This window comes from Tachyglossus aculeatus, chromosome 2, assembly GCF_015852505.1.
Source record: "Tachyglossus aculeatus isolate mTacAcu1 chromosome 2, mTacAcu1.pri, whole genome shotgun sequence".
In the NCBI taxonomy this organism is placed as follows: Eukaryota; Metazoa; Chordata; class Mammalia; order Monotremata; family Tachyglossidae; genus Tachyglossus; species Tachyglossus aculeatus.
The window spans coordinates 34,257,367-34,389,130 of record NC_052067.1 but is presented as its reverse complement, the minus strand read 5'-3'; the positions used below and the strand labels follow the sequence as shown (position 1 = coordinate 34,389,130).

General features: G+C 42.5%; 1 protein-coding gene across 1 annotated transcript; it reads right to left on the bottom strand.

The window, feature by feature from the left end:
• Positions 1–10,162: 10,162 nt before the first annotated feature.
• LOC119941030 (collagen alpha-6(VI) chain-like) lies at positions 10,163–92,865 on the bottom strand. Its single transcript, XM_038761477.1, has 39 exons — positions 92,799–92,865; positions 89,397–89,993; positions 88,292–88,912; positions 87,053–87,613; positions 84,530–85,087; positions 81,911–82,486; positions 80,115–80,684; positions 77,470–77,813; positions 77,290–77,377; positions 74,269–74,414; positions 73,375–73,467; positions 71,488–71,541; positions 70,385–70,456; positions 69,921–69,947; positions 69,734–69,778; positions 69,605–69,658; positions 66,296–66,358; positions 62,438–62,503; positions 61,517–61,570; positions 58,211–58,246; positions 56,523–56,585; positions 52,634–52,696; positions 52,178–52,240; positions 49,422–49,484; positions 49,132–49,182; positions 47,298–47,333; positions 46,047–46,109; positions 43,111–43,173; positions 41,360–41,395; positions 41,214–41,250; positions 40,287–40,298; positions 38,851–39,344; positions 33,901–33,994; positions 30,214–30,867; positions 27,663–27,756; positions 26,108–26,307; positions 12,473–13,192; positions 11,847–11,958; positions 10,163–10,427 (listed from the first exon to the last, which is right to left on the bottom strand). The coding sequence occupies exons 1-39, from the start codon at positions 92,863–92,865 to the stop codon at positions 10,163–10,165; spliced, it is 7,875 nt and encodes a 2,624-aa protein (XP_038617405.1).
• Positions 92,866–131,764: the final 38,899 nt, after the last annotated feature.

Genomic DNA, 131,764 nt, shown 5'->3' with positions numbered 1-131,764 from the left:
CTTTGAAGGTCGGGGGAGTGATGGTCTGAAATATCTGAAGGGAGAGGGAGTTCCAGGCCAGAGGGAGGATGTGGGTGAGGGGTCAGTGGTGAGAAGGATGAGGTTAAAGTACAGTGAGTACATTGGTGCTGGAGGAACAAACTGTGCAGACTGGGCTGTAGTAATAATAATAATAATAATGATGGCATTTATTAAGCACTTACACCGTTCTAAGTGCTGGGAAGGTCACAAGGTGACCAGGTTGTCCCACGTGGGGCTCCCAGTCTTCATCCCCATTTGACAGATGAGGTAACTGAGGCACAGAGAAGTGACGTGACTTGCCACACAGCTGACAAGTGGCGGAGCTGGCATTTGAACCCGTGACCTCTGACTCCACAGCCCGGGCTCCTTCCACTGAGCCACGCTGTAGTAGGAAATCAGCCAAGTAAGGTTGGAGAGGAGAGCTGATTGAGTACTTTAAAGCGGTTTGACCTTGGGGTGGATGGGCAACCACTGGAGGTTCTTGAGGAGTGGGGAGATTCGGGCTAAACTTGTTTTAGAAATCTGATCTGGAAGGAAAAGTGAAGCGAGGGCGAGAGTGGGGAAGAAACCGGAGGCAGGGAGGGCAGTGAGGAGGCTGATGCAGTAGTGCTCCCCCTTCTAGACTGTGAGCCCCTTGTTGGGTCGGGACCGTCTCTATATGTCGCCAACTTGTACTTCCCAAGCGCTTAGTACAGTGCTCTGCACACAGTAAGTGCTCAATAGGATTGAATCAACGAATGATTGATGCCACGTTTCCTGTGCCGCCACCCCCCACTTTCCATGGCTTTGCCATATTGTTCAAATTTTTGCTTCATTATATCCTTAAAATGTTACTGCTCTCATCCCCTGCTGACAAGCTCTCCATCCAGCAGCCGCATGGATGCTCAGCGGGAGTCTGTTCTCTTCCCATTGCGTTCTGGGCATGTCACCCCTCTCCTCAAAAATTCATTCAGTCATATTTATTGAGCGCTTATTGTGTGCAGAGCACTGTACTAAGCGCTTGCGAAGTACAAGTTGGCAACATATAGAGATGGTCCTTACCCAACAGCGGGCTCACAGTCTAGAATCTCCAGCGGTTGCCGGTCAACTTCCATACCAAACAAAAACTCCTCACTATTGGCTTCAAAGCTCTCCATCACCCTGTCCCTTCTTACCTCACCTCCCTTCTCTCCTTCTGCATCCCAGTCCGCACCCTCCGCTCCTCTGGTGCTGACCTCCTCACTGTGCCTCATTCTCGCCTGTCCCGCCGTCGACCCCCAGCTCACATCCTCCCCCTGCCCTGAAACACCCTCCCTCCTCAAATCCGCTAATCACTCTTCCCCCCTTCAAAGCGCTACTGAAGGCTCACCTCCTCCAAGCAGCCTTCCTAGACTAAATCCGCCTTTTCCTCAGCTTCCCCTTCCCCTCCGTGTCTCCTCGACTCGCTCCCTTTGCTGTACCAACCTCTCCCCGCCCCACAACACTTACATATACATGTATATATCTGTAATTATATCGATGCCTGTTTACTTGTTTTGATGTGTATATATCTGTAGTTATATTTATTTATATTGATACCTGTTTACTTGTTTTGATGTCTGTCTCCCCCATTCTAGACTGCAAACCTGGTGTGGGCAGGGATTGTCTCTATTGCCGAACTGTACTTTCCAAGCGCCTAGTACAGCATACTGCGCACAGTAAGCGCTCAATAAATACAATTAAATGAATGAATGAATCAGCATAGCATCAGTTTGGATGGAGAGGAAAGGGCGGATTTTAGCATTGTTGTGAAGGTAGAACTGCCAGGTATGGAGACAGATTGAGTATGTGGGATGAGTGAGAGATAGATATGAGTCAAGGAAAATATCATGGGTAAGGGCTGGTGAGATAGGATAGTGGTGTTGTCTACACTGATTAGAAAGACAAGGGGAGGACGGGGTTTGGGTGGAAAGATGAGTTCTGTTTTAGACATGTTTACTTTGGGATGTTGCTGGACATCCAGATAGAGATATCCTGAGGCAGGAAGAAATATGACTGCAGAGAAGGAGAGGTAAGAGTTGGACAGGAAGATTTGGGACTCATCTACATAGAGATGGTAGTTGAAGCCATAGGAATGGATGAGAGCTTTAAGGGAGTGGGTGTAGGTGGAGAATAAAAGAGGAAGAAATATGACTGCAGAGAAGGAGAGGTTAGAGTTGGACAGGAAGATTTGGGACTTATCTACATAGAGATGGTAATTGAAGCCATAGGAATGGATGAGAGCTTTAAGGGAGTGGGTGTAGGTGGAGAATAAAAGAGGACCCAGAAATGAGCCTTAAAGGGTGACAACTGGGGGAGGAAGGCAGAGAAGGAGCCTGTGAAAGAGAGTGAGAAGGAGCAGTCAGAGAGATAGGAGGAGAACCTTCTATTGGATTGTACTCTGCCCACAATAAATGCTCAGTAAATATGACTGACTGACTGAGAACCAGGAGAGGACAGTTTCAGTGAAGGCAAGGTTGGGTGATGTTTCCAGGAGAAGGGGATGGTCGACAGTGTCCAAGGCAGCTGAGAGATCAAGGAGGATTAGGTTGGAGTAGAGGCCATTGGATTTGGCAAGAAGGTCACTGGCAACCATGGAGCAGTTTCCATGGAGCGAAGAGGATTGGAAGCCAGACCGGAGGGCATCAAGGAGAGAACCGGAGGAGAGGAAATGGAGGCAGTGGGAGTCGAAAACTTGCTCAAGGAGCTTAGAGAGGAATGGTAGGAGGGAGATGGCGTGATAACTGGAAAATTGCTGGGAAAGATGGGAGAGTCAAAGAAGGAACTGGGAGGAGGGAGGGGCTGGAAAGGAGCAGGGGAGAGCAAAGTACATGTCTAGGTCATTAGAGGAAAGAGATGAGGGGGGACGCGGAGGACGGGAGTTTGAGGAGGGAGTAAAAAGTCTGAAACAGCTGGCGTGAGTGATGGGTTTGGCGGTCAGTAAGGATGTAGAAGTGCTGTTGTTGGACAGACGAGAGGGCACACTTCAAACAGGTGAGGGTGAATTTGTGATGGGTAAGGTCAACCTGGTGTCTGGATTTCCACCACCCATGTTGTGTAGCTCAAATGGAGGAAGGGTACCGTGGAAGTAACCCAGCATTGCAGGTTAATGGTATGAGATTCGCCGGAGGGACAGGGCACAGACGGAGTTGAGTTCGGTGGAGAGGGCAGTGTTGAGGGTCACGCTCGTAATGCTGATAAATAATTGCGGTATTCGTTAAGTGCTTACTATGTGCGATGCACTGGGGTGGATAGGAGATAATCTGGTCAATCGTACTTACATGAACTAATAGAAACCTTACAGTAAGTGAGCCCACTGTTGGGTAGGGACTATCTCTATATGTTGCCAACTTGTACTTCCCAAGCACTTAGTACAGTGCTCTGCACACAGTAAGTGCTCAATAAATATGATTGATTGATCGATTGATTAATGCCATTTTCAAAGTCCTGACGGATAGCACATCTAACCTCTTTCTCTCTCTGTTTCTCGCACTCCTCCCTATCCCATCTTTCTTTCTAATGTATAGTCAGCTATAATTAGACTTACCTTATGCCTTTTGGGGGCCAATGAAGTTCTAGTTCCAGGATACTGGATTCTGAACTACTAAATTTAAAAATTTGGAGCCAAATTTTCTTGTCTTTCCCAGCTTGATTGGAAGCATAAACTAGAGAAAATACTAAAACTCATTAAAGCATGTGTTTCGTGATTCAGTCATAACAGAGCAAAACTAATGTTACATTTGAAAACTGAGTGTCACCTTTCCCCCGATTTATCACTCAGTACTACTTGTTGAATGCCTATTGGGTGTGGAGCACTGCAGTCAGTACTTGGGGAAGTACAAAAGAGGTAGAAGACTATTCTTCTCTTCAAGGAATTTTCAGTCTAACAAGAGAGAAAACAAATTGCAGAGAGGAGAAAGGAGAGACTGGATATCATCATCATCATCAATAGTATTTATTGAGCGCTTACCGTGTGCAGAGCACTGTACTAAGCGCTTGGGAAGTACAAGTTGGTAACATGTAGAGACAGTCCCTACCCAGCAGTGGGCTCACAGTCTAAAAGGGGGAGACAGAGAACAAAACCAAACATACTAACAAAATAAAATAAATAGAATAGATATGTACAAGTAAAATAAATAAATAAATAAATAAATAGAGTAATAAATATATACAAACATATATACATATATACAGGTGCTGTGGGGAAGGGAAGGAGGTAAGATGGGGGGGATGAAGAGGGGGACGAGGGGGAGAGGAAGGAAGGGGCTCAGTCTGGGAAGGCCTCCTGGAGGAGGTGAGCTCTCAGTAGGGCCTTGGATAGGTGGAAAAGTATATGTATAGGTGGAAAAGTGCTTTTTTTTTAAAAAAAAGTATTTGTTAAGTCCTTACTATGTGCCAGGCACTGTAGTAAGTGCTGGGGTACATATGAGATAATCAGGCTAGACACCATCCATGTCCCACATGGGGCTCACAGCCTTAATCCTGATTTTACAGATGAAGCAACTGAGAAGTTAAGTGACTTGCCCAAGGTCACATAGCAGACACGATCCGGGATTAGACCCCAGGTCCTTCTGACTCCCAAGGCTCTTGCTCTATCCACTAGGCAACACTGCTTCGCTAGTAGAATGTTTAAGTCTCTATGACGGAAAGGACTTTAGGTGGTTGTGAGTGCTAAGCGTTGTGGTGGCAGTTTGGCAGATGTGACCTGTGAGAAAAAAAATTAGTTTGGAAAGCCTTCTGGAGGAGGTGGATTTTAGAGAGCCTTGAAGGTTCCAGTCCATATCCTGATTGGTACTGAGATGGTAGATTTTTGAATAATCATAAGGTCAAAGATATCTTGTCTTCCCTTATTATTGTTGTATCATTTTATCAGTACTTAGTGGTGCTCTCCCTTTAATATATCTTAATCTTGTTTCTCATTTGTTTAGCTTTTCTCTTAAAGCTCTCTTCCGTACCGTCAGAGGAACCTCTGTCCATCCTCCTTTGAAGGGACAATCCAAACCAGATTGACTTGGTTCCACTCTGTTCAAGTGTTCTTTACTTGGTATATGTAAACAAGTTTTTTTTAATGGCATTTATTAAGCACTTATTATGTGCAAAGCACTGTTCTAAGCGCTGGGGAGGTTACAGGGTGATCAGGTTGTCCCTCGGGGGGCCCACAGTCTTCAAGTTGTATTTCACTCATGAAGCAACGTGCAGTCAAAAAGGATCATAAGAAGCAGCATGACCTAGTGGAAAGACCATGGGCCAGGGAATCAGAGGACCTGGGTTCTAATCCCAGCTCTGCTGTGTGACCTTGGGCGAGTCAGTCAACTTCTCTGTGCCTCGGTTATAGCGTGTGTAAAATGGGGATTCGTCCCTACTCCCTCCTGCTTGAACTGTGAGGCCCATGAGGGATGGGGATTGTGTCTAACCTGATTATCTTGTAAATTACCCCAGAGTTCAGTACCATGCCTAGACCTGGGTTCTAATCCCCACTCCATCACTTACCTGCTGTGTGACCTTGGGCAAGTCACGGCTTCTCTGTGCCTCAGTTTCCTCATCTGCCAAATGGGGATTCAAACCGGTTCCCCAAATTAGACTGCAAGCCCCACGTGGGACCTGATTATCTTATATCTACTGCATTGGCACATAGTAAGTACGTAAATACCATTATTACTATTATTATCCTTAGGAATCTTTGAATTTAGAAGCACTGGCTGATAGTGTTGTTGGTGAACATTCTGAGAACAGTAAGATAATTAATCAACAAATACTGCATGAGAACTGTTTCCAGTGAGTCACAAATGATTTGTTGCCATCTTTCTCCATCAGACACAAAGTCAACATTTTTTTTTTTCTTGAGGGACTTTAAGTTTAGGCCAAAAACCAAATCAGTACATTTTGAGAAGTTCAAGAAAAACCTAACATTATTCATTTTGGAGCAAATCAAACCCGGCGCAGGAGTAGGAAACTTCATGAATTTGATCTTGGACTTGCACTTTCATTGTTTGAAAGTGTGTGGGAGGGGCTGGTGGGAGAGTTACTCAATTAATCCACTCTTCAGCCCATCAGGCCTCCCTGAACTCCAAGATTCATTTTTTCGCCAACAGCTTGAGAGGGTTCAAGACTCCCATAACAAATGAGAAGCTTCTGGGCCGCTATTTACGCAGCCCCAAAGATGAGAAGTCCCGGCGGTGAGTGGCTTCCAAGTCACCTTGAGCCAGCAGAAGACATTTTATCCTGGCTCTGCCACTTGTCTGCTGTGTGACCTTGGGCAAGTCGCTTCACTTCTCTGGGCCTCAGGTCCCTCATCTGGAAAATGGGGATTAAGACTGTGAGCCCCATGTGGGACAGGGACTGGGTCCAACCTGATTACCTTCTATCTGCCCCAGTGCTTAGGACAGTGCTTGGCACATAGTAAGCGCTTAACAAATGCCAGGATTATTATTCTTTCCACATCTTCCCACTGATGAACTCTGAATCTGCATGTCCGGGGGGAGTTCCTTCATAGAACTCCTCTGGCCCTTATGATGAACCCCAAAAGTCTTGTTCCTGGAAGCTCCGTCCCTTCACAGTAAAATCAATCAAGTGCTTGGGACGGACGGTTCAGTCGAAGCAAGGTACATATTCTGTCTGATTTCCTACAACCCAGATCACACACTTCACTCCTCAAATGCCTCCCTACTCACTGTACATCGGTATCATCTATCTCAACCGCCGACCCCTAGCCCTTGTCCCGCCTCTTGCCTGGAATGTCCTCCCTCATCATATCTGACAGAGGATCACTCTCCCCACCTTCAAAGCCTTATTAAAAGCTGATCTCCAAGAGGCCTTCCCCATTCCCCTCTGTGTAACCTTTGCATTTGGACCCTTTATTCACCCCTCCCTCAGTCCTGTAGCACTTAAGTACATATTTATTCATTTCTTTACATGAATGTCCGTCTCCCCCTCTAGACTCCCTCTCTAAACTCGTTGTGGGCAGGGAAGATGTCTACCAAGTCTGTTTTAGCGTACTCTCCCAAGCACTTAGTAGTAATAATAATAATAATGGTATTATAATAGTAGTATAATAGTACTATATATATAGTATAATAGTATAATTATAGTATAGTATAATTATATATAGTATAATTATATATATATATAATATATAATAGTATAATATAATAGTGAAGCAGCGTGGCTCAGTGGAAAGAGCCCGGGCTTTGGAGTCAGAGGTCATGGGTTCAAATCCCGGCTCCGCCACTTGTCAGCTGTGTGACTTTGGGCAAGTCACTTAACTTCTCTGGGCCTCAGTTACCCCATCTGTAAAATGGGGATGAAGACTGTGAGCCCCCCGTGGGACAACCTGATCCCCTTGTAACCTTCCCAGCGCTTAGAACAGTGCTTTGCACATAGTAAGCGATTAATAAATGCCACCATTATTATTATTATTTGTTAAGTGCTTACTATGTGTAAAGTACAGTGCTCTGCACACAGTAGGCACTCATTAAATAGGATCGATTGATCGGTTCGCTCCCCTCTTGTAGGGAAAGCAGAACACATAAAATGCCTGTCAGCAATTCCACTCTAATTCCTAGCCTTGTGATTTCCTACCTTTAACTGCTTCAAAATCACACTAAATCTTACATTTTCTGATATCATTTTGTTAGTTTGAATAGGTCCGTTTCTAACTTCTTGATTAAGAAGTAATCTTAACGTACAGGCTAAATGTACTTTGATGGAAATGGCCTAGGTATAGACACACTTTCCTGTGTAGACGCGCCTATACAGCCAAGCCTGATGTTTGCACCAAAGTGTACTGGAGTCCCTTCACCTTTCTTTGTGCCTTTACCCTCTTAATCACTGGTGACGGAGTTGTGTTTACCCAAATAGCAAGTGGCCAAAAAGGTACAGTACCATACTTATATGGCAAAGTGATAGTTTGTTAAGTTCTTACTATGTGTCAAGCATTTTACGAAGCACTGGGGTATATACAAGATAATCAGGGCAGACAGAGTTTCTGTCCCACAAGGGGCTTATAGTCTAAGTGCGGGGGGAGAACGAGTACTGAATCTCCATTTTAACAAGTGCACAAGTAATACCCTCTCATGGAAAGTACTCTTAACGTCGGCAGTATCTCTTGATAAAGAACTTCTACATGGCTGCATAAACGATAACTACGACTACATTCGTGTAAAGGGTTATTTGCAATTCTAGTTTAGTTTAGGGTTTGAAAGGAAGATAATTTCCAGAGTGCCTAGCTGACTTCTACAGGTTGGCTTACTCAAATACCGATAATGCTGTGACTCTTTCCTACCTGTATTTGAAAGCCAAGCTAAATTATTTGCCAAACCCAACTATAGATGCAGCAGATTATTAACCTACTGAAAATTCAAAATCCAACTGGAAAAAGTGGGCAGATGGATAGCGATTGAAAATTAACGTTCCAATTTTGCTTAAAGTTTTCTTTGCCAAAAAAATTTAAACCACTCAACAAATATTTACTCATTTTTAGTACCTATTCATTTCTCAGTTATATGGTCTTATTATTAAAGATACTTTTTTTCCTGAGGCACAAACCATAAGGCAAACAATTTAACATGTTTAAATTTTTTTTATAAAGTTAGGTAAATAAAATGCACAGGTAAAGGACACATAATGGTTCCAGGAAATGGCACCAATATGCGGACAGCTCAGACTACCTCGTGTGGCAGCCTACTCCAGTTATCAAGGGGATTACAATGTCTGATAGCACCACGGAACCTTCTTGTTGCAACTTTTAGCTCCGAACATTCATATCCAGCCTATTGTGACCAGTTTCTTCTGTATCATATTTGGAAATGTGTATTGCTGGCAAAGTGAGAACTATATGTGTTTGCTTAAATCACCAGGGAATACCAAATCAGACTTCATTCGTATTGAATTATGCCCCATCATCTGAAAAAACAAACAGAAATTCATTTTTACTAATAAGCCTCCATTAATGATGATTCCTAACACAAACTACACTTCCTTCTATCACATGTGTCTCATCTTCTCTCTAACGCAACCAGCATACGGTAACATTATCCACAGTTTTAGGAAATGAGCAGTTCATTTTGCATTCTTTCGTGGGTCAAACCTCTTCATCGCTATGCCAGTAAATTACCATGAGCTCACTGAATTCAGAAGAAATAGAAAATGGACTTGAGCACATTCAAAATGCCCCCACAGGTGCAAAGTGAAAGCGTACAGTCGTGGAGCAGGGATAAATCAACTAGGATTTCCCAGAATCTCGAATCCAGCTCATTTTATTTTTTGCTCCCAGACAAATTTTTTTTCCCTCAGACTGTGTTGAGAAACGGATATGAGAAAGCAGCTTGTTCTCTAATTAAACCAGATATAGTAGTTTAAAGAATAAAACCCAAAAAGGATCTGTTTATAAGGGAAACTTGCCTAATTCTTCTTTTGCTTTTAATCTTTTAAGTCCTGCATCTGGTTTATCAGTAAACAGAACAGCCCACAAATAGTTTTAAGGCTGTGTGCAAGATTAAGTAAACATTTTAAAAATAGGCACAGCATTTAAAAAATGTTAATTTCTTCTAGGAACACAAATATATATATACATAGAAATAAAACTACATCGGTAGAAAATACTAGGTGTTTTCTGTTTTTCATAGTGATGCTGTATTAGGAAGATAAATTCAGTACTAGAAAAACTGTTTGTTACATGATTGGGGAAATAAAGGTGGGGGGGGTGTCCTTTTGATTTATAATTTGCAACCCCAGTGCTACATTTAAACTGAAAAATTCAGGAAATCATCTAAACAAAGAAGTGTTTAGCTTGCAATCAGATCTCTGGATCTGAGCTCGTCTTGTCTTACGCTGTTGGAGTCATGGACACATCTCTCCAGAGTGCCCCACCTCCATCTGCAATTGTTCTGGTAGTGTATGCGTAGATTTTCTTGGTAAAAATATGGAAGTGCTTTACCACTGCCTTCTTCTGCACAATAAAATTGAGTCTCCACGCTCAACTCTTTCCCATGCTGCTGACTTGTAGCAGATTGCCTTCCACTCACTAGCCACTGCCCAAGCAAGGAATGGAATGGATATGCCTCTCCTTGACTCTCCCTCCCGTAGCCGAGACTGGTCAACTACCAGTACCTCTCCAGGTGCCATGGATCTGAGCTACTTCAATCCTTTATACAAAGCAGTATAGGAGATTACCATCACTGTTTTCCTCTTGTTGATTCTCATCAAGGTTTTCTTCCGAACACGGTGGTTCTTCTTCGTCCGTTAATTCACTGGTTGAAAGAAGGTTGTTCAGATTTCTGATCCAATCAATGGTGTCCACAGAATCGTTGTTTGAAATACCTTCTACCAGAAGGAAAGGATAGTCCTGGTGACCACCTGCGGCAAGCACATCGCTATTTTCTGAGTCAATTTCATATAGGTCTGGAAGGAGGCTGAACATGGAGAACAGATAAGAAAGTCAGTGAAGCCGATCAGCTTGATACGAAAGTGTAGCTTGAATCAGTGAAATTTGTGGAATTAAGTTTTGGATGTGGAGTTTTAATCATGTGCAACATGATATTTCACTGGAAAATGAACCATTTCCCATAATAGGTTAAGATATTAAATGAGAGATTTTTCAATGGATCAGTCGCTTCCCCCTGTAGACTGTAAGCTCGTTGTGGGCAGGGAATGTGTCTACCAACTCTGTGGTATTGTACTCTCCCAAGCATTTAGTACAGTGCTCTACACACAGTAAGTGCTCAATTAATACCATTGATTGATTGATTTTGAGTACTACTAATTGTAAAATAAAGCATCAAAGTTCTTATGTTCTTACTGCCAGGCTGATTTTAAATGGGATTTCAAACGTTGGCTCAATTCTGCTTTCCTCACTGACATCTCTTTTTGCAGTCCCGTGAATTCTTTCCATCCTTCCCTCCTCTCCCCCAAACTCTCCCTCTTTCAGTTCTTTCCTTCGTTCCCACATCACCCCGTGGATATGTCTCTTCAGGGAAAATGGGTTTTTTGAAAGGAATTTTTTGGTAGAAAAAATTTGGTTGTAGCCAAATTTGCGTGGGCAGATCTCTATTGCTAACCTGACATTAGCGGAAATGGAACCATGCAGATAAGGCTAACGTTTTGGAGTCGCATATTACTTGTCCCACTTCTGAACTCACCTCACCTTCGTGGCAGTATCATGCTTTCCTCTCACCTTACTACCACCTAAGGGTCTCAGGGCAGTCTTGGGGATCACTGGGGACCACAAAGTAACGGATATCAACCGCCAGTTAGCATGCACAAAGTCCTCCTGATCCAGCACTGCATTCTGCCTGTATTTCATTAAACCATTGTCTCTAAGTTATGTCATGTTGAATATTAACAAAACACACTAAACCAAAATCTTACCATTGTCAGCTGGCTAACAATCCAGTTGCCAATACAGCCATGAAGGCAGATGGAGTTTGTGTACTTTTTTCACGTGGTTGTTAGCTTTGCCTCTCAGATGTGTGTTGCCTGAATTCTATTCAGAAAATCATCATCATCATCAACCGTATTTATTGAGCTCTTAATGTGTGCAGAGCACTGTACTAAGCGCTTGGGAAGTACAAATTGGCAACATATAGAGACAGTCCCTACCCAACAGTGGGCTCACAGTCTAAAATGACATCTGTTTGTAGTTTAAATGCTACTTGTTTATTAACCCTTAATATCAGGTTAGACCTGAGCCCTCATTATAAACTAGCAACATTAATACCAAAACCTTTCTGCACCATGAAAGAAAAAAAAATCTCATCAATCTTAGAGTATAATGATTTTCTCTATGCTATTGGTAGCACTATGAAAACTAACAGTAGAGCTTCTCAACTCACAGAATCGTATGTTCACTCAGAAAATCCTCTACTGCTGGAGGTGCTGTTATCTGAGAGCTGATATTGATACATTTTTCCATGATATTTTTGGAAGGATATTGGTTTACTGCTCCTGGTGAGAAAGCAGAATTTGGTTAGCCTGACATTTAGTCCCCTGTAGTTTTGAATTCTTTTGAAAAAGTGCATTTAGTTTAATTGTACAGAGATTTCATCCATTAGGAAGACAGCTAAGTCTAGCAGATAGCCCCGATTAGGAATTTAAGAACCCCATCTAATCAGCCCCCTGATTTGTAACCTGAGCTGAAGCAAGTTGCAACCCCTCTGCCCCTCAATTTCCCCATGTGAAAATGAAATAAGAATGGTCTCTCTGCTTCACAAGGATAATGTGAAGGTAAAATAGGAAGGTGGTACAGGTGAAAACCCTGTGAACTCCGTGAAAGATTTGTTTTAAAAAAAAAACAAGGCAGTAATATTGAGGCTTCTAGCCCAGGTTTCTCACTGCTTCCTCTTTGTCTAACATCGAGCATTCCTAGAGTGCTCCAATTACTAATGCTATCAAATTGGCTCCACTTGCAAACATTAAACCCACTTCAAATGCAAAGAGAAGGAGCAAGCGAATGACTTACGTCTGACCGAGACTATGAATGGCTTAATAAACCTCACAATGTAATCGAAGTCAGGTTTATGGATTCTGCCAAGCTGAACCAAGTGATGATCCAGGGGGTGGCTGGCTAAGTCTTCCAGTTCCTCATCATCCTGCGCAGGGCCCATAGAAAATACAAATATGGCATAGCCGTGGCACTTGGCCCTCAGCGATTCTTTCTTTAGTACTTCCTTGTCCAAAGAGCTGGTTTTTCCAGTAGTTACCACGAAGATGACTTTATTTTTTCTCAGATTGGGTGTCCCTAAGAAGATGTTATCGACTGTCCACCGAAGAGCATGGCCAACGAAAGCATCTCCCTTCAGTTGTTGAAAGGATTCTTGGAGATGACTCTTCATTTGACGTAGATTGCTATACGTCACTAAATCAAATTCCACCTTGACTGGGCATTCTTCGGTATTGGGCAGATAGCCAGGAGGAGCATGGCTTAGGACTGCCACTCTGTCACCCACAGCGGAGGTCACTGGGTCGGAGGCAATATAAAAATTATCAAGTGCTGATCTTACAAAGTCTTTCATTTCCTTGAACTCAGTACTTCCCACATTTTGAGAGCCATCCAACAGGAAAGCGACATCTATGTACGGCTTGTTTAGAGAGGGAGTGGCAGATTCGGAAGAAGTATCCCATTCCCCATTTTCTCCCAGATTGTCTTCTGCGGCAAGATTATTCATGTGACTTATTTCTTCTAGAATTATAAAAGAAGACAAATTCTGATATTAAAGTTCTTGGCCAAACATTAAAGAAGTACTCAAAAGTCACCGATATATTAGGGCCTAGATATTTTTTATCAGTTGGATTTCGAGTGCTAAGCACTGTACTGAGAGTTCAAAGAAGGAAAACACATGCACCCTGCCCTCAAGCAGTTTACAATCTACACGCAAAAATGTAGGATTTTGAATGCATCCACGAATGTGCTTGAGTTATGTCCATGGAGCATCAAGAAAACAGCACACACATTTCACGGTCAGATGTGGGGCATCCTGAACCACAAAACCTTTAAAGTCACATACTTTATTTTCTTGATTCAAACAGACCCCGTAGACACACCCTGAAAACCTCCGAATCAATGGTGAATTCGATTTTTTGTTTCCAAGAGCATGCTGATCCTGAGCCCTTTCTTCAGGTGCTAGCTAGCTTCAGTGGTACTAAAAATCAAGGATGGATATGTATATCTTTATATTAATATAGATTCACCAAGTTACTTTTCTGATGTAACTTTAGGGGCAAGCAAAACTTGAACTTTTTACCCCCATTTTGACAATGACAAGTTTAAAACAATTCCTTAAAAACTGGGGAATATTTCTATATATGCTCTCCAAAATTGTTATTGATAAAATTAAAGTAGGAATTATTACCAACAGTTCATTTGAGCTGTAAATGCTATGTGATCATAATATAATTCACAATAGAAGCTATTTAATGTGACCAGGAAAAAGATTGGAATGTTAAACGGACACGTTTGCAAACATTATTCATTTTAGTTAAATTATTTTCACCTTCAGGGAAAACAGAGAACCAATATGTTCTCTGACTGTCTTGTGCTCCTGAATATGAAGATGGGGCAGAGGCTAAGTGATGTATCATGTAGATAGAGTTGTCTCTCCGGGTTGCCATTCAACATTTTTTAACCAGACAGTTGGGTTTTCAACTACATGTTTTGTAAAAATGGGCACCTCTGCATCCAGCATTTTTATTTTTAAATACCCAGCCTCTAAGAACCCCTACTGAACACTGTGTTGTCATCATTGGTTAATATATGTATCATTTACCTAATCTTGGAGAGGTTCTGCAAATTTCTGCAGAGACTATTTGTGTGCCTCTTCTTATGGCGCCCTTGCTTACAAAAAAAGAAATTATTTCTTTTCCCTTCACTGTGATTAGCATGAAAACGGTTATCTTCCAGACTGTGAGCTCGCTGTGGGCAGGGATTGACTCTATTCATTGCTGAATACAGTGCTCTACATATAGTAAGCTTTCAGTGAATATGATTGAATGAATCTTCAGAGCAGTTTCAGTATAAAAACCTTTTGAATGTCTCACAATTAGACAAAATTACAAGCACTAGTCTTTCCCACAAGATAAATAATAATAATAATAATAATAATAATGATGGCATTTATTAAGCACTTACTATGTGCAAAGCACTGTTCTAAGCACTGGGGAGGTTACAGGGTGATCCTCTCCATCCCCCCGTCTTACTTCCTTCCCTTCCCCACAGCACCTGTATATATGTATATATGTTTGTGCATATTTATTACTCTATTTATTTTACTTGTACATATCTATTCTATTTATTTTATTTTGTTAATACGTTTGGTTTTGTCCTCTGTCTCCCCCTTCTAGACTGTGAGCCCACGGTTGGGTAGGGACCGTCTCTATATGTTGCCAACTTGTACTTCCCAAGCGCTTAGTACAGTGTTCTGCACACAGTAAGCGCTCAATAAATACGACTGATTGATCGATCAGGTTGTCCCACGGGGAGGACTCACAGTCTTAATCCCCATTTTCCAGGTGAAGTAACTGAAGCCCAGAGAAGTGAAGTGACTTGCCCAAAGTCACACAGCTGACAATCGGCAGAGCCAGGAGTTGAACCCATGACCTCTAACTCCAAAGCCCGGGCTCTTTCCACCGAGCCACGCTGCTGTTCATTTTGGATATTTTTAATAGCTAGTCTTATTGCTTTGATGCTACTGTCATTTGCTGATCAATAGTTTGGGTGCTACGAGTACTTTGGAATAAGAGATTTTTGAAAGGGAAAACTTTTAAATGAAAGCGAGTGCGTGGAGGGGGCAGTTTGGCCAAGTAGTTTCAGTCCAAGCTCAGCCCCTCCCCTGGCCAAAGGGCTGAAGGAAGTGGACCAGTGCTAGCCCCATGCGGGCCTCTTCTGACTCTCTTCCAATACACAGCACAGAAACATGGACACATACTACCAATATTGTATTAGCACAGATTCCTAGAAGCACCCTGAAATAGGCTGACCAGAAATCAGAACAGGTTCTGGATAGTTAAAGGAATGAGAAAATCTGCAAGATGGAGTTATAATGCTGGGAAGATAGGGGCTGAAATGGAAATAGGAGTGCTGAGGAGTGTGTCCTTGTCAATTGGCCAAAATAATAATAATAATGATGATGGTAGCAGCGTCGCTCAATGGAAAGAGCACGGGCTTTGGAGTCAGAGGTCAGGGGTTCAAATCCCGTCTCTGCCAACTGTCAGCTGTGTGACTTTGGGCAAGTCACTTCACTTCTCTGTGCTCAGTTACCTCATCTGGAAAATGGGGATTAAAACTGTGAGCCCCCAGTGGGACAACCTGATCACCTTGTAACCTCCCCAGCGCTTAGAACAGTGCTTTGTACATAGTAAGCACTTAACTATTACCGTCATTATTATTATTATTACTATGTGCAAAGCACTGTTTATGCCATGTACTTTTTTATACTGAAGATATTCTTGAACCCAAATAAGATTTTTCACCCCTGTTAATCCCCACAATTGGAAGGGCTGATGATACACATCACAGGGATCATCAGTGCAATCCCTAAAGGTATGAATTTTCGGTCTAAACAGATATACTTTAGGGGAATTGGAACTTTTAAAAATATTTTCCCTTAGGAAACTGGCAGTGGAAGGCCTAATGATAAAACACCTGAAAGTCATAGTAACCTAATGTGTTTTCTGGAAAGAACTTTGAGCCGAATTAAGATCTGCAGTTCTGGGGAACGTTCCTTCAAGTTGCTAACTGAACTTGCAGGCTAGAGCAAGGCCATATGTATTAGGCCCGGGTAGCTCACAGCTCCCGGGAAATCTTGCCCAAGCTTTTTCTTAGCACGGTAAGACACAAAAGTCCCTTTGCCACACTTCCCCAACAATGCGGGAGAAGCGGGGGTGGAGGAAGCAATCAATCAATCAATCAATCGTATTTATTGAGCGCTTACTGTGTGCAGAGCACTGTACTAAGCGCTTGGGAAGTACAAGTCGGCAACATATAGAGACAGTCCCTACCCAACAGTAAAGCAGGCTGCTTTACACGCCTGAAGAGTTTCATTCAAACCAAATGTCTGAGTTTAGTGTCTAGGATTCATGTGTGAAAATCACCAGACTCCACCAGCTGATACTCACTAAATGAAAGGTCTCCACAGAGATTTTCTTTAGGGCCCCCATTACATGTGAAATATTTAAAAAGATCCCCAAGTACAGTTGTATACCATCTCCACTGTACATAAAATATGCCCACCTAACCCTTTCAGGTTATTCTCAATCGATTTTCAAATTCAAATTACATTTTTTTCTCCTTGAAGTTGTTGTTTTTTTGATGTTTCTTCTCGCCTACTTTCACAGACCCAGTTTCCCCACCCTGACTGAACAGCTGAGAGGGGGAATTGTGAGTAAAGTTCCCTAGGGTGTAAGCTGGTAGAGAACTGTCAGCTGTGTGACTTTGGGCAAGTCACTTAACTTCTCTGTGCCTCAGTTACCTCATCTGTAAAAATGGGGATTAAGACTGTGAGCCCCACGTGGGACAACCTGATCACCTTGTAAACTCCCCAGCGCTTAGAACAGTGCTTTGCGCATAGTAAGCGCTTAATAAATTCCATAAAAAACGGATTTTCTTCAGGTTTACTGCTTGTCCATAGCACGGTTCCAATTGTGTGCAGCACTTCATAGTAGTTTGCAAGTTTATTTGCCTTAAGAAGTTAGGAATCAGCATAGAGCAGTTTCTGGAAGACTGTCACACGGAGTTATGATGATGTTCGTTACCTATTATAGGGAAAGTTTCCTAGTAGTTTGGAAGGGTATTTTGACACCAACTTCTAGTTTCCTCATTGCAACTTCTAGCACATAGGCCTTAGAGGATGGGACCTAATACCCAGTCTTGTTTTACTACCATGGTAATTAGAAACGTTTCAGGTGGGACACCTTCGACTCCAACTCAGTCAGTCATTCCACTGTGGATGAGTAAGGATTTCGGTGAACCTTTCAAGGGCAAATTTATTTAGTGTCAAATTTTTTATAACTTCTATAAAAACAGAACAGTGTGGAGTTTTTAGAGTTCTTGGTGCTTCCGTACTTCTGTAGTTATGTGAAGCCAAGATATAATTTGGGGAGGATGTAGCCTGTCCAATAGGATTCAAATTAGAATCCTATCTGCAATGGAAAGCAGTGCGGTAACTTTGAGAGTTTTCCTAGTCAGTGTCCTCACCTTTTTTTGTGAATACAGTTAATTAGGTCCTGGGGAATTTCTTCAGTGTTGCATATAATCATAACATGATTGCACACACAAAAGGACAATATTTGTGTGATTGGTATGGCTGGGACTGTACTTCACAGTACCAAAAACTATAAAATCAGAAAGTGCTCCTTTCAAATGTCTAAGCATTAGATCCCTTCATTACTTGAAGCACCTTATATATCCAGCGGGTGATTTAATGGTAGGAGTGATTTCCCCCAGAAGTTGGACCTAAAATCATCCTTGAAAATGTTGTACAGCTTGTAAGGGCCTCTTCCTCAGTGGTGGAAGACATATTCAGGGGATCATTCTAGTATTCTTGCCATTTCCAGAAGATTCCCTATTGCCTTTTGATGAAAGTAGATGCATGTGAACTCTAGCATGCCTACAGCTTTTTTGGTAATAAGTCCTTAGTTTGGTGCCAGTTATTATATCCCTGGATCTCCTCATCCTTGGTATTGCCCACCTTTCTTCATCAGCAAGTCATGTTGCCCATTTTAGTAGAGCTCTGTTTTTTGGTCAGGAATGTTGGAGGACACTGTTGATGAGTTCTTTCTCCTCTGCAGGTAGTTTCGGATCTAACTCGTTTTCATTAATCCAGTCCTCAAGATCTCTCTGCAAGGCCCATAATCTTAATGACTGCCTGGTATGGTTATCCAGCAAAGTGCCTTTTCAGTCTTCACATGAGCAGAAGAGGAAAGTCTCACAGAAAGGGAATAAGTAGTACAAGCACAGAGAAAGGTGGAAACAATGAAGTTGCAGACAAAAGGGAGAATGAAGGGAAATGAGTCAGATGGGAGCAGATATCATGGATGGAAATAGAGAGTAAAGAAAATAGAAACAGATAACAGAAAGTTTGGGAGTCATAGGAGGAAAAGAACAGACTGGCAGGGAGAGAGAGGAAGGTGAAGGAGAATTACAAGCAGAGAGGAAAGGGACAGTGATAAGAGATGGGTTTGACAGACACAGGCTAAGTGAAGAATAGGTATTTTCACTACTTCAGTGATAAAACTGATCTCAGGAAACAAAACCCTACCCAATGCCCTCAAAATATCGCTTTACCGATAAACTACTTAATGCATAATACACTACTAGGATGTTCTATATGCATCTCAATACTACAGACAGCCCACAAACACTTTAAACTATCGGCCGACAGACTTAGTCGTGGTAAACCTCTTAGTACCAAGAACTATATAATCAGAAAGTGCTCATTTCAAATGTCTGAACATTAGACCCCTTCTTTACTTAGAGATTTCTGCAAAAATACCATATCCAGGTGCTTTACCAGCTTCTGAGAAGCAACATGGCCTAGTGGATAGAGGATGGGCCTGAGAGTCAGAAGGGCCTGGGTTCTAATTCCAGTTCTGCCATTTGTCTGCCACGCGACCTTGGGCAAGTCACTTAACTTCTCTGGACTTCAATTACCTCATCTATGAAATGGGGATTAAGACTGTGAGCCCCAGGTGGGGCATGGACTGTGTCCAACCTGATTAGTTCGTATCTTCCCCAGTGCTTAGTACAGTGCCTGGCACGTACTAAGCACTTAACAAGTACCGTAAGAAATAAAGAAGTTCATGATGAATAAACAAGCACCAAGAGTGCTGAACCGCTAAAAAAAAGAGTTTCTCATAACAAAGAGAAGGAGAGGAAACATAGCTGAGTGGTCCAGAAATTTTGTTAAAAATCCCATTTTCAATTACACATTAGTATGAAATGGGAAAACAATTCCATCTGTTGGTCCATGAAAATGATTTTTATCCATTTTTTTAGGAAAATAACTAATTTTAAATAGATCAACTCTAACCAACAGATACTTTCTAGATCGGGACCGGATCAATTTTAGGAAAGCATAAGATGCTTTCTCGGTCAATCAGTCAAGGGTATTTAAGTGCTTACTATGTGCAGAGCACAGTACTGAGCGCTTGGGAGAGAACAATATAACAGAATTAGTAGGCACATTCCCTGCCTATAAAGAACTTACAGTCTAGGGGGGAAACAGGCATTAATATGAATAAATAATTTATAAAATATAATTTAAAGATATGCACACAAGCGCAGTGGGGTTAGGGTGAATATCACTTGTCCAAAGGTCACAGATCCAAGTGCATAGATGTGCCAGTACAAGGTCAATGTAAACCAGTAGGTGAGTAATTTGGTAAAGAAAAAAATGGGATTTCTACATCCCAGTGTGGTTTAGTGTTAAGAAAAGGAATCTGTGTTCAAGTCCAGGAGCTATTTGTTAAACTGTGGCTAGGGACTAGACAGCAGATCTGTCGGCATCTGGCACGATACCAGGCTTCCCCTATTTATAATGTCTTTAAACTACATTTGTCTGGAAGTTTGCACAAAGGCAGGGATCACTAATTAAGGATGTCTGTACTGACATATAGCCCGATAAAATACTCTCCAGTGAAATGAATATCTTTGTTTCAACTGATTATAATGAAATCCATTCAAGTGAATTCCCCAGGTGGGCAAAGAGGACCAAACTGGATTCCCCAGATCAATCAATCAATCAGTCGTGTTTATTGAGCGCTTACTGTGTGCAGAGCACTGTACTAAGCGCTTGGGAAGTACAAGTTGGCAACAAATAGAGACAGTCCCTACCCAACAGTGGGCTCACAGTCTAAAAAGGGGGAGACAGAGAACAAAACCAAACATACTAACAAAATAAAATAAATAGAATAGATATGTACAAGTAAAATAAATAAATAAATAGAGTAATAAATATGTACAAACATATATACATATATACAGGTGCTGTGGGGAAGGGAAGGAGGTAAGATGGGGGGATGGAGAGGGGGACGAGGGGGAGAGGATGTTACAGATGTTACAGACGAAGAGTGTGATGAGGCCAGATAGGTCCCGGCACTATCCAATTTTGAATTGAGCCCCTGAGCAAAGAAAGCTACGTAAAATTCTCTACTCAGCATGTCAGTTCTAACTTCACAACACTGTTAAAATCCACCCTTTTCTGTCCATCCAAACTGCTCCCCTGCTGACCCCGCCTAGCCTAGCCACTAAGCCTATCCCACCTTTACTGCATTTGCTTCCTTGCTGCCTCCTATCACTCCTCACTCCGACCCATACTTCTTTCTACTGCATGAGTCATTTATCAGCAAAAATGCTCAGTTCAGGTCTCCCCACTGCTCAAGAACCTCGAACGGCTGACCATCCACCTCCACATCAAACAGAAACTCCTTTCCGTTGGCTTTGAAGCAGTCAATCAGCTCACCCCTTCCTATCTCACCTATCTCCTCCTACAGCCCCCCGCACACACTCTGCTCTTCTAGTGCCCACTTACTCATTGTGTCCTAATCTCACCTATCTTGCCGCCCACCCCTTTTATTCATTCATTCCCACATTCTCCTCCTGGCCTGGAACCCCGTCCCCCTCCATATACACAAGACCACCACTCTCTCCACCTTCAAAGCTTTACTAAGGATCTCCTTTCCTCCAAAAGGCCTTCCCCGATTTAGCTCACGCTCCCTTGAGTGTCGTCTGCGCATTTCAATCTGTGACCTTTGGACACATCATATTCACCCCATCCCAAATCCCACAGCACTATGCACAGATCTTTAAATTATATAAGTGTCGTCTGCGCACTTCAATCTGTGACCTTTGGACACATCATATTCACCCCATCCCAAATCCCACAGCACTATGCACAGATCTTTAAATTATATATTATAAGTGTCGTCTGCGCACTTCAATCTGTGACCTTTGGACACATCATATTCACCCCATCCCAAATCCCACAGCACTATGCACATATCTTTAAATTATATATTATAAGTGTCGTCTGCGCACTTCAATCTGTGACCTTTGGACACATCATATTCACCCCATCCCAAATCCCACAGCACTATGCACATATCTTTAAATTATATATTATAAGTGTCATCTGCGCACTTCAATCTGTGACCTTTGGACACATCATATTCACCCCATCCCAAATCCCACAGCACTTTTGCATGTATCTTTAAATTATATATCAGAAATTACTTATTTATTCATTTATTCATATTGAGAAGCAGCGTGGCTCAGTGGAAAGAGCCCGGGCTTTGGAGTCAGAGGTCATGGGTTCAAATCCCGGCTCTGCCACTTGTCGGCTGGGTGACTTTGGGCAAGTCACTTAACTTGGCTCAGTGGAAAGAGCCTGGGCTTTGGAGTCAGAGGTCATGGGCTCAAATCCCGGCTCCACCACTCGTCAGCTGTGTGACTTTGGGCAAGTAACTTAACTTCTCTGGGCCTCAGTTACCTCATCTGTAAAATGGGGATTAAGACTGTGAGCCCCACATGGGGCAACCTGATCACCTTGTAAATTCCCCAGCGCTTAGAACAGTGTTCTGCACATAGTAAGCGCTTAATAAATGCTATTATTATTATTATTATTATTATTATTATTATTATTATTATTATTCTCTGGGCCTCAGATACCTCATCTGTAAAATGGGGATTAAGACTGTGAGCCCCATGTGGGACAACCTGATCACCTTGTATCCTCCCCAGCACTTAGAACAGTGCTTTGCACATAGTAAGCACTTAATAAATGCCATCATATATATATGTCTGTCTCCCCCTCTATATTGTAAGCTCATTATGGGCAGGGAACATGTCTACTAATTCTGTTGTATTGTACTCTCCCAAGTACTTAGTACAGTGCTCTGCACATAGTAAATTCTCAAGAAATGCAATTGATTGATACTCCTTCCAGTCACTCCAAGCCTATACTCCCTTCAGGGTGGACCTTTTCTTTCCCCATTGTAGACAGCAAGGATGCAGGCAGAAAGGTGGGCATTGGGACTTTCAGGTGGCAGGAGGAAAGCAGAAAGTGTACATGAGGCAAGAGGAAAGAAAAAGGAGATGTGACCAGGCAGTAAGAAACAGGTTAGGAAAGTGGTCAGGAGGGAAGTGAGATGGTCGTGTGTTTGGAAGAGGAGTCAGTCCGGTTAATTTTACTGGCAAACCTTTATAGATTGTTTGGCCTCCCCGAGGACTTGGTCAAAGAGCCCTATGGTCAGCGTTCACTCCGACCGCATTTTGAACTCTAACGCATACAGAGCATATGGAAAGTTTGGGCATGTTATCATAAATGTTTATTCAAGCAATACATCTGGTACGTATCAAAACCATGGTCAAAACTTATCTCTCAGAGATCAAATTTAAACACTGAGCCAGAGTAAACTATCCATAAAGAAAAGATTTTCATCAGAACATTTGCACAGAATATTTTAGCAACTATTCCTAATTACCAAAAAAAGAGGATAGAAGTAGCATACAGTTCCTCGAGACCACTCGTGGGCTTAGGGTCAGTGTTTGAAATGGTGAAAAATCTCTATTCCTCCAGGTACGAGATACCCTCACTGTATCCAGTCTATCACAACCTGCCATGTTTCTCCATCAAATTCTTCCCTTCTATCAACCCACTGAAGGAGAAAGTGGGGATTACTGATAATGTGTATTTTCCTGCCAGAGCCATGTACAGTTGATTATGTCTTCAGCCAAATTTGATCTTATTCTTGCTAAGATTATCATCTTGACTCCCAGTCACCTGAAAAACCAAACAAAAAGCCTGTTTCAACTGAAGTATGACAAAAATAAAAGATGGCTTCAAAGACAAATTTTCAATCCTGTTATAGCTACCTAAATCTTCCCTGACACGGGGCACCTTTCTGTAGAAGGAGAGCAAGAAATGGTCACTCAGATTTTGATTTTACTAAAACATTTTCCAGTATTTTCACAGGTCACATTAAATCCCCATACTTATTATGGGCTATGGCTATACAAATGTGGGCAAAGACATGTGAAAACAGATGGCCATTGTTTAAAATATAAGACACTTGGTTGGTCCCATTTACTCAGGCAAATGCTTTATATCTAATTGTTGGTTGGCACATAATTAGATTCCTTTTGGCAGCAAAACGGTTTACTTCCAGAAATGGTTAGTTTTTGATCATTTTTATTTTTTAGTGCTGGAAGACAAGTGAAATGCTGCTTTTCCGAAGATAAAAGTGCTCTGGTGAAAAGGTTGAGAAAATATTTTGGTTCTCCCATATATGAATATTTTCATTGCAAAACCACATCTTTATGTAGGATTGATTGGAATAAGGTTTTCCAGAATAATTAAAACATTTCACTAGCAGTGACAGATCTTGGATCACCTAATACTACTTCTGAATCAGATGCAATTAAGAGCTCCAAAGATAAAACTAAAGCATGTTGCAAATTAAGAAGTTATCTCTGACTTATGAACATGAATGCTTAAGAATAAGCCAATGTAAACAGGTTTTAACAGGAGAAATACCTAAGCCAGATTTGCAGATGATGCAGGTCAAAGGAAAAAATAATGTTAGAAGTAAATGTCATTTCCTTATGCTTCCAAATAACCATATGTAACTGAAGACATAGTTCTCAAATGCAGGTATTCTGACCAAACACATTTTTGTGAAAATGAGCGTGGATACAGTCATAGAGAATCCAGAGAGGTATATCTTTGAGAATTTTTCTGACTTGGAAATGAAACCAAAATTCCAGGCCCCAGGTTTGCCGTATAGAAAAGTGAGAAATTATTCTAGAACTGCCATCTTTTACAGTGGTATGTATAGGCTTCACATGTTGTGGGGAGCGAGAGAGGTAATAGAAAGGAAGACCTCTTTACAGTCCACTCAACAGATCCCAATTTCACTTTTTTATGGTATTTGTTAGGTGCTTAATATGTGTCATGCACTTGTTCTAAATGCTGGGGTAGATACAAATTATTCAGGTGAGACATAGCCTCTGTCCCACATGGGCCTCACAGTCAAGTAGGAGGGAGAACAGGTATTGAATTCCCATTTTGCAGTTGAGGAAACTGAAGCACAGAGACTAATAATAATAATAATAGCATTTATTAAGTGCTTACTATGTGCAAAGCACCGTTCTAAGCACTGGAGAGGTTACAGGGTGATCAGATTGTCCCTTGGGGGGCTCACAGTCTTAATCCCCATTTTATAAATGAGGTAACTGAGGCCCAGAGAAGTTAAGTGACTTGCCCAAAGTCACACAGCTGACAGTTGGCAGAGCCGGGATTTGAACCCATGACCTCTGACTCCAAAGCCTTTTCACTGCGCCACGCGGATCTGTGCCCCTTCCATGATTCCTGGTGGTCTGTTCTCTATAGCTAGAGACAACATTTATTTTCCATGGCTTAAACGGGCCTAGGGCGTGAAATGGATTATTTCATGGCACAGCAGAGTCAGCTGAAGATGTAGACTCCCCCATGGTGGTTATTTTCTTCCCATCACGGCTGGCATTTATTAAGCACTTACTATATGCAAAGCACTGTTCTAAGCACTGGGGAGGTTACAGGGTGATCATATTGTCCCATGGGGGGCTCACAGTCTTAATCCCCATTTTACAAATGAGGTAACTGGGGCCCAGAGAAGTTAAGTGACTTGCCCAAAGTCACACAGCTGACAATTGGCAGAGCTGGGATTTGAACCCATGACCTCTGACTCCAAAGCCTTTTCACTGCGCCACGCGGATCTGTGCCCCTTCCATGATTCCTGGTGGTCTGTTCTCTATAGCTAGAGACAACATTTATTTTCCATGGCTTAAACGGGCCTAGGGCGTGAAATGGATTATTTCATGGCACAGCAGAGTCAGCTGAAGATGTAGACTCCTCCATGGTGGTTATTTTCTTCCCATCACGGCTGGCATTTATTAAGCGCTTACTATGTGCAAAGCACTGTTCTAAGCACTGGGGGGGTTACAAGGTGATCAGCTTGTCCCAGAAGGGGGCTCACAGTCTTAATCCCCATTTTACAGACGAGGTAACTGAGGTCCAGAGAAGTGCAGTGACCCAAAGTCACACAGCTGACAATTGGCAGAGCTGGGATTTGAACCCATGACCTCTGACTCCAAAACCCGGGCTCTTTCCACTGAGCCACGCTGCAGAAGTGAAGTGACTTGCCCAAGGTCACACAGCAGATAAGTGGTGGAGCCGGGATTAGAACCCATGACCTTCTGTCTCCTAGGCCCATGCTCTATCTACTATGCCATGCTGCTTCTCTGGTGGAACCAAATGTTCTAGAAGAGGGAGCCCAGAAAACTGATTTCTTACCTGCGTGTCACTATAGTTTGAATGGAAATTTAAGGGATGGGGGCGGGGAGAGGGCAGGGAATCAATCAATTGTATTTATTGAGTGCTTACTGTGTGCAGAGCACTGTACTAAGCGCTTGGGAAGTACAAGTTGGCAACATATAGAGACAGTCCCTACCCAACAGTGGGCTCACAGATTTGCGAAAGACCTGCATCCATTTATTTTAAAGTCTAATAGCTGCTCAATTTAAATTTTGAAATGATCATTTTGTCCTCTCATTCCTTCCCCTTACCTGAAAAGAGGCTCATCATTTCTTCTCTATTCCTTGATTCTTCATAGTTTGCTACGGATTTCTCCGGCACTAAAATTTGTTCTGCAGGATAGAATAATTCTTTACTTTCCCTCGATTTCGACGCAATGTCTGAATGTCCTGGATCATTTAATAAGCCTCCTTCTCCTGAGGCCGTAACAATATACTCTTCAGTTAATAAGCTAGGAAAAATAAAAAAAAAAGCTAACATAAATATAGGCACAATAGTTAATTATGGTGCACTTGGGTAAATCATGACAATATTCTTATTTCAGCTGTTTAGGAATTCTCCTATCAAAATTCACCATTTTACCTATTGAGCTTAGCTATTCACAAATATAGGTGGAGAATCAGTGACCACAGTGTGATGTTCAAATGCAGTGTGGGTTATCTTTTACGTAAATATCTATTTTTGCAGTTTCACCGTTTATTATTATTTTTTCCTAGTCCTCTAAGGCTCGTATAATGTCTTTGTGCAATAAATCAGGCTCTTGATTGCCAAATATCTTTAGCTGATTCCTAAAATCCCAGAAGAGAAGTCCAAGATGGCCTGGGAAACGCTCTATTAATTTAGCTAAGATTGATTTTCGGTGATCCCAAACAATACATCAGATGTTTGTTCCTATCCAGGCAGGGGGGGAAGAAAAGGGGTTACATGAATAATGCGGGATGACACCAACTTTGCTTACATGCCGTCCTTCAGGAGGTGTTTTCTGCTGGATAGTTCCCTGATGAATCAAAGGAATCCAAAGGAATGGAGGATGCACCCTACGGATATTCCCATGTTGCAGCGGTGCAATCCTGACCATGGCATTCCCATTTCATACTCAGCCTAAGGGAGCCCTGTGGCAGTTGGGAGGCTAAGGAAATTCCTGGGCCACCCTGAAGCTCAGATCCCCTAGGACTTAGTTTGTTTCAGACCGGATCCACTTACTTTACTTAAGAACAAAGACATTAGGAAGAAAAAAGCCCCCCAGAACATATGAACAATCCTCTCCTGACTGTGCTGAGGTTGCCGGCCTAGTGAGACTCAGCCACCTAAAATCTTGCTTAGGATTAACTCTTTACAACTGCATTTGAGAAGGTATTTCAGTGGCAACTGAGAATGTGACTGCAAGGTGACCATAGTTAGAGAAGTTAGTCAGTGGAAAGAGCGCGGGCTTTGGAGTCAGAGGTCATGGGTTCAAATCCCGGCTCTGCCCACTGTCAGCTGTGTGACTTTGGGCAAGTCACTTCACTTCTCTGTGCCTCAGTTGCCTCATCTGTAAAATGGGGATTAATACTGTGACTCCCCGCGTGGGACAACCTGATCACCTTGTAACCTCCCCAGCGCTTAGAACAGTGCTTTGCACATAGTAAGCACTTAATAAATGCTATCATTATTATTATTATTATTATATAGTTTAAGCATTCACTAGGCAGAGACCCAGGCTCTTCTGTACAGATTGTAACCGCCACTTGGAATCCTGGTTTCCATTAGAGATCGTATGGTTTCTCAACAAATGAACCACTAAAAATAAAAAGCTTTCCAACTCACCTTTGAGAGTCCCTTCTTAAAGCAAAGTCTCTTTGTAGAAAGGGGATCCTGCACCGGCTTTCCATATTTGCAGGTGGATATTGATTGACCGATTCTAAGAAGGGCAAATTGTGAACATTAACAGTTTGAACTTGAAATAGGTTTTACAAAATAAGATTTCCCCCGTCTGATGGAGCCAGTTTAACACTGGTATGGGGCCTTAGGTGAACATAAGACATCATACACACTCCAAAATGGTACCACTGATGCCCCCTTGCCCCCCGAAGATTGCTCCAATCCTGATCCAAGTGTTACTCTGGGAACCAGTGCAAGGGATGGATCAGAAGGGATGGCTGTAGCATGGAGCCAGGAGATGGTAAGGCTCTAGCAGAGAGGAAAGTCTCAAACCAATAGTATGCAGAAAACTAGTGAGAGCACACTAATATGATGGCATTTATTAAGCACGTACTATGTGCAAAGCACTGTTCTTAAGCGCTGGGGAGGTTACAAGGTGATCAGGTTGTCCCACGTGGGGCTCACAGTCTCAATCCCCCATTTTACAGATGAAAAACATTTTACAGATGCCTAGAATTGCTAGGCATGTTTCCTGATAGATGGTCAGGTCAGGTCAACATATAAGCATGGTAAACAATCAATGGTGTTTGCTTACAGAGTTCAAAGCAAGAGATACACTCACAGAGTGGTAAAATATGGCAGACCTGTTAAATTTACAGAAGGAATTGGTTGTGAAAACGAATAAGCATCCAGTAGGGCTAGTGCTCAGGTGGCACAGGGCCTCGTGTGGTCATTTTGACAGGGCCCCTTCCCCTTCCTCACCCTACAAGGGTGAAAGTCTGACGTCTCCTGTGGTCTGAGAATTTCCAGGACTTCTAGTTCCAGGAATGCCTGATTTCGACCATGATTACACGTGCCCTAATTCCTGCAGGGAAACTGATCTCACCGGTGTTGAACTGACTCACGGCCCTCCAATTCGAAAATGTAGGTCCCCTGAGCATCCTCCCGTTTTCTGGTCCTGTCACCTGGGGTATTTAGGAAGCGGATAAATAACCTTACTGGGATTTGCCTTCAAGGGTCTGTAAACTGCTCAGTGGCACCATAGTATAAATCAGATATTGTGAGGGGAATTGAGGTGTAAAGCTAACCTCCTCCAGGAGGCCTTCCCAGACTGAGCCCCCTCCTTCCTCTCCCCCTCGTCCCCCTCTCCATCCCCCCGTCTTACCTCCTTCCCTTCCCCACAGCACCTGTATATATGTATATATGTTTGTACATATTTATTACTCTATTTATTTATTTTACTTGTACATATCTATTCTACTTATTTTGTTAATATGTTTGGTTTTGTTCTCTGTCTCCCCCTTCTAGACTGTGAGCCCACTGTTGGGTAGGGACCGTCTCTATATGTTGCCAACTTGTATTTCCCAAGCGCTTAGTACAGTGCTCTGCACACAGTAAGCGCTCAATAAATACGATTGATTGATTGATTGATTGATTGTAAAGAGCTACTCCAGCCCTGCAGTTCCACTTGGTAACAAATCATGAATACTCTGAGGTCAATCAGTGAGATTTGTGTCTATTCAAAAGTAATAAATATTGCCTTTTTTAAGGTGCCCTAATATAGTGCTGAGGGAAGCATCACCTTTTCAACATGCTTTCAACAATGCCAATTTGAATTTTCAATGAGTCTTTCTTAAGAAACTTCAAGTATCTTCTCATCTATCATCTTATTTTGTCCACAGAGAAATATCTGTCCCTCTTTCCCTCCCAGGACTGTTATCTACAATTTGCATATTTATAAATGGCTCAAAGTCCCACTGCAGGTCACTGGCAGGCCTGAGATCAGAACATTCATTTCAGGCTTCCCATCTTTCTTCTAGGCCACAATACTGAGAGAGCTTGTTCTAAACATGTAGTTGCAGACCTTCTCAGTTTTATTTAGGTACTTCAGATACTCGTCTGTCTCATGCTAACGTATTAAGATTTTCAGATAGCCTATCCCTAAGAAAGGTGAACCTAAAATAGATTTACAAAGCAGCATGAATATGTAGGCTTCTATGAGGCACGTTTGTCACACAGTCTCCAATGCTTTGCTATCCAGAAAATGTGTTCTTTCCCCAACAATTGCCCAAGAATTGAAACAAATCTACAGGAGTCATTTATTTCCATTTTTGTCAACAAAAACTGATCTTAAGGTGTAGGAGAATGATTATGGTAAGGACTTTAGCTACATAGCCTAATATGATCGCACATCCTCCATTAACATCAGTCCAAGGGATGATGTGTTTAGCGAGTCTTATCAACATTTCATTCATTTTTCTTCTCTAGACCCCTAAAGCAATAATTCTAGTAACTAGAGCGTAGTTTCTAATGAGAGATCACCTTCCGCAACTGATTTATACTGACTCTTCCATTTCGGTTTGCTCACAACAGTCTCACTAATATACGGAGACCACGTATTTGGATTGAGATTTCCAAATACTGTGTTGGTTCATCAGAATTTCCTACGAACAGATGGGCCTAGTATTAAAGAAAAGAGAAATAATTTAACACTTACTTCTGACTGAGCGAATGAACGGTTTAATGAATCCCACGGCATAGTCATAATCAGGTCTGTGAACTCGACCAAGGCGAATCAAGTGATGCTCAAGGGGGTAACTTGCCATCGCTTCCAGTTCCTTGTCAAGATGTGTAGAGCCCAGAGATAACACAAATATGGCATATCCCTGACACTTGGCTTTCAGAAATACTTTCTCCGAGGCTTTGTTTTCCAAAAGACCTGTGTTGCCAGCAGTGATGACAAAAATGATTTTATTCTCTCTCAGGTTGGGGGACCTCGAGAAGACGATATCAATGGCCGTCTGCAGGGAATGACCAATGAAAGCTTCTTCATTCAGCTGTTTCAGAGAGTTCTGGAGATACTTCCTGATCAGGTATTTGTTTCCGTGCGTGGTTAAATCAAACTCTACCTTCGTTGGTCGTGTCGGTTTCTCAGAAGAGTAGCTTAACAAAGCTACCCTATCACCTTCATCAGAAATTTCAGGTTCTGAGGTCATTTCAAAGTTGTCTAGGACAGTGGTTAGAAAGGCTCTCATTTCCTCAAACTCTGCAAATCCCATATTCTCAGGTGCGTCTAAGAGGAAAGCAGCATCCACATAGGAAGTCACTGGGGGCCTCGGGTTTATCACACAGCCTGTTGGAAAGCACGGGTCTGCAAATGAACAAAATTGCTTGTCACTTCAATCCATAGTATTTATTGAGTGCCTGTTTTATACAGGGCACTGCATTAAGCATTTGGCAGAGTATAATTAAAGGGGACAACACAAGCCTGCCCACAAAGGGGCTTAGAATCAAATTAGGGAGTCAGACACTGAAATAAATTGCAGATGAGAGGAAGAAGTGGTCGCGGCAGAGAATGTAAATTGAAGTGTACAAGAATGCAAAGAGAGACTGTGAGGACTTAGAAGCTATGGTGGTGCCAAAATGCTGAGATGATAGTAGAAAGGATGTGACTTGAGGAGAAGGAACATTAAAGCCTCCTGGAGGAGGTGGCATTTTAGAAGGACCTTAGAGATGGAGACAGAAGTTGCATGGTGTACTGGAAAAAGCATGGGCCTGGGTTCTGATCCCAGCTCTGCCACTTGCCTGCTCTGTGACCTGGACTAGTTGCTTAACTTCTCTGGGCCCCGGTTACCTCATCTGTAAAATAGGGCCTCTTACCTCTGACTCGGACTGCAAGCCAACCCCATGTGGGATAGGGATTGTGTCCAGCCTGATTATCTTGAATCTACCCCCAGTTCATTGTACAGTGCTTGGCACAGAGTAAGCACTTAAATACCATTAAAGAAAATTGTGTGGTCTGTCAAGATTTGAAATGAGATTGAGTTACAGGCAGGAGGACCTCGGTTCCAATCCCAGCTCTGTCACCTGTGTGCAGTGTAAGTCACTTAACTTCTCTGTGCCGTAGTTCCCTCATCTGTAAAATGGGGCAGGGACTGTGTCCAATTGGGTTATCTTGTATCTACCCCAGAATAATAATAATAATAAATGAAAGGTTGGAGGTGAGAGAGTTGAAAACATGGCACAGTAAAAAAAGTGAGTGTGGAAATGAGAAAGACTAAACTGGGGTACAGTAGAAGAGAGTGGATAAGAGTGGGTTATATAAGAGGTAAAGAGCTAGTGCAGTGCCTAAAAGCATATGGTCACATGGTTCTGTTTGATGAGGAGGTAGAAGAATAACCGTGGAGGTTTTGCACGAGTTGAGAGGTGTGTAGAACAATGTTTTAGAAAGGTCAACAGAGCAGATGAGTGAAGTAGCGTAGACTGGAGAGGGGAGACAATGCAGATGGGCAGACCAGTGAGAAGGCCGATAAAGTAGTCAAGCTCGGATATCATGTGTGCTTGGACCAGGATGATGACAGGGCTTTGCGCATAGTCAGTGCTTAATAAATGCCATTATTATTATTATTATTATTATTATCCATCCGATGAAAAGGAATGGGTGGATATGGGAAACGCGGAGGAAAAACTAAAAAGATCTCTTGAATAGGTCTCAGTTTATAGTCCTTAGAACTCTACAGTGCAAACCGTGATCGATCACGGTTGTAGATCCCCCCTTCTAGACTGTGAGCCCATTGTTGGGTAGGGACCGTCTCTCTATGTTGCCAACTTGTACTTCCCAAGCACTTAGTACAGTGCTCTGCACACAGTAAGCTCTCAATAAATACTATTGAATGAATGAATCAATCAGTGGTATTTTTGAGCAGAACACTGTTGCCTGCTTGCATGATAAAGTTGTGACATTGCAAGCCAGCTGAAATGTTACTCCAACATGGGACTTGGATAGAGGTCAGATTTCAGATTTTGCCCATGGCTTGGGGTTTTCCCCTTTCCCAGCATGTTCTTTTGGGGACACACAGGAGAATTACAGTCATTACCCATTTCATCCCCCCAATTCTGTCCTCTAAGGTACCCAGAATTTCAAGGGTTTTTCTGGCAATTTCTCTCACTCCCTGTTTCCCCAAATTGGAGTGCTGTTGCCGGATTTGTTGCCAGTGACTGAAACTGGAAAGCGTTCCTGGAGGAAAGTTCTTGGAGCAACTTGCCTGATCCCTCAACCCCACAGCACTTATGAACATATCTTTAAATTATATATTATAAATTATTTATTTATATTAATGTCTGTCTCACCCTCTAGATTGTAAACTCCTTGTGGGTAGGGTTTGTGTCTGCTAACTCTTTTGCATGGTACTCTCCCAAGCATTTAGTACAGTGCTCTGCACATAGTAAGCACTCAAATACCACTGATTGATCCATCTCAATTTAGTCTTCGTAATCTCTTCCCACACAGTTTTAGAAAAGATATCTAAATATCTCAGAATTGGAATCACCCCAGCTAAATTGATGGGCTTTATCTTGCACCAACCCCAGTGGGTAATGCACATTTTAAATTCTTGGACCCTAACAAGTGGTCAGATAGCACCTACATCTCCCAGATTGTAGGCTGGTCATTGTGCTCTGTGGTGACTTACTGGAAAGAAATGAATTAACTGACAATAGTATTCAATCTAAACTTTTAAAAATACATGCAGAATTTAAACAACAGAAAGCTGGGCTTGAGTTGGCCTAAAATTCTTTCTTCCTGTTCCTATTTCTGATTCTGGCCACCTCATATCTTCTCTCCTATGGGCTGGCAGACAGGTCCGGTGCCTTTAGAGTTTCACAGGATTAATCCTAGGAACTCCAGGGACTGAAATGTTCCACCCCTTAGTCTTCTCACTACCCTGTTGCCACCCTGGATGGGGGGGAAAAAGGGAAGAGGGAAGAAATTTAGAGAAATGCAGCATAATGCTGCATGTCTCAGCGTTACATACAAATACAGGAAAGTATTTTTAAGCTTACACATTTTCTGGAGAGGAATTGTTATCTTATGTCCGATTATTACAAATACAGGAAAGCATTTTTAAGCTTACACATTTTCTGGAGAGGAATTGTTATCTTATGTCCGATTATTGGGATGAAATTCTGACCACATACTGTCAGAAACTACATTTTTACTACGGTATAATGTCCACAAATGAAAAGAGGCCCAACCATTTAGGCTGATATTGTTTAGAACTTCTAGGACATTACTGTAAAGCTGAATGTAAATCCTTGCCAAGAGCTGTCGGCATAATAACTAAAGCGCAATTCTGGGTAAACACAGCTTCATTAAACTAATTCTCTTTTATTAATGGGACCATACCATAGCAAAGTGTACATAGCTGAAGTTTTTCTCTTGCACCAGAACTCCCAGTTGGCGGAACAGAAATCACTTGAAATGTGCCAGTGTCATCGAGCTATATGGGGGGAAAAAATGGTGGGGGATTCAATAAGCTTAATTATTGCTGAAGGAAATCAAGAAAACCGAACATAAATGTCAAACTAACAGCCCATTCAACACATCATCCGATGTGGACAGTGACAAAAAAGTTATCAGAGGAACTGTTTGCTGATTACCCTCCTTGGTACCCCTAATATCATCCCTAACTTTCCCTTATAGGAACCAATTTTGGATTCCTCATCCATGAATTTGTCCAAAGCTCTCTTGAAGCTTTAATCCACTAACCTGTAGGTTCAAAATGAATATTCAAACTGGAAAATTTTCACCTTCTTGCAAACTTTATACTGTTCTCCTTCTCACCCCATAGGTTGCCCAACTACATACATTTACCTAGGGAGGCTTCACCTCTCCAAACCAAACCCTTATAGTCTCACATCACTGGGCTAAGAGGGCATAAGATTTTCCCTGCAGTCAGTTGCACTCTAGAATTGTCCTACAAGCTCAGAAGCCCCTAAAATCTAACAAGGAGGTTGCAAAAGGAAGAGGCTGAGTTTATTGAATTCCTGTTAGATCAACTATCCAATTCCCTTTAGAACTTCTGCTTCATTACCAACTCATTTCCTAATTACTTCTAGCCTTTGAAGTATAGGAAAAACCTGGCCAGAAATTAAACAGATCCATGCCTGGAGCCCAGGTAGGCATTCCCGGCCGTACTTCTTACATGAGCATTACTACTTCTATCTATTCTATTTATTTTATTTTGTTAGTATGTTTGGTTTTGTTCTCTGTCTCCCCCTTTTAGACTGTGAGCCCACTGTTGGGTAGGGACTGTCTCTATATGTTGCCAACTTGTACTTCCCAAGCTCTTAGTACAGTGCTCTGCACACAGTAAGTGCTCAATAAATACGATTGATTGATTGATTGATTACTTCGTGCACAGTGCTGTTCTGCTGGCTCCCTTTTTCTCCCAGAGAGATGTATATCAAATAAGTCACCCCGCCGATATACTCCTCATCTCAATAACTGGGGTCCCAATGGTATTGGCTTTGGGGAGAACTGCTTCCCTCCCATGGGACGGATGAACTCTTCCAGGGCCTCATTTAATAAACAGCTTCTGGTGTCCTGAAAAATTTTATTCTTTTCTCAAAATGAGGCTTTGACTTTCAGGCTATGGATTATTCCCTCGGAACAGGTTTCATAACAGTGCAACTATATCTCTAGGGGCAATGGAAAAGTAAATATAGCCAGCCAGAGTGTTCTGTATGCAGAGAAAGGATACCTGCCTGCATTTTTTTTTTGGTATTTAAGTGCTTACTGTGTGCCAGGCCCTGCACTAAGCGCTGGGGTAGATACAAGCTAATCATGCCTACATTTTTTATGGTATTTAAGTGCTTACCATGTGTCAGGCACTGCACAAAGGGCTGGGGTAGATACAAGCTAATCATGCCTACATTTTTTATGGTATTTAAGTGCTTACCATGTGTCAGGCACTGCACTAAGTGCTGGGGTAGATACAAGCTAATCAGGTTGGACCCAGTCCATGTCCCACAGAGGGTTTACAGTCTAAATCCCATTTTATAGATGAGGTAACTGAGGCACGGAGAAGTAAAGGGTCACACAGCATTAAGTGGCAGAGCCGGGATCAGAACCCAGGTCTTTCTGCTTCACAGGCCTGTCCAGGAGGCCAGGCTGCTTCTCTTCACCAAAAGATAGGCAGGTGAGAATGGGTTCACACTGATGAAGAAAACTGGGACATCTGGATTTTGGGGTGTGCTGACATATCATGTACTGGAGTATATAAAAAGCAGAGCATTGAAGAGGTGGGGCTCTGAGAGGGCAAGGGAGGAAAGGAGATGGAGAGAAGGGGAGGTGGCATCCTGGGACTGCTGCTGCCTTTCCACTGTGACATCCTCCTCTAGTGAAGGATGTCACTAGAGAAGAGAAGCAGCGTGGCCCAGTGGAAGGAGCCCGGGCTTTGGAGTCAGAGGTCCTGGGTTCAAATCCCGGCTCTGCCAATTGTCAGCTGTGTGACTTTGGGCAAGTCACTTCACTTCTCTGGGCCTCAGTTCCCTCATCTGTAAAATGGGGATTAAGACTGTGAGCCCCCCGTGGGACAACCTGATCACCTTGTATCCCCCGCAGCGCTTGGAACAGTGCTTTGCACATAGTAAGCGCTTAACAAATACCATCATTATTATTAGTGAACTACCAGGCTGCGTTCCCCGGATCTCTCATGGGGTCTACCCTGTATCCACCATGCAACCCAACCTGCCTTGCCCCATCCCAAATAAATAAATATTTATTTATTTATTTTACTTATTTATTTATTTATTTTACTTGAACATTTCTATCCTATTTATTTTATTTTGTTGGTATGTTTGGTTCTGTTCTCTTTCTCCCCCTTTTAGACTGTGAGCCCACTGTTGGGTAGGGACTGTCTCTATGTGTTGCCAATTTGTACTTCCCAAGCGCTTAGTACAGTGCTCTGCACATAGTAAGTGCTCAATAAATACGATTGATTGATACGATTGATTGATTGATTGATCCCAGCGGGAAGGAGATAAGCAGCCACAGCATACTGCCTCCACAAACTCGGGAAGACTGAGGCAGATACTGTTGCTAGACCAGTCACTATGGCTACGATTGCTGGATTCTGCGCCCCGAGGAGCCCAATAGTCTGTTCTTTCCCCCATTTACCCGCGAGATTTTTGTTTTTATTTTGTGTCTCTGTCCGTGTACGTATGTTGACAATGTTTTTCTCCATCTCTTCTTTATTGCCTGCCACCAGTCCCCTTTCCCCACACATTTTGAGATTGTGAGCCCTTTAAGGGCCAGGGATCATGCCTATCTAATTCCTATCTATGTATTCTTTTCCAGGGCTCTGTACTCAGGAAGTGCTTAATCCTTATTACTACTACAAGGGAGATGCAGCGTAGCCTGTTGGAAAAAGCATCGGCCTGGAAGTCAAGGGACCTGGGTTCTAATCCTAGCTCTGCCAATTGCCTGCCGTGTGACCGTGGGCAAGTGGTGCCTCAGTTTCCTCATCTGTAAAATGTGGACGCAATACTTGTTCTCCTTCCCACTTAGACTGTGAGCCCCAGGTGAGACAGAGACTGATTAACTTGCACCTACCCCAGCACTTAGAAAAGAGCATGACATACTGTACAGCACTTAAATACCATCATCATCATCATCACCTGATAGTCAAAAAGAATCAAAGGACGTGTTTTATGACAGAGTGAGAAATCATGATGTCTAGCAAAGGGACTTGGAGTTCCAGCACTTTTTTCCCCCGGAAGGATCAAATTCATACAACCTAGTTCTTATAAAAACTTGATTTACTTTTGATCTGACATTTTAGTCTGGTTCAGTGAGCAACTTTCCCCTTTCTTCTTGTAAATGGCGATGATAGTGGTATCTCTGAGATTCTAAGGCATCACCTTCGTGTTTCTTATGTTGAGGAAGGACTTGTGTAGATCTCAGTGGATGTGTTATATACCCTGCAAATATACTCCAAGAGGATACGCATAGAGGCCACTAATTTGTGAGTTCTTTGATGGCACGGGTCCTTACTTAAGGGTATTTAAGCACTTACTATATACTATGCACTGGGGTAGATTAGAACAGTGCTTTGCCCATAGTAACGCTTAACAAATGCCATCATTATTATTATTATTATACAAGCAGTGTGGAAGCAGTGTGACTCAGTGGAAAGAGCACAGGCTTGGGAGTCAGAAGTTGTGGGTTCTAATCGTGGCTCTGCCACTTGTCAGTTGTGTGACTTGGGGCAAATCACTTAACTTCTCTGCGCCTCAGTTACCTTATCTGTAAAATGGGGATTAAAACCGTGAGCCCCAAGTGGGACAACCTGATCACCTTGTATCTCCCCCAGCATTTAGAACAGCGCTTGGCACGTAGTAAGCACTTAACAAATACCATCATTATTATTATCATACAGGCTAACCAGGTTGGACACCATCCTTGTCCCACATGGGGCTCACAGTCCTAATCCCCATTTTACAGATGAGGGAACTGAGGCACAGAAAAGTGAAGTGACTTCCCAGTGTCACAGAGAAGACAATTGGCAGAGCGGGGACTAGAACCCATATCCTCTGACTCTCAGGCCTGTGGTCTATCCACTAGGCAACACTGCTCTGCCAGCCCTGTTGTGTTGGGGTACTCGAAGCAGTGCTCTATTTGCAAACTCAGTGAATACTATGGATTGATGGAGGCAGAACCGGAGCTTTTGTTTGCAAGTTTATGTCTCTTAAAAGTTGGGACCACTTGCCAAATTAGGAAGTGAGATGATGTGATTAAATGGTTTCATTCATTCATTCAATCGTATTTACTGAGCGCTTACTGTGTGCAGAGCACTGTACTAAGCGCTTGGGAAGTACAAGTTGGCAACATCTAGAGACGGTCCCTACCCAACAGTGGGCTCACAGTCTAGAAGGAAGTTTCATAACTTCTCTCTACTCAGAATGAAGATAATCACCCTTCGTAAAGGCACGGTGCTTCAGTGACTTTACATATTTGACATACTAAAAACTTCAGGGGTTTAAATGGTCTCTATGCTCCTGAAGTACCACAAAGACTGTGAGCCTCATGTGGAACGGGGACTGGGTCCTACCTGATTAACTTATACCTTTACCAGTGCTTGACTGGTAGTAAGTGCTTAACAATTCCAAAATTATAATAAAAATGATAATAATTTAGACACGTGGGTCCACGAAGATAATGCGTTTGGCACAGCGTGGCTTTCATAATTTCAAGACAAATTGCAGCTGTTCAGCATGTCCTTCTTTTGGCTTGGATGTCTGGAAAGGAAGTTGGTAATGCTTATACCAAAAAAGAACTTCGGTAAATTTTTACCTCAAAGGCATCTTGGACAGCTTTCTCATCATCGAAAGCAAGGACAACTGGAATGATATTGAGGGCGCTGAACTCCATGGTGGCTGTGGCAAGTGTCAGGGGATCTGCAGGTGGGCCATGGCTGAAAAACACAGCGATCCTTCTCACGTTAGCCCCTCGGAGGGTTCTTTTGAAAATATTCTTAGCCACGAATCTCATCGCCTGGCCAAGCTCCCGGCCCCGTGTTGATCTTTCATAAGCTATTTTATTTATTTCTTCTATAAGCTTTCTCTTTCGGTAGTGGTCCGACAGGCGGATGTGGTTTCTGGTCTTGGTATTGTAGGAGACAACCGAGACTCTTGCTCCCACTGGACAGTTTCTTGTCCTGATTGTAGTGTCATTCACGACTGAGGCGATTATATCCTTTGTTTCATCAAATCTTCTCTCTGTGACACCCCGTGACACGTCTATTGCAAAAACCAACTCTGTTGGATATGCAGGACATTCTGGTTTTCCTGGAAAAGTCAGTGGAAGATTTGTAGATGACATGAAAAAATGTTGTTGTTTTTTTCAATGTCCAAAGCAATAGTGCTTTAATCAACTGAGCTTAGTACACGGCCGCCCTGATTGTATTATGACAGCCTATTCCTTTTTTCCTGAGCCAGCTAGCAATCCAGAAAATCAGAGGTGAATACCGGGAAGTTGGAAGCGAGTCCCCAAACTAATTATTCTATTTTTATGAAACATAGGTTTACTGGAGATTTTGAATATTCCCAGAGATCTGTTTACAGCAAATCTTCCAAGAATGCAGGGTTCCAAAAGGAGCATGTAAAAATAAATTATTTCCAATGAGTGAAACATTTGACTCTCCAGCCCTATTCTTTCTACTTAAGGCTCAGAATTGATCTTTCTCTTGATCTGATATAATAGTAAAGTCAACTTCAAGCCCTGATTTTAGTGTCATTTTTGATCGTTAGGTTCCAAGGCCAATTTTCCGATTTGCTGAGCTCACATTCTTAATCCAGTGCTTAGGACAGTGCTTGGCACATAGTAAGCACTTAACAAATACTATCATTATTAATCCTAGCCCCTTCTCCAGTTTAGCTGGAATGCACAGATAAGATTCTGTAAGGCTCATTTTCAGTATAAGAAGCAAAAAGGGGGATTTACAAAAACAGTAATAAACAGTAACAGTAATTTACAATTAAAAGTAATAACTGGTGGATGTTATCACGTAAACCCATTTTGGAGAGGATTGAATTAAAAAATATATATAAATGTACTGTCTTGCCCTCCCACCATACCAATAGTAAAAAACTTAGAAGTGTCTTCTAATACAACCGGTAAGAACCTATATAGATCAATGAAAATAAGATCTCACTGAAAGATTCCTAATACATTTATTAGTTTAAGATGATTATTTTTGTTAATAAAATAGTCAAAGAATACTCACTCACCTTTCCAACAAGCTGCAAAGTAAAAAGAAAATATGTTAGGCTTTTTAGTGTTCATTTAAATTGTTTTTTAAATAGCATTTGTTAAGCATTTCCTATGTGTCTAACACTGTTTTAAGTTGGAAAACTGTTTTGCAAATGAACTTTATTTTTCCTTTCTTCCGCAATGCTCTAGTTAAAATATTTATAGTGCCTCAGTTTCCAGCAAACCAAAGTTAGACAATTAAGTAATGGAGAACGGTAATTCTTCAGATGACAGCTTTCTCATTTTCCCTGCATTTCCCATGGAGAAAGCCTTCCCCATCAGTACTTGTGTTGAACGTAGGGTATTGGTTGTTCCTCACAAAACACACCCTAAAATACTTTGATTTTGTTGCCCCACCAACCTTGGCCTTTTGATTTTGGTAAAATCACATCAAAATTTGTTCCTTTACTTCCACCTGCCCCAGAATTCCCTTCACATAGTTATTCATATCCACGCACTGAGAAAGGGAAGCCTCTGAAAGGAACTTTTCCATACAAAAGAACATCTGCTCTTCTTTATGTGATTTGCTGTTTTAGAATCTGGGAGAAATTAGAGGCAAAAACTTGGATAAATTTATAGAAATCGTTATTTGCAATTTTATCCTTTACTAGGAAAAGAAACTTTCAAATAGAATACAGGCAAGGGTGGAAACTGATAAGGCATTCTGCACCAATTCTATAAAATTACGATTTCCAACAAAATATCCATACCATATCTCCATTATTCTCTCAGTCTACCTAGTAAATCTGCTTACTTTACTAAATACAAATATACGACATGTTTAATGTGTGCTATCTGAAGATGTGGATTTATCTTAATCACCTTAATGGCAAAGAGTACCTCCACTAACTGCTTAAAATGCAGTTATTTTTTTTTTTTACCATTTATGAAACAAGGATACTTACAGCTGTGGTCTCGCACGAACTGAACGAGTTCACATTGCTGCAGATGTAAAATGAAATGGGAAAAATTAAAATTATATAGAAGGCTAAGCTTTGGGATCATTTATTTCTCAAGGTGGGGATTTGATTGCAACATCCAAGATACGTACAGAAAATGAAGTCAGCCCCTGCAGGCCTTTAACCCCCTAGAGAAACAAGAAATAGGTCATCAATTGAGTAGTGCCATGTCACGTTACTGTTTACTTTAATTTTATCCATTAACCACAAAAAGAGAGCATGTAGAATTAATAGTTTAGTAACTGCCTCCCCCACTAGACTGTAAGTCCCTTGAGGGTTCACGTCTACTCAACTATCATTCTCCTGTAAATGCTTAGTACAGTGCTCTCCACTCAGTAGGCATTCAATTTGGCTCTTATTATGTACAGAGCATGGTACTAAGAGGTTGGGAGAAAATTTGAGAATTATTAGAAATAACACCTGCCCACAGGTCGCTTACAGTCTAGCAGGGGAAACAGATACTACTATTGATTGATGATTAATCAATGGTATTTAATAATAATAATAATAATGACATTTATTAAGCTCTTACTATGTGCAAAGCACTGTTCTAAGCGCTGGGGAGGTTACAAGGTGATCAGGTTGTCCCACGGGGGGCTCACAGTCTTAATCCACATTTTTTTACAGATGAGGTAACTGAGGCCCAGAGAAGTTAAGTGACTTGGCCAAAGTCACACAGCTGACAATTGGCAGAGCCAGGATTTGAACCCACGACCTCTGACTCCAAAGCCCATGCTCTTTCCACTGAGCCACGCTGCTTCCCGTGTATTTGATTACTATGTGCAACTCTGTGCAAATCAAATACATAGTATTTGATTACTATGTGCAACTCTGTACTAGGCTCTTGGGAGAATAAAATATACTAGAGTTGGTTGACACAGTGATGCTTCGTAATTTCACAGATGAGACAGGTGGTCTACAAATGGCAAGCTTTTCCAAATATTCAGTGTTATTTATCCCTCTTCCTTATATTGCCTATCCAATAATGAAACAGGAGCCTGCCACACAGCTTTGTAAAAATCAAAGGAAATGGCACCAGTCTGGCAATGAGGCCAGAAGTTGTGGATACCCTGTTTGATTTAACTGCTTATTATTTGTCTTAAGAATTCACCACACATGTGGTAGAGTTAAATATGGTGGCACCACAGACTTCTATCATCCAATGTAAAACGGTTTACATAGTAATGCTACAGAAGATTGAAATAGCTCTAAGTGGTAGATATTCATTCAATCGTATTTATTGAGCGCTTACTGTGTGCAGAGCACTGTATAAGCGCTTGGGAAGTAAAAGTTATGCCCCGTTAACTTCAAACAGTCTGAGTGGTGAGGGACTAGAAAGAGGGGAATTTCTGTCTCATTTGTACTTCTATACCCATTTCTAATCTTCTCCACCTAATGATTGGTAATTTTAAAAAAGTTAAAAAACACCACAAATATAGCCACAACATTTTTCACTCTCCCTTATGTATGTCCATTATTTGTTTTTCCTATGGAGTGTAAACAGAAATAAGTAACCATGAACAAGTTTGTTTGATTTAACTCTGTAAAATAGCACCCCATTCGATTAAGGGGCTAATGAACATAATGGGGACATTAAGAGTCTTGTTTCTTCATACATGAATAATTTGCCACGTGAATAATAATAATGATGGCATTTGTTAAGCGCTTACTATGTGCAGAGCACTGTTCTAAGCGCTGGAGAATTCCTTTGCCCAGACTGAGGCTGGGGCGTGAAAATGGAAATATTTTATCATCACAGATGACCTTTCCCACTCATTGAAATACTAACCAGAGCACTGCTTTTCCAGACAAACGTACATTCATTTACGCATGTACAACATACCCTTTGTCCTGGAGGTCCCTGTTGTCCTGGAGTACCTACTGATCCAGATGTTCCTGCTGGACCCTACAGATGGTCACATAAATTACATAGGTTGATTTGACTAATTTCAACAAGATTTTAAAACACGGTGAACGTTCATTTGAGCCAGAAGAGTGGGGCAGTCTCAGGAGAACCACAGTAACCAAACTTCTCACTCCTAGGAAGGGAATGGACCATCTGGGCCGCACCCTCCGCTCCTCCGCCGCTAATCTCCTCACCATACCTCGTTCTCTCCTGTCTCGCCGTCGACCCCCAGCCCACGTCATCCCCCGGGCCTGGAATGCCCTCCCTCTGCCCCTCCGCCAAGCTAGCTCTCTTCCTCCCTTCAAGGCCCTGCTGAGAGATCACCTCCTCCAGGAGGCCTTCCCAGACTGAGCCCCTTCCCTCCTCTCCCCCTCGTCCCCCTCTCCATCCCCCCATCTTACCTCCTTCCCTTCCCCACAGCACCTGTATATATGTATATATGGTTGTACATATTTATTACTCTATTTATTTATTTATTTTACTTGTACATATCTATCCTATTTATTTTATTTTGTTAGTATGTTTGGTTTTGTTCTCTGTCTCCCCCTTTTAGACTGTGAGCCCACTGTTGGGTAGGGACTGTCTCTATATGTTGCCAATTTGTACTTCCCAAGCGCATAGTACAGTGCTCTGCACATAGTAAGCGCTCAATAAATACGATTGATGATGATGATGATGATGATCTGGGGGCACCATCTCTAATTAGGAGACTAGCATGAATGGCTAAACGAAAATCCAACTGTCTCTTACTCTTAATCAGTGAAATTGCCCTTCCCGTGCAGAGATGGGAATAAAACCATAAGACGAGAAGACCCTGTGGAGCTTTAATTAAAGAATAACTTCTTAAAATATCCAACTTAAGAGTATAATACTTCAAAAGCTTATTCAACTAATTTCGGTTGGGGTGACCTCGGAGAATAACTAAACCTCTGAATGAATAGTAAAGACCTACAAGTCTAAACGCAATACTGCCAGTAATAAACCCATATTATTGATCAAAGGACCAAGTTACCCCCACTGTTTGGTTTCTCTTTCTGTTCATCCATTATACACCTTTACCCTACATACTGTTGTAAACACATCACTTAGGATTCACTTTAGGTTGGTATTGGACCTTTATGGGAGAAGTGTGGCCTAGTGGGAAAAAAAAAGGACTTGGGAGTCAGAGTGACTTGGATTCTTGTCCCAGCTCTATTACTTCTCTGCTTTAATAATAATAATAATAATAATTGGCATTTGTTAAGCGCTTACTATGTGCAAAGCACTGTTCTAAGCGCTGGGGAGGATACAGGGTGATCAGGTTGTCCCACGTGGGGCTCACAGTCTTAATCTCCATTTTGCAGATGAGGTAACTGAGGCCCAGAGAAGTTAAGTGACTTGCCCAAGATCATACAGCAGACATGTGGAGGAGTTGGGATTCGAACCCATGACCTCTGACTCCAAAGCCCGTGCTTTTTCCACTGAGCCATGCAGCTATGTGACGCTGGACAAGTCACTTCAGTTCTCTGTGTCTTGGTTACCTCATCAGTAAAATGGGGGTTAAGACAGTGAGCCCCTTGAGGGACACTGGTTGTGTCCAACCTGATTAGCTTGTATCTACCCCAGTGCCTGGCACATAGTAAGTGCTTAAAAACCATATAAAAAGTGTGATCTTACCTATCACGTAAGGACCAGGCCAAAATTATTTCAGCCACAAAAAGACACACAAATGAGAAATGTCAAGCAGTAGAGGACTATCACCAAACCGTAATAAATTGTAAGGTAAACCCAACAGATTTAGAGACAATAAAATAGATGGGAAGCAGTGTTACCTATAGAAAGAGCAGGGGCATGAGAGTTAAAGGGCCTGAATTTTAATCCAAGTTCCACTACTTGTCTGCTTTGTGGCCTTGGGCAAGTCACTTAGCTTTTCTGTGCCTCAGTTTCCTCAACTGTAAAATTGAAGTTAACTGTTCCCCCCCCTCCCCTTAGCCACATGTGGGACAGGGATTGTGCCTGATCTAATTATTTTATATCTATCACTACTTAGCACTGTCCTTGGCACATAGTAACTGCTTAACAAATACAGTCATTGTCATTATGATTCAGATTCATCTAATAGTCTTGGGGCTAACAAAATGTACCCAATCAAATGGGAAAAATATTATTCCATCGCTTTCAAGCTAGAATTACTAATGGATCCTACATTACATTACCACTACATCTGACCTACCATTCCCATGAAGAACAGAAGATATTCTAGGGAAAGGACATACCCAGGGGAAGGTCAGGTAGAATCAGTAAGAAGATCTTGGATAAATTGAATCTTAGCGCCATGGACTTAGCCAACAGAATTGGGATCTCTAGAACTGGACTTCTCAATGACTTTCCTGTCTCTCATCACCCGCCACATCTTTGCAAAACTACCTCTGCTTCCCTCACACTGCCACCCTTCCCCATCCAATCCCCCAAATCATCACTTGAAAAGACCTAACACTAGGATTTACTGTTGAATTTGATTCCATAAATGAAAAAAAAATTGACTTTCCTCAGTGAGAACTATTTTATAGTTTTGATTGGAAGACATTGATGTCGTATTCACTGAAAATCAGTACCTGCTAGCTTTCCTACCAGGTGAATTAGAATCATCAGAGAATGTCAGAAATGAGGAGGTCAAGAGGTGAAAGATGGTTTACAATTCCAAGAGATAATGATGGCTAGGGATGCATAAGTCTATAATTTATAGACTGTGGATATATACTGATTACCCAGCATAAACATAATATGGATTTCAACATTTCTTGAGTACCCTAAACCACTCAGAGGACTCTAAAATAAATCAGCAAAATTGTACAAAGTTACTATTTTAAAGGTAAAAAAAAGGACTAGCTCACCAATTGCCCTGTTAATCCTTTGGGACCAGGATCTCCCTTAATTCCAAGACCACCTACATCACCCTGAGGAATTAGATACCAGATTATTAAGGCTTCTTATAAAACTAAAGAAGTAACCATTATTACCATTCCATTCTAAAGAGCACTCACAGTATCATGATGAGACAGGTCAATGGGCTAGTAAACATCTGTCGTGCAGAATGGAGCTACATGCCAGAACAATATCAAATGCAGTTCTGACACTGAACTAAAAGTCAACAGCAACGACACCCACGCTTAGACATTTCCAGATTGTTTTCCTTTATAACCTAAGAATGCAAATGTTCCATTTGTAATAACATTTATTTTTGGCAGAAAACATCAAACACTCGTACTCTTTTCCACATGATCACTAAAAATCTTCAAAAAAAAAAGAAGACTCCTGAAATTAAGAACAATCAGGGACAAATCCTGCCCTAATTCACCTGTGAAAACATGGGGAACGTATTGCTCTCCCTCTACTCTTTATATTTATGCACAATAGAATTTTCCATCTTTACTTGAAAAATCAGAAATTGAGATTAGCACATAATGGTAGATGGTCTTTTTTTGTCTGTGCTAGGGGCACACAGGCTATTTTGATTCTACATTATGTGACCACATCAAACAGATCCAGTATGGTAGACTCCTTTCAGGTTCTCAATAACTAAATGGCAAAAAAGGCCATGATGGTAAACTCAGAGCTAAGGTCATTAAATTTCCGAGCTGTTGGGACTACTTAAGTAGCTGCCTCATTCAGGGTTTTGCCAGGGTCAACCCATAAAATACAGTCTACTGGAAAAAAAAATTAAAGAAAGCAAAATGAAAAACCAATTTCATTAGCTGACTCCCCACCCCTACCCCATTTCCCTCCAACTCCAACCAAGACCTGTCCCAACTCTTAGGGAAAAGGATACTAAGAGAAAGCTAGCTCTCTTTCCATTTAATTTATAGTAGAGTCCTTAGAGGCTTCAGGGATGAGTTTTAGATGTAAACAACCATGTGGTATGATACATTAATAATCAGATTAATTGCAGGGAAGAAAGGAAGTTTAAAGAGAAAATCTCTTTGGGCTTTGAAGATTTCAAGGTGATTCATATAAGATGAAATCCAGTGAAGTTCAGGGAAAGTATATGAAATACTGTTTTCCTTATCTCTCTGTTTTAACTCCTTTTCATCCTCAAGCAGAAGCTAATGTTCCAGTAACAGTAGAAAAAGTGAAGATTACTATACCTTCAGCCCATTATCTCCAGGGGATCCCTTTTGTCCCTGTAATTTGTAGCACAGAAAATTAATTGATTTTCATTCATAATGTGCAGGTTTATGGCAAGCAATTAACTTTAGACTCATGTGATCTTGGCTTTGGGATCGCAAAGAAAGAAAGAGGCTTGAAAGCAATAAATTCTGTCCAAAGACCAAACAAGCAGAGTTGCAGAAGCTTTCAGAACTTGGCTGCGCCCTGGGAAACTGTTAACTTTCTCGTGTAGTGTACGGGCTCTCCAATGCTCCTCTTCTTTAACAAAGACTTGCTTTACTATTCTAATTCAGATGAGATTTACCAACAAGTACAATAATTTTTGATATTAAGTGTAATAGCAAATAACTGATGGTCAAGCAATGACAAGAACGTTTCCTGACATTAAGCCTCTCAAGGACTCTAAGAGGGTTTAGTTTGGGGGCTGGCGTTTAGAAATTAGGACCCAAAGTCCATTTTGGTTCACCCTTAACACTTGGCTAATATCATGCTTATCAGATGAGTTGTTGCTTAAACCATTAGTTGATTAAACATTGATAGAACTTATAAAACAACCTAAAGTATTTGGAATTTTTCCGACCTGTAACTGCTAAAAAGAATAGTGATTAACAAGGAAAAATGCTTTTAATGCAGATATTTTCTAAGGATTGGCTTACATCTATTAACTAATATCCCTCACTCAATTAGCCCTTTTACCTTACCTCGCTGATGTCCTAAGACATCACAGTCTGCACACCTTACTCCGCTAACACCAACCTACTCACTGTATCTTGATCTCATCTGTCATGCCCCAACTCCCTTTTCCATGTTCTCCCTGTCTTGGATCTCCCTCTCGTTTCACGTCTCCCCCCTTCCAAATCCATACTTAAATCATACTTCCTCTTCCAAATCCATACTTAAATCGTACTTCCTCCAACAGATCTTCCCCAAGCCCTCGTGTTTCCTATCTGCCCTCCTTTTCGGTTCGCCTATGCACCGGGATCTGTACCCCATAAACATTTGATATTCAGCCCCAAAACACTTATAACCATATCTCTATCCCTGCCCATTTTCCCTGTCGGCATTTTAATGTCAGTCCCCACTACTAGATTGCAAGCTACTTGTGGTAAGGATTGTGGCTACCACCTCTATTGTACTGAACTCCCAAATGCTTAGTACAGTGCTCAGAACACAGTAAGCACTCAAATACAATTGATCGACTAGAGAGGCAGCGTGGCTCAGTGGAAAGAGCACGGGCTTTGGAGTCAGAGGTCACGGGTTCGAATTCTGAGTCATCCACATGTCTGCTGTGTGGCCTTGGGCAACTCACTTCACTTCTCCGAGCCTCAGTTACCTCATCTGCAAAATGGGGATTAAGATTGTGAGCCCCATGTAGGGCAACTTGATCACCTTGTATCCCCCCCAGCGCTTAGAATAGTGCTCTGCACATAGTAAGCTCTTAACAAATGCCATTATTATTATTATTATTATTATTATTATTATTATTATTATTATCGATCTCTTCCCAGCAGACCTGGGAAACCAGAACTTTTAAAGTGATACTGAGCCAAGTTCAAAAATTGAAGGTATTCAAAAGGATTGCATTTTGCACTTCTAAGATGCAGGGATAGAAACACTACCCTCTGAAATGACATCCCTCGGGTCTCATTTGAGTGCCAAGGCACAGCCCTGGTAAAGTTCATCAGTTGCTGCTAAATCCTTCCCAAATATCCAGAGCTAATTGATGGGGCAGAATGGCAGAGTACAGCTTGAAGCAATGCCTCCTAAAGCGACATAAAGTTAAAGTTTTGGGCCATGGTTCCTTAAATTTACCTTGTTTCCTTTTCTTCCAGTCCGGCCATATCCTGGACTGCCATGCTCTCCCTACGGACATAAAATTCAATTTTGTTATATCAGCTGTAAGTGGTTATTCGGGGCAGAGATACAGTCCCCATAAAAAATGTCAGAGCTCTGATGGTGTCTGGGTGGAAAAACCACTATAATCTCTAGGAGCACATCAGGAAGGGTAGGCGAGTTTTCTTCCTTTGGGCATAGGTCCCAAGTCATTTCAGAATCTCAGTGGATTTTAAATGGGGAGGTCGATGTGACCAAAAAATACAAACCTGAACTCCTCGATCACCATGTGGCCCAGGGGGGCCTTCCTTTCCAGGGTTTCCAGGTTCTCCCTGTTAAATGAAACAAGAATTGCTTCCAGTCAGTGACAATTGGCTCCGCTTTCCAACCTCTTCTCAGTAGTAAATCCAGAAAATCCAGTTTCAATTCGCAGACTTTGACCCATTAAGACTGCTTCACACTGTTTCTGGTTGTTTGGCATCAAGGAATGAGTGTCCTGTCAGGGGGCGGCCTTGGATGCCAGGAATTCTTCTGTCAGACTCAAGACTGGACATTGAATTGTATATATGTATATATTGTAGATATGTATATATGTTTGTACATATTTTTTACTCTTTATTTATTTATTTTATTTGTACATATCTATTCTATTTATTTTATTTTGTTAGTATGTTTGGTTTTGTTCTCTGTCTCCCCCTTTTAGACTGTGAGCCCACTGTTGGGTAGGGACTGTCTCTAAATGTTGCCAATTTGTACTTCCCAAGCGCTTAGTACAGTGCTCTGCACATAGTAAGCGCTCAATAAATACGATTGATGATGATGATGATTGAATTAAATGATCCCACTACCCTATATGGCAAAAACAGCTCCTTTGGTCATGGGTTCTAATCCCGGCTCCGCCACTTCTCAGCTGTATGACTTTGGGCAAGTCACTTAACTTCGCTGTGCCTCAGTGACCTCATCTGTAAAATGGGATTAAGACTGTGAGCCCCACGTGGGACAACCTGATAATCTTGTACCTACCCCAGCGCTTAGAACAGTGCTTGGCGCATAGTAAGCGCTTAGCAAATACCATCATTATTATGGTTGGGTTTTTTTAGAGAAGCAGCGTGACTCAGTGGAAAGAGCGTGGGCTTGGGAGTCAGAGGTCAGGGGTTCAAATCCCGGCTCCGCCGCTTGTCAGCTGAGTGACTTTGGGCAAGTCACTTAACTTCTCTGTGCCTCGGTTACCGCATCTGTAAAATGGGGATTAAGATTGCGAGCCCCACGGGGGACAACCTGATCACCTCATATCCTCTCCAGTGCTCAGAACATTGCTTGGCACATAGTAAGCGCTTAACAAATGCCATTATTATTATATAAGGATCCAAGGATTGGGCAAGGAAGGGAAAGTGAGTTTACCAGGCAACTGGAGACTTTTCAGTTCCACTGGAATTTTACAAAATGCAGAATTGTGTGGGTGGACCTTACCTGGAAAAACCAAGTATTCTCTAGGATTACACCAGGGCTTTCCGGAGCATATTCTGTGACTGAACTTTATTTGTATCGGAATCATCATTAAAGGCATGTATTAAGCCACTGTTGGCTGGGACTTAGATAAAGTGAGTGAAATGGACACGGTCAGTACCCTCTGGGAGTTTGCAGTCTAAGAGAGGCCATCTTGATGTGAACGGTAAAAGAAAAGGCTTTCAGTCTCCAAAAGTAAGAAATCTTTAAATAGTATTTAAATTACATCAGGGATGGTACAAGTTGGTTCAGCTGGTCCACCTGAGCCAGGGCCTACACTGGCCAACAGCCCTCAAAACTGGGAGAGCTCTGGGCATGTTGGTAATGTGCTACCAAACCAACAAAACTCTGAAATTCTTCACGTGCACCTTTGTCTCCAGTTATGAGTAATTTAAACAGCTTGAAACCGCTAATCAGGAACCAGAGGCACTGAGAGGTTGTTCCAGAGGCCAGTTGTGCAGCTGAAGCAACCACATGTTTTCACTAAACAATCCCAGATGTAGGGATGTAAGCAAGCGGCGGTTGAGCTGCATTTAAAATTATTATCCCTCCCTTCAGTGGACTCGTCGTTGCGCCGATGCTGTTTGGATCCTATCTAGAAATATCTGAAAATCCATTTGAAATGATCTTAGCTCGAAATTTATTTTGGCAATCCATTTACGGCCAGATATTTGGAAGGGATTTGCCACTGCTCGTTTTGTGGCTCTGCACATTTCCACACCAGTGCTGCATTGGCAGGCCAATTCGCAGTCACACCGCCGAGCCCTGCTTCGCTGTCTGCAAAATTCATTCATTCATTCAATCGTATTTATTGAACGCTTGCTGTGTGCAGAGCACTGTACTAAGCACGTAAGTGATTAAAGTGCAAAAGTGACTGTGGCTGCACAGTAGCAGAGTAACAGAGTCAAGTGGATCAAGGGAAAATGTCCACTAACTCAGACTGTCCTCTCCCAAGCGCTTAGTACACTGCTCTGCACTCAGGAAGCACTCAATAAATACGAGAAGCAGATTGGCCTCGTGGATAGAGCATCGGCCTGGGAGCCAAAAGGACGTGGGTTCTAATCCCGGCTCCATCACTTGTCTCTCCGTATGACCTTAGGCAAGTCACTCAACTTCTCTGTGCCTCGGCTGCCTCATCTGTAAAATGGGGATTAAGACTGGGAGCTCTGTGTGGGATAGGGACTACACCACATAGGGCTCACAGTCTTAATCCCCATTTTACCTCATTAACAGTGCCTGGCACATAATAAGCACTTAAATGCCATAGAAAAAAAGACTGATTGACTGAGAGAGATGTGGGCTGGAGACCAGAAGAACCCATGACAAATGGGTACAAAGAATAAAATTTATGCCGAGAAAATCATTCAGGCATTATTCAGTGCTTTGCACATAGTAAGCGCTTAACAAATACCATCATTATTTATTTATTTATTTATGGGAAATTCAAGTTATTCTCTTTTGAGGGAGACGAAAGATGGTGTTATAAGTTCATTAAACAAACAACAAAAAAGAGACGCACCTTTTTCCCTGCAAGTCCAAATTTTCCAGGATTCCCTCTAGACCCTTCTGGTCCTTGAGGCCCCTGAAATGAAATTGGATTTGCAAACATTAGTGTAAAATATAGATTTTTAGAAACTCTCCAAGTGATTTAACCTTTATATTCTCATATTCACAGATAATCAATGAAGGACAATTTTACAAAGGGAGGAAGTGTAATATCCTGTGAAGAGGCATGGGCTGGAGGTGGGTGGCCTGGGCTCCAGACCCCTAGTCACCAGTGACTCACTGTTTGAGAATTGGGCAAGTGACACTCTCTAGGCCTCAGTTGCTTCATTTACACTATGACCCTCTTAACTTCCCAGGAATTTTGTGAGGACAAATAAGCGAATGAGTAAGAGAGTGCCTGGGAAGAAAAAAGCAACATTCTATAAATTCAGGGTAGTTTTAGCATATTTGTAATAAATCATTCACCTACCTGAGGTCCTTTACTTCCGGCAGTTCCTTTTTCTCCTTTAGTGCCTATAGTTCCTCTCGATCCCTTAATGAGCAATTCGGCCAAAGGAGGAAAATATTCTCTTTAAAGATATGGTATTCTCTGTATCCTCTATTCACCCACCCTCAGACCTAATGTATAATAATAATGATGGCGTTTATTAAGCGCTTACTATGTGCAAAGCACTGTTCTAAGCGCTGGGGAGGTTACAAGGGGATCAGGTTGTCCCACGGGGGGCTCACATTCTTAATCCCCATTTTACAGATGAGGGAACTGAGGCACAGAGAAGTTAAGTGACTTGCCCAAAGTCACACAGCTGACAGTTGGCGGAGCCGGGATTTGAACCCATGACTTCTGACTCTAAAGCCCAGGCTCTTTCCATTGAGCCACGCTGCTTCTCTTATCCATAACTTAATTATTTAATAACAAATACATATCTATGTACATATCTATTCTATTTTATTTTGTTAGTATTTTTGGTTTTGTTCTCTGTCTCCCCTTTTTAGACTGTGAGCCCACTGTTGGGTAGGGACCATCTCTATATGTTGCCAACTTGTACTTCCCAAGAGCTTAGTACAGTGCTCTGCACACAGTAAGCGCTCAATAAATATGATTGATTGATTGATTGATTTCCACTGAGCCACGCTGCTTCTTGGGTCATTTCCCTAGGTAGGTGAAAACCGTAAAAGCACCATTGTGGGCAAAGGTTTATAACAAGTTCATTTCCAGTTACACTCAGTGGAACCTACGATCAGGGTCCAAATTATTCGAGAAAATATTCTAAGGACACTGGTTCTAGATGGCATCCCACCAATAAGTTCAGGCTAAACGCTCATTAGGCTCAGAGGCACAGTGTGGCCTAATGGAAATCAATCAATCATATTTATTGAGCGCTTACTATGTGCAGAGCACTGTACTAAGCGCTTGGGAAGTACAAGTTGGCAACATATAGAGACAGTCCCTACCCAACATTGGGCTCACAGTCTAAAATGGGGAGACAGAGAAAAAAAAAAAAACAAACATACTAACAAAATAAAATAGAATAGATATGTACAAGTAAAATAAATAAATAAATAAATAGAGTAATAAATATGTACAAACATATACACATATATACAGGTGCTGTGGGGAAGGGAAGGAGGTAAGATGGGGGGACGGAGAGGGGGACGAGGGGGAGAGGAAGGAAGGGGCTCAGTCTGGGAAGGCCTCCTGGAGGAGGTGAGCTCTCAGCAGGGCCTTGAAGGGAGGAAGAGAGGAAAGACTACAGGACTGGGAATCAGAGGATCTGGGTTCTAATTTTGGCTCCACCACTTGTCTGCCCTGTGACCTTGGGCAAGTCACTTCTGTGTGCCTGTTAACATCTGAAAAATGAGCCCTATATGAGATACAGACTGTGCCCAACCTGATTATCTTGTGTCTACCCCAGTGCTTAAGACAGTGCCCAGCACATAGCAAACACTTAAATACCGTATAAAAAAAGATCAATCAATCAATCAATTGTATTTATTGAGCACTTACTGTGTGCAGAGCACTGTACTAAGCGCTTGGGAAGTACAAGTTGGCAACATATAGAGACGGTCCCTACCCAACAGTGGGCTCACAGTCTAGAAGGGGGAGACAGAGAACAAAACCAAACATACTAACAAAATAAAATAAATAGAATAGATATGTACAAGTAAAATAAACAAATAAATAAATAGAGTAATAAAGAGACAGTCCCTACCCAACAGTGGGCTCACAGTCTAGAAGGGGGAGACAGAGAACAAAACCAAACATATTAACAAAATAAAATAAATAGAATAGATATGTACAAGTAAAATAAATAAATAAATAGAGTAATAAGGAGACGGTCCCTACCCAACAGTGGGCTCACAGTCTAGAAGGGGGAGACAGAGAACAAAACCAAACATATTAACAAAATAAAATAGAATAGATATGTACAAGTAAAATAAATAAATAAATAAATAGAGTAATAAAGAGACGGTCCCTACCCAACAGTGGGCTCACAGTCTAGAAGGGGGAGACAGAGAACAAAACCAAACATATTAACAAAATAAAATAAATAGAATAGATATGTACAAGTAAAATAAATGAATAAATAAATAGAGTAATAAGGAGACGGTCCCTACCCAACAGTGGGCTCACAGTCTAGAAGGGGGAGACAGAGAACAAAACCAAACATATTGACAAAATAAAATAAATAGAATAGATATGTACAAGTAAAATAAATAAATAAATAAATAAATAGAGTAATAAAGAGTCAGTCCCTACCCAACAGTGGGCTCACAGTCTAGAAGGGGGAGACAGAGAACAAAACCAAACATATTAACAAAATAAAATAAATAGAATAGATATGTACAAGTAAAATAAATAAATAAATAAATACAGTAATAAAGAGACGGTCCCTACCCAACAGTGGGCTCACAGTCTAGAAGGGGGAGACAGAGAACAAAACCAAACATATTAACAAAATAAAATAAATAGAATAGATATGTACAAGTAAAATAAATAAATAAATAAATAGAGTAATAAAGAGTCGGTCCCTACCCAACAGTGGGCTCACAGTCTAGAAGGGGGAGACAGAGAACAAAACCAAACATATTAACAAAATAAAATAAATAGAACAGATATGTAACATTACTATTTCTCAACTTCTCAGCTGCTTCTCTCGGCTGCTTCCTGGCACATTGAGACTGTGAGCCCCACATGCGACAAGGACTGGTGTCCAACCTGATAATCTTGTGTCCACCCCAGTGCTTAGTACAGTGCCTGGCACATAAGTCCTTAACAAATACCATCATTATTATTATCATTCAGACTTTCCAAACTTCTATGGCGAGTTCTAGAAAAAATATCTGGGTATTTGTTATGAGTACTAGATTAAAGTTAATTGGTAATATTTATTGACTATCTATTGTGTACAGAGCATATAAGAATCTTTAAAATAAAGCTTGATGAGTCATGGAGCACCTTGGTTTTTTAGGGAGAAATAATTGTACTTATTGCAGTCCTCCTGGACCAGCTCAATCAGCGTGGCTCAGTGAAAAGAGCCCGGGCTTGGGAGTCAGAGGTCATGGGTTCTAATCCCGGCTCCGCCGCTTGTCAGCTGAGTGACTTTGGGCAAGTCACTTAAATTCTCTGGGCCTCAGTTTCCTCATCTGTAAAATGGGGATTAAGACTGTGAGCCCCACGTGGGACAACCTGATCACCTTGTATCTTCCCCAGCGCTTAGAACAGTGCTTTGCACATAGTAAGCACTTAACAAATGCTATTATTATTATTATTATTATTATTATCTCCCCTGCAAATCCATTTGCCTCAGTAATTTGCTGGTTACACCCAGGCTATGATCCAGGTTAGTGCCCACTCATGAGAAACCAATTTGGTCTAATTATTAAGACACTAATGTCCAATCGGTAGCAGCGTGGCTCAGTGGAAAGAGCACGGGCTGGGGAGCCAGAGGTCATGGGTTCTAATCCTGCCTCTGCCACTTGTCAGCTGTGTGACCTTGGGCAAGTCACTTAACTTCTCTGGGCCTCAGTTCCCTCATCTGTAAAATGGGGATGAAGACTGAGCCCCACGTGGGACAACGTGACTAAACTTGTATCTACCCCAGTGCTTAGAACAGTACTTGGTACATAGTAAGCGCTTAACAAATACCAACATTATTATTAGTAGTATTATAATTTGCCACCTTTTCTTCCCAATAGTCTGGAATAAGAATAAATTCCTAGTTTCAAATATCAGCAGCTGTAAAGCCAAGTGTGTACAATACGGGAGATAAACTGGAAATCTCATTTGTTGAAGAGCACGCATGATATACAACACATACCCACATGCTACATCATTATTCTTAAAATATTAAATGTACCTGCGGTCCTTTAAAACCATCTGATCCTTCTTCACCCTTGGGACCAAGTTCTCCATCTCTTCCCTGAATGAAGATTTTTCAAATTTAGGATATTTTCTTAAAATTGTAAACAACAACAGCTTATTTCTCTACCTGGACTTTTGAAATTATTCTAGGATATTAGGCATTTTGCTGAAGAGCCTTAAAATCACCACTGCCTAACAGGATTTCAATGTAATGATACCATAAATTCGACCTCATTCTTCAGCACTGTTGAAGAACTCAAATGGCCCCAAATTCTTTCCAGTTTCTGCTTACAGTTTTAACCTCAAGTTCCACTTTGAGATCCTGATTCAAAGTACACCCAAAAATTCTACAAGGTTCATTTTAAGTCAGCCAAATTCAATGTGAACTTTTGCTGTAGCCATGACCTCTCATTTTATCTGAACTATAATCACTTGGATGTCCAGCCAGCACCTTAACTTCAGTCCAAAAAAAGCCCCCACAAAAACCCCTCTTCCTCCTCCTACACTTCCCATCTCAATTAATGAAACACCCATCCTCAGCTCCTCTCTGTGTTTTAACTCTCACAAGCAGTCTGCTGCTAAATCCTTCCAGTTCTTCTTACACATCCCCTCCTGATTTTGCCTCTTCCTCCCCACCCAAACAGCTATGACTTTTGGTACAAGCACTGGCCTTATCATTGTTGTATTGTACTCTCCCCCAAGGAGTTAGTTCAGTGCTCTGAACCCAGTAATTGCTCAGTAAATACTACCGACTAACATGGCTAGAATGTTTTATAAGCCTCCTTGATGGTCTCCTTGCCTCTAGCCTCACCCATCTCCAACTTATTCTGTACTGCGGGGCATGGATAATTGCTCTTCCCTTCAAAACCTTCCGCTGGATTGCTGCATCAGAGACTCCTCACAGTTGGTTTCAAGACTTGCCACCAACACGCCCCTTCTTACCTTTCTGCTCTCTTCAGCTGCTGTTCCACAGTTCACTGTCTTCACTCCCTCCAAAATGACCTACTTATACTTCATTCTCAGTTCTCCTACCACCGTCCCATCACACATGCTGTTCCCTGGCTTGAAACCTTCTCTTTCCCCACAAATGACAGACCAAAACTCCTCCGCACATTCAAAGTGCTCCTAAAATTCCACCTCCTACAAGCCTTCCCCAATTTATTTCCAGCATTCTAAGTCACATAACGCCCATCAGCTGTCTGTAGCTCCTGTGAACATTAAACCCATCCTTATCCCTTTTGTATAAATGTTTAGTCAACTGAACATTCAGTCATCTGTACTGCTAGAGTAACTATCCATATGCTTACTCTCCAACATTAGAGTATAAGCTCAATGGGGGTGGGAAATCAATACTACCACTAGTAACTTATGTGTGATTTGGGTTTCCTTTTATACTATTCAGTGCTTAGAACAGTGCTTTGCACATAGTAAGCGCTTAATAAATGCCATTATTATTATTATTATTATTATTACTAGTTCTGTCATAAGTATTCCACTTTACTAAGAAGTCTAGGGCTCAAGGCCTGTCAATAGGCTGCAAAGACCCACTAACTGTTAGTCTTTGCCACAATACAGGCCTACTCTTAGGGACTCCCTCTTCAAAATAATTTGACACAGTTTTCTTTGTAAGAAGATCCCTTCATCACATCTACCTGAGGTGGGGAAAAAGTGGAAAGAGCTTACCTTTGGACCTTGCTGACCTCTTTGGCCTTCCCTTCCCTAAAGGTAAAACGGAGGGAGATGAGAAGTCAATCATTCTAGTTCTGTTTCACATTTGACAACCATCAATAACCAACCTGTTGTAGATTTTTGCATCACACTGTCTTTATACATAAGACCCCTTTTAGACTGTGAGCCCACTGTTGGGGAGGGACTGTCTCTATATGTTGCCAATTTGTACTTCCCAAGCGCTTAGTACAGTGCTCTGCACATAGTAAGCGCTCAATAAATACGATCGATTGATTGATTGATTGATTGACCCTTGCCTTTGGAAATAGGGTACCAGTAAGTGTACAAGTCAAGAGAACCCAGCTACGGTCTGCCAACCACCATCCCCAGGCAGCTTGGAGGCCATATATGTCTATAGTAATATTCAGAGCCGCAAACTGATGTGGAGTCCAGGATTCTCCTTTTCTCATTTTGAAACTAATCAGCTTCCTAAAGAGGGCAACTGTTAGCAACATTAAAGGTGGCACTTTATCTAACAGTAGTTCTCCGACATATTTGAAGATAATGCTACAGATAGGCTCCTTGTGGGCAAGGATTGTGTGTACCAACTTTATTGTATTCTTCCATGTGATTAGTAAAGTGCTCTGCACACAGTTACTATCAATCAATCAATTGTATTTATTGAGCGCTTACTGTGTGCAGAGCACTGTACTAAGCGCTTGGGAAGTACAAGTCGGCAACACATAGAGACAGTCCCTACCCAACAGCGGGCTCACAGTGTAGAAGGGGGAGACAGAGAACAAAACCAAACATACTAACAAAATAAAATAAATAGAATAGATATGTACAAGATAATTAAATAAATAAATAAATAAATAGAGTAATAAATATGTACAAACATATGTACATATATATACAGGTACTACTCAAATGCCACGTTTGCAGAAGTAGCTGAAAAGACCCTCTGCATTGTGTTCATGTAGCTTTAGCTCCTTGCTCTGTTTACTTTTCAGACTCTTGGTAGCTCAATCTTCATGACATTTCCATTCCAGGATAGCCACCCTTCTTCTGACTGCTGACTGAAAACGGGGTATGCATGCAGTTTTTCCTTTGTACCGGCAAACTCAATTTCATTTTGTGGGGCATTGTGGGACTAAACATAATACTTTCTAAACTACTTGCACGATTGCACTGCAGTTTAACCAAAATGCAATCTATGATGGAATCCGTGTAATTTTGTTTTCACAGAAAAGCCATTGTCATTTTAATCAGATCCACAAGGGCTAAACAGGATTCCGTAATCCGGGTTTGCCACTCCTCTGTGTACTAAATCCTGGGCCAAAGAAGATATTGCAGGATCACCATCTAGTGGCTGTTTTTACCACAAAAGCAGTGTATTCTCCATTCTTTCCCTGGCAAAGTCTATGTAGAAGAGATAAATAAATATTGGGCAGATGCCCACGGAAGTCACTCAATGTAAACAAGCAACAAGGAGCATTCCACATCTTGCAGCGTGTTTGCGATGCCGATAGGCAGCAGTGCAGAATTTCTGCAGGCAATAATTCCCCAACATATCTGTGCCAGGCCAAACTTCTCCAGGATCATTTTAGCCCTTCTGCTCAGACAACAGAGTTGCAACTGAGCCTCAGCCATCCCCTGTGTGGACTCTACGGAGTAATCTAGATTGACCTGGGTTAACAAGTAATCTGTACCCAACAACTAGCCAATAATAACAACCTCACCTGCTAAGTGCTTACTCTGTGCCAAGCCCTGGGATATATACAAGATAATCAAGTTGGACGAGTTGGACACAGTCCCTGTCCAAATGGGGTTCAGTCTAAGAGGGGGGGAAAGAAGAATAGGCATTTAATTTCCATTTTACAGAGGAGGAAATGGAGGCACATAGAAGTTAAGTGATTTGCCCAAAATCACAGCAGAGACATAACTTGCACCTGGGTCTTCTAACTCCCGGGTCCGAGCTCTTTCCACTAGACCATACCAGTTTTTCAAACACAGGAATGAGGTGGGAGCAGATAGATGTATGAGCTGGTTGTGGGAGAGAGGCGGAATTTACCTTACCGACTTGCATCAGGAGTGTAGAAACCTCTGTCTGTAATAATTCTGTGGTGCCACCCCTGGAGCACTTAGCAGTGCTGGGGCCTAAATCCATCAATCAATCAATCAATCGTATTTATTGAGCGCTTACTGTGTGCAGAGCACTGTACTAAGTGCTTGGGAAGCACAAGTTGGCAACATAGAAAGAAAGAAATGCTGCCTTCAGATCCCCCCCGCCTAAAATCAAATCTTTTATCTTCAATTGGAGACAGTTTCCTTAAATTGTGCAGAGAGTAACATCAACAACCCCTTTACTTTGCTTTAATGAGGCAGCCCCTATGAAAGGCAGTCTCCAGAAGTTCCAAGTTCTGTCATTTTCCAGGGGCAGCCAACACTGAGATAGGCAGCAATTGAAGGATCTGACCAGGCCGCTGAAGAAACACTTAATAATAATAATAATTATTATTAATTATTAATAATCCTGTGGTTATCTAGCACCTGTTGCTCTAGCACCATAATACTTAACCATAATACTGAGATTGGGTCACTTGTGAGTCAAGAACATCTTTGAGAATGGGGAGGTTTAGCTGACACAAAAACTAGTACTGTTAGTTCGGCGGCATCATCATTTTCTCCTTAGCTCTCAAGAAACATAAAAGTTTACTAACTGCAAGATCAATACAGTGCCCACAGATTAAGCTACATTCATGTTAGACTGTGAGCCCACTGTTGGGTAGGGACTGTCTCTATATGTTGCCAACTTGTCCTTCCCAAGCGCTTCGTACAGTGCTCTGCACACAGTAAGCGCTCAATAAATACAATTGATTGATTGATTGATTCATGTTACTATTCATTTTTGCGAGGAGCAGGGCAGCTGACAGAGCAGCTGAGCTCAGGGATACTTTCCAGAATCTGGAAATACAGGTTATCCACTTGACACTTCCACTGGCTTGTCTTAGTATTCCCAGAAAAACCCTTTCCCCAACTCCGTTTTACCATCTGTGTTTGGGCTGAGGTGGAAGGAGAAGGGAAAGGAGGGGATTTTTTTTTCCAGATTCAATTGACTCATGAGTTTAAAATATATCAAGTACTAAGAAATGAGATCAGGTCATCAGGAAGAATCAGCTTCTGGGACTAGAGTAGTTCTGAGTATCCATATTTTCTCAAGTCCTGGAGGATGTTGGAGACTGGAAATAGAACACACGATTGTCACTCTGCTAGAGCCACCCCCACACATATTTTAGTTTCTTGGCGGTCATTTCTTACTATGTTTCCTTTAGCATTTTGAGTGCCCGGCGCCCCTGGCAATCCTCTTCTGCCCTGAAAATGAAATATTCAAATGCATGATTTCATGAAAAATGGGTCCTGAAATTCAGAAACATTTACATTTCCCTCAACTTCAGGTCATAGTAAGGAGAAAAAGCATGATATTATTTCAAAACCCTATGACAGGCAAAAATCTATTTATCCTTCCAGAGGACAGGACTAATTTATCCATCTCTAGAGAGGGAGGAAATAACTATAATTATAATTAACAAGACTGTGTTAAGCATTGAGGTAAATACAATCAGACCAGACACAGTCCCTGTCTCCAGACTGTGAGCTCGCTGTTGGGTAGGGACCATCTCCATATGTTGCCAACTTGTACTTCCCAAGCGCTTAGTACAGTGCTCTGCACACAGTAAGCGCTCAATAAATACGATTGAATGAATGAATGAATGTCTCACTTGAGGCACACAATATTAGGGAGAGGGAAAACGGTTATTTAATCCCCATTTTACAGGTCGGGAAACCAAGGTCCCAGAGAAGTCTAATGACTTGATCATGGTAATCTAGAAGGAAATGGTGGAGCCAAGATTAGAATTAATCAATCAATCGTATTTATTGAGCACTTACTGTGTGCAGAGCACTGTACTAAGCGCTGGGAAGTACAAGTTGGCAACATATAGAGACAGTCCCTACCCAACAGTGGGCTCACAGTCTAAAAGAAACCAGGTCTCCTTTCCCTAGGCTTATGCTCTTTCCACTAGGCCAAGCCGCTTCTCATTAACAATACAAATTGTTAATGGCGCAATTCCCATACAGCAATATTGCCAGAAATATTTAGAAATGATTATTTTTCTGAAAGTTTATCTGTAAACTTCAAGATGAAAATACATTTTACAGACTTTAAAACCAAGCAGTTACCTGCCCTCCTCGTTCTCCTTTGGAACCTTTGTGTCCTCTTATGTCATTGTGTTTTCCAAAACTGCCCTAAAAAGACAAGACAAAAGTGTTTCAGGCTCAATATCAACTTCTTTGGCCCTTATCAGTTGGAACTGGCAAATCAAGAGAAATGGTAAGTACTCTTTATTGGCAAGCTAAACAGTAGTTTTAAAGGTAAATGAAAAGAAACACCCAGTGGCTGTATCCGGTGAAAATCCATTTGCACCAAATTTTCATTCATTCAATCGTGTTTATTGAGCGCTTACTGTGTGCAGATTACTGTACTAAGCGCTTGGGAAGTACAAGTTGGCAACATATAGAGACAGTCCCTACCCAACAACGGGCTCACAGTCTAGAAGGGGGAGACAGACAACAAAACAAAATATATTAACAAAATAAAATAAATAGAATAGTAAATATGTGGCAGAGAGGATTAACATGTTGAGCCAGGATTTTTCTTCTTTCCAACTCTATTGTTCAACCTGTTGTTCTCCTTAAGGAGCATTCTTCAGGTACAGAGGGGTTGGCAGCAGGTAATGGGAAGATGAAGAAAAAACCTGCCTGTATTTCAGGTTGTCAATGCAGGTGTTCTCCTGGGTCAATTAGGAGGTGTTCATGAGAGCATACTCTCATAGAAAAAAATATCCTGTTTGCACAGCCTCCTGATAATGACTGTGCAGGTTGAACTGCAACTAAGAGTGCAAACGTCAAATCCTCTGAAGGATAGGGACCAACAAGTCAGATAAGCTCCTGGGGAATGGTAGAAAGCACAGAAATCCACATTTTTTCTAGATAAAAAACTAAACAATTACTTGCATTGGTCTACACATTGTGCTTAATCTTCTGTTCTGGTTGTGGTCTACATGGGGAAAAAAAAAAAGCCTTGCAGGTTGTGGAGGGGGGAAAGACATACAACTTGGTATGGTTTTACAGAATAAGAAACCTTTGAAAAAAGTAGTAAAGAAAAAGCTTGTAACTAGAAGTTGGCTTTAAGTCCTGAATGTGCAGTTTGAACCCATTCATTTAGACTAAGAACAGTTAAAAAGCAGTCTAATGTATACAAATCACTTTTTTTTTTTTAAGAAACAAAGCACTTTGGGACTTACTCTGTTAAAGCATCCACTCACCTCCCTATACATTTTTCTTTTTCCTCCTACTTGGAAATTATTTTATTGTCTGTCTTCCACTAGATTTTAAGTTCAAGTATTCATTCATTCATTCAATCGTATTTATTGAGCACTTACTGTGTGCAGAGCACTGTACTAAGCGCTTGGGAAGTACAAGTTGGTATAAAAATCATTCGGTTGTACTCTCCCATGGGCTTAAGACACAGCTTTGCACAAAGAAGGTGCTCAATAAATACTATTGAATAGAACATAGAAAGAGTCAGTGGACTATTTGGATATAGTGAACAGCAGTGCTCTATTCATTCATTCTATATGTATATATGTTTGTACATATTTATTACTCTATTTATTTATTTTACTTGTACATCTCTATTCTATTTATTTTATTTTGTTAATATGTTTGGTTTTGTTCTCTTTCCCCCCTTCTAGACTGTGAGCCCACTGTTGGGTAGGGACTGTCTCTATATGTTGCCAACTTGTACTTCCCAAGTGCTCTGTGCAGTACAGTGCTCTGCACACAGTAAGTGCTCAATAAATACGATTGATTGATTGATTCATTCATTCATTCATTCAATTGCATTTATTGAGCACTTACTGCATGCAAAGCACTGTACTAAGTGCTTGGGAGAGTACCATATAACAATAATACTTTTGATATTTGCTAAGCACTCACTGTGTCCCAGGCACTGTTCTAAGCGCTGTCTACTCTTACCACAAATGTCTTCTGCCTGCTAAATGAAAGGATGTACCCACACATTCGGAGGGCAGCTCATTGATTATAGCGTAGTACAGCAGAGGAGATTACAGCAGCCATATATGCAGCCAAGTTCTGAACTGACCGTCCAAGCTCACATTGGCAAAACAGCCATGGCCTCCAAATCCCAAGATTAATCATTAGAGTGTTGGAAAAAGAGGACACCTTATAAGAAGCTCAACAATATCATGGCAGCTCAAGTAGAAAAACAAACTGCACCTACAAGTTTCCAACTGAAATAACAAACAGGCATTCTTCACTGTACCCCTTAACAGCCAGCAAAACACTAAGCGCAGTTAACCAATGCATCAAGATTCATTGGTCAAAAACAAAACAAAAAACAAAGGTTCAACACCTACAGCAAAACAAGCAACACACCAAAATTTTGTGTTTTTGATAAGAAAAAAGGATTTGTGTTCCTGATGAAAGAAAACAGTGACTGCTTTTGAGCAATCAGTTCAAAAAGATGCACTCTTCAATATACCCCTTAACAGCCAGCAAAACACTAAGTGCAGTTAACCAATGCATCAAGATTCACTGGTCAAAAAAAAACAAAAACCAAAGGTTCAACACCTACAGCAAAACAAGCCACACACCAAAAATTTGTGTTTCAGATAAGAAAGAAGGATTTGTGTTCCTGATGAAAGAAAACAGTGACTGCTTTTGAGCAATAAGTTCAAAAAGATGCACTCTTCACTATACCCCTTAACAGCCAGCAAAACACTAAGCGCAGTTAACCAATGTATCAAGATTCATTGGTCAAAAAAAAACAAAAACCAAAGGTTCAACACCTACAGCAAAACAAGCCACACACCAAAAATTTGTGTTTCAGATAAGAAAGAAGGATTTGTGTTCCTGATGAAAGAAAACAGTGACTGCTTTTGAGCAATAAGTTCAAAAAGATGCACTCTTCACTATACCCCTTAACAGCCAGCAAAACACTAAGCGCAGTTAACCAATGTATCAAGATTCATTGGTCAAAAAAAACAAAAACCAAAGGTTCAACACCTACAGCAAATCAAGCAACACACCAAAAATTTGCGTTTTTGATAAGAAAAAAGGATTTGTGTTCCTGATGAAAGAAAACAGTGACTGCTTTTGAGCAATAAGTTCAAAAAGATGCACTCTTCACTATACCCCTTAACAGCCAGCAAAACACTAAGCGCAGTTAACCAATGTATCAAGATTCATTGGTCAAAAAAAACCAAAAACCAAAGGTTCAACACCTACAGCAAATCAAGCAACACACCAAAAATTTGCGTTTTTGATAAGAAAAAAGGATTTGTGTTCCTGATGAAAACAGTGACTGCTTTTGAGCAATCAGTTCAAAAAGATGCACTCTTCACTATACCCCTTCACAGCCAGCAAAACACTAAGCGCAGTTAACCAATGTATCAAGATTCATTGGTCAAAAAAAACAAAAACCAAAGGTTCAACACCTACAGCAAAACAAGCCACACACCAAAAATTTGTGTTTCTGATAAGAAAAAAGGATTTGTGTTCTCGATGAAAGAAAACAGTGACTGCTTTTGAGCAATCAGTTCAAAAAGATAAAGAAACTAAGAGGAAAAACTGAAAATAGCATCAGGCTCCGCAAACATCTAACACATCAGTGCAACAAAAGTTAACTTTGTGTATGTGCAGGCTGTTTCCACCTACTATAACCAAACAGTCACTGAGTCACCCCCTTACCCCCTGTTGATAATCAGAGTAGAGTTATCTTAATTAATAAATCAGTGGACTTTATTGAGCACTTACTGTGGTACACAGCACTATAAGCAGCACTTGGAAAGAACACAATAGAGTTCATATCTACCAACTCCGTTGTACTGCACTCTTCCAAGGGCTCAGTAGAGTGCTTTTTACACAGTAAGCATTCAATAAATACCACCAATCGATTCCTGCAAACAGATAAGAAATGGAAGGATCACATTGGCAGATTCAGGCCTGCAAACTTACAGGATCTCCTCTCACACCTTTCGGACCATGGTCACCATGAGAACCTCTGCTGCCTGGACTGCCCTGCAAATAATAAAATACAGTGTGAAAATGTGAATATTTTTTCTGAGAACAGCAGAAATAAATCAGTAAAAGCCCATTCATTTCATAATAAAAATTCCCCACCTTAAGCCAGGCATCTCATCCAGATATTCAAACGAAATGAGCTTTCTAAACCACCTGATGTCATTGAGGTCACGACATTAGGGCATAGGACAGCAGGGGCAACAACTAGGATGAACAGTCCCCCTAGATTGTATGCTTATCGTGGGCAGGAAATGTGTCGTGGCTCAGTGGAAAGAGCACAGGCTTTGGAGTCAGAGGTCATGGGTTCAAATCCTGGCTCCGCCAATTGTCAGCTGTGTGACTTTGGGCAAGTCACTTAACTTCTCTGGGCTACAGTTCCCTCACCTGTAAAATGGGGATGAAGACTGTGAGCCCCACGTGGGACAACCTGATTACCTTGTATCCACCCCAGCGCTTCGAACAGTGCTTGGCACATAGTAAGTGCTTAACAAATACCAACATTATTATTATTATTATCAACTCTGTTGTACTGACTGTCCCAATCACTTAGTACTGTGCTCTGCAAACAGTGAGAACTCAATAAATACCACTGAATGCTCAGATTCAGTCTAAGGTGATCAGGATTGGAAAAGTTGGACTACTCTGTACTAACACTGTGTAAATTTTAAAAAAACCTCCAAAATATTGCTGCAAAAAAAGGAAAGGGCAATTACAAAGTTAGGTAACTTTGACTATAGACATATGTTTGTTTTTTGAGGCAATTACTCCAAACATTTTTGACTCTCGAAAAACAGAGAAAGTCAGTAATTTGAGTGTGTTGGCCTACCATTCCTTCAGGAAAGCACTAACACTTTGGAGGCTGTGACTCAATTTCCATCAGAATGGTGACCCAAGGAGTTAGGAGTAGGAAGCGGGAGGGACAAGCAGTAGGGGGGCTTCTTCAGGTCCAGCTCCAGCTGCCTAGTGAGTTCTGTGTGTGGGGAGAGTGGGGGTTGTGGCTCTGTGCTTTCTGCCGTTAATTCTGGGGTCTTCTGGACCTCAGGGCATCATCATCATCATCAATTGTATTTATTGAGTGCTTACTGTGTGCAGAGCACTGTACTAAGCGCTTGGGAAGTACAAGTTGGCAACATATAGAGACAGTCCCTACCCGTGCCCTCCTCACAGTCTAAAGTAGAAACCAGAGGCAGCTGGGCAGCTGAAGAGGGGACAGAACAAGGAGCCAGGCTCTGCCCTCATCATAAACCAATGTTCTTAATTGGATAATACTAATAATGATCATCATCATCATCAATCGTATTTATTGAGCGCTTACTGTGTGCAGAGCACCGTACTAAGCGCTTGGGAAGTACAAGTTGGCAACATAGAGAGACAGTCCCTACCCAACAGTGGGCTCATAGTCTAAAAGGGGGAGACAGAGAACAAAACCAAACATACTAACAAAATAAAATAAATAGAATAGATACGTACAAGTAAAATAAATAGAGTAATAAATATGTACAAACATACATACATATATACAGGTGCTGTGGGGAAGGGAAGGAGGTAAGATGGGGGGATGGAGAGGGGGACGAGGGGGAGAGGAAGGAAGGGGCTCAGTCTGGGAAGGCCTCCTGGAGGAGGTGAGCTCTCAGTAGGGCCTTGAAGGGAGGAAGAGAGCTAGCTTGGCGGATGGGCAGAGGGAGGGCATTCCAAGCCCGGGGGATGACGTGGGCCGGGGGTCGATGGCGGGACAGGCGAGAACGAGGTACGGTGAGGAGATCAGCGGCGGAGGAGCGGAGGTGCGGGCTGGGCTGGAGAAGGAGAGAAGGGAGGTGAGGTAGGAGGGGGCGAGGGGATGGACAGCCTGGAAGCCCAGGGTGAGGAGTTTCTGCCTGATGCGCAGATTGATTGGTAGCCACTGGAGATTTTTGAGGATTTTTGCTCGACACCCCCTCCACCCCACAGCACTTGTGCATATATGTACATATTTATAATTCTATTTATTTATATTAATGATGTGTATATATCTATAATTCTATTCATTTATATTGATAATAATAATAATGGCATTTATTAAGCGCTTACTATGTGCCAAGCATTGTTCTAAGCACTGTAGAGCTTACAAGGTGATTCATTCATTCAATCATATTTATTGAGCGCATACTGTGTGCAGAGCACTGTACTAAGCATTTGGGAAGTACAAGTTGGCAAGGAAGTACAAGGTGATCAGGTTGTCCCACGGGGGGCTCGCAGTCTCAATCCCCATTTTACAGATGAGGGAACTGAGGCCCAGAGAAGTTAAGTGACTCACCCAAAGTCACACAGCTGACAAGTGGCGGAGCCGGGATTTGAACCCATGACCTTTGGCTCCAAAGCCCGGGCTCTTTCCACTGAACCACGCCGATGCTACTGAGGCCTGTTTGCTTGTTTTGATGTCCATCTCCCCCCTTTTAGACTGTGAGCCCGTTGTGGTCAGGGATTGTCTCTATTTGTTCCTGAATTGTACTTTCCAATAATAGTAATAGTAATAATGGCATTTATTAAGTGCTTACTATGTGCAAAGCACTGTTCCAAGCGCTGGGGGATACAAGGTGATCAGGTTGTCCCACATGGGGCTCACAGTCTTAATCCCATTTTACAGATGAGGTAACTGAGGCACAGAGAAGTTAAGTGGCTTGCCCAAGGCCCCACAGCTGACAAGTGGCGGAGCCGGGATTCGAACCCATGACCTCTGACTCCAGAGCCCAGGCTCTTTCCATTGAGCCACGCTGTGCACACAGTAATCACTCAATAAATACAACTGAATGAATGATCTCAGAGTGTATTAAGTGCTGAGAAAGAGCATATAGCTGGGAATTAGACACAGGCCCTGACCCTGGAGGGATTCACAATCTTTAGAAAGGAGTTTTCATGGCTGCTTCAAAAAGGAGAAGTCTGGAGAAATAGTATTCTAGAAAAAGGGAATTTGATTGTATAACTTTTTCAAGGTACAATCAGAGGGTATTTACTGAGCACTTACGTACAGAGCACAGAATTAGCAGACACGTTCCCTGCCTATACTGAGAGTACAATCTAGAGGATCATCATCATCATCATCAATCGTATTTATTGAGCGCTTACTGTGTGCAGAGCACTGTACTAAGCGCTTGGGAAGTACAAGTTGGCAACATATAGAGACAGTCCCTACCCAACAGTGGGCTCACAGTCTAAAAGGGGGAGACAGAGAACAAAACCAAACATACTAACAAAATAAAATGTTACCTGATAACCCGGGTAACCTTTTTCTCCCTTCGTCCCAGGGATTCCACGATTGCCCTGCAAGGAATGAGGAAACTGTAATAATGTTCTCCTTTATTATGGGATGAGAAAGGCAGAAATAAAACAGTTTACCTCTTCCCCATTTATTCCAAAGATTCCGGCTTCTCCATTTTCCCCCTGGCATAGTAAAAATAATATGATTGATCAGAAAGAAATATTTACATCTAAGGCAACAGTTTAGTAAGACTGAGGTACGTACAAAGAAAAGGTGGATTCACTGAGGGAGAATCCAATTTGGTAGAAGAAAAATGTAATCTACCTTGTCTCCCGATAATCCTCTGACTCCCTGAAAGGGAATAAAAATATTGATCATTGGAAAACAAATTACTCTGTGAACAGTAAAATATTTTTAAGTAGTAATCTGATTTCCTCAACATAATGTATTTACTCAAAAGGCTTAATCAATTGCTATTCTCCGGGCAGCTGGATGCCCTGTTATTCTTTAACAAAAAGCATTGTATATTCTGAACTTAGTTTATTCAAAGTTCTGTTTTTCTGGTTCTCCGAGTTTAAAAACCAGATTTTTTGGCACTTGACAACCTTAGACAGGAGAGTCTGGCTCATTATTTGTAGTATACTTCTCTTTTGAGAGTTCTAAAGCTCTACCTGAGCAGGAATTATGATATCTGCACCTAAGGAAAACAATTCACTGGATGATTTTTCCCAAATTCATACTCTGTGCTGTAATTAAGCCTTGAAACTAATTTTTAAATGTATTCTTACTTTATATCCCATTTCCCCTGCACATCCTTGAACACCCTTTTCTCCTTCTGGTCCAGGATCTCCTCGTTTGCCCTGAGAAAATAAATGAATATCGAGATTAAAACAGTGAACAAGCTAGATACATAACCTACCTATTCATTTATTACAAAATCCATTTCCCATAGGTTAATTGAAAATAACCTGATGGAAGTATATCCATAGGGTATAAAACCACATGGAGAACTCCCTCACCAGTGACGAAGAAATGAAGTGTCACGGAAGACAGATATGTTTTCCTAAATCACAATCGTTTCTGCCAAAGGCCTAGATTTAATTTTTTTTTTTACCAATTTCTAAAATCACTATGGGTGTAAAATACAAGCCTGTGGCTTTGGCTTCTCCAAACCCACATTAAGATTACTTTCAATCTCACAAGAAAGGGGAAATTCAGTCGCCACACCAAAAAACAATCTTCCCAAGTAGAGATGGCCAATTAAGACTCATGTCAAAATATGGCATCCACTTCTACTTTAGTAATTACTACAATAATTGAACTATTGGATTAAATATGAAATTCCTCAACTTATGGCAAGCATGCGATTTATTAAATGTTCTTTTAAGTAGTTAGAAAATCAAATGGCATGCAATTGTTTGAATGCTGTATTTTAAAGCAATTTGAAGTTGTAAAATCAAAGAATGTTTGTTCTCTAAATTCATATTTTCCTCCAAATGTAGAGTGTTTGAATCTGAAACAGTCTTTTTTAAAACTGGAATATCTGAGACTGCACTGTGAAAGAATGCTCTATTATCTATGTGATGTCAGTTTTTCCCAATTCTACTTTCCCTGTTTGCCAAGCACCTTTCAAAGGTACAATGTGACATTCCCAAAAGTTTACTCCCCAGGTATATGTTATTCCTAGTCAGGGACAGGGATGCACCAAAGGAAGTCTAAAAAGACAGCTCTATCCGCAGTGGAAGGGTCTCTGGTTATAATTTACTGTCATTTCTGAAGGTTCCTGAGTCCTTTGCATTGGTTCTCCACTCCTTTTTCACCCCACTGCACTTCTATCAACTCTAGAATGAACAGCAGAAAAGAAGTGATATTTTAAATAGCAGCAACTCACATATTCTCCCTCTTCTCCTCTATGTCCCATACTGCCTTTAAAACCCAGAGGTCCCTGTAAATAAGACACAGAAGAAAGGAAAAAAAAAATCACGGGTAACAAATCCATCACTGATTTGAATCAAACGGAGTCAAAAGAATTACCTTGTTCCAATTTCATTTTGCTTAATTCTAGAAATTTGGAAAATATCCGTTATGCTTCCAGGAACCCTAACCCTGTAAATACCTGTTCTCCTTCTTGCTTCGACTGTGAGCGCCATGTGGGAAAGGGACTGTGTCCAAGTTAATTAATTTGTACCTACCCCAGCATTTAGGACAGTTTTTGACATATAGTAAGAACTGAAATACCATTAAAAAAAGGCTGTGGCATCAGGCTCAGCAATGACTCTTTTAAAACCCAACTCTGGATCACTGACTTCAAAGGGAACATCTGTGGAGTTATACACGGTGAGAGCATCAGAGTCATTCCACTGGTCTGTAAGCTCCTTGTGGGCGGGGATCATTTATATCTACTCTTCTATATTGTACTCTCCCAAGCGCTTAGTACAGTGCTTTGCACAGAGTAATAGCTTAATAAATATCACTGATTGATTCCAAATACTCTTCAGTTAAGTAGACAAAGCATCCAAAGCATCCGGCCTGTACCTCTCAAGCACTTAGTACAGTGCTCTGCACACAGTAAGTGCTCAATAAATATGATTGAATCCAGAGGATTATTTTTACTTTGAGCCCTCAGAAAAATCAAAGTCAGAGGACACCATCTCCTTCATACTCAAACATTAAAATATTTTCTATTTATCAACTGGATACTTGAATAAAGTAAACACTATATAATAATAATAATGGTACTTGTTAAGTGCTTATAATGTGCCAGGAACCATACTAATTGCTGGGTTAGGTATAAGGTAATCAGCTTGGACACAGTTCCTGTCCCCATTTTACAGATGAGGTAACTGAGGCACAGATAAGTTAAGTGATTTGCCCAAGGTCTCACGCAGACAAGTGGCAGAGCTGGGATTTGAACCCAGGTCCTTCTGATTACCAGGCCCATTCCCTAAGCACTAAGCCATGCTGCTTCTCTATATATAACAAGAAGGAACTAAAGATTAGATATGATGTTGGTTCTGCCACGATCATTTCTATGCAGTTCAATGCTAGATTTTCTTAATTGATTCTGTAGAGCATCACTTAAACCTAACCACATCTTCTGCTGCATTTTGAATTTAACTTCCTAAAGTAGCAATGAAATCAGGTGGTTATCAAAAGAACTTCAACAAATGTAAGCATAGCTTTAAATTGTCACACTGTGTAGCACTGCCTGTAGACTATAATCAATCAATCATATTTATTGAGCGCTTACTGTGTGCAGAGCACTGTACTAAGCGCTTGGAAAGTACAAGTTGGCAACAACTATAAGCTATAAGCTCCTTCTGGGCAGGGATCACATCTATCTCTGTTATACTCTACTTTCTCAAACATTTAGTACAGTGCTCTGCACCCAGTAAGCACTCAAATACCACTGACTAATTAAAAATGATCTCTAACAGATATCCTAATCAGCAGTACTCATCTATAATCCTAGGTCGCCGGATAATGTGTCCTCTTTAGTAGTAAACTTTGGTAAAAATGACATGATTAACCTTTGAAAACAGATTTGCACCCAATAGGAACCACTCCAATTGCCTTGAGAGGTTGCAGAAAGCAGAAAACACTACTTCCCACCAAATAAGGTGTGACTGTGAGCCCACTGTTGGGTAGGGACTGTCTCTATATGTTGCCATCTTGTACTTCCCAAGCGCTTAGTACAGTGCTCTGCACACAGTAAGCGCTCAATAAATACGATTGATTGATTGAAATAAGGGAAACATAAAATGAGATCTTGTAGCACCTTGCTTGCTGCTGGTCCTGGGGGTCCCTTTTCGCCTTGGTCTCCAGCGCATTTGCAAAATTCACAACAGCACGTCCTTTCAGCAACGTTGGCCTTTATAAGAGAGGTAACATTCATGTCATTTTTAAAGGACAATTTAAGATGTTTACCATTACAGAGTCCCAAATAAGACTGATAATGAATATCTTAATCTCATCTATCCTCCCTGGAAAACAACACTACAGCAACACCACCACTGTATCTTTCATTCATTCAATCATATTTATTGAGCGCTTGACTATGTGCAGAGCACTGTATTAAGCACTTGGAAAGTACAATTCAGCAACAAATAGAGACAATGCCTCCCCGACAACGGGCTCACAGTCTAGAACGGGGGAGACAGACAACAAAACAAAACAAGTAAACAGGCATCAGTTTATCTCCTAAGATGTCCAAGAACAAAGGAAGGTCCATCACTTGGAGGCCAAGGAATTTCCTCACACGGAAATCAGGTTCCATCTTGATCTCTTCTGCCAGCCCTTCCACATACACCGTCCTCAAGCCTTAGAGAGCATTTACAAAGAGGGGAACATCTTGCAAATGTTTTTCATTGACCTACAGTATGCCTTCAGATAGGAATCTGAAAGTATCCTGAGAAACAAGTTCACACAACTCACCCACACAAAATCCTCCGGCTGTTCAACTGTTTATGCTCACTGTGCAGATTCCATTGTAACCATTTATATCGGAGCAAACAAAGAAGCCCTGAGAACCACTCTTGGAAGCTAATTCACATTTCAAATCATATTCATATTCACATTTCAAATCATATTACTGTGTGCTCTGCACATAGTAAGCGCTCAATAAATACGATTGATGATGATGATTCCCCCCCCCTTTTTTTTAATAACTCACCACAAGTGTGGATACAGTGCTGCCCAGACCTTTCATTCCAATAGTTAAGTGAGTCCTGTATTCAAACCCTTTTCCAAATTCAATGCCCTGAATGTCTTCTGAATGAAGGGCTCTACTCAGGGAAATGATGAACAGGGCATTCAGTCCTAATTAAAATGTATAAAGAGGTGTTAGACCAACCAGATTTTGTTCAATAAAGAGGCCAACAATAATGCTAATTAATGGACTCTTCCCAGCCTTTAGCCTTCCCCACATCATGGGTCTTATGTATACCTACTTTTTGGTGTAGGTCATCTTCCTAAGGACTCAAAAAGACTTCCTTTTAGGACTCATTTACTCTTCCAAAACTGCCAATAGCTACCGATTTCTCTACATAGCAAACAAAATCTCTTGACCGCTGGAATCAAGGATTTTCACTAAACAGTATCGCCTTACCTTTCCACAATTTTTTTCCACCATACTCCAGCTCACACTCTTCACTCCTTCAATGCTAACCTTTAAACTGTACCTCACTCTCATGACTCTCATTTTGGAATTATGCTCTCACCCTTCCCCTTGTGTGGGACTCCTTCCCCACTCAAGAAAGTCTACAAACCCATCTCTTTCCCCACTTCCCAATACCTCCTAAAAAGCCGCATCTTCTTGAAAGTATTCCAAAATTAACAAATACTAATTAAACAATAAAAGGTTGGTGGAATGAAATGGCCGAGGATGTAATTAGGAAAGTATTCCCCAACTAATTACATCCTCGGCCATTTAATTCCACCAACCTTTTACTGTTTAATTAGTATTTGTTAATTTTTATTGTCACTAGTTCCATCCACTTTTCCCCTTGTTCTCACTGAATTTATACTTTCTGGGTCTGCCTTGCTCCCCCATTACATTGCAAGGTCCTCAGTACAGGAGGAGCTGTCTTTTACCATATTTCCCCAAAGCCTCGTACATTTAGTCTGAGTACTAACAAATATTGGTGCTCAACAAATATTGGTGAATTAGCGATAGTAATAACAATGGATGCAAAAAACCATGGTGCTAATGCCATTACAACCTAAAACTAAATGTTTAAAGATTGTGAGTATGAGCCACTCACTCTACTTCCTGCAAAACAAAGAATTTCACAGTTCAACTGTGATTTGGATCCAACTCCTCTGTTTTTTAAAAGTTCCGTTCGACACGACGTGTAGGTTTCTTAACATTTTCTAATTACAAATTCAATCATAACATCCTATTATTCTTTGCTCAAGCCAAAAAAAAAAAAAAACTATGGCTCTACCAGCCTCTATGCTTGGAAAAGGGGAGCTATTTGCTGCTCCTAAAAGACTCTAGGTCCCTCAAATAAAATGTTTTTAAAGGGGTGGTTGCTATTAAATGAGAGAGATTGTTGCCCTCTTTCCATTTCCATTATGGACCTCATTTAGAGCTCTTTCTTCCTCCTAGCTAATGGTGAACACTTTAGTTCAGGATTTACAGAAGATGCCCTGATGTGAAAGGAGCATATGAGTGTCACCAAAGACTCGTTTTTGAGTTACAGCTGCCCCTGGGAGTTTGAAAGCAAATGTCATGAGGAGCAAAGTGGGGAAGGGTGAAGGAGAGAGGAGGTCAGAATATATGCCACATTAAAGATTTGCCCAGTCAGGACTGAGGAAGGAGTTGGTCCCTAAACATTTATCCAAATTGCTTATTCAGTAATCCTCTGGATCCCCAAATTACTTGTGTGAGAAATCCTATTATCAGAGTTCTCTGGCAGCCATTACAGAATTTTTTGGGACTCAACAGCGTGGCTCAGTGGAAAGAGCCCGGGCTTTGGAGTCAGAGGTAATGGGTTCAAATCCTGGCTCCGCCAACTGTCAGCTGAATGACTTTGGGCAAGTCACTTAACTTCTCTGTGCTTCAGTTACCTCATCTGTCAAATGGGGATTAAGACTGTGAGCCCCCCGTGGGACAACAACCTAATCACCTTGGAACCTCCCCAGCGCTCAGAACAGTGCTTTGAACATAGTAAGCGCTTAATAAATGCCATAATTATTATTATTATTATTATTATTATTATTATTATTATTATTACCTAGGCAACCTGAATCACATTTGGTATGTTATATATTCCCCGAAGCAGATACTGTCTCATTTCTTCCAGACAAATGTTTACTGTATGCAGAGTACATTACAACAGAGTTGGTAGATATAATCCCTGCCCTCAAGCAGCTCACAATCCGGTGGGAGAGACAGACACTAAAATAAATCGCAGATATAGGAGAAAGCAGCAGAGCATAATATGTACATAAAATGTTGTGGGACTGAGGCGAAAAGTGCTTAAAGCCTTCAGACACAAGTTCATAGATTATACACAAAGCAGGCAAAATGAGAGGTTAGTCGGGGAAGACTTCTCAGAGGAGATGTGATTTCAATCAGGCTTTGAAGATAGGGATATGATAGTTTGTTGGATAAGAATGAGGAGGTGGTTCCAGGCAGGAGGTGGGATGTAAGCAAGGGATCGACGCTGAGGAAGATGATATTGAGGCACGGTGAATTGGTTGGTACTAGAAAAGCAAAGTGAGCCAGCTGCTGTAGTGGGATATGAGTGAGGTCCATTAGGAGGGGAAGGCCTGATGGCATGCCTTAAAGCTAATGGTAAAGAGTTTCTGTTTGAGGCAAAGTTGAAAGGGCCATCACTGGAGGTGTTTGAGGAGTTGGGAGTTGTGTGCAGAACAGTTTTTCAAAAAATGGCTCAGGTAGTGAAGTATAAACTGGAGGCAGGAAGGTCAGTTAGAAAAACAATGCAGAAGGGAAGGTGGGGTGGGAAATGATAAGTCCTTAAACCAATTCCTTTACCATTCAGACTGGAAGAACCTTCATGGGGGAGTATACGGGAGAGGCGCTGCTGCTTGTTACACCGTCACATCTGCTGCTTCCTCATTTGGAGCAGCCAAAAAGCAGCTATTTAGAAAGTTCCAAAAAATAGGCACAGGTACTGCAGCAGAGAGCAGGAGCCCAAGCAGAGAAGCATAAGCTCTAACCAAGTACCTGCTTTCCTGAGCTCATCTGATTTTTCTTCGAGTGTTATGACGTTTTCATCATCACTCTTTAGTCCATCTGAAAACACAAGGACAACCTAGACGGAGAGGGAACAGGAGCAAGCAAAGATGAAGGAGCCGGAATAGTGGGTTTGGAAACCAAAAAAAAAGAAAGACCGAGTAAAATTACCTTACTCTGAGCAGAAGATTTATTTTGAAATGTATCCCAGAGGGAATGCAAGAAATGTCCACTGAGGTGGGATGGCCCCTTGACTCTGACTTGTTTCAGGTCTTTCAGGATGCTGTCACTGTAGACCTGGAACTTAGGGGTAAATGGCCTGTTGGCATTCTGCACCTGAAATGCAATTCTTACTTGGGTCAACGACCCCGCCTCACAGCTCACACCCTTTAGCTGGTTGATTGGCCGTAAGATCTCCGCGAGGTAAGCATCCAGCAGAGGTTGGTCCTGGAACAAGAGCTGCCCATTCTGATAAGATGAGATGTCAAAACCCACAACAACATCCACAAAGCATCCTAAGATCAGAGGGAAAAAGATTACATTTGATATAGACATCACAAATGCAAGGGAAAGAGTAGAATAATTTCTCATCTCTCAAATATATAAAAGGCTGCCATACTACATCTCTATCTGCATTACTTTCTTGTTCCTTTAAGAAGTTGAGACCATGTGATACCAATTCTAGTGGTGGCTTCTGGGGGTCTGCAAAGCTCAATTATGCTACATTTATTATCTCAAGGAGTTCATTCACTCCCATAGCACCTCTGTGTAGACTGAATGTTCACTTTTGTCAACTGCTCCCATGCTCCTAATAGAGCAGTCTCGCCAAGGGAAGCAATCAATCAATGGTATCTGAGTGCTGTCTGCACTGTACTGAGCACTTGGGGGAATACAATGAGAGGGAGTTGAGAGATGATCCCTACTCACAAGGAGTTTATAGTCCAGAGGGGTTACTCAGTAAGTACTGACGATGAAGATGATGGGGTGGCTTCCAAATCCTAAATCTCAATCTGCAGGCCCTGATCTCTCTCTGGCTTTACAACCGCATATCAAATCAAATTATCGGGTCCGTAATATTTCCTCCTGTGCCTGGGATGTCTGGATGACTTGTCAGTCCCTTAAATTTGATGTCAAAAACTGAACTGGCCTCCCTTTCCCTCAATATTTGGGTCTCTACTGATTGCAGAGAAGTGAACCAGGTCCCTGGTAATGTCTGAGGAAAAGACTCCTCCATGCCCTTGAGGCCCTTACAATCTAAAGAGGGAGACAAGAATTGCCAACATATGATATTCAAAAGGGAGCACCTAGGTACAGATGATAAAAATGAAATCAATTAGACAAATATACCCTAGTGTTTAGATTTTCTTGTACTTCTTTTGGACTTCCTGAGCTCATAGTAAAGTACAATGCATTCAGACACAACAAATATCATTATGACTATTACTAAGAGTGGCTGATGGGGTGATGTAACCATTCATTCATTCATTCAATCGTATTTATTGAGCGCTTACTGTGTGCAGAGCATTGTACTAAGCGCTTGGGAAATACAAGTTGGCAACGTATAGAGACGGTCCCTACCCAACAATGGGCTCAGAAAGGTAGGCATTAATCAGGGAATACCTTTTGGAAGAGGTGAATTTTATGAGGGCACTGAAAAGGTGAGGAACTTGGTTTGGCCAATTTGAGGAGGAAGGAAGTTGCGGCTACTGAAAAAGATTCTTCTAAACCTTCTCCTCTCCTCAACTTTCCAATCACTGTTAATCCCACCACCATTCGCCCCACCCCAGAAGCTTCCGAAAACTCTCAGTCATTACCATCTTTCCCCCGCAAGTTTAGTCAGCCTCTAAATCATACTGGTTTTTCCTAATATATCAGCTCTTGCACAAAACCACACCCATGGCTTCAAGGCCTTCTACCAACTCCCTCGCTCTTAAAGGGATGAAAGTAAAGAGTGATTGTTACCAGAGTGGGGAGGAGCGTTGGGGCCAAGTATGCCAATGAGGGGCAGCCCACCCCCTGCACCACCTTGGAGTCCCAAACCAGGGGGCTCAGTGTCTCCAAAAAAACTAAGAAAACATCCACTTTGAAATATTATCTGAACAGGTGTGCAAGCACTTACTGTTTTATCAGTACCCTGTCCAATACCATTCGAGCATACCTTCACTTCAGTACCTCACTGTTCTCACCAACCCCTGACAACACTTTTTTTCCTGAATGGAGTTACCCATTCACCCAAATCTGCAAAGGAGTGCCCTCCTAAAAAGCCCTGACTAATTTCCCATCCCTTGTGCCACCACAACACTTGGGTGTATGTCTATTTGGAATCCATATAATTTTTTATTTTTTTAAGTTCTATCTTTTCCTCATACAATGGCTCATTTATTTTCTTCTCCCTCTCCTACTGGACTGTAAACTCCTCAAAGGCAAGGACCCCAGTGCCTTTTACTTCCGTTGTTTGTGAACATGCTCAATAAATGCTGTGGACAACAGTGATGCTTTCGCCTAGCTGGATTTTCTGAGCGTTTTTGTGGAAAGAGCCTCAGAATCCTTGTAGTGGGGAAGAGGCAGAAAGAATCCAATGGGGAGACCTAGAGTAGGGCCCTGGGAAGGCAGCGAGGACATAGGGAAAAGAGGTTGTGATGAAAGACAACTTGAACGCCATGTTCACGGAGAAAAATTTCAGGAGGTAATGAAGACCCTAAGCTGAAAAAAATACGTTTCTAAAATAAGCTCCATTGCAACGAAGAAACAAGACTCAGAAAGCATGGAAGGTGAAGACTTGAAGAGTGAAAAAAAGTCAACAGAGGGACACTTACTGATTTTCTCAGGGGGTCTGCAGATGTTGCGGATTACCCTTTTTTTCACTTCCTTCACATCTTGGAATTTACCGACAGTTAATACATTGTCTGGATTTCCAGTTATCTGAAGAAGTTGATCCATGCTAAATTCCCCCACTCCAACAGCCAGGATCTCAACACCTAACCTTCTCAACTCTTCAGCTGCACTGGCCACCTCGTCTTGTGATTGCCCATCGGTGATGAGGAGCAAAATTTGTGGAACACCAGCCTTTATTCTACTTCCTCCATCCGGTTTAAAATAGCTCCTCACTTTCTTAAGCGCTTTTCCGATAGAGGTGCCCCCACCAGTTTTTTGGGTTTTGTTGATGCGATCGTTCAGGGGTAGTCTGTCGGAAAAGCTCGTCAGTTCAAATTCTTCCTGGTAGCCATGGCTGAACTGGGCCATTCCCACTTGCACTTTGAAAGGCTGAATGGCCAAATTATTAGTCACAGCAATCAAAAACTCCTTCATGTAGTCAAAATCAGTCTGGGATACACTCGTAGAGCCGTCACAGAGGAAAACCAGGTCTGCTTCTTGGATGTTGCATTCTACAGGATGGGAAAGAAAAACACAGATCTTATAAAAAGTACTTGGTAATCCATGTTTTAAATGATTAAGCAATCTAAAATAAGCTGGGAATAGGGTGATTGGGCTTAAACAGTGGTCTGGATCAGAGATGCTTTTTTAACCAAGTAATTACTGCAGGCTTTCCTACTGTACAACTTCTTTTGCTTCCCTTCCATTTTCTGCTCCCCTCTCTTGTGCACCCTACCCACCTCCTTCCCTTGGGTTCCTGTCTCCTTCTTGTTATCCCGTTCTTGTGAAGTTAGCCCTCAGTGTTCTCTTCCGTGACATTTTCTTCTCGGATTTTCCTCCTGCTCTCATGTTTCCCCTTCTTAGGTCTCCAGATCTCTGCCCGATCCCTAATCTACTATCCTGCTTTTGGGCTCCTGTAAAATTGCAGCACTCACCAATTCATTTAATAGTGAGAAATGCCTTTATGGATGAACAGTGTTCCTTTTCCAGAGTTTTACGTTCAAATTATTAAAATTAGTTTGGTGGTGTGCTGAGGCACAGATAAGCTAGACCCTGCCTTGATGCTAGCTGGACACTGGCCATCCAACTTTACTCATGACAACTAAGGATCCCATTCTCTTTTGCTTCCAAGTCCCACTGTTTCCTAATAAATGATGATTTTGATAATTAATAATAATAATAACGGTATTTGTTTAGCGCTTACTATGTGTCAAGCACTGTTCTAAGCACTGGGGGAGATACAAGGTATTCAGGTTGTCCCACATGGGGCTCACAGTCTTAATCCCCATTTTGCAGATGAGGTAGCGGAGATACAGAGAAGTTAAGTGACTTGCCCAAGGTCACACAGCTGACAAATGGTGGTCAGGATTAGAACCCACGACCTCAGACTCCCAAGCCTGTGCTCTTTCCACTGAGCCACGCTGCTTCTCTAGAAACAGCTCCACTCGCCAGACATTTGGTGGACCTACTCAGCCCAAAACAGGACCGGAATGCCAAAGGAAGTAAGTTGATAATTAAGCCTTTAGCCGTCTTAATTTTAGATCAAGATAAAGTTAACTTATTATGAGCCAGTTAAGTAAAGAAAGCGTTTTGGATACAGAGTCAATAAAGAAACATTGAATAGGCTCAAGTAAGCAACCCCCTTTCGCAGAGGAAAAAAAAAAAGGATACGGGAGCCCCTCAAAGACAAGCTAAACTAGAGCAACTGTCCCAAATGATAAAAGAAAAAAAGACTTACCTTCTTGTGAATTTTCACATGCAAAATTTGTTACTTTTTTGTAAACATCCTTCAGTTTCTCAAATGAATCCACATAAAAATATTTATCTTGGGATCCTGCAATATCCAGAAGTTCTTTCTCTTTTGCTCCAGCTACACCTACTGCATAGATAATAATGCCTTTGTCTCTTAAGGCTTTGGCTGAGGCACTGAGCTCATGTCTGTCGTGGGATTCTCCATCAGTGATCACAATCAGAATCTGCTTCACGCCTTCTCTTTTGCGGCTTCCATTTTCCTCCATAAAAAACACGTTTGAATGGCGCAGAGCCTTTGCTGTGTAAGTATTACCGCTCACTTGCCTGGCTTCCCGAAGAGCCTTAATGATTCCCGATCTGGTCGTGTGCTTATTGAGGTAGAACAGGTTTTCTGGGTCATCGGAGTACTTGAGGGCTCCAAACTGAACGCCTTTACTGCCAACGTCTGATCTGTTCACCAGATGAATGGTGAAGTTTATAATGCTTTCATACTGAGTCTCACTTAAGCTTCCTGAATTATCTATCACAAATACAACATCTAACTTTTGAATCCTTTTACAATCTGCAAAAAAAGAGAGGAAATATATTCAAGTCAGTGTCGTACACCCTATTTCACAAAAACCAGTAATAAGGCAGGAGCAGCCCCACCTTTGCCCCTAATTTTACTATCACCTGTTCAGACAGTTATTTGGGGCCCAATATGACTCCTCTGGCTCCCAGCCTGATGAGGTGAGGAAAAGGAATAGGCGGCCTGGAATTTCACCTGGTGAGTATATCTGAGAGAGGCAGGAAGGCAATAAGGGAAAGAAATGGAGAGTCACTGGGGCTCAGGCTGCTGCTGCCATCAGATTGTCCAACCATGCTTCAGTACTAGAGTTGCCTGACAGTAGAATCAATCGATTGTATTTATTGAGTACTTAGGTGCAGAGCACCGTACTAAGGACTTGAGAGAGTACAATACAACAGAGTTGGTGGACAGATTCCCGGCCCACAATGAGTTTACAATCTAGAAGGGAAGACAGACATTAACATAAATTATGGATATGTACATAAGTGCTTTAGGGCTGATGCAAGGGTGAAAAAAAGAGGGCAAATCCAAATGCAAGGGTGATGCAGAAGGGAGTGGGAGGAGAAGAAATGAGGGTTCATTTGGGGAAGGCCTCTTGGAGAAGATGAGCTTCTAATAAGGTTTCGAAGCAGGGGAGAGTGATGGTCTGGTTAGATGTGAAAAAGGGCATTCAAGGTCAGAGACAGGACATGGGTGAATGATCGGTCATGAGATAGATGAGATTAAGGTATCATGATGAGGTTGGCATTAGAGAAGTAAAGTCTGTGGGCTGGATTGCAGTAGGAAAACAGCAAGGTAATGTAGGAGGGGTCAAGGTGACAATATTTTAAAGCCAATGGTAAAGCATTTCTGTTTGATGTGGAGATGGATGGGCAACCACTGGAGGTTCTTGAGGAGTGGGGAAACATGGACTGAACGGTTTTGTAGAAAAATGATCAGGACAGCAGAGTGAAATATGGACCGGAGTGGGAAGTGTGACAGGCCCAAGGCCTGGACTCCATATTTTTTGGCCAAGTCGCTATTTGCTTGAGGTGAGCACACTACATCTGTCACGCATCTGTCTTATCTCTGGAAGCCAGCAGACCCTTTGGGCAACACCTGAACGGCTGCTGATAAAGAGATAAGATAAGGAAATGGGATTCACCCTACCCTGCTGGAATGAGTGGAAGGAACAAAGCGGAGCATCGCCACACCGGACCCTAAAAGAATTGGCACCCGGGAACAGCCCTCTGTAGTGGGATGAAACCTCTGTCAGCTGGTCTAACACTCTTCCCTTACCCAGAAGGCAGGATCTAATTATTTTGTATCAATGCCCATGCTTGATATAAAATAAGCTCCTAAATACCACAATTATTATGCAGTCAGGAAAATTTATATACTATGCATTTTGGATAGAATAGTGGCATAACTAGGAAACACTCTTCCTACACTGTGATACGTCATAAGAAATTGTCGTCTACATGCTATTGGACATGGGGTGGGTGTCACCATGCAAGTTTCCCTTAATTAGAGCACTGCAAGGATGTGACCCACCACATTTTTCGAAGATTGACTGTATCTGGACATGTACAACTGATGGACTGATCTATAAAATAGCTTCCAAACCAAGTGTCAGATCAGTTGGCAGCTAATTCCTTTGTCTATGAGGGCTTTACAGAATGACTGTATTGGTCTGAAATTTAACACCCTGTAGTCTCTGAAGGCTAGAAGATTAGAAAGCTGGCAACATAGAATGGAAAAGGAAGAGTCAGAGCTATTGCAGTGGAAGTCTTCGCACTTAACAAAACTCCATATGGAATAAGAAGTCAAACCTTCGACAGACTGTGAGCCCCATGAAGGACAGGGACTTTGTCCAACTTAATTATCTTACCCCAGCGCTTAGTTCAGCACCTGGCACATAGTAAGCCCTTAACAAATGCCATTTAATAAAACAAACAACAAAAGACCCACCCTACCCTCCATTCAAGCCATTTGAAAAGGATGAACGTATTTCATTAAAAATGGTTTGAATCACTAATAAAGGATAACAGTGCTTACCATCATAGAGACTGCATACACCAAAGAAAAGCACATCCTCGATGCGTTCCAGAAAGTCAAAAGTTTCAACATAAAAAACCATGTCAGAACTCCCACTGATTTCCTCCAACTCAGAATATTCGGAGCCAAACACTCCCACAGAGTAGATAATGACACCATCCTGCCGGAGAGCTGCGGCTGCTTCTTTCACCGCATCCTGTGATTTCCCATCTGTGAGGAGGACAAGGAACTTTTTGACGTTGGGACGTGCGCCCTTGGAGACGTGAAAATACTCGGACACGAAGGTCAAGGCGCTCCCTGTCAGAGTGCCCCGTCCGATCAGCGACAGTCTGTCTATCGCATCAGACACCCCTCCTTTGGTGGTGTATTGATTGAGTCGAAACTCTTCCTTATTGATGTCACTGAACTGCACGAGACCAACTTGCACTTGGGCAGCTCCAATCTTAGTCCTGTTCACCACGTTTTTCATGAACGTTTTCATTTTCTCAAAGTTGTCTGCTCCTATGCTCCCAGAACTATCCACCAGAAACACGATGTCGGCTTCCAACATTTTGCAGGCTGTATACGACAAAAATTCCGGTGTTATTTTGGGTAGCGTAAAAATGAGTGACTAGAATAAGGCATAATTAAAAGTGATAGGCCAATGAAAAAACGTCATAGGGCTGTAAATCAATTATTGATGCGATTTTCCTAGTAACAAATCATGCCTAGCTTATAATTTGTACTGTATTACCTCTTTCAATAGGTAGGCTACTGTTCTGCCTTTTGAAGCAGGAAACTACTGAATTGAAAGCTTAATGGTCAGAAAGATAAATCAGCTTCCAAATGTATTCAATAGCAGATACTAACTTTACACAATGGAAAAATACAGTGCAACATTGCCGTCGATTTGACCCTTTACCCGAGTGAGCCAAAAAGGTTTTATAAAGTCACAGTAAAACCATCCTGGAAAATGGGGAAGGCCTTAATAGGGAAATAAATGCCGTAATCATTTGTTGGCCCATTTCATAATGGTATGTGGCAAGTCAAATTCAACAAGGGGTGGGGCCAAGGGATTTAAAAGAGCCACTGCACTGATCCCCAAGTTGAACCCAAGGCTGTCTCTCGCCCGCAGGCTGAAAAAGCTGGAGAGCAAGAGTGTGAACAAGCTCTTTCGCCAGATCTCATGCCCTGGCTGAAGCCTGGCAGACACTCGGTGGGCACAGAGACATCACTGCTGGTGGTTGACTGGCTGGCTGAATCCCTGCAGTTCAGACCCCACGCTATGGCCTCAGATGGAGGCTGGCACCATGTTTCTAGACTGTGAGCCCACTGTTGGGTAGGGACCGTCTCTATATGTTGCCAACTTGTACTTCCCAAGCACTTAGTACAGTGCTCTGCACACAGTAAGCGCTCAATAAATACGATTGATTGATTGATTGATTGTTGGAGCCAAATCTACTCCTTGGTTCACACACCAGTGATTTGGCAGCCAAGGCCCCTCACCCTGCTGTGGAGGCCCCAGTTCGGGTGGCTCCGTATCAAAAAATCAAAAAACAAAAACCATTTGAAACAATTCCAACCAGAATGGGTTATCAATCAATCAATCGTATTTATTGAGAGCTTACTATGTACAGAGCACTGTACTAAGCACTTGGGAAGTACAAGTTGGCAACATATAGAGACGGTCTCTACCCAACAGTGGGCTCACAGTCTAGAAGGGGGAGACAGAGAACAAAAAACATATTAACAAAATAAAATAAATAGAATAGATGGGTTATCTGGCACTTACTCATTTACCCGTTTCATATCCCTCTGCTGAACTGCCATCCCTGAGAATTAGGGCAGTCTTCAATCATGAACAAAAACCTAGAGCAACATAACCATTGGCTGCTTTCCTAATTCCCTCATTTTCATCTACTAAAAGCCTCAGAAGTCAACTCATTTGAGTACAGCATTCATCCTAAGTAGTGAAAGCACCCCTTCCAAGAGTTACAATATTCTGCTTCATACCAGTATAATTTCTTCTGTGTCCTATTTGTTAGGAAATATCAAAAACCGGTGAGACTCTCAGCTACCCATGTGTCATGGTGGGTTGCTGGAATACCTGCTGCGTTTTGAAAATCTGTCTGGCACTTCATCTTATGTGTGAAAGGGAATCACTGAATAACTTAATATGTGAAAATACCCCCCTTTCTCCAATTATTTCAATAAAGCACCACACTAGTTTAGTAATGGCTGGAAAAGAATACAAAATACACACACACACACTTTTTCTCTCTCTTTCTCTCTCTCCCTCAGGCCCAGGTCAGTCTATTTCAAAATACAACTACGATAAAGAAAATGGTGGATGCTAACATTCTAAAAAGAAACTGAAGGGCAGTATATTTACCTTCCATAATACGCATTTATGAAAGTTTCTATAGACATCACTTTCACTGCACTTTCCACCCAATCTTTATTATATTTGTGCCAAGACCGGGTCATGACATGACAGAAAGCAATTTATGACAGTTCTCAAGTCAACACCAATGTTTCTCTCACCTTCTTTAAAGCAGAGGTCACGAACAACTTCATCCCTTAAGTCTCCCAAGGCGTCGAAGTTTTGCACATAGTAAACCCGCTTTTCTGATCCCGTGATTTCCCGTAGCTGTGCTTTATTAGCCTCCTTAACCCCAACTGCAAAAATACGAACTCCTTCATCCCTTAGCATTCTCGCTGGTTCATCTATACTGTCATTGGACTTCCCATCTGTCAGAATAATGAGGTGTCGGGGAATGTGAGGGGCACGTTGCCATTGTGGATCTTGGAACAACTTAAGCATATACTTCAGAGCTTCTCCTGTGTAAGTTTTATGTTTCCACTGCGTTATGCCTTCAATAGCCTTCTGCAAATTTACGTGATCACTATATTGAGCAATAGAAAATTCCACTCTAACTCGAGTTGAATATTGCACAGCTCCAACTCTGACTTTGTGAGGTGCTATACTAAACATTTGTATCGTTCTCTTAATAAATGTTTTCATATCTCGGAAGTCCCTTTCTTGGATGCTTCCCGAACCGTCAATGAGAAAGTAGATGTCGGCTTCTTCGGTTTCCACACAGCCTATATGGGATGGAAAGCATACAAGCCATTAATGTAGGTGTGCCAAGTTGGAAGACTGAAAAAAGATATGGGGGGAGGAAGAAACATTGAGGCTCTCAAAATTTTAATGAAGTGAGTAGACGTGTTACTGAATAGGTTAAGCATATCCTCCTGAAGGCAGGTGGATTGACTCTATGGATACTGGGTTGTTCAACATTGTACAACTAAAGATTATGCGGTCAAATAGCCTTCCATGTGTGTGTTCAAAGTTTAAAGATTGAACAATTTTCTTTCTGAAGTACTAAAAAAGATTAAAAACCTGACAGCATTCACAGCCAATTAAAATCAGTCAACTCTCATATGAAATTCAGTCACTGTTGAATATTTTACTCTTATGGGTTTTTGGCAATTTCACTTTTTAGTTAGATTTAGAGAAATGAAATTTTCACTTCAGAGTCGGAAGCTTAAAAGAATACTAATCACTGATCGGAAAAGGCTTTAAGTGATTACATATCCCAATGCTTCCTTTAAATCAACTACAGTTTTTGTGCGGAAGAGACACATAAGAGCCCAGGAGATGAGAATCCGGGAAACTGAAACTGGCAAGATGGTTAATAAATCTCTATCTAACTATAGGAACAAGAATATGCCAACGGCTTCATCTAAATGTCGAAACTAGCTATGCTATAGAAATCTTACCGGATTGGAGACGATAGGTCTGTTCAGATAGGACAGTCCCCTTGTAACGAATTTCGTTCTGGAGTTTTTTCAGAAATAATTCATTGTGATTTGCCAAGTCTGAATAGGTCTTCAGTGTGGAAACATAATGTTCCCGAGGGTAAGAAACAATCTGGTCTAACTGGGTCTCATTAGCACCTTTAATGCCAATGGCAAACACAGAGACACCCTCTCGGCGCAGGCTCAGAGCTGCCTCGCTCACACTGTCTTCTGAAGACCGATGAGTGATCAGAACGGCGATCTGCTGGACCCCTTGAGACTTTCGACTGCCGGCCCCTGTGCTGAAGATTTCTTTCCTGGTCACATTGATGGCAGCTCCAGTGAAGACTTTCCCAGCCTTGTGAGACAGGCTCGTGATCTGCTGCAGAAGCTCCTCCTGTGTTGTGTCATTTCTTAGTGACGAAATCACCTGAGTTCTGGTGCTGTACGTCACCAGAGCTATCCTCGTACAGTTCTCCTTCACATCCAGGGAAGATACAGCCTGTTTCAGGAAGGTCTGAAGATTCTCAAAGTTTCTTCCATCGCCAGGTACGGACTCCTCTACTAGGAATGTGATGTCAGCGAGGGAGGATGCTTTACAAGCTACGGAGGAGGAGAGACATGGGTGAGTGGAATGATAAGGGCTTAAAAGTAGTTGGCTAATTTTTAGACTGTGAGCCCACTGTTGGGTAGGGACTGTCTCTATAGGTTGCCAATTTGTACTTCCCAAGCGCTTAGTACAGTGCTCTGCACATAGTAAGCGCTCAATAAATACGATTGATGATGATGATGATGATGATGATGAAGAACAGTTACTTAGCTAGTCCAGGGATATTTTGGAAAGAAAGGCACCAATGTCTAGCAGCCTATGGAAAACAGGAAAAGGCTCTGCTATCTTTCAAATGAAGGTAGGACAAGTTTCTGTGGTCCGTAGCTAAACTAATTCCCATTTACAATCTTGCTACGTTTATAACAAGTGTGCATGTGGCTGGGAAAGTTGGTTAAAATTACTCACATTTTTTCATTGCTAAAATAAGGACAAGTGGAGCTGTTTCCTATGAATAAATATGCCTAACCTCCTTCTTACCTTTCAAAGGTGTATCATCTTTTCCGGCCTCATCCGTTACAATATCCTTAATAATCTGTGTCATGTTAGATGAAAACATGCCAATATCTCTGATCCTGTGAAGGTGGAAATCAAACTGAGGGGTTGCCATGGCTTTCAGATCTCTGTCAGAAGCCGCCTGCATCCCCAAGGAGATGATTTTCACCCCGTCTCTCTGCAAGGCCTTGGCAGGCTCTTCCACGTCATCTTTGGATGGGCCTGAAGCCAGGACCACAAGCACTGGGGGAAACTGTTTGGCATCTCTGCCGCTGGCCGGCCCCAAGAAGTAGGTTTCGTGAGCTCTCTGGAGGGCTTGGCCGAGCCGCAGGGATCCACCCCTGAAGGCAAAGTTCTTCTTCAGGTGGTTCAGCATAGGGTTCTTGCTCTTGAAGGTGCCCAACTGGAATTCATTGTGCAGATCGTCGCTATACTGGGCCAGAGCGATGCGATACTTGCCGGCCTCAATCGGAAGAGCGTTGATCATCTTGTTAATGAACACCTTCACAAAGGGGAAGGCCTTGCTTCCCAGGTTGTCAGAGCTATCCACCAGAAACACAACATCAGCGAACTCAGGGGCTGCTGATTTAACAGAAACATCATTTCATAATCTTCACCTTCAAGATCCAAATATTCAATTAAATAACAGATTGCCGTGATGGAGGGTAAGTAGTTAGTTCAATCAAACAATCGTATTGAGTGCAGGGCACTTGGTAGAGTACAGTATGACAGAGGTGATACACATGTTCAGCTATCAAAGACCAATCTCAGAAGCAGGTCTTCAAGGATCAGCACTTAAAAGGCTTAGCAGTAATTATCCTCAAATAGAAAACCTACAGACATGGTACAGTGCTCTGCACACAGTAAGCGCTCAATCAATCAATCAATCGTATTTATTGAGCACTTACTGTGTGCAGAGCACTGTACTAAGCGCTTGGGAAGTACAAGTTGGCAACATATAGAGACAGTCCCTACCCAACAGTGGGCTCACAGTCTAGAAGGGGGAGACAGAGAACAAAACCAAACATATTAACAAAATAAAATAAATAGAATAGATATGTACAAGTAAAATAAATAGAGTAATAAATATGTACAAACATATATACAGCATCTAGAGACGGTCCCTACCCAACAGCGGACTCACAGTCTAGAAGGGGGAGACAGACAACCAAACAAAACATATTAACCAAACAAAACAAATAAATACGATTGAATGATTGAATAAATGACTGGAGAAAAAGATAAACATCCCTGTCCCTTCCTAACCTGAAAACAAGGTTTGAGCCTTCTCCAGCAGTTCCACTGGAGCAGGGCATGGACTATATTTATTATATAGGGGTCTGAGTTCAAGTTCAGTACTTTGCACACAGTAAGCACTCAGTAACCACCATTGATTGATTGATTCTCTCCTCCTTCTTCTATTGCATCACCACTTACAATACTGATCAACCAGAAAGGGCCACACTGGCTCTGGGGGGTTTCAGAGCCCTGACACTATCTCATCCACCAGGCTGTCTGTCTAGGGGAGGCCAGGGAGAAAAAAACATTCCCAGTTCACTCCCATTTTGCTCTGTGCCTAAAGCAAGAGGTAGCTCTGTCCCTGTTTTGTAGCCCATTGGGAGAGAGACCGTAAAGGGACCTCAGCAGACAATAAACCAAGGAAGGGTTTATAGAGGAGGTGAATTTTTAACAGGTTTGAAGAAGCAAAGGGATAGGATTTAGTGATGACAGAAGAAGCACTTCAACTTTAGGGTGGGAGTCTAGAAGAATGTCATTTGCAATAGCAAAGAGGCTAGAGTCGCATGAACAGCTCCTTTAAAGAGCAACACCGTATCTTTTTCTTTTATGGTACTCTCCCAAGCGCCTAGCATAAACTGACGATTTAACTTGACCTAGGTTGTCTTTCTCTAGTCGATTCCTAAGAGAGTCCCAAGAATAAAGTCAATAAAAGTGAAAGATTTTTTTACCAACTCCAGTCCTCAAAATGAGCCTTACCTAGAAGAAATCTCTGGCCTTCCTGAGGTGAAGAACAAATTCTCAGCTAGTCACCCTGGCCAACAGATCTAATGTGGCTAAGAATACTCATAACAGACTAGACATACCCTACTGTGCTTCATCCAAGATTAAAAAAAAAATCCCCTTTATGTCCCCCTCAAATCAGCCTATTAATGAATGACTCTGCAGTATTATTTTTAATTAACTGATAAGCAGAAGGCAGCTGGCTGGTTGCTAGCAGGATTAGTAGATGGCCAGCTTTAGCAGCAATGGGATTCTTCAAGAAACGTTAATCACTCGGAAGGAAAATAATTTCTCTTTACTTTCAAGTACGCTTTTTTTGGTTTTGTTTTGTTTTTTGCGGGGCGGGGGCAAAAAACCTCATTAAACCTGTAATCTTAGCTGTCTTTGCCTGAAAAGTTTTGGGAGACCACCCCTTCATCCGAAGAACCTGATCAGTAATTCAGTCTTCTCTTAAAGAGGATAAGAGATTAGAGGGAGGGATGCCCAAAGTCTGCCCATTTCCAGTTCCCAAAACATGGTATAAGCATGCCAGTGGAAATGACAACAGCATTTATTGGGCATACATAGCCTGCTGAGTTCTGGAGCACAATCTCTGAAAAATTATAGAAGTAGAGTATCCAATTTCTGTTCTTATAGGCTCACAACATTTTGGAGGTGCCTAGAGATATTTCTATACGTAATAATAATAATAATAATAATAATAATAATAATAATGATGGTATTAGTTAAGTGCTTACTAAGTGCCAAGTACTGTTCTAAGCACTGGACAAATCCATAGACAAGCTATTCAGCCGCACCAGGGCTACAAAGGAGAAAATTACAGACAGAAGCTGGGACATGAGCTGCCATGCTGCTTGGACTCCAGAATCCCTAGTGACCTGGTGTTGGGCAGCTTTCTGGGTGAAGGGGGTTGAAGGATTTTAAGTAGTGCACATTGGTTTCCATTAAATTGCTAATGACCATGGATAAGGGTCAGATAGGCAAGTACAATCGCTCACTTCAAATTTTTGCCTTTAATAAGCTTGAAACAAGTTTAAGACTTTCATCTTCTACACCTTCTCTATGATGTGAATTATTTTAACTGTTTTCAAATCATCTTTCCCCTAGCCTCTGTCTGAGATAATTGGTCAAAACACTATTTTTGCATAACCTAGGGGTTTGCAGGAATGCAACTATTGTGTTGTATCTAAGTACAAACCTATGTTCCACATGAATACCTTCAAGAGCAAAAAAGTAAAATCCCAGTTCTTCAGTTGTGTACTCAGGAAACCAAATTTCCAAGATTTGGCCTTATTTTACTTGATCACATATTTTCACCCACATACTTGATTAAAAACAACAACAACAACAACAAAACCCCACCTGTACCAGATTTTTGAGTTAAAGATGTTCCCATCCAAATTATAACGAAGTACAAGATTAGTAACATCTTCATATTTTGGGTGGTTTCTGCTTTTACTGTGCTCTGGAAAAAAACATAAGAAGGCAATTGCATGAGTTCATTTTTATAGCAGTGGCAGGCTAGTCTTGTTACACATACAATAAAATGGACTTGGGCAAGGTGGGTGGCTGTATAATATTCTTTTTATAAAATTCTTCCAAGAAGAAATACTTTAAACGGACATCACAGTACATATATTCAAGAGAGAGTTCCAGTGAACTGACGATTTAACTTGACCTAGGTTGTCTTTCTCTAGTCGATTCCTAAGAGAGTCCCAAGAATAAAGTCAATAAAAGTGAAAGATTTTTTTTTACCAACTCCAGTCCTCAAAATGAATATTGTAACAAGCATTTGCAGATCCTAAACATGTAGCAATGCATGAAATTATTCTATCCAACTCTGTTTCTGTTTGATATAGAAGTGGATGGACAACCACAGGAGGTTCTTGAGAAGTGGGGAGACATGGACTGAACTTTTCTTGGAAAAATGACCCGGGCATCAGAATGAAGTATGAACTGAAGCAGGGAGAGACAAGCTCAGTTGGTTAGAGCGTGGTGCTAATAACCCCAAGGTTGCGGGTTTGATCCCCATACGGGCCATCCGATTTTTAGCAGCTTAGACGGAGAGGAAAAGGGTGGATTTTAGTGATATTGTGAAGGTAGAACTGACAGAAATTGGTGATACACTGAATATGTGAAAATAGTTTTTTTGATGATGGTTGGGCAACCACTAGAGGTTTTTGAGGACTGGGGAGACATGGATATTTTTATAATTTTTTTAATTTCAGGAAAACCTCCAATGGCTACCAATCAATCTGCGCATCAGGCAGAAACTCCTCATCCTGGGCTTCAAGGCTGTCCATCACCTCGCCCCCTCCTACCTCACCTCCCTTCTCTCCTTCTACTGCCCAGCCCGCACCCTCCGCTCCTCCACCGCTAAGCTCCTCACCATTAGGCCTCGTTCTCGCCTGTCCCGCCATCGACCCCTGGCCCACGTCATCCCCCGGGCCTGGAATGCCCTCCCTCTGCCCATCCGCCAAGCTAGCTCTCTTCCTCCCTTCAAGGCCCTGCTGAGAGCTCACCTCCTCCAGGAGGCCTTCCCAGACTGAGCCCCTTCCTTCCTCTCCCCCTCGTCCCCCTCTCCATCCCCCCCATCTTACCTCCTTCCCTTCCCCACAGCACCTGTATATATGTATATATGGTTGTACATATTTATTACTCTATTTATTTACTTATTTATTCATTTATTTTACTTGTACATTTCTATCCTATTTATTTTATTTTGTTGGTATGTTTGGTTCTGTTCTCTGTCTCCCCCTTTTAGACTGTGAGCCCACTGTTGGATAGGGACTGTCTCTATGTGTTGCCAATTTGTACTTCCCAAGCGCTTAGTACAGTGCTCTGCACACAGTAAGCGCTCAATAAATACGATTGATTGATTGATTGAAAAATGATCTGAGCAGAGATCATTTTCACTGGTTAATGGATGCAAAAGAATGAATTATGTAGCTTGCTGGGGACCCAGGGGAATCAAGCCACCCAAACTTCCTTTCCGTTTCTCTTCTACTGCCTGCCCCCGATACCGATTCTTCTACCTAGTCAGTTTTCTTTGCTGAGTTACTAGACACCATAAGGAAGTTTGGTGGAGCGTTTCCAAGATATGGCCCTTGTCCGTACAACCGAAGCTATAATTCTATTTGTTCTGATAATTTTGACGCCTGGCTACATGTTTTGTTTTGTTGTCTGTCTCCCCCTTCTAGACTGTGAGCCCGTTGTTGGGTAGGGACCGTCTCTATGCGTTGCCGACTTGTACTTCCCAAGCGCTTAGTACAGTGCTCTGCACACAGAAAGCGCTCAATAAATACGATTGAATGAATGAACCGAAGAGTCTGATGGGAGAGACGGGATATACACACAAAGATCTTTAAGTCAAAAATCAACGAGAACATTTGAGGATATATTTCACTGATATACCCAAAGGCTGTTCAATTTTAGAAGTGACTGAAGCCAGATGAGGTTAACCAAGGAAGGGTTTATAGAGGAGGTGAATTTTTAACAAGTTTGAAGAAGCAAAGGGATAGGATTTAGTGACAAGAGAAGAAAGCACTTCAACTTTAGGGTGGGAGTCTAGAAGAACGTCATTTGCAATAGCAAAGAGGCTAGAGTCGCATGAACAGCTCCTTTAAAGAGCAACACCGTATCTTTTTCTTTTATGGTACTCTCCCAAGCGCCCAGCATAGTATTCTGCACACGGCAATCTCTCCAAAACTACATCCTGAAAGAATAGATAGTAAGCAGATTTGCTTGATTTTTTAAGGGTATTTGTTAAGCACTTACTGTGTGTCAGGCACTGTTCTAAGCTCTGAGGTAGAGTATTATTATTATTATTATCATGGTTCTTGTAAAGCATTTACTATGTTCCAGGCACTGTACTAAGCACTGGGATAGATATTAGTTGTGTCAGGCACTGTTCTAAGCTCTGAGGTAGAGTATTATTATTATTATTATCATGGTTCTTGTAAAGCATTTACTATGTTCCAGGCACTGTACTAAGCGCTGGGATAGATATTAGTTATGTCAAACACAGTCCCTATCCCACATGCGGCTCTCACTCTTAATAATAATAATAATGGTATTTGTTAAGCGCTTACTATGTGCCAAGCACTGTCCTAACTGCTGGGGTAGATAATCTTAATCCCCATTTTACAGATGAGGTACCTGAAGCACAGAGAAGTTAAGTGACTTGCCCAAAGTCACACAGCTGATAAATGGCAGAGCTGGGATTAGAACTCACCATCTCCAACTCCCAAACCCGTGCCCTTTCCACTAAGCCACGCTGCTTCTCCTTCTCTTAATCCCCATTTTACAGCTAATCAAGTGGGACACTGTCCATGTCCCACATGGGGTTCTCGGTCTTAAATTTCCATTTGACAGATGATATAACTGAGGCTCAGAGAAGTTAAGTGACTTGCCCAAGGTCACAAAGCAGACAAATGGTAGAGACGGCACTGGGACCCAGGTCCTCTGATGCCCAGGCTCTTTCTACTAGATCATGCTGCTTCTCTTGATTGAAACAGAGTGTCCAGGGGTTGAGGTTTAACAGGGAAATGCAAATCTCTGACATCCAGGGAGTAATTTATATTCTGGGTGTGGGGATGTCAGGAAGACAGAAAAAGAGCGGCATCTATGCCAAATACTTCCATAGGGAAGAGTGCTGGCTAGCAAATGGTGTTTTTTTTTTAATTAAAAGAGCTGGGTTACACAGTCATTATAAAGAAGAAGCACATTTCAAAACTGTTCACGCTGATCTCTCATTTCTTTTAATGGCTACGGGTCACCATAGAAGGAAACTAATAAATTTAATGCTGACGCTACCAGTAGCTTTTTGAAATTGAGGTAGAATTTTCATGATCCTGAAGTCAATCAAATTAATCAATAATATTTGTAGACCACCTACTGTAGGCAAATGTTGGGGGGAAAAACAATAGGATTAAAAGATATGATCCCTGCCCTCAAGGAATTTACAATCTTGCAAAATTCCTCCACTTCCTAAGGGGGTCCCCTCCTTTCCTTCAAGAAACTAAACTACACCATCATCATCATCAATCGTATTTATTGAGCGCTTACTGTGTACACCAGAATTACACAGTACCTACTGCCCACTAAAATCCTTTATTGACTAACCCACACTGCATACACCAACCACCACGTCCTTCCTGCATTTATGCATAAATATATAAAAATGGATACTACTTCTGCACTAGTGTTTTTAATTGGTTCCATGAACATGAAGTGTTAAGCAAAAGAGCATTAAAATAAATTTAGTTAATAATAATGGCATTTGTTAAGCGCTTACTATGTGCAAAGCACTGTTCTAAGCGCTGGGGAGGTTACAAGGTGATCAGGTTGTCCCACGCGGGGCTCACAGTCTTCGTCCCCATTTTACAGATGAGGTAACTGAGGCTCAGAGAAGTTAAGTGACTTGCCCAAGGTCACACAGGAGACATGTGGCGGAGCTGGGATTCGAACCCATGACCTCTGACTCCAAAGCCCATAAGCCACGCTGCTTCTCCAACATACAGTTCATAGCATGGGCCACAAAAATTATACCTATGAATAGTACTGGATATATAAATTACAAAATCAAATAGCAGTATCAAGATGAACTTTTTATAAAATATTTTTAATTTAATGATTTGCATGTACTTAAATTTCCAAAGGATTACCTTTAACATCCCATTCAGTAAAAAAGGCACCTTTTGCTAACATACTAGAGCTTTGCCGTTATTTAATGTTAAAAAAACACATCACCTAATCCTGCTATTCAAGTCAATCAGAATATTTTGAACACTGAGTGGAAGGGCTTAAACCAAGGTCAGCTTTACAGTGGAAGTAATTCAATAGCAAAGATACATAACAGCATTTTGGAAAGACATTTTGCATTCTTGATTCCCCCATTAGACTGTAAATTCCTAGAAAGCAGGAAATTCTGTCTTGTACTTCTCTTGTAATAGCGAGCAGCACCTCCCACGCAATGTGGTGCAAAACAGAACCTAAATAAATACTAACCACTGCCGAGATACACTTCCTTAATCACAAATCGCAGCAAGCCCCATCCCCGGGGCATCCTGGAATTTAGTTGCAGAAGTTGAGTGCAAAGACCTCATTTATTATCAAGAAACAGGTGGGGCTCTACCAGATGCATAACAGCATTTTGGAAAGACATTTTGCATTCTTGATTCCCCCATTAGACTGTAAGTTCCTAGAAAGCAGGAAATTCTGTCTTGTACTTCTCTTGCAATAGCGATCAGCACCTCCCACGCAATGTGCTGCAAAATAGAACCTAAATAAATTCTAACCACTGCCGAGATACACTTCTTTAATCTCAAATTGCAGCAGGCCCCATCCCCGGGGCATCCTGGAATTTAGTTGCAGAAGTTGAGTGCAAAGACCTCATTTATTATCAAGAAACAGGTGGGGCTCTTCCAGATAGACAACTAGACAATTACCTACAGTGCTCATATAATGAGGGACACCTCTTTCCCCTCTTTAATTCCTACTCCCTGCCTGTTGGTTCAAGTGCTTTCCTCATCCCCTCCATTTGTCTACTTGCCAAAATGGCTGTGAGCTGGCCCTGACAAGAGACTTAACTGGACCGTTAGAGCAATTTTGAATATTTCTCTTAACTTCTGTAGAGTAAGCGAAACTGCTAGCCAAGATCAACTGGCTTTCTCTCAAGGTTAGAAACCAGATCAAAACTGATCTAACCATCTGGCCTAGTGGGTGGGGTTGTCAACAGCTAGGAGGAATGAGATGGCCCTTCAATCCAGCTGTCTTTCCTTCTAAACCATCAGTGACCAAGCTGCTCTCCAGTAAGTTTCTCAGCGGCAGATAATCACGCCCCTGGGTATTCTTTACCTGAGAAGAGAAATTAATTCTTTTCAAGTCAAGGGTAAATTTCACAATCACTTTTAGACTGTGAGCCCACTGTTGGGTAGGGACTGTCTCTATATGTTGCCAACTTGTACTTCCCAAGCGCTTAGTACAGTGCTCTGCACACAGTAAGCACTCAATAAATACGATTGATTGATTGATAATCAGTTAAGGTCCCTGCCCCACCCCGCTGCAGTATGTGACCTGTCTTTGCTCTGTGTCCGCAGTGGCTGGGCTAGACACAGTCTCCGTGCTTCCTGGGACTGATCCACAGCCCAATCCAGCCATGCTTGGACTGAATTCTTGGAATGACCCCTCCCCGACGTCCTGCTTCTGGCCTGGAATGCCCTCCCTTCTCAAATCCAACCATTACTCTCTCCCTTCAAAGACTTACAGCAAGGCTCAGTGGAAAGAGCCCGGGCTTGGGAGTCAGAGCTCACGAGTTTGAATCCCGGCTCCGCCACTTGTCCGCTGTGTGACCTTGGACAAGCCACTTAACTTCTCTGTGCCTCAGTTACCTCATCGGTAAAATGGGGATTAAGACTGTGAGCCCCACCTGATCACCTTGTATCCCCCCAGCACTTAGAACAGTGCATCGCACATAGTAAGTGCTTAACAAATACTATCTTTTAGACTGTGAGACCACTGTTGGGTAGGGACTGTCTCTATATGTTGCCAATTTGTACTTCCCAAGTGCGTAGTACAGTGCTCTGCACACAGTAAGTGCTCAATAAATACGATTGATGATGATGATCATTATTATTATTATTATTACTACTACTGAGGGCACATCTCTTCCAAGAGGCCTTCCCCTTCCTCTTCTCCCACTCCCTTCTGAGTCGCCCTGACTCCCTTCTGCGTCCTCCCAGCCCCATAGCACTTATGAACATACCTGTAATTTATTTATATTAATGTCTGTCTCCTCCACTTTAGACTGTAAGCTCATTGTGGGCAGGAAATGTGCATTTATTGTTGCATTGTACTCTCCCAAGTGCTTAGTACAGGTTTGGCACACAGTAACCGCTCAAATATGATCGAATGAATGAATTCAGCCCTCCACAGGCCCCTGTGGAGGGCCACGGCATAGTGGCTGGAGAATTCCCAAATTGGGTGAACCCCACCCACAGAACTCACTTTATGGGGGCAATATGGTGTGGGTGTAGTTCACACCATATATGTGTGGAATATATGGAAAATCATCCTCTCGGCCCTCAGGAGTTGGCCAGGCTCACAAGACAGGTCCATGGAAGGCTCTATGGGATGGGGCACCTCTCCTCCAACTTCAGTCAAAGAGGAGGTTCCTCTGCTGGGGAAAAGGGGCCCTAAGGCGAAGAGCATTAAGGAATTCCCTAATTAAAATGAAAACTTCTTGACTCCTCATCTTTGAGACCATCCACCCTTTCTAAAGGCAAGTGGGGGGAGGGTTTTGTTTGCTGATGGCGCTCAGCACTCCTGTTCTAATACTAGGATATTTCATTTTTCCTAAGAGATGAGAGGCAAAGCTGCACTGCCTTGAAACTTGTCCTGAACTTCTTCATTTGAAGTATGAAAAATTTCACGTTAAAAGGATAAAAGTTACTTTTGAAAATACATACAAATCACTTTTAAACTTTGCCCCTAATAGTCACAGGGGTAAAAATAAAAAAAAGTTGGTATTTGCTAAGCGCTTACTGGGTGCCAAGCACTGTTCAAAGCGCTGGGGTAGATACAAGGTAATCAGGTTGTCCCACGTAGGGCTCACAGTCTTCATCCCCATTTTACAGGTGAGGGAACTGAGGCACAGAGAAGTGACTTGCCCAAAGTCACACAGCTGACAAGGGGCGGAGCCGGGATTAGAACCCATGACCCCTGACTCCCAAGCCTGTGCCCTTTCCACTGAGCCAGGCTGCTTTGTAACGAAGGTTGTTTACAGAGATTCAATAATTTATGATTATCTTTAAAGGCAATTTTGGCTCACTTTTCCCATAAAAGTTTGCCATAGAAGTATTCTCACAACTTGGCCTAAAGTTTTCTGAGTTTTGTAGTGAGAACTGAGAATGCAGGAGCATTTTTAAACGTCTTGGGAATTGCAGTTCTGGAAGATGCGATGTTTAGAGTACTCCCTAATAGGAGCTGCTCTTACTTCATGCAAATTGTATTACCATCATTTCCAAACTCATCTCCTTTGGAAAACAGAGAAGCTGGAAAAGAAGGCAGTTGAACTTCCAATTACCTCAAGTAAACCCCATCTGCTAGTAGCACTGAAGTTTCATACCAGTTAGGGAAAACAAATAGAGGGGCTAGATTTTAATCAGGAGAACTGTAAGTAATGTGAAAATGGCAATCCTTTGCCACTTCACTAGTGGGCAATTGTGCCTGAACAAAGCATGCAGCTTTGTTCATCTCATGAGATGACAATGGGGGTGACACCACTGCTTTGTCAAGAATATCTAAACATGGCAGTTTTTCTGACCACCTTAGAACTATGACCTTTTCATCATCATCATCATCAATCGTATTTATTGAGCGCTTACTATGTGCAGAGCACTGTACTAAGCGCTTGGGAAGTACAAATTGGCAACATATAGAGACAGTCCCTACCCAACAGTGGGCTCACAGTCTAAAAGGGGGAGACAGAGAACAAAACCAAACATACTAACAAAATAAAATAAAATAGACTAGATATGTACAAGTAAAATAATAAATAAATAGAGTAATAAATATGTACAAACGTATATACATATATACAGGTGCTGTGGGGAAGGGAAGGAGGCAAGATGAGGGGGACGAGGGGGAGAGGAAGGAAGGGGCTTAGTCTGGGAAGGCCTCCTGGTGGAGGTGAGCTCTCAGCAGGGCCTTGAAGGGAGGAAGAGAGCTCCTTTTCAAGGTCCCTTTGCTAACTCTAATGCTAACCTTCGCACTGTACCACAATCTCATCTGTCTGGGCACCGACTCCTCGTGCAAGTCCTGCCTTTGGCCTGGAATGCCCTTCCTCCTCAAATCCGACAAACTACTTTCTCCCCCTCCAAAGCCTTATTGGAGGCCCATCTCCTCCAAGAGGCCTTCCCTGACTAAGCCCTCCTTTCCTCTTCTCCCACTCCCTCCTGTGTCGCTCTGACTTGCTCCCTTTATTCATCCCTGCCCCACAGCACTTATTTACACATCTGAAATTTATTTATATTAATGCCCATCTTCCCCTCTAGACTGTAAGCTCATTGTGGGCAGGGAATGTGTTTCTTATGTTGTACTCTCCCAAGCGCTTTGTACACTGCTCTGCACATAGTAAGAGCTCAATAAATACGATCGAATGAATGACTTTTCATTCTCTGTTCAGCATGTAAGAGGCACGATGAACACTTAAGGTCTCAAGTCTTCAACGCATGACAGGATGTCATTGATGGCTTGAGATCCCACTAAAAGTCAAAACTGTCAATGCATCATCATCATCATCATCAATCGTATTTATTGAGCGCTTACTATGTGCAAAGCACTGTACTAAGCGCTTGGGAAGTACAAATTGGCATATAAAGTACATATCAGTTATTTATGACCCGACAGCTGTAGAAGCAGTACTTCACTTAAACAAGGAGGAAAACAAAATTCGAAGGCATGGGATAGTCAGACTATGGCTGATCATGTTATGTTCTTAAATATATTGCCTCTTTTTCCCTGTAAGGTTTCTTTCCTCCACTCCAACATTTAATGAAGACATTACCACAGATGAATAAAAACGGCAGAGCCTCTGGGGCTGACGGCTGTTTAAATCTATAAGATCTATAAGCAGGAAGGAGATGGTATTAAGAGAATTCATTAAGCCCTCTGTGCAGAGCACTATATAGTACGCTACACACACTTAATCATTCTGGAGATTCAGTATACTCTTATGTACTTCCCAAGCGCTTAGTACAGTGCTCTGCACACAGTAAGCGCTCAATAAATACGATTGATGATGATGACTGACAATAAGTCTGAAGAAAATCAGTCATTTGCCGGCCTACATTTGGAAAATCCTAAACACAACAATGAGTTTCATTGGCAATGCAGATTTTAAAGCACTTATTGAATTATTCCCTTTACCTCCCATCATCCTCGTATACCTCCCATCACCACGATACTTAAGCATTAACTCTTAAATATAACCACTTTTATCTCATCCTCCTACCTGTAATTTTAGTGCCCGTCTCTCCTACTGGATTGTAAACCCCTTGAGGGCAGGGATCATATCTAATTCTATCGTACTCTCCTAAGCACTTAGTATGGAGTTCTGCAGAAAACTCGTGCTTGAGCGAAGACCAATTCAAGTTCTAGAGCAATTTCACTTATGAATTACACTCGATATTAAATGATACTATCAACTCACCGATTTTGTAGCAAGGATCCTAGTAATATAGCTCAGCTGGGCAGAACGTGTGAGGAGGTCAGATGACAGCAAGGTATCCAACCTGCTACTTTACAGTCATTTGAAAACGGGCACTTGCAAGCCAGGAGAAGAGGAAAAAAAAAATTAAAAGACAGAATTAAACCCAGTTTCAAGCACTGTGAACCCGAAGTAGGGCTGTTGCCAGACCACTGCAGCCGAGTGAGGAACCAGGTGGTCAGAGGAGAAGTTGTTGTTGAGGACTGTCAAGGCTGACCTTTGAGAGGACTGGGATACTAAGAGGAAAGCCTGAAAAAGAGATACACTATGTAATAATGATGATGATGATGCTGGCATTTATTAAGCGCTTACTATGTGCAAAGCACTATTCTAAGAGCTGGGGAGGTTACAAGGTGATCAGGTTGTCCCACGGGGGGCTAACAGTCATAATCCCCATTTTACAGATGAGGTCACCGCAGCCCAGAGAAGTTAAGTGACTTGCCCGAAGTCACACAGCTGAAAATTGGCAGAGCTGGGATTTGAACCCATGACCTCCGACTCCAAAGCCTGGGCTCTTTCCATTGAGCCATGCTGCTTCTCACGCTGCTTAATAGGGTGGCGCAGTGATGCAGTCCATCCAACCACACTCACACACGGAAAGTATTTTGATGATGATGATGATAGTATTTGTTGAGCGCTTACTATGTGCCAAGTCCTGTTCATTCATTCAGTTGTATTTATTGAGCACTTACTGTGTGCAGAGCTCTGTACTAACTGTTCTAAGCGGTGGGGGGGGCCATACAAGGTAATGAGGTTGTCCCTCTTGGGGCTCAAAGTCGTAATCCCCATTTTACAGATGAGGTAACTGAGGCACAGGGAAGTTAAGTGACTTGCCCAAAGTTACACAGCTGACAAGTGGCGGAGCCGGGATTAAAACCCACGACCTCTGACTCCCAACCCCAGGCTGTTTCCACTGAGCCATCTTGCTGATGGTAGTCATCTCCAATCAATCAGTACTATTTCCTGAGCAACTGTATACGAAGCACGGTCCTGAGTTATTACGAAAATTTAATATAATACTAGGGTCTCTCTCTGACAGGAATTGACTATCTTGAAAATGAAAGTCAGCTTTTTACATGGTTTTGTGGGTGCTTAGATGTGGAGATGGAATACTCAAGAAATGCCATGGGATTTCAAAAATTCCATCATTTTCAGGAAGAGCTATGACAGAGAAAACTGCGGAACAAATCATGGAATCTCCTTGCTCTCCATTGTTGAAATGATCCTGGCCGGAGTCCTCCTTAATCAAATATTTAAAGCCACGTGCCCCCACAGTTTCAATACGCTTCAGCCCACAGAGGACGTGATCTTGTGTTGCACTCAACTTACGGAAGACATTCATTCATTCATTCATTCAATCGTATTTATTGAGCGCTTACTGTGTGCAGAGCACTGTACTAAGCGCTTGGGAGGTACAAGCCGGCAACACATAAAGACGGTCCCTACCCAACAACGGGTTCACAGTCTAGAAGGGGGAGACAGACAACAAAACAAAACATGTAGACAGGTGTCAAAGTCGTCAGAACAGATAGAATTCAAGCTCTATGCACATTATTAACAAAACAGAATAGTAAATACGTACAAGTAAAATAAATAGCGTAATAAATCTGTACGTATATATACGTACAGATTTATTACGCTATTTATTTTACTATATTTTTTATTTTATATCTATCTGTCTATATATGTAGATAGATAGATAGATAGATAGATAGATAGATAGATATAGATAGATAGATAGATATAAGTGCTGTGGGGAGGGGAAGGAGGCACGGTGGGGGGATGGTGAGGAGGAGAGGGAAAAGGGGGCTCAGTTAATGCCTGCATTTTCAGCTCTCCACCCTCTATGCAACTTACTCACTGAACCTCATTCCGTCCGGCACTGACATCCATCTCACACCAAAACACTTCCCACGGTTCAGTTTCTCAGAAGAGGATACGGTGACCCAAACTTCCCTGCCTCTTCCTTGACAAAGCATCTCCCACCTCTCTTCCCCAAAAGCGACTGCCAACACGGATATTAACTGTTGGCTGACTTCTCCATCCGAAGGAGCCATTTAACGGCGGCAGAAAGTGCCCCACCTTTTATGGCCGGAGGACTGTCTCGCTGAACTCTTAGGACAGTGGCAAGAACCCTGAGGAAGCCAACTGTTGGAAGGCTCGGAAAGATACGCTTTTGTACTTCCCAAGCGCTTAGTACAGTGCTCTGCACATAGTAAGCGCTCAATAAATACGATTGATGATGATGATGATGATGATACCCTTCTCCCTTCTGCACCTCCGCTTGTTGGTTCCCCGGTAGCTAGCTGCCAGGGAGCTTCACACACTCCTCCCACTGGATTCAAGTTCTCCTTATCAGGTCAATCAATCAATCAATCAATCGTATTTATTGAGCGCTTACTATGTGCAGAGCACTGTACTAAGCGCTTGGGAAGTACAAATTGGCAACATGTAGAGACAGTCCCTACCCAACATCAAGCTAAACCCAGGAGGTATGCTATCTCAGTACAGAATGCAAACCGTGGCTTGAGTTTATGACTAATTCTTGAGAGACTAAAATGAATTTTAAATGAATAAAAAGCGATAAGACATGCAGCACGTATCGAGACTTTTGATTTGGGGAGCCTTCATAGCGGCATTTAATACCGTCAATCGACTTGGAATCTGCCAACTATCAAAACAGTTCGGTTGCTCCGAGCTTATCAAGGTCTTAAGACTGTTGCACAATTACGTGACTGATTGCAGCAGAATTGGAGTTTCTTGTCCAGTCCTTCCTTTGAAATTCATCCAAGCAAAAAAGCCAGACTCTCTCATTTTAGTAGCCAAGCTGGTACAGTGGATCCTACCTCCAATCCCTGCCGTGGCAAACGTTTGCCAGCGGGCTCTTCCACTGCCGGATTTGGGTACCTCCTTCTGGAATTTTTCCTTTCTAGATGGAGATCCTCCCTGCACCGATGAGGGTGGTGTGGGAAAAGAGGGATTTTTTCCTTGCTGGGGCCGGTTACAGCCCAGTTCTCTTGGCATCTTTTGGGGCCTCAGTGGCCAGTGTCTTTATGGTAATACTGTAGAGCATAAACATGAATTAGTAAAGTAGTTTTGACTTTTAGAGTTTAGGGAGATTGAAGAGGATGGAGCAGTGTCCCCAGGACAATCTATATCCCTGAGAACGTCATATTCAGTCCGTGAGAGGCTGCACGGTGCCGAGTTAGGCTAGAAGAGACGAGCTGCGGAAATCCATTCAAAAAAAGACCTGAATGTGGACATTCAGTCGCATTTATTGAGTGCTTACTGTGTGCAGAGCACTAAGCGCTTGGGAAGTACAAGCTGGCAACATCTAAAGACGGTCCCTACCCAACAGTGGGCTCACAGTCTAGAAGGGGAAGACAGACAACAAAACATATTAACGAAATAAAGTAAGTAGAATAAATATGTACAAGTAAAATAAACAGCCTCAATATCAATAGAGTTATAGATATGTACACCTCAAAACAAGTAAACAGGGAATAATAATAAATAAATAGAATTACAGATATGTACATATATACACAACTGCTATTAATAATAATAACAATGATGGCATTTGTTAAGCGCTCACTATGTGCAAAGCACCATTCTATGCACTGGGGAGGTTACAAGGACAGAGGGGTGGAGAGTTGGCCTTACATACACACCCCCACAAGAGGTCCTGAGTTCTAATCCCGGCTCCGCCACTTGTCAGCTGTGTGACTTTGGGCAAGTCGCTTAACTGCTCTGTGCCTCCGTTACCTTACCTGTAAAATGGGGATTAAGACTGTGAGCGGACCACCCGATTACCTTGTATCCCCCCAGCGCTTAGAACAGTGCTTTGCACATAGTAAGCACTTAACAAATGCCATCATTATTATTATATTATTATCATTTATGTACACATCTTCATATTCTATTATTTCATCCTAACTATAATTTATTTTAATGTCCACTGCTAGATTTTAAGTGCCTTAAAATCCTTAAAAGCCCGGACTCCTTCCACTGAGCCACGCTGCTTCTGATGCTCAATTAAGCATATTAAGCAATTGTACATATTTGTTACTCTATTTACTTATTTATTTTACTTGTACATATCTATTCTATTTATTTTATTTTGTTAGTATGTTTGGTTTTGTTCTCTGTCTCCCCCTTTTAGACTGTGAGCCCACTGTTGGGTAGGGACTGTCTCTATATGTTGCCAACTTGGACTTCCCAAGCGCTTAGTACAGTGCTCTGCCCACAGTAAGCGCTCAATAAATACGATTGATGATGAATTAAGCAACCCAGATAAAACTACGACAAACCTGTTTCAAATACAGTCTTTTCTTTACACAAGATCAAAACTTGACTGGTGAGGGCAGGGATCATGTCTACTAATCGTTATCGAACTGTCCTGTATACTGTAAGCTCCTTGTGGGCAGGGATCACAATTTTCCAACTCTATTGTATTTTCCTAAGCAGTTAGTACAGTCCTCTGTGCACAGGAAGCATTCAAATATGATTGACTGATGTATTCCTTTTTTGAAAGAGTTTCTACCTAACAATAATAATAATGATAATTTTAAGCATTAATCAGTATGCTTTATCTGAGGAGCATATAAACAGACAAATAATTCAATTTATCCATGTAAATTCCTTAACCAGGGGGTGCAGTGTGCAGAGCTCATCCTTGAAGTTTTTGTTTTCTTCTTAGACCGGTGGTGGTGTTTTCCTCAGGTGGTCAAAACAGGGTGTTGGACAAAGCATCCTCTGCTAGCAGGTAGGGAAGAGGAGCGTGAACCAGCTAACGCAGTGCCTCTGAATGATAATAATAATAATAATAATAATAATAATAATAATAATAATAATAATAATAACAATAATAATGATAATAATGACATTTATTAAGCGCTTACAGTGCCAAGCACTGTTCTAAGCACCGGGGGCAGGATACAAGGTAATCAGGTTGTTCCACATGGGGCTCACAGTCTTGATCTCCACAAGGCACAGAGAAGTTAAGTGACTTGCCCAAAGTCACACAGCTGACAAGTGGCGGAGTCGGGATTAGAACCCATGACCTCTGATTCCCAAGCCCGGGCTCTTTCCACTGAGCCACGCTGCTTCAGCCCACTGTTGGGTAGGGACTGTCTCTATATGTTGCCAACTTGTACTTCCCAAGTGCTTAGTACAGTGCTCTGCGCACAGTAAGCGCTCAATAAATACGATTGATTGATTGATTCTGATGCTCAATTAAGCAACCCAGATAAAACTATGACAAACCTGTTTCAAATACCCTCTTTTCTTTACACAAGATCAAAACTTGACTGGTGAGGGCAGGGAATGTGTCTACCCACTCACTCTGTTGTAGTCTCCCAAGCGCTTAGGACAGTGCTCTGCGCACTGTAAGCGCTCAATAAATACAATTGATTGATTGATTGATTCTGATGCTCAATTAAGCAACCCAGATAAAACTATGACAAACCTGTTTCAAATACAGCCTTTTCTTTACACAAGATCAAAACTTGACTGGTGAGGGCAGGGAATGTGTCTACCCACTCACTCTGTTGTAGTCTCCCAAGTGCTTAGGACAGTGCTCTGCGCACAGTAAGCGCTCAATAAATACAATTGATTGATTGATTGATTCTGATGCTCAATTAAGCAACCCAGATAAAACTATGACAAACCTGTTTCAAATACAGCCTTTTCTTTACACAAGATCAAAACTTGACTGGTGAGGGCAGGGAATGTGTCTACCCACTCACTCTGTTGTAGTCTCCCAAGCGCTTAGTACAGTGCTCTGCATATAGGAAGTACTCAAGTACGACTGATTGAAATCTCCAGGGTTATCATCAAGCTAGAAGTGTCTTTTATTAAGGGTCTATGAAAAATGATTAGGCAAGCTCTTGGGAAGCAGCGTGGCTCAGTGGAAAGAGCCCGAGCTTTGGAGTCAGAGGTCATGGGTTCAAATCCCGGCTCCGTCACTTGTCAGCTGTGTGACTTTGGGCAAGTCACTTCACTTCTCTGGGCCTCAGTTCCCTCATCTGTAAAATGGGGATTAAGACTGTGAGCCCCCGTGGGACAACCTGATCACCTTGTAACCTCCTCAGTGCTTAGAACAGTGCTTTGCACATAGTAAGCGCTTAATAAATGCCATCAAAAAAAAAGCTCTTAATAAGTCATCTTTTTCTGGTTAATGAACAGTCCTGAACAGTCAAGCACAAAGAACATGAATATTGTATTCTCCCAAGTGCCTGGTAGAGTGCTCTGCACTCTAGAAGCACGAACCAAATATCATTGAAGAATTGGCTTTACTAATTTGTAAATGCCATCATTCATTCATTCATTCAGTCGTATTTATTGAGTGCTTACTGTGTGCACAGCACTGTACTAAGCGCTTGGGAAGTCCAAGTTGGCAACATATAGAGACGGTCCCTACCCAACAGCGGGCTCACAGTCTAGAAGGGGGAGACAGACAACAAAACATATTAACAAAATAAAATAAATAGAATAAATATGTACAAGTAAAATAAATACAGTAATAAATCTGTACCAACATCTACACCAGTGCTGTGGGGAGGGGAAGGAGGTAGGGCAGGGGGGATGGGGAGAGGAAGGAGGGGGCTGAGTGTGGGAAGGCCTCCAGCGTGGCTCAGTGGGAAGAGCACGGGCTTTGGAGTCAGAGGTCATGGGTTCGAATCCCAGCTCTGCCACATGTCTGCTGTGTGACCTTGGGCAAGTCACTTCATCATCATCATCAATTGTATTTATTGAGCGCTTACTGTGTGCAGAGCACTGTACTAAGCGCTTGGGAAGTACAAATTGGCAACAAATAGAGACAGTCCCTACCCAACAGTGGGCTCACAGTCTAAAAGGGGGAGACAGAGAACAAAACCAAACATACTAACAAAATAAAATGAATAGATATGTACAAGTAAAATAAATAAATAGAGTAATAAATATGTACAAACATATATACATATATACAGGTGCTGTGGGGAAGGGAAGGAGGTAAGATGGGGGGATGGAGAGGGGGACGAGGGGGAGAGGAAGGAAGGGGCTCAGTCTGGGAAGGCCTCCTGGAGGAGGTGAGCTCTCAGCAGGGCCTTGAAGGGAGGAAGAGAGCGAGCTTGGCGGGTGGGCAGAGGGAGGGCATTCCAGGGCGGGGGGATGATGTTGAGCGCTTACTGTGTGCAGAGCACTGTACTAAGTACTTTGGAAGTACAAGTGGGCAACATCTAGTATATATATATGTGTTTGTACATATTTATTACTCTATTAATTTATTTATTTTATTTGTACATATCTATTCTATTTATTTTATTTTGTTAGTATGTTTGGTTTTGTTCTCTGTCTCCCCCTTTTAGACTGTGAGCCCACTGTTGGGTAGGGACCGTCTCTATATGTTGCCAATTTGTACTTCCCAAGCGCTTAGTACAGTGCTCTGCACATAGTAAGCGCTCAAGAAATACGATTGATGATGATGATGATGATCTAGAGACGGTCCCTACCCAACAGCGGGCTCACAGTCTAGAAGGGGGAGACGGACCACAAAACAAAACATGCAGACGGGTGTCAAGGTCGTCAGAACAAATAGAAGTATAGCTATATGCACATCATTAACAAAATAAATAGAATAGTAAATATGTATAAGTAAAATAAAGGGAGTAATAAATCTGTACAAGTATATATACACACACAAGTGCTGTGGGGAGGGGAAGGAGGTAGGGCGGGGGGGATGGGGAGGAGGAGAGGAAAAGGGGGGCTCAGTCTGGGAAGGCATCTTGGAGGAGGTGAGCGCTCAGTAGGGCTTTGATCGGCAGATAGTTTAACTCTTTTTAGCAAATACCCAGCATAAAGTCTGTTGATGCAGTTCCACAATTTCCCCGGTTCATACTGTGTCCAAATTAAACATACCTCCTTCTGACAGAGGGCTCAAAACTAACTGCCTTGCTAACCCTCACATTTTCTTTTACCTGACAATGCCCCCACTTTTGAGCTGAAACAATGAAGGGAGTCGCTTCTACAGACTAACCTACCGATCCCGAAGCGGGTGGAGGAGGGCACCCCCGTTCAAATAATCTGTTTTAATAATAATAACGATGGCGTTGGTTTAATCAATCAATCAGTCGTATTTATTGAGCGCTTACTATGTGCAGAGCACTGTACTAAGCGCTTGGGAAGTACAAATTGGCAACATATAGAGACAGTCTGATGTCTGACAGTCTGACAGTCAGATGGAGAGGGTTTAAGCGTTTGCAATGTGCCAAGCGTGGCTCAATGGGAAGAGCCCGGGCTTTGGAGTCCGAGGTCGTGGGTTCGAATCCTGGCTCCGCCACAAGTCTGCTGTGTGACCTTGGACAAGTCACTTCACTTCTCTGAGCCTCAGTTACCTCATCTGTAAAAATGGGGATTAAGACTGTGAGCCCCACGTGGGACAACTTGATCACCATCATCATCAATCGTATTTATTGAGCGCTTACTGTGTGCAGAGCACTGTACTAAGCGCTTGGGAAGTACAAATTGGCAACATATAGAGAAAGTCCCTACCCAACAGTGGGCTCACAGTCTAAAAGGGGGAGACAGAGAACAAAACCAAACATACTAACAAAATAAAATAGAGTAGATATGTACAAGAAAAATAAATAAATAAATAAATAAAACTTGATCACATTGTATCCCCCCCAGCTCTTAGAACAGTGCTTTGCACATAGTAAGCGCTTAACAAATGCCATCATCATCATCACTGGGGGCAGATACAAGGTAAAAAGGTTGTCCCCAGTGATGATGATGATGTCCCAAGTGGGGCTCACGGTCTTAATCCCCATTTTAAAGACGAGGTAACTGAGGCACAGCGAAGTTATGTGCCTTGCCCAAAGGCACACAGCTGGCAAGTGGCAGAGCTGGGATTAGAACCCACGACCTCGGACTCCCAAGCCCGGGCTCTTTCCACTAAGCCAGACTGCTTCTGCAAACTGAGATTCATTCAATCGTATTTACTGAGCGCTTACTGTGTGCAAAAAAGTCCCGCTCCTTTTCCATTCAATCACCTCGAACACCTCGAACCCACCCGACGGAAAGGCTAGTCATGGTGGGCCAGGCGTGGGGCTCCTTATAACAATAACAATAATAATAATAATAATAATAATAATAATAATAATAATAATGATAATAATGGTGTTGGTATTTGTTGAGCACTTACTATGTGCCAAGCACTGTTCTAAGCACTGGGGTAGATACAAGGCCATCAGGTTGACCCACATGGGGCTCACAGTCTTAATCCCCATTTTCCAGATGAGGGAACTGAGGCCCAGAGAAGTTAAGTGGCTTGCCCACAGTCACACAGCAGACAAGCAGCAGAGCTGGATTAGAACCCATTACCTCTGACTCCCAAGCCCGGGTTCTTTCCACTATAAGCCACGCTGCTTCCTTGCTCAGCACCCCCACGGCAGGACTGCAGGGGTAGGGATGGTCTCTGTCTGTGGCCGAATTGTAATAATAATAATAATAATAATAATAATAATGGTATTTGTTAACCCCTTATTTTTGCCAAGCACTGTTTTAAGCGCTTACAAGGTAATCGGGTTGTCCCACATGGGGCTCAAAGCCTTAATCCCCATTTTCCAAATGAGGTCACTGAGGCCCAGAGAAGTCAGGTGACTGACCTAAAGTCATCCAGCAGACAGTTGGCGGAGCAAGATTAGAACCCACGACCTCTGACTTCCAAGCCCGGGCTCATTCTTCTATAAGCCACGCTGCTTCCCTGCGCAGCACCCCCGCGGCAGGACCGCAGGGGTAGGGATGGTCTCTATCCGTAGCCAAATTGTACTTTAATAATAATAATAATAATAATAATAATAATAATGGCATTTGTTAAGCGCTTACTATGTGCAAAGCACTGTTCTAAGCGCTGGGGGGATACAATGTGATCAAGTTGTCCCACGCGGGGCTCACAGTCTTAATCCCCATTTTTACAGATGAGGGAACTGAGGCTCAGAAAAGTTAAGTGACTTGCCCAAGGTCACACAGCAGACTTGTGGTGGAGCCGGGATTCGAACCCACGACCTCTGACTCCAAAGCCCGTGCTCTTTCCACTGAGACACGCTGCTTCCGAGCACTTAGGACAGTGCTCTGCACTCCGTAAGCGCTCACTAAATATGAATGTGACTGGGAGCCCACTGTGGGGTAGGGACCATCTCTATAATAATAATAATAATAATAATAATAATAATAATAATAATAGTGGCATTTGTTCATTCATTCAGTCGTATTTATTGAGCGCTTACTGTGTGCAGAGCACTGTACTAAGCACTTGATGATGGTATTTGTTAAACGCTATGTGCAAAGCACTGTTCTAAGCGCTGGGGAGGTAACAAGGTGATGAGGTTGTCCCACGGGGGGCTCACAGTCTTAATAATAATAATAATAATAATTGCCATTTGTTAAGCGCTTACTATGTGCAAAGCACTGTTCTAAGCGCTGGGGAGAATATAGGGTGATCAGGTTGTCCCACGGGGGGCTCACAGTCTTCATCGCCATTTTACAGATGAGGTAACTGAGGCCCAGAGAAGTGAAGTGACTTGCCCAAGATCACACAGCAGACATGTGGCAGAGCCGGGATTCGAACCCATGACCTCTAACCCCAAAGCCCGGGATCTTTCCACTGAGCCACGGGGCTTCTCTCATTAATCCCCATGACTCAGAGTCTTAATCCCCATTTTACAGATGAGGTACCTGAGGCCCAGAGAAGTGAAGTGACTTGCCCAAAGTCACACAGCTGACAAGTGGTGGGGTCGGGATTTGAACTCCAAAGCCCGGGCTCTTTGCACTGAGCCAAGCTGCTTCTCGTCTGTTGCCGACTTGTCCTTCCCAAGCGCTTAGGACAGTGCTCTGCACACAGTAAGCGCTCAATAAAGCAGCGTGGCTCAGTGGAAAGAGCCCGGGCTTTGGAGTCAGAGGTCATGGGTTCGAATCCCGGCTCTGCCACATGTCTGCTGTGTGACCTTGGGCAAGTCACTTCACTTCTCTGAGCCTCAGTTCCCTCATCTGTCAAATGGGGATGAAGCCTGTGAGGCCCCACGTGGGACAACCTGGTCACCTTGTATCTACCCCAGCGCTTAGAACAGTGCTTGGCACATAGGAAGCGCTTAACAAATATAATTATTATTGTTATTAACAATCCCGGCTCCACCACTTGTCCGCTGTGTGACCTTGGGGAAGCCGCTTAACCTCTCTGTGCCTCAGTTACCTTATTTGCAAAATGGGGATTGAGACTGTGAGCCCCACGTGGGACAACCTGGTCACCTTGTATCTACCCCAGCGCTTAGAACAGTGCTTGGCACATAGGAAGCGCTTAACAAATATAATTATTATTGTTATTAATAATCCCGGCTCCACCACTTGTCCGCTGTGTGACCTTGGGGAAGCTGCTTAACTTCTCTGTGCCTCAGTTACCTCATTCGCAAAATGGGGATTAAGACTGTGAGCCCCACGTGGGACAACCTGATCACCTTGTATCTACCCCAGCGCTTAGAACAGTGCTTGGCACATAGGAAGTGCTTAACAAATATAATTATGATTGTTATTAACAATCCCGGCTCCGCCACTTGTCTGCTGTGTGACCTTGGGGAAGCCGCTTAACCTCTCTGTGCCTCAGTTACCTCATTTGCAAAATGGGGATTAAGATTGTGAGCCCCACGTGGGACAACCTGATCACCTTGTATCTACCCCAGCGCTTAGAACAGTGCTTGGCACATAGGAAGCGCTTAACAAATATAATTATTATTTTATTAATAATCCCGGCTCCGCCACTTGTCCGCTGTGTGACCTTGGGGAAGCCGCTTAACCTCTCTGTGCCTCAGTTACCTCATTTGCAAAATGGGGATTAAGACTGTGAGCCCAACATGGGACAACCTGATCACCTTGTATCTACCCCAGCGCTTAGAACAGTGCTTGGCACATAGGAAGCGCTTAACAAATATAATTATTATTTTATTAATAATCCCAGCTCCGCCACTTGTCCGCTGTGTGACCTTGGGGAAGCCGCTTAACCTCTCTGTGCCTCAGTTACCTCATTTGCAAAATGGGGATTAAGACTGTGAGCCCAACATGGGACAACCTGATCACCTTGTATCCCCCCCAGCGCTTAGAACAGTGCTCTGCACATAGTAAGCGCTTAACAAATGCCATCATTATTATTATTATTATTAAAGAGCCCGTTTGTGGGGTAGGGACCGTCTCCAGCTGTTGCCCATTTGGACTCCCCAAGCGCTTAGTCCAGGGCTCTGCACACAGCGCTCTAGCAATACGAATGAATGAATGAACGAATGGAGAAGCAGCGTGGCTCAGTGGCAGGATTCCGAGGTCGTGGGATCGAATCCCACTCCTTCACTTGTCAGCTGGGTGACCTTGGGCCGGTCACTTCCCTTCTCTGAGCCTCAGTTCCCTCATCTGTCAAATGGGGATGAAGCCTGTGAGCCCCCACGTGGGACAACCTGGTCACCTTGTATCTACCCCAGCGCTTAGAACAGTGCTTGGCACATAGGAAGCGCTTAACAAATATGATTATTATTGTTATTAATAATCCCGGCTCCGCCACTTGTCCGCTGTGTGACCTTGGGGAAGCCGCTTAACATCTCTGTGCCTCAGTTACCTCATTTGCAAAATGGGGATTAAGACTGTGAGCCCCACGTGGGACAACCTGATCACCTTGTATCTACCCCAGCGCTTAGAACAGTGCTTGGAACATAGTAAGCGCTTAACAAATACCATTATTATTATTATAATGAGTGAATGAATGAATGAATGGATGGATGAGCCCGTGAGCCCGCTGTGGGGTAGGGACCGTCTGTATATGTTGCCGACTTGTACTTCCCAGGCGCTTAGTACAGTGCTCTGCACACAGTAAGCGCTCAATAAATACGACTGAATGAATGGATGTTGCCGAATTGTACTTTCCAAGCGCTTAGTACAGTGCTCTGCACTCAATAAACGCGCAATAAATACGATTGAATGAATGAGTGAATGGATGTTGCCGAAATGTACTTTCCAAGCGCTTAGTACAGTGCTCTGCGCACAGTAAGCGCTCAGTAAATACGATTGAATGAATGAGTGAATGGATGGATGGATGTTGCCGAATTGTACTGCCCAAGCGCTTAGTACAGTGCTCTGCACACAGTAAGCGCTCAATACAGTGCTCTGCACACAGTAAGCGCTCAGTAAATCCGATTGAATGAGTGAGTGAATGGATGGATGTTGCCGAGTTGTACTTCCCAAGCGCTTAGTACAGTGCTGCACACAGGAAGCGCTCAGTAAATACGATTGATGATGATGACAAGTTGGCAACATATAGAGACGGTCCCTACCAAACAGGGGGCTCACAGTCTAGAAGGGGGAGACAGAGAACAAAACCAAACATACTAACAAAATAAAATAAATAGAATAGATATGTATAAGATAAATAAATAGAGTAATAAATATGTGCAAACATATATCCATATATACAGGTGCTGTGGGGAAGGGAAGGAGGTAAGATGGGGGGATGGAGAGGGGCACAAGGTGCTCTGCACTCAGTAAGCGCTCAGTCCAGTGCTCTGCACACAGTAAGCGCCCAATAAATCCGCCTGAATGAGTGAACGGATGGATGGATGGATGTTGCCGAATGGTCCTTCCCAAGCGCTTAGTCCAGTGCTCTGCACTCAGTAAGCGCTCAGTACAGTGCTCTGCACAGTCAGCGCTCAATAAATCCGATTGAATGAATGAGTGAATGATGGATGTTGCCGAATTATACTTCCCAAGCGCTTAGTCCAGTGCTCTGCACACAGTCAGCGCTCAGTACAGTGCTCTGCACACAGTGAGCGCCCAATAAATCCGACTGAATGAGTGAACGGATGGATGGATGTTGCCGAATGGTCCTTCCCAAGCGCTTAGTCCAGTGCTCTGCACACAGTCAGCGCTCAGTCCAGTGCTCTGCACACAGTAAGCGCCCAATAAATCCGACTGAATGAGTGAACGGATGGGTGGATGTTGCCGAATGGTCCTTCCCAAGCGCTTAGTCCAGTGCTCTGCACACAGTCAGCGCTCAGTACAGTGCTCTGCACATAGTCAGCGCCCAATAAATCCGACTGAATGAGTGAACGGATGGATGGATGTTGCCGAATTGTACTTTCCAAGCGCTTAGTCCAATCAATCAATCGTATTTATTGAGCGCTTACTGTGTGCAGAGCACTGTACTAAGCGCTTGGGAAGTCCAAGTTGGCAATATATAGAGACAGTCCCTACCCAACAGCGGGCTCACAGTATAGAAGGGGGAGACAACAAAACCAAACGTACTAACAAAATAAAATAAATAGAATAGATATGCACAAGATAAATAAATAAATAGAGCAATAAATATGTACAAACATATATACAAGTGCTGTGGGGAGGGGAAGGAGGTAAGATGGGGGGATGGAGAAGGGGACGAGGTGCTCTGCACTCAGTAAGCGCTCAGTCCAGTGCTCTGCACGCAGTCAGCGCCCAATAAATCCGACTGAATGAGTGAACGGATGGATGGATGTTGCCGAATTGTCCTTCCCAAGCGCTCAGTCCGGTGCTCTGCACACAGTCAGCGCTCAGTACAGTGCTCTGCACACAGTAAGCGCCCAATAAATCCGACTGAATGAGTGAACAGATGGATGGATGTTGCCGAATGGTCCTTCCCAAGCGCTTAGTCCGGTGCTCTGCACACAGTCAGCGCTCAGTACAGTGCTCTGCACACAGTCAGCGCTCAGTCCAGTGCTCTGCACACAGTCAGCGCCCAATAAATCCGACTGAATGAGTGAACAGATGGATGGATGTTGCCGAATGGTCCTTCCCAAGCGCTCAGTCCAGGGCTCTGCACTCAGTAAGCGCTCAGTACAGTGCTCTGCACACAGTAAGCGCCCAATAAATCCGACTGAATGAGTGAACGGATGGATGGATGTTGCCGAATGGTCCTTCCCAAGCGCTTAGTCCGGTGCTCTGCACACAGTCAGCGCTCAGTCCAGTGCTCTGCACACAGTCAGCGCCCAATAAATCCGACTGAATGAGTGAACAGATGGATGGATGTTGCCGAATGGTCCTTCCCAAGCGCTCAGTCCAGGGCTCTGCACTCAGTCAGCGCTCAGTACAGTGCTCTGCACACAGTGAGCGCCCAATAAATCCGACTGAATGAGTGAACGGATGGGTGGATGTTGCCGAATTGTACTTTCCAAGCGCTTAGTCCAATCAATCAATCGCATTTATTGAGCGCTTACTGTGTGCAGAGCACTGTACTAAACGCTTGGGAAGTACAAGTTGGCAATATATAGAGACAGTCCCTACTCAATAGCGGGTTCACAGTCTAGAAGGGGGAGACAGAGAACAAAACCAAACATACTAACAAAATAAAATAAATAGAATAGATATGTATAAGATAAATAAATAGAGTAATAAATATGTGCAAACATATACATATATACAGGTGCTGTGGGGAAGGGAAGGAGGTAAGATGGGGGGGATGGAGAGGGGGACGAGGTGCTCTGCACTCAGTAAGAGCTCAGTACAGTGCTCTGCACACAGTAAGCGCCCAATAAATCCGATTGAATGAATGAGTGAACGGATGGATGGATGTTGCTGAATGGTCCTTCCGAAGCGCTTAGTCCAGTGCGCTGCACACAGTAAGCGCTCAGTACAGTGCTCTGCACACAGTAAGCGCTCAATAAATCCAATTGAATGAATGAGTGAACGGATGGATGGATGCTGCCGAATGGTCCTTCCCAAGCGCTTAGTCCAGTGCTCTGCACACAGTCAGCGCTCAGTACAGTGCTCTGCACGCAGTAAGCGCCCAATAAATCCGACTGAATGAGTGAACGGATGGATGGATGTTGTCGAATGGTCCTTCCCAAGCGCTCAGTCCGGTGCTCTGCACACAGTAAGCGCTCAGTACAGTGCTCTGCACACAGTAAGCGCCCAATAAATCCGACTGAATGAGTGAACGGATGGATGGATGTTGCTGAGTGGTCCTTCCCAAGCGATCAGTCCAGTGCGCTGCACTCAGTAAGCGCTCAGTACAGTGTTCTGCATACAGTAAGCGCTAAGTTAATCCGATTGAATGAATGAGTGAATGGATGGATGGATGTTGCCGAATTGTACTTTCCAAGCGCTTAGTCCAATCAACCGTATTTACTGAGCGCTTACTGTGTGCAGACCACTGTACTAAGCGCTTGGGAAGTACAAGTTGGCAACATATAGAGACGGTCCCTACTCAATAGCGGGTTCACAGTCTAGAATGTATATATATTTGTACATATTTATTACTCTATTTATTTATTTATTTTACTTGTACATATCTATCCTATTTATTTTATTAGTATGTTTGGTTTTGTTCTGTCTCCCCCTTTTAGACTGTGAGCCCACTGTTGGGTAGGGACTGTCTCTATGTGTTGCCAATTTGTACTTCCCAAGCGCTTAGTACAGTGCTCTGCACATAGTAAGCGCTCAATAAATATGATTGATTGATTGATTGATAGAAGGGGGAGACAGACAACAAAACCAAACATACTAACAAAATAAAATAAATAGAATAGATATGTACAAGATAAATAAATAGAGTAATAAATATGTACAAACATATATACAAGTGCTGTGGGGAGGGGAAGGAGGTAAGATGGGGGGGATGGAGAAGGGGACGAGGTGCTCTGCACTCAGTAAGCGCTCAGTACAGTGCTCTGCACACAGTAAGCGCCCAATAAATCCGATTGAATGAATGAGTGAGCGGGTGGATGGATGTTGCTGAATGCTCCTTCCGAAGCGCTTAGTCCAGTGCTCTGCACACAGTAAGCGCTCAGTCCAGTGCTCTGCACACAGTAAGCGCTCAGTACAGTGCTCTGCACACAGTCAGCGCCCAATAAATCCGACTGAGTGAACGGATGGATGGATGCTGCCGAATGGTCCTTCCCAAGCGCTTAGTCCAGTGCTCTGCACTCAGTAAGCGCTCAGTCCAGTGCTCTGCACACAGTCAGCGCCCAATAAATCCGACTGAATGAGTGAACGGATGGGTGGATGCTGCCGAATGGTCCTTCCCAAGCGCTCAGTCCAGTGCTCTGCACTCAGTAAGCGCTCAGTCCAGTGCTCTGCACACAGTCAGAGCTCAATAAATCCGACTGAATATGGATGTTGCCAAATGGTCCTTCCCAAGCGCTTAGTCCAGTGCTCTGCACTCAGTAAGCGCTCAGTCCAGTGCTCTGCACACAGTAAGCGCTCAATAAATCCGACTGAATGAGTGAACGGATGGAGGGATGTTGCCGAATGGTCCTTCCCAAGCGCTCAGTCCAGTGCTGTGCACACAGTAAGCGCTCAGTACAGTGCTCTGCACACAGTGAGCGCCCAATAAATCCGACTGAATGAGTGAACGGATGGATGGATGTTGCCGAATGGTCCTTCCCAAGCGCTTAGTCTAGTGCTCTGCACACAGTAAGCGCTCAGTAAATACGATTGAATGAATGAGTGAATGGATGGATGGATGTTGCCAAACTGTACTTTCCAAGCGCTTAGTCCAATCAATCGTATTTATTGAGCGCTTAGGGTGTGCAGAGCACTGTACTAAGCGCTTGGGCAGGACAAGTCGGCAACATCTAGAGACGGTCCCTACCCTAAAACGGGCTCACAGTCTAGAAGGGGGAGACAGACAACAAAGCAAACATACTAACAAAATAAAATAAATAGAATAGATATGTACAAGTAAGATAAATAAATAAATAAATAGGGTAATAAATATGTACGAACATATATACAGGTGCTGTGCGGAAGGGAAGGAGGTAAGATGGGGGGATGGAGAGGGGGACGAGGTGCTCTGCACTCAGTAAGCGCTCAGTCCAGTGCTCTGCACACAGTAAGCGCCCAATAAATCCGATTGAATGAATGAGTGAACGGATGGATGGATGTTGCTGAATGGTCCTTCCGAAGCGCTTAGTCCAGTGCTCTGCACACAGTAAGCGCTCAGTACAGTGTTCTGCACACAGTCAGCGCTCAGTAAATCCAATTGAATGAATGAGTGAACGGATGGATGGATGTTGCTGAATGGTCCTTCCCAAGCGCTTAGTCCAGTGCTCTGCACACAGTAAGCGCTCAGTACAGTGTTCTGCACACAGTCAGCGCTCAGTAAATCCGACTGAATATGGATGTTGCCAAATGGCCCTTCCCAAGCGCTTAGTCCAGTGCTCTGCACACAGTAAGCGCTCAGTCCAGTGCTCTGCACACAGTGAGCGCCCAATAAATCCGACTGAATGAATGAGTGAACGGATGGATGGATGTGGCCGAATGGTCCTTCCCAAGCGCTCAGTCCAGTGCTGTGCACACAGTCAGCTCTCAGTAAATCCGATTGAATGAATGAATGGCTGGCTGGCTGAATGAATGCTCGGTCACGTGGTCCGGAGGGGCGGCCGAGCCCGGCGCGCATGCGCGGGCGACCTGTCAGCCGGCCGGCGTCCACCTGCCTTGCCCAGCCCCGCCCCTAGGGGGCCCCGCGGCGGCCGCCCCCACTCACCGCGGCCGGCCTTCTCCTCACGGCCTCCTCCTTCTCCTCATGGCCGCCTCCTCCTCCTCACGGCCCCGCTCCCCTCAGCCCCAGCGGCCCTCTTTATGGCGGCTCTCCCTCCCTCCCTCCCTCCCTCTGCCCCGCCCCAGCCCAACTGTAACTCCTCCCTGTGGGCCTCCCTCAGGGCTCTGTTTTCTCGCCCGTCTCAATCAATCAATCAGTCGTATTTATTGAGCGCTTACTGTGTGCAGAGCACTGTGCTAAGCGCTTGGGAAGGACAAGTTGGCAACATAGAGAGACAGTCCCTGCCCAACCAGGCTCGGAACCGGCCCTCTCTGGTGCCCATTTGTCCCTCCCAAGCGCTTAGGGCAGTGCTCTGCACACAGTCAGTGCTCAATAAGTGCAACTGAACGAATGAACAAATGCCATTATTATTATCATTATTAATCTTCTAGACTGTGAGGCCCGTTGTGGGGTCAGGACTGTCTGTGTTGTTGATTTGTCCCTCCCAAGTGCTTAGGGCAGTGCTCTGCACACAGTCAGTGCTCAATAAGTGCAATTGAACGAATGAACAAATGCCATTATTATTATTAATATTCTAGACTGTGAGGCCCGTTGTGGGATCAGGACTATGTTGACGATTTGTCCCTCCCAAGCACTTAGGGCAGCCCTCTGCACACAGTCAGCGCTCAATAAGTCCCATTGAATGAATGAACAAATGCCATTATTATTATCATTATTAATCTTCTAGACTGGGAGGCCCGTTGTGGGGTCAGGACTGTCTATGTTGCCGATTTGTCCCTCCCAAGCGCTTAGGGCAGGGCTCTGCACACAGTCAGCGCTCACTAAGTGCAATTGAACGAATGAACGTGCTATTATTATTAATCTTCTAGACTATGAGGCCCGTTGTGGGGTCAGGACTGTCTCTGTTGCCAATTTGTCTTTCCCAAGTGCTTAGGGCAGTGCTCTGCACACAGCGCTCAATAGCTGCAATTGAACGAATGAACAAATGCCATTATTATTATCATTATTAATCTTCTAGACTGTGAGGCCCGTTGTGGGGTCAGGATTGTCTATGTTGACGATTTGTCCCTCCCAAGCACTTAGGACAGTGTTCTGCACACAGTCAGTGCTCAATAAGTACAAGTGAATGAACAAATGTCATTATTATTGTTATTATTATAATTAATCTTCGAGGCTGGGAACCCATTGTGGGGTAGGGATTGCCCCTATCTGTTGCCGATTTGTCCTTCCCAAGCGCTTAGTCCAGTGCGCAGCACACAGTCAGTGCTCAATAAGTACAATCGAATGAATGAACAAATACTATTATTATTATCTTCTAGACTGTGAGCCCGTTGTGGGGTAGGGATTGTCCCTATCTGTTGCCGATTTGTACTTCCCAAGCGCTTAGTCCAGTGCTCCGCACACAGTCAGCGCTCAGTAAATGCAATGGAATGAATGAATCCCCTCGCCCCCTCCTTCCTCCCCTCCCTTCTCCCCCCCTCCAGCCCGCACCCTCCGCTCCTCTGCCGCCGCTCACCTCCTCACTGATGATGATGATGGCAGCATTTGTTAAGCGCTTACTACGTGCCAAGCACTGTTCTAAGCGCTGGGGGTAGATACAGGGTCATCAGGTTGTCCCACGTGGGGCTCACAGTCTTCATCCCCAGTTTACAGACGAGGTTACTGAGGCCCAGAGAAGTGAAGGGGCTTGCCCAGAGTCACACAGCTCATAAGTGCCGGAGGGCAGGATTAGAACTCATGACCTCTGACTCCCAAGCCCCTGCTCTTTCCACTCCCTAAGGGAAGGAGAGTCTCCCATCACCTCCTCTACCCTCCTTCTCTCCCATCGGTGCCCATCACCTCAGCCTCCACTTCCCCCCATGCCACCCAAGAGGCGACAAGCAACAGTCATCCCGACCACAGGAAATTTAACTTGTTTGATATCGGAGCCAGAACGAGATGGTAGATCGGGGGCATCACATTGTAAGTTGATAGATTTGGGTTTCTTCATTTTGTTTCGGTTTGGTTGCTTTTGAAGCACTTTGAAGGATGTTGCGTTAATCAATCAATCAATCAATCATATTTATTGAGCGCTTACTATGTGCAGAGCACTGTACTAAGCACTTGGGAAGTACAAATTGGCAACATATAGAGACAGTCCCTACCCAACATTGGGCTCACAGTCTAAAAGGGGGAGACAGAGAAAAAAAAAAACCAAACATACTAACAAAATAAAATAAATAGAATAGATATGTACAAGTAAAATAAATAAATAAATAAATAGAGTAATAAATATGTACAAACATATATACATATATGCAGGTGCTGTGGGGAAGGGAAGGAGGTAAGATGGGGGGGATGGAGAGGGGGACGAGGGGGAGAGGAAGGAAGGGGCTCAGTCTGGGAAGGCCAAGCACTTTTACATCCATTACTGTGTCACTTCTCTTCAGGTGTTAAAAAAAAAAACAGGTTTTGTACATCAAGCAGGAAATTCTAAAACTCCCTGCATCCACCAGCTTTGGGTACTTGCTCATTTCATGTGTCAGAAGCAGCATGGCTTAGTGGAAAGAGCCCGGGGTTGGGAGTCAGAGGTCATGGGTTCTAATCCTTGCTCCGCCACTTGGCTGCTGTATGACTTTGGGCAAGTCACTTAACTTCTCTGTGCCTCAGTGACCTCATCTGGAAAATGGGGGTTAAGGCTGTGAGCCCCACGTGGGACAACCCGATTACCTTGTATCTCATCATCATCATCATCAATCGTATTTATTGAGCGCTTACTATGTGCAGAGCACTGTACTAAGCGCTTGGGAAGTACAAGTCGGCAACATATAGAGAGCCAGCTCTCGGAACAGTGCTTGACACATAGTAAGTGTTTAACAAATACCATTATTATTATTATTATTTAGGTCATTGAAAAATATGTACTGGGCTTTTTGTTGAAAGATGCTGCAAGGTCTTACGTAATTTAAACATTTTTAGTGGTGTTGTACAATTCTGCTTTGATTTACAAATGAGCTTCTTTTGGCTCTCTATGCAATAGTGCATTCATTGGTGAAATAGCCTGGTGCTATTATTCCATATATCAACCCAACTTTGCCCCTCTGTTGGGAAAGATCAGCACCTTGGCCTTAACTTTTGTTGCAACTTCTTTGTAAGCTAAGTGCCTATGTTCTTAACCATTGACAAATGGATAAACTGAAGCAGAGAGTGTAATTTACTTCTTCAAAGCTTTGGAAGTGAATCAGTTTGGTCACTCTTTCTTCCTGATTACCCAAAATAAGTATTTTTACAACTATGGTATTTGTTAAGTGCTTACTATGTGTGCCAAGCACTGTTCTGAGCGCTAGAAAAGACACAAGGTTGTCAGTTTGGACACAGTCCGTGTCTCAAATGGGGCTCACAGTTTAGGTAAGAGGGAGTAGTATTTAATCCCCATTTTGTCAGATGAGGAAGCAGGCAAAGAGATACTGGTTACACAACCCATTGACTATGTGGAGTTTAGAATCAAGCTTGCACTGCGCGGCACCAGGCCTAAAATATCACCTTCCACCCCACCATTTTTAATAGGAACATAGTTGCCTTGGGCAAATATCACCTTCCACCCCACCATTTTTAATAGGAACATAGTTGCCTTGGGCAATATCATTTCATTGCCACAGAATTGCTTTTTCTTGTACAGCTCCAAAAAAAGTCATGAGTGAACTTGTAAAGGTTCAGCTGTGTTGTTTTGTTTTTCTTTTTAACCCCGGCTGAAAATAAGTTTCAATGAGAAATGCACATCTTAATTTAGTAAAGAGAAACTTTGTTCCATCTTTCAGGCCCATTTAGTTCATAATTACCTTAAAGAGCAAGAGAGGTTTAAAAAAATCAACATTGAACAGCATGGCTCAATGGAAAGAGCACGGGCTTGAGAGTCAGAGGTCATGGGTTCAAATCCCGGCTCTGCCAATTGTCAGCTGTGTGACTTCGAGCAAGTCACTTAACTTCTCTGTGCCTCAGTTACCTCATCTGTAAAATGGGGAGGAAGACTGTGAGCCCCACGTGGGACAATCTGATCACCTTGTAACCTCCCCAGTGCTTAGAACAGTGCTTTGCACATAGTAAGCACTTAACAAATGCCATCATAATCATCACCAACACCCAGTGGGAGATATTTTTGCATCCTCTTATTTCCTTTCATACACAAATTTTATGTGGGTAATTCTTTCACAGCTAATTTGAGGATTCAAAATTGCTACACTAGACTAATTTATAGTTAGCAAGTTCACTTTGGACTTTCTGGTCATTTTTTTTTTTTTAGTAAGCCTGGAATCAGTTTTTTTGTTTTTCCAAAGAAATGCGTAATGTTAAATTCTTCCCCCATTTCCATCTTGGCTTGGGACCCTGAAAAAGCTGGGAGTGTTGATTTCAACATCTGGAGAAACACAGTTACCAAAAACACCGAACTTCACCATTACTAATCCATTAAAAAAAACCCACTGTCCTTGTTGCTTTATTGCCACGTGATTTTGCTGCCCTTACCATTTTCTTTGGAAAAGAAAGGTCACTTGTCAATGGTTTTGAACTACTTTAAAAGTCCAACTTTCCCTGCATCCTCACTGTCTACTGTATAATTTCAAAAACTAGATTGCAGTAGGTTTGGGGTCCTGTGCAATTAGGTAAACATGCCAGTGAGGTGTCATGTAAGGCTTTCTGGCTGGGTTTAATCAGGACAGATTTCAAGTGGATGGTTGAGAGGGGAAGAAGGGAAACTTGCTGGGAGCAGGAGAGGTCATTAGTAAGTAGGCTGCTTTTCTGGACAGAGCGAGAGTCTCCTTGATACCTGAGTAACTGTATAATCTCTCTAGGGCCCAAAAACAGAATTGAGATATAATTGATGAAGGAAGCAAGGCGATGATGGGGGTGAGTGGGTAGTAGGTAAGACATACTGTTGGTTTCTCCAAGAAACAAATTTTTATTACATTGATTGGATCTCCTCTTCACCAAGAGCTAGACGTGACTTTCCCAGAGTGATCAGCCTTTGCAAATCATTTATGAAGTGGTCTTCCTTTTGGGGTATCCTGCTCTTTTCACTTTCCCTTTAATGCTTGTGACAAGCCCTCTAGGAATCAGTTTGACTAGTACATGTTGTTTTCAGTCTAGGCTTTCCTCATTTGACTTAATCAGGAATTGTCTTTCAGTGCTTTAAAATGAAATCACTCTTTAAATCATGGAAAAGATTTGGGGGAATTGGCACGTGTTTTAGCAAGCACAATAGATAAAAAATAGATTAACTGATCATTATTACACTTTTATTTGTACACATTTATTACTCTATTTTATTAATGATATGTATATAGCTATAATACTATTTATTCTGATGGTATGGACAGCTGTCTACTTGGTTTGTTTTGTTGTCTGTCTCCCCCTTCTAGACCGTAAGCCCACTGTTGGGTAGGGACCATCTCTATATGTTGCCAACTTGTACTTCCCAAGCGCTTAGTACAGTGCTCTGCACACAGTAAGTGCTCGATAAATACTATTGAATGAATGAATGAATGAAGTATTAATTAAAATATCTTGAATTGAATAAACACCTCAAAATAACTTCTGCTGTGTTATCCTCAACTCAGCTCTCTCATTCAACCCACATAGTCAGTCTGTCACCAAAACCTTCACAACATCGCTAAAAAGCCACACTTTCTTCTCTAAACTGCTACTAAACAAATCTAAGCACTTATATCCCACCTTAACTACTGCATCAGTCTCCTCGCTGACCTGACTCCTGCTCTCCTTTCTCCCGTCCAAACTTCACCCTGCTGCTCTCCCCAATTCCGTCCCCATCTTGGCATGTCTCAAGAATCTCCAGTGGTTACCCATCCACCTTTACATCAAACAGAAACTCTTTACCATCGACTTTAAAGTACTCAGTTTTCCCCCTCTTACCATACTGATTTTCTACTACAACACAGTCTGCACACCTCGCTCCTCCAACGCCGACTTACTCACTGTGTCTCGATCTCATCTTTCTCTCCTCTGACCCCTTGCCTACATTCTTCCTCTGGCCAGGAACTACCCCCTGCCCCATATACAACAGACCTCACTCTCTCCACCTTCGAAGTCGTATTAAAATCACATTTCCAAGAGGACAGCCTCATATCCCATTTTCCCAACTCACTCTCCCTTCTGCATCGCCTGTACACTTAGATCTGTACTCTTTAAACACTTGATATTCATCCCACCCTCCGCCCTTATGGGCAGAGAACGTGTCTACCAACTCTTTTATTGTACTCTTCCACGGGCTGTCTACACAGTAAGTTTTCATTTAATACCATTAATTGATTGCTGATATATTTTAAAACTAATGATACATGAAGCAGAATCCTCACAGACTTCTGTTGTCTTCCACACTGCTGATGTTCAATGAAGTATTTGAGGATTCCTCTGGGCAAGGGCAGGACCCCAAAGTAGATGAATAGACGTCCAACTGCCATTGAAGTAGTCATGTGGGACCATACAGATGAGAGATTAGTACTTTTTACCACAATATTTATAATGCAAACACATGATGGCAGGCAAGCTCTGTTCTACATTGTGACAGTGAAAAAAGATTTCAGCCAGAGTGGGTAGGTGCACAATGCAACCAGAATAATTAAACGGCAAGTCACGCTGGGAATTTGGGGGTTGAAACAGCTAAAATTTAAGTACAAAATGATTCTTCGGGAGATAGCTAAGGCACGTAGGGCGTAAAATGGTGAATGTCAGTACAGCCATGGGAAAGCACTGCGTTCTCACATTCTTGTTTTGATGTTCACTCGGTTTGAAAAAGAACGGGAAATGTTGGGAGATGTTCTACATGTGCTTCCCGATGGGTCAATTCTACTTGGCTTGCAATCAGGAGTTGAATTACATATATTGCTCTTATCACCATTCTTTGCCTAAATTCTGCCAAATTCAGCACCACCCCCCAGGATTCTGGGTCATTATGTGCCTGGAATTTAGGGTAATGTGATTTTAAAACAAATCGTATGTAAAACCCTTTGGCCAATCTTAGCCTGTTTCACTGACACAGTATGCATCAACTGCAGAAGCCAGTAACTGTGATTGCTATTTCTGGCACAGATGTAGCAAGTTGGGGAGAAAGACCAGCTTTAAAAGAGGAGATACTGTATCCTGTTTCAAGGTAATATGTAAGTAAGAGATACCTAATTGCCCCATTCAGCTGTTATGAAGGAATTAAGTACCCAATATAGCTGTAAAATGGCCCCATAAGTGAGGGATGACAGGAAAAAAACAGAGGGGCTGTAGGAGAGTAGTGATGAGCTGCATTACGAGATGGCCAGAGAGCCCGATTAGGGGATTCTGGAAAACGTGAGTTGAAGCAGAAGGAAACCTTCTAGACTGTAAGCCCGTTGTGGGCAGGGATTGTCTCTCTTGCTGAATTGTATTTTCCAAGTGCTTAGTACAGTGCTCTGCACACAGTAAGCGCTCAATAAATACGACTGAATGAGTGATTGGTGAAGAAGAGAGCTGTGAGAAGTGACCCTCGCTATGCCAGCCTCCCTGTGGATTATCACGGCTGCAACACTCTTTGGCCCCCAGTGCCAAATTTCCAAGGACCTCTCCTTTCTCCCCTTGAAGGAGTGGCAGGTTTTTGATAATTAATTCTGATGCTGTAGGTAGTGTACCACTATGTAATATTCTCTAACAACAATAACACGCAGTTAAGTTAAACATTTCTTTTCTTCCAGGTTCCAGAAGTTTACCGAGGTCTCGGAAGCACATTTTACTTCCACTAACGGAAGTTGTTAATTACACAGGCCAGCTTCCAAAGTCCCTGCATGCTCCCTACCAAAAGGTGATTAACCTAGACACGACACCACGTTTGATTGCTGGCAGAGTGACTCATGGGGGTTCATTCATTCAATCGTATTTAGTGAGCGCTTACTGTGTGCAGAGCACTGTACTAAGAGCTTGGGAAGGACAAGTCGGCAACATATAGAGATGGTCCCTTCCCAACAACGGGATCACAGTCTAGAAGGGGGATTGAAATCTGTTTCACAGATGAAGTCCTCTGATGTTGCCCCACCCTATTCTTTGATTGCCAAAACACTGGTGATTGCATTTCTTGTTCCAGGCTGAAATAAAGACGTCCTGCTGCTGCTGTTTCGTTCCAGTTAACTGTTCCATTCAGCAATTAGAACAGTGCCAGAGCTTAGAACAGTGCTTTGCACATAGTAAGCGCTTAATAAATGCCATCATTATTGTGTAACCTCTTATCAATGGTAAACCGTGTAGTTGTACAAGAGGTATTTGCTGCTGGACAGTTCCCTAGTGACAAGTAGTAACAGCCACCAGAGATCATTTTGTACTTCCCTATTGTTCCTCCTAACCAAAACCTCCCTGACTGCTGCTTTTTACATTATCCATTGTGTTTGCAGCTTCTTTTACATGGATTCTCACTACCAAGATCTGAGTAACCAAGCAGGGTCACGTGGAAGCTCTGCTTGATCATTATGACCTAAAAGTGTAATTCAGAAACAGAGAACTGGAAGAGTACGCAAATAAGGCCTTGATTTAGATTAGGGCTACATTACTAATTTATCTCTGCACGTCGTAAGCACTCAATACCACTGATTGATTAGGTTCAAGAGTTGAAAAAAACTGTTCTGAGATGTTCCTGCCCTCCAAGGTCAGAGGAACGGAGGGGATAATGGAGGTTGTGGAGGAAGAGACTGGGGACTGTCTAAAGACTGGTCCCATGGAACATCTGGAAATTTGGACTTCAAAAGATACTCAACCTCAATTACCCAAAAGTTTCAGATCTGATCAAAATTCTCTCGAAATGTGAGAGATAACAGATGACAAAAAGTTGTCCTGATGGTTGATTATCAAGACTATTTGATGACTGTTGCCCCTAACCTATAGTAGTATATGTTGCCCCAGCAGCTATATGGGCTCCTTTTTGATCTCCATTATTCCTGCCAGGGGCATGGGGCAATCAGTGCTTCCCTGTTCTCCACCTCCTTTCCCCCATCCCAATCTTATTTTCTTTGCTCTTGATTTTGTAAGTACGGCATCATTCTGAGCCTTCTCAGGGCCTTGGTGGAACGTGTGACTTGTTAGCTATCCTGATGGGTTAGAGCCCAAGGTTGTGTGTGGCATTAACTGTTATTCTCCATTATTTACTCTCAGTGTATGGTTTTTGACTCATCCCTCCCCACAGCCACTGGCTGCAGAGGACATCCCCCACCCAGGGTTTTTTTTCTAATAAGACCCAACCAGAAGCTTCACCTTACTGACAGGTTTACCTAACTGTGGTAATACTTTCTACTTCGTGGGGATGTGGCTCCTGGATCGTATTGTGGACACTGGGATTGCAGGAGGAACTATTTTTAAGACACTTAAAAACATTAATGGATGAGTTTCCTTCTCTAAAGAAATTGGCAAGGTCCGCAAAAATCATGTGATGATAAAGTAACAAGGGCGGGGTTTATTATGCATCAATCAGTAGTGGTTTTCTTTCAATATCTGTGTGTCTCCAGATGTTGACATCAACATTCCCAGTTCCTTCAGGGTCTCAGGCCAAGATGGAAATAGAGGAAAAATTTAACATTACAAATTTCTTTGGAAAAAAATGATTCCAGACTACTTAAAAAAAAAAACTGCCAGAAGGTCTGAAGTGAACATGATGATTCTCTAAAATGTATTCCAGCAATAGTAATTGGGAATCCTGAAATTAATTGCAAAAGAATAATCCATATAGACTTTTTGTATGAGGGAAAATAAGAGGTGAAAAAAAATCTCTCATGTTTGACGTCCAAAGTTGTTTGCTTGTTTCTTTAAATCCATTATTTGGCTCAGCAGGATAATTATGACCTAAGCAGTCCTGAAAGTAAAATCTTTTTTGTATGTGAAATTAAGGTACAGATTTCTCAATTGGGATTAAAAAAAACCCCAAACAGAGCTGAACGTCTGTAAAATGAAAGATTTGGGGGAATTTAATCAATATTGATTCCCAATCTGGTTCACTCTGATCAAAATAGAAAGATTTTTGGCCTCAACTGAATTATTCAGAGATCTGCTCCACTTCTCCAGCTCATTGTGACTGTGGCCACAGCCTCACTCTTGGCTTATAGGGGTGTACAAGGAAAAGCAAATCTATGTCAGTGGACTGATATTACCCTAGGCAATTGTGTTCTGTATTGAATGATTGTGGGAAAAGTGGTTTTTTTAGGCATGATGCTAAATTCAGAGTCTGTGGGTTGTGTAATCATCTTGACAAATTGAGGAACAAAAAGCTCTACTCTTGCCTTATGGCTTCTCAGACTTCATACGTGGACCCCCCAACACCATTTCAAGTGTGGGTACCATCAGGGCAGTTCCCAATGGTGGATTTACAGAGAGGGAAGGAAGGCTGCCAGCCCTCCAGGTCTCCAGGGTCAGTAATAAATTCTTCTGGTTAAATCGGGAACAAAGAGTGGGGACAGAATTCCCTAACCATACTGCTATGTTTCTATAAGCCTTGAGGAAGTACATTATGCCCTCTTCTGTTTGTCAATGGAT

Excerpts from the sequence above, each read along its gene's own strand:
- LOC119941030 (XM_038761477.1), bottom strand. The coding sequence starts at position 92,865 with ATGAAGATGTTACTAATCTTGTACTTCGTTATAATTTGGATGGGAACA. Across the intron at positions 80,685-81,910 it reads ATGTGAAAATTCACAAGAAG|AATGCAACATCCAAGAAGCA; the intron begins GTAAGTCTTTTT and ends CCCATCCTGTAG. Across the intron at positions 58,247-61,516 it reads AAAATGCTAAAGGAAACATA|GGAAGGGAAGGCCAAAGAGG; the intron begins GTAAGAAATGAC and ends TTTTACCTTTAG.